Here is a 105,918-nt window from a genome sequence, read left to right as displayed (position 1 = left end):
TGCTAGAGCAAGGGGAGCCAATGACTCGCTTTCGCCCTGCAGAGAGTCAGATGTGCCAGGACCAAGTTGAAAAACTATGACGTGCGTGTTAGCATATAGATCTGCTTTACCCGCTCAAGTGCTTGTTGGATTCGCACCCTAGATGATCATAGACCATCTTGAGCGCTTCCCTAACGTGTCTTAAGTGCTATAATTTATTACATTTAAGTCCCATATCTGATTTTTATTTAATTTGATATTTTAATTTGTATACTTATATTGCACATTTAGTAAAACAATAGGACACCAATGGCCAGTCGTTCGTTTGATATTAGTCATTGGTTTAATACAACAGGATGAGCCCTAAAGACCATTTGCATAACTAATTATTGTATATTAATACTTTGGTAGGAACTAAGCAAGGAATGCCATGTAGTGGTACAAGTAAGTTTTCAAACCCCTCAATATGAAATTCATAGATAGGATATTATTAATTTCTAGTTTTATTAACGATTTAAACGATTTGGAAAGATTTCCGATGGATTAACCGCCTATTTGTGCATTTGCACCTCTGCTATCATTCAGCAAGATGGTGGCAGTACATGCGCATGGTGACAAAATTTAGGGAGTTCTTTCTTTGCCCTTCGGCCTTGGCACAGGTCTTAGCCAGAGAGGGCATTCAGTAAACACCCAATTTTGTCACCCACCCAGGCAATGATGACATACAGGGAAAGACCAAGGTTCATGCTTCACATCGGAAGGGAATCTAGGCCTTTGGTAATGATCTAGATGATGGCAGTTAAGGGTGTCAATCCTGAGCCCGTACCAGTAGGCCCGATCAAGCCTGACTCGCTTAAGGCTTGAACTGAATCGACCCTTTTAATAAACGGGCTTTCACAGTGTAGGCCACTAGCCCGTCGGGTGCTCGACCGACCCGACTCACTTAAGAAGCCCGCTAGAACTGACTCATTCAGCCCGACTGGCCGACCCCCTTAAAAAATGCATAAATACCTATTTTACCACTAATACTATAAAATATGAGTAAAGAATATATATGACTAAAATATCCACATTCTAAATGGGACATTCAATTGTTAAAAAGAGTGTAATTCTTACAACTTATATTACATTTTAAAGACATGGATTCCTTTGGATATATATATAGTTCCCTTGGATCTTGCTAAATGGGACATTCAATTGTTATCAATTGTTAAATTGTTAAAGACATGATTCCCTTGGTTTCGGAATTGTGAATGTTATCCTCTAGTAGTTTTAAAGTCAATAGTTAATCATTTTAAAAATGGATTTTAGGGTAGGCACGTTTAGAGCCTGTTTAGAATTAAATAGGTCCATAGCCCGTTCAAGACCCATATAAAGCCCGTTTAAAATAGCCTGATTTAAGCCTGACACCAACCGGCCCAATTACAAACCGTACCATGCCCCCCAAATCTAGGCCCATTTAAGTAAATGGGCGTTCACGGTACAAGGATTTCACACCGCCAGGCCCGACCAATTGACACCCCTAATGGCAGTAACTCCAAAATCAACCCGAAACCCTAATCAAATCTCAAACCCAAAATTGGCCCAAAACCTTATCCGGCCCTAGGTCACTTTCAAGCCCGATCTTGTGGCACTCGATTCTAGCATGTTATATAATGATGAATTGGTTCTAAATACTCCCCGATGATGCGAAAACGGCATGAACAAGGATAACCATAAATTCCCATATGGTACATGGGCAAAGTCCCCTCTTTGCTATTCTTGATCTTTTTCGAGTGAATAACGAATTTAAAATTGACACCAATGGATAGTACTTGAAAAGACAATTCTGACGATATATTGCACGTAAAAATCAGACCAACAGATCTCCCAAAATCAGTCCTGAAAGTCAGAACGAGGATCGGTAACCTCGATTTTGACCCGATTTGACCCAAATCCACACATAAGCGATACAGATCCGTACAGGATCCATACAGCCCCATATTTGTCCCATACGGCCCCATGAAGGGTTTACCAGAAAAGGAAAGGGAAAAAGATAAAAATAAATGAGAAAAATAAATAAAAATATAAAAATTGTTTTTTCATAAAAAATAATTTAACTTTTTTGGAAAGTTCAAGGGACGGGCCCATCCCATGCTTTGATAGACCGGTCAATTTTAAATAAAATGTTAGGTTTAATGCATTTAAAACGTAAGAAATTTCTATTTTGGAAGTTTAACATAAGAAATTTCGATTTTGGAAGTTTAACATAAGAAATTTCGATTTTGGAAGTTTAACACCTACAAGCCCGTGAGGTCTTGATTACCAACCCGTGGATTCATTTTGGAGAACCGTAAGGGGTGAGGGTTGACACCGATAAATAGGGTCTTCTTCTCCCATATTAAACAAACCAAGACTTATGAAACAAATATGGAGAAAAATCCAAGAGGGAGAGAATAGAAGAGAAGAGAGAAGGGAAAAGGGAGAAGAGAGAGATAAAAGAGAGAAGGACTGGGGTGAAGAAATTCCTCCACCTCCCATCCTTGAGGAGTGTGCCAAAGCTTGGAGAGCTATTGAAGGCCTAGATTTCCCGAAGGAGAGGAGCAAGCAGTCAAGGTCAGTCCCATATGAGCCAGGGATCTCGCCAGAGCCATCAGAGCATCAGCCAGGGTTTGTCCCCTCTTGACCCGGAACAGGGATCAAGGTCAGGTATATCTTCTAATAGAGTAGGAAAATATAGATTCTTTATTAAAATAACGTGTATAGTATTGTACATTAATATTTAGTCATATATGTGGGTTAGGACATATGAAAGCGGAATATTTGAAAACCAACATCTAATAAGAAGACCGGTTCAACCGGATGAAGTGGGTGCCTAACACCTTCCCAAAGTCACAATTTGTCACTTACCCTAATCTTTGGACCAGACCGAGTCAATCTCCGATCCCTCCTGACAGATCGAGCCCACATCCCGAGTCCTAGGCCCTAACCCTATGTGGCAACTCTATATGTTTATTTTTGCTCTTAGAATATACCTGAGGTGGATAACCCTACGAAATAGGCACCCCACATGTCTCTGAGCGAGGATGCAGTGGAGCAGTAGCCCGCGAGAGAGTTGGCTTCAACCACCCCCGTCACATCATCCTGTATGGTGCTCTAGATATAGGTGTTGTCTGAGGTATTAAATCTATACAAAATTCACTCTCCCTATCTAGGGGAACACTACATAAATCTATAGGAAACAGGTCAGGAAATTCTTTTACTACCTCCAACTCTTCTAATGTTACAGTCTTCTTAGTAGTATCCCTGAAACATTCTAAGTAAGCTTCACATCCTTCCTTAAGTAATTTCTGAACTTGGATGGCATAAATTAATAATGTCTTGGCCTTGCTTCTCATATGCCCCAGAAATGTGAAATCATCTCTATCCTAAGGTCTAAACAATAGCTTCCTCTTTGCACAGAGCACTAAAGCTTGGTATACTCACAACCAGTCCATACCTAATATCACATTGAAATCTTTCATGTCTATGCAAATTAAATGAGCTATCATATCTCAACTACGCATCTAAATTGTACATGGTTCATACACATCTTCTAAATCGACTATAATTCCAGTAGGTGTACTAACAATCAACTTATGGGCTAACGTTTTTTGTTCCATTCCTAATATTATAACAAAAAGTGAAGACACAAAAGAATGAGATGCACCAGGGTCAAACAGTACAAATGTTGGTACCATGGAAACTAATATTGTACCTGTCACGACTCCAGGAGTAGTGTTAGATTCTTCGGCTTACAATGCAACCACCTTTCCGGATACTTGTGGCTTCTCAGTGGATGTTGATGAATAACTCACATATGATTCCCATGGCTAAGTTTAAGGACAAAGTCCCGGCAATTGACACATATAGCATCTCATAGCTATAGGTTGGGTAGTGGTAGCGGGTAGTCGAGGCTGAGTAAATACTTTACTTGAATCAATCTTCCTAGGCACAATTGCAGTAGAAGTAGCCCCTCTCAAAGGCTTCCCAAATTGCCTTCCTGTACCCGTTGCCTTGGCTTTTCTTGCTGCTTGAACTTGGTAGTTCTCCCTCTACTTGCCTTCAATTGATTTGGCCATCTGAACCACCTCAGTAGTGGAAGTAGCCCCTCTCAGCTGCTTTTGCTATCATCTTTCATATGCTTATGTGCAAAATAGTACAGTGCCTCAAATTGTTGTTGGTACTGTAGTACTAATTTAGGCCCTTGCACCAAAGCCATGAACTCATATTCTTTCATGTCTCGAACACTTATATGAAAATAGTTCCTACAAAAGACTTCCACAAACTATTCCCAAGTAGGTTGCAAATGCATTGCCAATAGTTTAGGCCTAGTAGCCTTCGACCACACATGAGTTTCATTATGTAATTGATAACTTGCACATAGGATCTTCTACTCTTTATTACAACTTATAACTGAGAATGCCTTCTCCACTCCCTTTATCCATTTGATAAGAGCTAATGGATCATGTGTCACTCAACTAAAGTATGGAGGATGATACTTTTGGAATTTCTCCACCAGTTTACTGGTGTCAGTCCACACTTGTATTGTTGGAGGAGTTTCCAGAGTCTGTTACCCTATAAGTGTTCTGGAGCAATGGCTAATTCTTCAACCATTGCCCTTTGTTGTTGCTGGCGTTGCTGTTGTATGGTGTGTTGCAATCCTTCCTACATCCATTGCATCATATTTGTCATAATGACTGCCATATCCTAAGCTGTCATAACTGGTGGAGAAAGTGGTGGCACAGGTGTTGCTGCAGGGGCGAATGAATGTTCAAGTAAAGTCACTCCAACTGCAGTCTCACTTTCTGCCTCATCCTCCACTTGTATATAAGTGGTAGCTTTGGTAACCCGACTTCGCTTCCTTTTTTGTGGTTCATGCTGAGGTTAAGCACATCCTGGTGGCATTTAGGAATTCCTGTAAGATGAATAATTTTGGCAAGGATGAGTCACACAGTATGTTTCACTTAGGAATATTATCTTGGTATCTAACCAAGAAGATGCATACATTCACAGATTCAAATATGATGTTCACTTTTCTTTATCTTGGTTGCTTTTGAGATTTCCAACTAATCCCCTTTTTTATGCTCTTTATTATTATTGTCAGTGAGGAGCTTCAACACCTAGGCTAGTCTCCTAGTGTGTTTCACTAAATTTTTATACTACACTACTGAGATCATGAGTCATATGTAAAACCGTCAATTAGTAAGATATATTACATATTTTCCAGTGTTAGCTAAGTGATATAACATATTTACAGTTATCCAGATGAGATTAGCATGCCACCCAAAACAAATATTTACACAGTTCTTAGTACCTTAGTAGTATGCTTTATACATCATAGTACATGATCCAGCAGAAATATAAACACAAAAAGAAATATGATATATCCCTCCTAATCCTAAGATAAACTGGCCTCCATAGGCACAATCATGGCATCCACATTCGGGTCCATGGTTGGTTTCATCCTCTGAAATATTGGTAAAAAAATCCATGGCCACTGTCGCATGATCAAAGCTGATAAACGGAAGAATACAGGTCTTGTCATCTAGAAGAAGTAAGTAAAGAGGGGTGCACACATCATGCTCAGTGAGGGGGTGGGTGCAAAACAAGAAAACATAGTAAAAATCATGCAATGCATGCTTCACACCTTTTATGATGCTCATGGATTCATATATCATTACACTACTTCCTAGTCCATTACTAAGTTTTTGAAATAGAGGTATAATGCTACGTAACGTAGGTGGTATCCCCTTCCTAGTACATTTGGCCTCAGGGATACAAGCTAGTTGTAGGTAAGAGTCAGTCTGTCTTGGAAAGAACCTCGGTTCCCCAGCTAACCCCTAGGTTAGTAACCCTGAGCAATCAAGTGTACAATATGTCGCACCCCGCAGTTATCCATCTCTCAGTACAGTATGTCGTACCATTGAAGTGTACTACTAATCAGGCAGCCACGAGTCAGGATTAGTCAGTACCTCACCCCTACTGACAAGGGGTTGTAGCACCTGGGTCATGATATTTTAACCCATAATTTCTACATGATGTAATACAATCATACACCAATCTCAACATGCATACAGTAAACATAAGGCACCTGCTAGTGTCCCATCTTACCTGTCTTACCTTTTTCCATCTTACAGTTCCACCAGGTCAATATCAATAACAATGAAATGCACAAAACAGAATGCATGGAATACAAGCAAATTTAAAATTAAACAATTAAACACTCTGTAAAATAAGTTAGGGCACCCACTCACTTTGGTGTCCAAACTCCTGAAATCTGGATTCTTGATTCAAATATACATCCTCACCGCAAGTTATATTTCATATTTCATAGGATATTTAAATAATTATTTTTAGAATAAAAATCCTAGCATCCTACCCCAGCCCATCTAATTTAATATCACTTTAGATCTTCAAATTCTACAAGGGTATCTGGCTTCCCTTTGCTACATAGTTGGGTTTCCCGATTTTTTCCACCAATAGGGTCACCTGAGAGGTAACCACCAGTGGGTCCCACACTTGGGTAGGGTGTCATGGGATCACACTGTAACTCCTTCTAGACTCACCAAATCCCTAACACTTGTCTTTCATTCTTTCACTCCTAGCAGGGTCCTGTTTCTGTTGAAACATGTATACACAGACTCTATTATAGGATACAAAGCTCACTATCCACCCTAGTGGTTCATCGGGCTTCTGGAACCCCAAGCGACAGGTTGGCTAGGCAGCAACCGGCTGGCTAGTCGATACTTGTCAGTTTCCCCTGATTCTGCCAAGTCTGTTGTACCCTATTTTTTCCAGTTTGGGTTTCCATCTTCCCTCTGAAATTTGAATTGGCCATCTAGGGTTTTAATGCACAAGTTAGGACTCCTACTAACCCACTTCTAGGGACCAATTAATTGCACCCAGGTTTGGTGTACCCAATTCTGTAGAAATTATGAAACTAATTGAGAATTTAGGGAAATTTGTAGAATTAAGGGAATATCCCTTGCTCTGATTCCCAAATTCAAATGAAATATCCACAAATATAGAGTCACTACAAATATTCCAGCCTTTATTAATCTTATAACAGGATTTATAAAGACAAAGTAAATGAATTTATGAGAATAGAAATTAAACCCATGCCTTATTTAAGGTCTTTAACAAAATCACACCTTCCATACTATAATTCAGTCCCAAACTACAAAAGCCTTTGCTGAATTGGTAGGAACCCTAGGTCCCAGAGTTTATAGGGACAAATTCCCAGTAATTTGGATCCCAGAAACTTCTTAAGGGTTGGGGCTTTCCCTACTGGGCAGCTATACAGTTCATAGGGATTCCCTGGCTACCTCCAATTGGACTAAATCCCTAAAGCCTACTTCTCCATTCTATGGAACCATCAATTCTCTATTGTACTAGGTCAGTAGCACATACCTGAGGACAACACTGGTCCAGTAGAAATCTCTGGTGAATTAACTCTCTCCTTACTTCTTTTACCTTTTCTTCCTTATCTTTCCTTCTTCTTCTTATCTTTTCTTCCTTCTCTCTTATTTTGTTTTCAGAAAATGAAATAGGATTGAATTCTCAGCCTTAAGGTCCTTATATAGGGTAGCCAAAATAGACCTAAGGGTCTGTCTAGCTCGACCTTCTCCTAACCCTTAACATAACTAATTAAGTTATAAAATTTAGTACCCTTTCCACGTATTGATTTTCATTTATATGACATATGCATTGTAGTCCCCAAACGTACCTCTATACAAGGTAAAAACATGGACAGCTGAGCCGGGGAGTTGTAGGCCCCACAAGAAAACCCTAAACAAAATGCATTTTGTCACTGTAACACGCTGGCCAGTTGGTACCCACCAGTTGTAGCAATTTTGGCCCAATTGGGTCTACCTATCTTCTCCCTCAGTGTTTGATCCCCCTGTAAATTAAAATTTACATGTTTGCCCACATTTTTTGATAAGTCTTCCAGTGGTGCTGGCAGGTTGAGCATTGACAAGTAGGGTCATTCCTACCTTCTTGGCACTCCACAGCTATCAACCATGCCAGTACTGCTTCCCTTTGCTCTACATCCTTACTTGTACAAAAGGTAGGGAGTATGATATTATCAGCGTACTCTGATTTTAGTTGTGACCTTGGTGGTATTTGTGAAATTAAGGTATTGCATCTGTGATCCTGGAGGGTTAGGCTGATTGGATATGAGTATCCAATGCCATGTACCTTGCCCTAATGGAGGCAGGGTGTAACTCTCTCTCTCTCTCTCTCTCTCACTTTATAGGGCTAATAAATGGGCTTCCTAAACAAACTCATTTTATTTTTATAGGTCAAGCTCACTAGTGCTTGTTTTCCTACATGGTGAAGTTTTGCCAGAAGGACTTAATGTATTTGTCAAGCAACAAGGTCCACCACCCTTATCTCACAAGGTGTATGAATGGATTAGGTGGAAGGTCACTTCCCAAGAATTGGGCCCCATAATCAAAATAATGCAATTGGAGTAGACAAATCCACCAGTTGATGCTACTGAAAGATCACTGATCAATTGATAGGATTTATAAGTGACCATTTTTCTGTTGCTAAATTGAATTTCTCCCATCCCCTTTGCATACTCCTAGGTTGGTTCCTAGGGGTTTGTGCATAGCTATATGATGAAGTTCTACTATGCATACAAGGTTTGACCAAGGGGGTTAGGTTACTACCAAATCTTCGGAGGGTTGTTTGGATATCCACTCCAGTTCTCTTTGCAACACTTGCACAAGCATAAAGGGTCATCCCGTCCTTGTAGACAAAAGACTGATGTAGTCCATAGGTCATCGGTACTAACACTCTCTGGTGCATCACCTATTATAAAAAGTTCAAATTAGACCGGATTTGGGCATGTGTGTAACATTTTTAATAGGTTGTCATATCGTTCGTTAATCCAAAGGGTATAACCTTGTAGCAATATATGCCCCATTCTATGTTAAATGACATCTTCTCATTCTCCTTAGGGTCCATTTTGATTTGGTTATAGCTTGAGAATCCGTCCATAAAGGACAAGAGGAATATCATGTGGTGTTTTCCACTGGAATGTCTATATGGGTAATGGTAATTCATCTTTTCGACTTGCCTTATTTGGATCCCCAAAGTTCACACACACTCTTACTTTGCTATCTTTCTTAGGGACTGACACTATATTTGCCAACAATTTCAAGTACTCAATGACTTTTAAGAAACCAGCGTTTAATTACTTAGTAACCCGATTTCTCTTTTATTTTTAATGTCCATTAATATCTAATTCATCTTAATTTTTGTTGTACAAGCGTAGCACCGGGTATAATGGCAATCAACATTACACTATGTGAGTGCTATTTTCTGAGCATGTTATTGTATGACCCAGTAAAAGCTTGCTTAAATTCTTTTAGCAGTTATATAAAGGGTTCAGCTTCATTTTGTGTGAGGGCAGCTCATAGTTTTTCCCGTGGGTTGTCTCCTTAGTCCCATTGGTTATTATCCTGAACTCTTTTATTATGGGTTATGCTTTATTCTCTTCGAATACCTCAACATGCTTAAAGAAATCAAAAGGTGGATCATCAAGATCATCATCACCGATAGAAAGAATGAGAGAATCAGTATGAACTAAACCAATACTTGCATTAATTAAATTGTTTACAAGTGCTCACATTGACATTTAAGAGAAAAGGAAAACCTATATCTATATCAAACTCTAACCAAAACGATGACATGTAAGATGACTTGGATGATAATGCAAACTTAGATGAAGACTCAAACTTTGGCTCGACTGCACTCTCGTCTGCTCCATCTATGAAGATAAACTTTGTCTTTATACTTCAGTTCATAATCATTTATTCTGCTAGATGGATCAAGTCTTGAGGGCTTAGAACTGTCGTTATTTCTTCTATTATTGTGGCTACGCTTTCTTCAAAATGACCTCTAACTTTGAGATCTTCTTCATCTTTTGACCAAGTGCTATTGGAACTTGCTTCTCCCAATTACATGAGCTCCAACCAATTAAAATTATAAGCAAAGAATATTCAAAACTTGGCATTAGTTTCTTGGAGGTTTCATCAAACCAAGGCTCATTAAATACACAATAAAGGACATTTTCCCCTTCCTTGACAAAATATCCATTTAGAGCGTGGAAGCGAAGGAATTTTACATCCTTTTGATGTTCCTCCAATTTAGGGTCATATCCCAAACCATGGTGCTCTTCATTGGTGGTTAACCCAAACATTATTTGATAACTCAAACATTATTGCTGACCTTATTGTTATTTGCCTAATTCCATGCAAGAGAAAATCACATCTTCTTGATTATATTGGCAATAGCGACGCTGCCATTGGCTTATATCAAGAAAGAGAATTTCTCCTTTGTGGTTCTTCTAGATAAGTGGCCAAGACCAAGGTGAAGTCAAACCCACTGAGTTAGTAATTCGGTAAGTTGGAAGATGCATTTGGTTCTCCTTTCTCAATGTTTGCAAGGGTATTGACGAAGTTAGATCTACCATAATGGTCACTATCTTCCCATCAAATATAAACTTGTACTTTTGGTGAACAAAAGATGGTACTATGCCGATCACATCTTTAGAATCGGATCTATAAAAATCATATTAATTTGTTGGTCGATTTTCTTTATCATTAATCTTGGCAGTCGAATTGATGTTATGACATCAAGCATGGTTGTCTATAGATTTTATATAATCCTTTGTAATCTGTCCACACTCTATTCCAATAGATTAAAGCTGATTTTAGTCTTTCTTAAATTTGAGGGTTTGTTAATTTGCAACAATAATTAAGTAAAGGATTTGTAGAATCCTTGTGCTTGAGAGATTGCCATATGAGCATTTAGAAGGCATGGGTCTTTATTGCTTGGACTCGTCATATGATTGATCTAATTGCTTGGATCTTTCCGTATAATTGATCTATACGTTGAGATAGATATTTGTGCCTACAAGTGTTTGTTACCTTAATTTTTCGTGGTTGCCCTGAAGCTTTAAGGTTGCATCAATGTGAAAGCATTGAATTGTGGTTCATTAGGTTCATAAAGCAATGCTTGGAGGCCAAAATCCTCTACATCTCCTCATTAATCCTTGTAGATTATTTTGACGAGCTCAGTATCTTCATAAAATTCCTCCACTAGTAGGTTACACTATTTTTCAAAGAGATCATTTTTCCACTCAACTTTTCGTGGGCTTTCTTCCACGGTTTTGTTTAATTGTGATCTTTTTCGATACTGCTGACCATTGAACCTGAAGCATCATGGGCCAGTAGGGGGTTATTCACTACATTAGGCTACTGTTGGTGTGAAAGACAAACTTGCTTTGATCTAAGAGGTATTGGATGACATGATTGAGTATGAGGCAAGTGTCAGTGGAGTATCTCTTTCGATTATAATAAGCACAACATAGATCCTCCCTATACCATTTAGGAGTGAGATATGGGATAGGTCAAGCAACGATCATCGAAATTAAATCCTCATTTTGGAGTGTCTTTCAGACTAGTCCCAATGGCATTTCTGAATTTGTAAAATTCCTCTTAGGTTGATTGGAAGTTGATTTTTCTAATACAAAGAATATCAATCCTCTTTGGTTAGGGTAACTATTGCAATTATGAGTCTATCAAAATTGAATTATTATTAATTGATTTAATCTTTTCATTTTATGCATGATATATAATTTACGAGCTTATAAGTTTGCCCTTAGGTTATCACCTAAAACGTTCTTCATTAGACATCATGTTCAAATGGTCGTTACATTATGTGCTTCTAGGAATGTTGGTTCTAGGGCACAAATGCAAGCACACATACAGTGTGTATTGAATTGAATCACGTGTTAATCTCACTTATGTTATTACCAAATGTAGAAGAATGAGATTTTCCCTAATTACATTTTGTTAACCCTTTGAAATAATAGATCTTTGTCATCGCGGTAATCCATCATGAGTTCTAGCACACCAGTGGTTGATGTCCCTTGGACTATCAATCAATCACTGCAGTCGTGGTATTGTATTGTTAATGAAAAAGATGCTCAACACATAATCCACTGCCCTTAAAAGGGGAATATAAAGAAGAGAGAATGTGCATGATCGGACAAAAATCTGGATCTAGTTCTTTATTTTATAAATCGTTTGTAGAATTATTTTGATCTTATTATTATTATTATTTGAAAAAATATTGCAAATTTTTTTTTTCCTAATCATCATTAGAAAATCTTAATATAGACATGTATAATAAATTGGGTTTTGATGGTATTTAAAGTACATGCCATATAATTCATTATGTGATATTGTTTAGTGTAGGGGCAATTGTGTAATTAAAGTTGTTCATTGACATTATTTAATTTATGAGAATTTAATGGTTAATTATTTACCCAAATAATTATCAATCCATATATTTTATTTGAGTAAATAATTGGAGAGATAATTATAAGTTAAGTAATATCTCTCTTCTTTATTCTAATTTTTCCCTATTTAATAGCAAGCTTGGAATTGGAGACTCTTGTAACTTGTGCACACACAAAAGGGAAGTTGGAGTAAGAAATCGTCATCTTAGTCGAACAAGGCAATTAATCATTGTTTTTGGGATTTATATAAACCCATATAAAGGAGGGGGAGGAACATATGATTACAACTTCCCCTCTCACTTGGTCAATTCTTTCTCCCTCCTGCTTAGGTGAGCTTTGAGAAAATTAGGGTTTATGAAACCCTAAAGAAAAAAATTGAGAAAGAAAGTGTGCATTCAACCATTGGAGATTCCATTTCATTTAAGCAGTTGAAGTGAGTGATTCCACGTTTTGCTTGGTTGTGGAAATGTTATTACCGTGAGGAGGAACTTCACTTGCAGTTTTTTGGCAAACTGTTTTGTTTCTAAGTAATTTGTTTGTATGATGATTTCGAATGCAAGAGATACCCAGTTTTATCCTTTTCGTTGCATGATTGGTTCCCTCCATTTATAACCACATTGACTTCCCCAGTTGTGTTGTTCTTTGATTAAAAATGCCTCTTTCCGTTATAAATTGTATTATGGTTGTACCTTGTTACAATTAATTGGTTTCCTTCAAATATAACATCATCTACTTGAGTTCCTACCTCATCTAAAGCTTCAAATGTACGTAATGATGGGCAGGATTAGGCGAACATGTAATTCCTATAATCTATTAATCTCCATAAATGTTCTTCACCATTATTTGGACATGTTTTTTTTCTTTGGGCCTATCCCACAATTGGGCTGCCTTGCCCCTAAACCTGGCTTAAATAGGCTTTGAATCCTTTGTTGGAAGCTGCCTAATAGTTTCTAGGTATCTTATGGTTATTTCCATTTTGTCTATCAAGTGACATAAGCCAATAGAGCATTGGCTCGAACAAGGAGAACTGAAAGACTCGTGTCACCCCAAAGTGGCTACGCGATGATGAGTTGGGATTTCACTGGAACGTGATGAAATCCCTTAGTTATAGTTGAGTGGCTTTTCTTTGCCATTGGTAGTACGCATCCTTGTTGGTATAGGATGGGTTAATTTGTTCAAAAAGTTGTTCTCAAGATCTGGTTAACAGTTTTGACATGTTTAGAATAAGCCTAAACCACGCCACAAAACACATATTGGTCTAAAAGTCCTAACCGGATCCAACCCGTTGAGTCATCCCTAGTTAGAACTATACTGACTCAGGCCGAAGCTGTTTGCAACCAAATCGACGCCGTTTTCTATATGGTTGTTGTGGCTGAAGTCCACTCCATGTTAGATCAAGGCCATTGCATATCGGTTTTGCTTGATGTATCATTATTTTGCTAGTTTTTCCCCCCCCCTTTTTTTATCACCCTTTATATTTTCTTTTTATTCCTTCCTCTATTGTTGATATATCATCATTTGTTTATTGTTTCCTCTTCTTGGCTTTCAATGTACCACCTTATAGTTTGTTGTTTTGTTTCTTTTGTTTGGGTTCCCATTGGTTAGCTAGTTTGGCTTTTATATTGTAGTTTTCTACTTTCCTTAATATATTTTCACTCACCCCCCCCCCCCAAAAAAAAGAAGGCCACGAATGCCAATTGTCGACAAATGTCACATCTTTGGCTTCTTTACTCATGAGTAATTACAACCAATTCATACTCTAGATTGCCAAAGGATACAAAGACACAAGTGGCTTCACATATAAAATATGCAACTTACTTTGATTAGTAATATATTCTCCATTATATACCATGGCTATAACTGAGAAGTGAAAAGGGGTGTTCAGAGTGTTGTGTGACCAACATATTCCTATAAAGCTTAAAGGAAAATTCTTTAGGACAATCACTGATTATGATGTATAAGGTGAAAATGCTGGGCTATTAAGAAGTGTCGTATAGATAAGCTATGAAAATATGAGAATATTGAACTCGATTTGCAACAAAACTAGAGAAGATAAACTAAAGATTAAAGAATGACAATATTAGAGCCGATTTGGGAGTTGCCCCAATTCATGAAAAGCTCCGAGAAAATCATTTATGCTAGTATGACAATATTCAACGAAGGCTTGGGGATGAACCAATAATGAGGAGTGATCTTATTTGAATTAAAGGAACTAAAAGAGTAAGGGACAGACTTAAAATGACCATAGCAATTTTTAGTGAGAAAAGTCCTGCATAGTTTAGGTCTTGTTCCAAGTATGACTTCAAATAGATAATGAAGGACAAGAATCCATGTAGATGACCTCATTTAGGTGACCTTCCCCCCCCCCCCCTCATTTGTTGTTTTCCTTCCCTTTTGATATATTTGATTGGATCCATTTGATCAACCCTATTTAGGTAGGGTAAGGCCGAGTTGTTGTTATTGTATATGCTATGCCTATCATTTAAATCTTCATGACAGGAACCAATCCCATGGTCTTTTTTTTTGGTCATTCATGTCAAGGCCCCATATGCCACTAGGATAGCAGCCTCAAAGAGCAACTAGGGTTGGCATGCCGGCTACAATGGGTTGAAGGGAATACATGATATCACACATCCAATGGGATGGAGAGTTGAACATATGACTTCTCCCTAGGAGTTGGGTTAACGCCCCCTCCCCCCAATCTAGATGGGCTGAGAACAAACGTTCCAAAATACCAACTAGCAAAACGAGTTAAATTCGTTAACGATATGGTCATAGCTAGTTTGCCTCTTGAGCCAGATCATCATAACTGAGCCAATTAATCCGGATCATTCGGTTCTTCTAGATTTTTTTTTCTCTTTAATCTACTATTTTATTTGAGCGTCGTTGGCTAATGGCCAGCATACTGGGCACTAGTAGGGTCAATATCCTCATACTTTTACACACACCCACCCATTCACACAAATATACCATAGGGTTCGATTCCACAACCTTCTTCCCCCGGTGCAACTCTTCAATTCCAAGCTGCCACCACTAGGCTAAGCTAGTCTTCGGCCAGTTCTTCCAGACTCACATGGTAATTTCGGTAATTCCTTACAAAACCGATTGTATTTTCCGCCCCTGCCCCTCCACATTTCCCCAATTTGCGAGACCTTTTTTATATAATTCGAGGACCCCGAGAATTTCAACTTGGGACTCTTTTCTCTCTCCGTCTGGTATCTTTTAGTGAGCTTAGTGAGACGACGCCGCAGGGAACTATAAACTGTAAACATAATAAAAGACGAGGGAAGGGGTGGGAAAAGAGCCACTTCAAAGTCTCTCTCTCTCAACCTCTCTATCTGCGTCTGTTCAAAGCTCTCCGTTCAACCTCTAATGGAGAACTAGGGTTTACGAGCGGTCCTTGTGTGTGCTGTACTAGGGTTTTGGAGCTCTATTTGGAGGAGATTTTTGAGAGTGTCGAAGGCTTGAAGCTCTAAGAGAGCAACAGTTGTTGTTGGTGTTCATCCATGGCGGCTGAAAAGCTCAGGGATTTGAGTCAGCCGATCGATGTGGCTTTACTTGATGCCACTGTCGCGGCGTTCTATGGCACGGGATCTAAGGAGGAGGTGAGCTTATATAGTTATTTGTCTCAATTGTTTTGTTAATGGAATGAGGCTTTCGATCTCTTGCTTTGTCTCTGTATATAAGTACTGTTTCGGGAGACTTAGCGAGGTGTAAAGTTGTTTTGTACTTTTATTTTCTGTTGTTTCTGGAGTTGGATTTTATTATACTTGGTATTGTCTTTTTCATGTTTCTCCTAAAAATTGTTATTTTCCGGGAAAAATTTGAATGGTTTGCTGTCTTGGAATCTTTGGTTACATTCGGTCGTGCTTTCCCTACTGGAATTTTTCGTGTGTTTGGTTCTAGGAGGAGGAATGGAATTTTAGATCTTCCGTGGAGATGGAAGTTAGTGAAAGGTCAAGTCTTTGTGACTGCGGATGCCTTTATATGTCTTTTTTTCACTGGAAATCCTGTTTCTCATAACGACGTGAGGTTGAAGTACTGTATATACTTCTGAATATTGTTACTAAAAAGCTTGTTCCTTTGTACTAGTTTTGTCTCCTGGGGTTTTAATTTGTTTCAATATTTGGGTTTGATGATGAAAATATGCTTCTTCGTAAACATGGTCGTAGTAATTGTTGCGGACTCATTTTTCCTGAAACTCTATGGGAAATTAATTTCTCTTTTGTGATGCAAGTATTGGGAATTAATGATTTTAATTCTTTCTGGGTTATTGGGAATTGTATCATCTACCAAATGTGTTGGCAAATTATGTCCTTTTCTGTTTTGGTGGCAGAGGACAGCCGCGGACCAGATTTTGCGGGAGTTGCAAAACAACCCAGATATGTGGTTGCAAGTGGTTCACATTCTTCAAAACTCGCAAAACCTGAACACTAAGTTCTTTGCACTTCAGGTTGGTTTTATTCCACACTTTATTCTTTTATAGGATGAATCGATGGAAACTACACAATTATTATCTCAATGTGGTGGTTTTTCTTTTGTTAGGATTTTTTGCTATTTACATTGACTTGAGGTTTTAGGTTCAAAATCGATGTGAGACTGGGTCTTGCAGTTTGGAATAAGTCGAGAGCGATTTTTTCTCTCAATTACTATACAGTGTGCTAGGAAGAGTGAATGTGAGAATTGAAGAGGTGGTCTGTTGATGGAGAATAAAATTGATAGTTATTGATTGAATCCTTAGTGTGATCCTGGAATTCTTGATGAATTATTGGTTTCACTTCAGGAAATCAGAGTAATGAGATTTTGGATTCAATTCAAGAAATCTGAGTATTCTACATAGGGTACAGATGAGCCATACTAGTCAATCTGAAATGAAAATCAATTAACTGAAAATCCATTTAAACAACAAAAGAACATTGCAGATTGAATACAGTGGATAACAGATCAATAGCTGAAGGAAACAACCATAAACAGCTAGGTTCCTCAATCATTACTCTCAGATGGCATCATCCCTGAAGTCAATCTACTGACCTAAATCTTGTGTATGAGAGTAAACAACCAGAATATGATAGCTGCACCCAAGGTTTTAAGTATCTTAATGTATCCACCGATATTAATCGATACATATCTTATTTTTGAGGTACTGATATGATACGACACCAATATGGTACCTAAAAACTGTATTGGATTGATACGTGACTTAATATGGTTGATACTTAATTGATACACTCGATATATCTTTTATAAACTATATTACACGGTCAATGACTACAAAACACTTACCGAGAGTTCCGTTAGGCATTCTAATCAATTTTATTTTGGAAAAACAAACTTTATTCCTTACTTCTACTTGTAAAAGAGACTCTAGTAGTGTTGATTTCATCACCATTGGTGATGAATCAATCTGCAATCAAGGGTTGAAACCAGATTTGTGTGAGAACAGTTTCCTATCAAAATTCAGAATTTTTGGCTAAAAAATATTATTATTATTATTATTATTATTTTAAAAAAAAAAAAATTTTTTTTTTTTAAATTTTATTTTTTTTCAATGGATCACTAGCTTAGTGTGAAAATAAAAAAACCTTGTGGTTGAATCAAATCATGTTTGATTTGCAATGATGTGTGCGTCAAATTACATAAAAAACTCCAAGTAACCAATAAGTGCTAAATATCCTTACCTAACTCTTCTTGTAACTGCATCATCTTTCCCACTCTTAGTTTCTTTAATGAAATCGACTCAGTCAAGCTATATTGTGAACTCAAGATGCCTTTATAATCAACTTGATGTTGAGGTGGCACATATCTTGGGAAGGATGGTTGTACTGCGACCGTACGAATAAGAATAGTGGCTGGCTCATAGCTGGAGGAGAAAATTGTCACTTTCGAGGCATATTTGTTAGCACATGAGGAACATTAGATACATTCACCCTCCTTGTTTCACCTTGATAGTGTTTCGTGCATCATCGTAAAGAATACCAGCCTTGTGTTGCCATGGTCACCCATGGAGAACTCCCAATGTGCTAGGGGTTGACTAGGCAAGACATTCGGTAGTGAAGTGGCTCCACCTATAGTTTAATTATACAATTGCAACAATCTCTTTTCTAGCATTAGGCCCCAAACCTCGCACACAAACTTTCTTGAAAAGCTTCTTCCCTGATAGGTTAAGTGTTTGCACCAAGTTTGTGGAGACGAGTTTGGCTTCCACTCATGCGTTGACAATTGTATGGACCGCTGTTGAATCCTCATCATGTAGTAGAATACCTTTTCTCCGGAAGAGGAGAGCCTTTTACTAGTTCATTGGAGAAGTAAGGCTAGCTGAGTTAGATTCGACCTAATCCCCAAGACCATAGTTAGTGTCATCATTTGGATTAGGAGGACATGGCATATAAGTGTCCATGTCATACTCCTTGTCCATATTTGGTAACAACTTCCCAACCATGGTCAAGTAATGGCTTTTGTTGGAACACTTGTTTCTGAAGTGACCTTTCTCACTATAATTGCGACACAATGTTATTTAGCTACTCACTTCCCTTGGAGACCTTTGACTTCTTTTCTTCAATCTTATGGACTCAACTTTCCTTTCTTCAATCTTGGTTGTAGGCTTCTAAGCTGAAGATGTCTTGAGCATGTCCTTCAAGTAGCTATGCTTTTCTTCGGCTGTCTTAACATATGTAGCTGCTACATCATTTGATCTGAAATCTCCGTTAACAAGCTCTATGATGTTCTAATGGAGATCAAAGAAGGATTTGCTTGTGGTGGGCTTAAGAGAGAGAATAAGAGAAAAAGAAGGAGAATACAAGGGGCTGTTTCGGGACTGAACAGTAATGTGAATAGTGCTTTGGAAAAAAAATGAGAGGAGAGGAGAGGTATCAAGCTCCACTCAAAACCATAATTATCAAGGTGTCTCCTAGGCAAGGATTAAAGTATCAGTATCGGTCGTCGTATTGGTCAGTCAAAATTTAGATACATATCGGAGGGTATCGTATCATATCAGAGATACGTTAAGATACGCTAAAGATATGGACATAAATGGATAGGGAACACATTTTTATACACTTTTACATAAAAAACAGTTAAAGGAAGCTATATATAACATGTAGAATGCATAAATACTTAAGTAGAGGGTATCGTATTGATAGACAAATATATTGAGTTGAAAATATTCAAAATGATGAGGTTTCTTACAGTTTTTTCTTTCCTCATTGCCATTGCCATTGCCATTGCCATTGCCATTGCCATTGCCTCTGTGATGAGTGCTATGAAGAGTGTCGTGGTGGTTCAAATCCTTGGCTAGGGCCTTCTTCTTCAATAGGAGCAACTAAGATGATGTTCTTCATTTGTCGAATATAGACACAATATTTACCCTAGTCGAAATATTTATGGTAGTGGGTCTCTCATTCATTGTAGAATCTTCTATACTACTCAGGAGTGGCCAATGTTGGTCCTACATAAGTCCCATATCCATAGCCTGAAGAAGCACCTGAAGATACATTGTGTCAATGTCCGGATGAGGAACCAACGTGATCTGAACTTCTGTACTGCTCTAGATTGGCAAATGATTGTCCTGCATAAGTCCCATATCCATAGCCTGAAGAAGCATATGAAGATACATGGTGTCCATGTTCGGATGAGGAACCAATGGAATCTGAACTAATGCTCATTGACTCCATGCTACTCATCAATGCATGAGTAGAACCCGGATTGTGGGATCGCCTACCCCTTCGACTATAAGACTTTGGTTGTGTGTGAGCACCATGATGACTATCTTGGGTTGCATGTGTAAATGCAGCCTCCTCTGTGAAATGTATTGGTACATAAGTTTGGCCACCACCACCACCACCACCACCACCAACACCACCATCGTCATTGTCATCATCATCATTACCATCATCATTATCAACACCATCCTTGCCTTGATCATCATCATCACTACCTGGTTGAGTTACACTATATGTAGCACCTGATCTCGTCCTCCTAATATCACCATCATTGGAGCTATCATCATCCTCTTTCATAGCTGATGGTGCTTGGGTTTCATCATCAGCAATATTTTTAAAATCTTCATTTATATCTCTAATAAGGTCCTTTATAATAGGATCATGTGTGGTTTCTCGTCGATCTTCAGATAATTTGTCCAACACTAAAACATTTTTAGTCTCCTTAATCCATCCCCTAACTGGATCTTCCTCGTTGAGTATGTGGGTGATGTCAATTGGGTTGACATCAATATCATCCCTTGATTGATTTCTCCAATTCTAAATATTTCATCTTCAATTTCATGTTGTAGTGCACATACACTAGCTTCTCCAGCTTCTCATAACTCTGACGATTCCGAGGTTTGGTGTGTATCAATCCGAACGTACTCCAGTTACGTTCGCAGCCACTTGAGGATGCCGTGCATAATAATATTTTCATTGCGATTGGCCTGAAGTTTGGAGCGCTCCATCCATAGTTCATCCACCAATCAGCTGTACAAAGATACTTGCAACATTAGGAGTTTGAAATAATTTTGAAATACAAGGATAGCTGATTAAGCCTAAATTACCAGGGCGTTGTGTTCCTCTAGCATGGATAGCTAAATGATCAGCCATCCTATAAGTGGCCTCCCGAAAGTACTTCACCTATACATGTATTAATATATTAATATGCAACTCAATGTATTAAATATTAATCAATGATTCAATATGTAAGTTTAGTAGACTACTAACCTCTTCAACTGCATCTTTGGCCGAATCAATATTAGGAGTTAACTTGTTGATATATCCTTCAAAGATTCCATCAAATATTTCCTAAACCTTAAATTGTTTTTGTAGTGCAGATCCGGATTTAAATAATAGGCTGCGCATTGACATTGTTATATATTACTTATTTTTAACGATTAAGTATATTAAATTACTAATAAAGTCACTTATAAATTTAATTGAGAAAATACCTGCTAGATGAAGGTCTTGAACCAAATTATTATCCCACTGACGATTTATAATCTTCAAAAATGAGTTAAATGACTTTGGGTTCTCCTTTTCTATCTTTTGTTTGACAACTTCCATACAATGCACTATATTTCCCATCGTCTGTGCGTTATCACCATCAACTATTTTAAGTATCACAGATAGTGGGTGCATAGTCTTAGTAAATCGGTATATTCTTTTCCAAAACTTTGTTGAGGTGATTAGGTCTTGAATAACTTTTCCAATTTCAGTGTTTGCATATCTACTACTGAACCACTCATTAGAGGTGAATGACTTAACTAGCCCTTCCTTCCGTTTTTGAATACTATCAAGTGCAATATAATTTGCTGCAAACCTTGTTGCTGCGGGCCTCACCAAGTCACCTTTTGTATACTTTCTCATCAATACCAACACCCAGCTATGATTGTAGATGAAGCTCGTGATCATCTTGGCATCAGAGACCAATGTGTGCACTTTGTTCATTTCACCAATGTCGTTGAACATCAAATGAATACAATGTGCTGCACAAGGTGTCCAGTATAAGGTGGGATACTTCACCATAAGTAAAGTGCCAGCCTTTTTGAAATTGGAGGCATTATCAGTCACAACCTGGACAACATTATCTGGCCCAACTTCCTGAACAATACCATCCATTAATTTAAACAAATACATTGAGTCCTTGATATTTGAGGATGTGTTGAAAGACTTATGGAATATTGTTTTCCCATCACAATATATGAGAAAATTGATGATGGACATCCTTGTCGGTCCACTCCACCCATCACACATTATGGTCATTCCATATTCATGCCACTTGTATTTAAACTCTTTAATATATTCATCCACCTCTTTCACAATAGTATCTAAGTATGGCTCTACAATTTCATGTGGTGGGTGGCTTCACATTTTTCCCACATGTCTAAATCTCCTTGACCATAGCCTTGAAATACGGATCTTTAGCTTTGTGAGGTGGAATCATAGAACTGCAGAACCACCTAGAGATTGCTTTCCCAATTTTCTTACTCAGTGTTTTTGGTTGGAAAGCCTCTTCAATCCTTTGTTGCCCTTCGTCATGATGTTTGTATGTTGCATCTCTCATATCTCTAATTTCTGGGCTCCTTTTGCCTTTACCTCTACCACTGGAGGCAAATTCGTCAAACATACCCTTCATAGTGCCTCCAATATCTACACTTGGACGACTTCTAGAGCCAGAACCTTGTTTATAAATTATCGGGCTACCACGCCTAGGTCCTACTGATTGATTTCTTCTCAGATGTTCTGCTATCCATTATTTTTCTTTTGCTTCCTCCTTTGAAATACGCATCGCTCGTGCAAGCTGTTGATCTTCATCCTCTGCCTGCATATCGGATCCTTCATAATCCTCATGATCCCTTAGATTCTTAACCAATCTATCATCTTCTTCAACAATTTTTTTGCTTTATCTCTACTTCCCCTTAAGGGCTTGCTCATTGCTTTGCTTATTTCATCTGGGCATTTGGTAAATTTTGCAACATTAGAAAATCCTCTAGCCAAATGTTGTTTATGTCTGGTAATTCCACCTCTTAGGTGGATAGTATCACAATAATTGCATTTTGTACACAACCTATTGCCTTGTACTTTCTCGGTTGTAGCCCATCCAATATCCCTAGACCGTTCTTTAGGCGCTATCTTCCTACAAAGATACATAATAAAACTTAATATGCATATTTATTAATTTAGTATTTAGTAAATAATAGCATTTTTTTAGAAACTAAAATGAGATGCATCCAAAGAAAAAAAAAAAGAATTTTTTGTATTTTTCCAAATTTACATAAACTTGAAATGCACACTTTTTTTGGAAAAAATTGTGTATCTAATTTCACATCATGGTCATTGGCCAAGTAAATTATATATTTTTTTTAAACTAAAATGAATTGAATTTTCTAAAAAATTGTATTTTTTTAGTATTTTTCTTAATTTTCGAAATAAAAAAATTAAAAATAAAAACTATTTAGAAAAATTAAATTTTTTATAGAAGTTGTAGATTAATTGTCTTTAAAGAACATATAAAAAATTAACATAGTGTGGACTAATATATTTGAGTAGATCTAAGAAATAAAAAAAAAAATTGAATTCCTCACTTTTTTGGGGAAAAATGTGGGTTTTATTTGAATTCATGTATTTAGTAATTATAAGTTGTGACATTATTTTTAAGAGTTGAATGAACTAAATTTTCTAAAATTTTTTTAATTAATTTCGGAATAAAAAATAAAAAAAAATACATTTTTTTGGAGAAAAATCAAAATTTTCCATGAAGTTATAGAACACTTGTTTTTACATAACATATAAAAATCTTAACATTTTTAACCATTGAGCATGAGTAGATCTAAGAAATTTGCAAAAAAATTGAAACCCTCATTTTCTTTTGAAAAAAGTGTGTGAATCCTTATAAATCCATTGATTTCATGTAATAATGATGCACAAAATGTGATGCTAAGTATGATGAGCCTTGGATTTGTAAAAAAACTTGAAAATCTGAGGTTAAAGTTGAAAAAAGTGAGTAAAGATTCAAGAACTTACTATTCAAGACTTTCAAGTTCAAGGTTCTTCTTGGACTATGCTTCTCCTTGTTTGAACCATTCACTTCTACAATGTTTCCTTCAATCTACCATTTGGAGTCTCCAAAAAGGTGTGTGAATCAAAGGGGAAGAAAGAAGAGAAATGTGGAAAATTGTTGGTAAATGGTAAGAGAGTTTGAAGTGTTTGTTTCAAACAAAAAAGGCACATTCCACACTTAAGTGGCTGTATCGTACCGTATCGGTACGGTACGGTACGATACAGTGCGATACTTACCGATACGTATCGATACTCATTGGAATTTTTAAGTTTTTCAAAAGTTCGTATCGTAGAGTATCGTACGTATCGGTCCGATACGGTATGGCACGATACAATACTACTGATACACCGATACACAAAGAGAGTCCAAAAATTCTCTGTAGCATATCGGTATGTATCGTGCCGATGCCTACCGATACTGATATGTATCGACTGATACGGTACGATACGCACCGATACTTAAAACCCTGCTTCTAGGTGACGACTAGGCGACTAGGCGTCCAGGCGGCCTAGTTGGGGTTTGGGCGACTATTGCCTTACTGTAAGACGCAATACTTATTTATGTCAAATGTCATATTCTTTGAATTAAGATATTATCCATTAATAAAAATATCTCCCTATTTGAATCCAATAAAAATAGTTTAAAAATCAAATTCCAAAAAGATAAAAAGTCAACCCTCCAATCCAAGAACATTTTTTTTTTTTTTTTTTTGTAAGGTGATTTTCAACTTTCAAGTGTTTGGTTTTTCTCAATCCTGCAAATTTCATAAATTTTATAATGGTAAAACATTGCTAAAAACTAAAAGTGCGGTAAAATAATCTTTTGTTTTGATGTCCATAAGATTATTTTCGTTCAGGCGATTTTAACAGCATTCGTGTATTGTAAAATAAGTTTGACTGAAACATAACTTTGTCATTACGACTTAGATTTAAGTAATCATAGACTTGATGGAAAGCTGGTTTTGTGCTCTACCTAATACAATAAGTCTCATGTAAAAATAAAATCATTTGACTAGCCAAACTTATTAGAGAACAAGAGCATTTAATTAAATGTTGATTTTTGATGACTTGATGTGGCGTACTATTGATTTTTGATGAAATGATGTGGCTTAATGTTGATTTTTGATGATTGATGTGGCTTAATGTTGATTTTTGGTGATACTAGATATATGTAGCATATTAAAGAATGTTAGAAGAAAAGGTAAAATAAAAAAATAACACTTGGGCGACTTAGGCGGTTTGGCAACGCCTAGGGTGACTTGTTGCCTAAGCGTTTGGACAACCCTCTGCTGCCTTGGTTTGCCATGGCACTGTGATAACTATGCTTAAAACTAAACCTTAACTTATTCCATTATATCAATCGTTGAGTTAGGCGATAAGCCTATATAACTTTATAAAGACTCAAAGCATGAAATAAAAATAGAAACAAAAACTGCCCCAATCTCCCATTTGCAACCTATATGGGAGGTTTCCTAAACTACCTAAAAAACTGAAATTAAAAACTACTCAAGAACAAAACAAATTAGAAAGGGAACTAGCTAAAAGGAAACTGACCTAAACAAGACTAGATTTATAGGAACCTACGCCGGCCCCACTATTACAATATAATGATATAATAACAAAATAATAAAAATAAGGAAATAAAGAAAGTGAGAGGATGATGTTGCCCAAAAAATCAAAATAGGATGGATGAAGTGGAGATGTGCATCCTAGTGCTGTGTGACTTGTGTATTCCTTTAAAGCTTAAAGGAAAATTTATTAGTACTGTCATATGACTGCCTATGATGTATAGTGAGGAATGTTGGGCAGTTAAGAACTGCCATATAGATAAACTAAGTGTAGCGGAGATGAGGATGTTGAGATGGATGTGTGGTAAAACTATGAAGGATTAAGTAAGGAATGACCATATTAGAGTTGAGTTGGGAGTAACTTCGATACATAATATACATGAGAGTTGTTTGAGGTGGCATGACCATGTTCCGTGGAGGCCATGAACAACCATAACCAGATCGCGTGTCTTGTTCAAGATGTTGATTCTTTGCTTTGAAGCTCAATTCGAAGCATGGCCCTGGGTTGGGAGCAAGAAGTATTGGATATGTTTATTACTTCTCTCCTCAAACCTCTAGTAATACCATTGTTTTTTTCTCTTAGAATCATCGAATGCTTCTTCCCTTTCAAGATGATCAACATAGCCCTCTCTAGGAAAAGAAAAAGTGAAGCTCTTTGCCCGCCCTTCCTCCCTCACAAAAAGTATTTTTACGCGGTATACTCGCGAGCTGCCTTTTATCCATCTTTTTCTAGTGCGATCCTTTGTAGGAACTACCTGTAATGAAGAACTTGCAAAATGGATCTGTTTATCATAAAGAGATTCCTTGTTCCTGATCCTGCTTCACCTTAATTATTATTTGAACAAAAAGATCGCAATAAACTTTTGGTAAAAGTTATGTCTTGGTCCGAGTGAGGATAGTATTTCTCTTCTACATGTTCATAGAGTTTTTGAAAAAATCCAAACATCATAGAGATAGATATAGAGGTAGGAATTTATCGAATGAACTACACTCCTTTGTACATGTCAGGAGTCCATTGATGAGAAGTGTTGGGAAAGCTTGAACTCAATTTCCTACAGTGATGAATATAAGTGCAATTGAAATTCCTAGGGAGTTATACATTTGTGTATTGGTAAGACCATTCACTTTCTTGAAGCTCGATCTCTCCCCTAATTGCCATTGCTCTTTGATAGTAGCTAGTCATCCCACCATGAACCATCATAACCAGTGAACTTTGTGAGAATGAGCTCGCACATCTTATCATCTGGAAAGGATTTGTAGGCAGAGTTCCTCTCGAATTTGGTCAGCCAATCGAGAAAATCCTTGTGTTCCTTCTCACTGTTGAACTTTGGAACTTCGACCTTGATGCTGTAATCCTTGTCTAAGAACTGTCATGTGACATCTTGGGGTATAACGAGCTCGGTTGCTGTCTCGGGTGTGTATCTGTAAGCCGTAGAGTTCCAAACTGTGGAACTGGTGTTGTCAGTCCTGCATCAATCACTCCTGTCAAATCTTCTCACAAAGGCAAGAATCTCAGCGAAGGTCTTACGAGTTTGTTCCCGCTCAGGCAAGGTCTTGCCATTAATTCGTCAATTTTTCAATTTAATCCCTTCCTGTTTTTCTTGTAATTTCTTGTCCAACTTGTGGAGCTCAGGGTTGGTGGTGTGAGAGGGTCTTGACATGGTTAATAGACTGCAAGAATTTCAGTTCTGATACCAATTAATGCAACATAGGTGTCCAAAACCTGGATGTAGGTTGCTTTGGGCTCACCAAAGTGAAATAATTCCAAATATCAAATAGCAATGGCAATTATGTAATTTCTTATAACAGTTTAGGGCCCTCTTGGATGGAACAAAGGACCGTGGTTAATGTTGTCCTTGTAATTTATAAAACTAGCCTTCTATTACCTTTTAACGGCCACAAATCCAGGGGTAAATTTGCTTGGTTGTAGGTGAGAGAACTCAAATGAAACATATAGATTCTGAATGGTCTTGAGATTTTAGGTGGTTTCGCAAATCCATTAAACTACCAAATCTAATTGATAGGTACCCAAAACTGATAATAGAGAAATCAAATGAAACACTACAAGTGATATTGGGCGGTGATTTAGAATCTGTCCTGGTTGCAGGTTGTGATTCTCATAACTGCATAAGATATTAACTCCAAGTTTTGTAAGCTGAATCACCCTATGGAGTATTTCCAATATACTAAATCTCAAGGTGAAAGGACCATGGCCAAGGGATATCAAAACCAATATGGTGGGCTTTAAACACCTCCAGATCAGAAACAACAGTAGCAAACCAAGATAACAAGGAAAACAGTGGAGAGAATAATGAGCAACTAAAAAGGATAGAAGAGAGGACTGAGTGAGAGATTAACCAGGGACAGAGGTGGAATATTCAGAAACAGAAAAATGGGATGAACCATGGCTGGTCTGTCACCTGTCCACGCTATTCACCACAGCACACTCAAATTTAATTTTTTTTCAATCGTTCAATTCCATGTCATAACTCGATGATTGGTTACAGGTGGGTGGTGGTGCAGGGGAGAGGAGGCCCAGTTAAGCTAAGATTCAGTAAATTGCAAATCATTCTCCAGGTTTAATATAGAATCGAGGTCCAAATTTTGTAGATGTTCTTGCAGGACCATGGTCTGCTTTTATCAAGTCCACCCAGGTCAATTCTAAATTTTATGCAGACTCAGCCCATCCAGCCACCAATAGCATCAAAGTTTATGTGTTACTACTTAGTGTGCATATGTTAAGGTTTTGGCACGTGTAGGGACACCATATCTCAAACCTAGACAACAACTAACTCTATCACAATAACTTAACATGCAAGAGAGTGTGATGCAGAATCGATGTTGTTGAACCGGGTTGACCCTTCAGGCAATCTCAATCAAGGCGAACCGGATCCAATTTGATTTTTGGGTAGTTCTTAGTCAATTAGGGAGTTACCGGTTTAAGTTTATTTTGTTTCTAATTTCATTAGTTAGAATTTAGGAAGCAAATTAAGAGTTGCTAATTTAATTTTAGATTTTTATTAGGCAAGTTTAATTTCAGTTTACTATATAATGGCATGTAACCGATGGGTATAGTAGTGTTGAATTGAATTGAATTTTGGATTGAAACCTTGGTGGTTCCAATTGGTCGTATGACCTTCTTCCCCCTTATGCGAATTCTTCTCTTCTCCCTCCAACTCTAATTTCTCTTCTTTCTTCTCTAAGGCCCTCCTCGCATCAGAGTGCTAAACCTACATGGAAAGGGATTTTATGGTTTTTGTCTTTGAGTTTATCATGTTTATCATAAATGTTCAAGATACAGAAGATTAAATCTAGAAAATTGTAGGAATCACAATAATATATGCATATCATATGGAAGTTTCCTCCTAATCTCAACTACAATGCAAATTCCAAAGCTAGCCTCAAGTTATCAGCAGAGATCAAAGTATTGATGTAGACTAAGTTTATTCATTTTGTTATGCTCCCTAAATACTGTCTGTGAGAAGTTATAGAACCCACTTCTTAGTCACTGCATCAACCATATTTTGTGGTATTTAGAGGGAAGAAATCAAACAATCTCTACAGATGCAATGTCCTATTGATGAGGTGTCTTGGCTCCCTCAGATCTATTAATGCCAACTTCATAGTAGGTTCGTAGACATTCAGGTCCACCAAATCATCAACAACATTCAGGTTACCAGATTGTCTGAAATCTATTAATGTTTGCTCTAACAATCAGATTATAATTGGAACAACCTAACTCCTACATCCTACAACTCCGTTGTCATCCAATCATTATTGAAAATATCCCAATTACATATATTTCCCCAAAATAAATAGATAAATAATTGCTAAATATCCCTTTCTAACCACGCTTCACAACTTGGGGAGTAAATCTGAATAATTTTAGTGCGTAATCTTTTTCAATAACCTGGAAGATGGTGACTCCTCATAGAGATATTAGGACTTTGGGCTTCCAAGTGCTAATTGAAATTGGGGATTGATTTCCAGTTCATCTATATGGCGCCTGAATTCAAAGAATATTGAATATATATATATATATATATTTTTTGTACAGGTTCTGGAAGGTGTCATCAAATACAGATGGAATGCCTTGCCAGTTGAACAACGAGATGGAATGAAAAATTACATATCAGAGGTCATTGTGCAGGTACATGCTTTACTGTAATATTTTCCAATTTCGGAGAAAGTCTAAAATCAATTGTTCTGTATTTATGTTTCACATGATGTACGTGTATTTACGTCTGTGGTTGATGTTGCTTCTCATAAAGCTTTCGAGTAATGAGGCCTCTTTTCGGCGGGAAAGGCTTTATGTCAATAAACTCAATATCATTTTGGTCCAGGTAATGTCCATTCTGGTTTCTTCTCTATCTGTGTATGTGTATGTGTTTGTGTGTGTGTGTGTGTGTGTATATTTCTACATAAAAAAAAAAGGCTCTCTCTTCCAGACATTATTATGCATTCAGATCAGCTGGCTCAGTTGGACCCTTTAATACATTTTGCTCCTTGCATTTGGAATTGCTCATCAATGTGGTTTACATCATGTATGCCATCTGAAAATGCAGATTTTGAAACATGAGTGGCCAGCCAGATGGCGAAGCTTTATCCCCGATCTTGTTTCTGCAGCAAAGACTAGTGAAACCATATGTGAGAACTGTATGGCTATATTAAAGGTAATTGTTCCTTATTCTTGCAAAGACTAGGAAAACCATATGTGAGAACTTTATGGCTATACTAAAGGTTATTACCCCATGTTTTATTTGGATGGTATATAAGCATATTAGGATGAAATGGTCTTCTGCTTTGCAGCTTTTAAGTGAAGAAGTTTTTGATTTCTCTAGAGGGGAGATGACTCAACAAAAGATCAAAGAACTCAAACAGTCTTTAAACAGGTAAATGTGCTGATGCCCTTGAAATGCTCTGTAATTAGTCATGTAATGTGTTCGTCATGGAGGATGCTGATGCTTGCCTGATATGTCAAAAATCAATCAATTGCTAGCTTGGGTTGCCATTTTTCTTTCACAACAAACAATATTGCTGTCTTTAGGAGTTGTTTTATGTGATGTACTTGTTGCTTGCTTTCAGCTATCTGTGATTAAATACAGCTTAAAGTATAATTACCCCTGGTTTTGAAGCCGAAATTTTGCTGAAATTACTGAAATGTATTGGTTTTGCAAGAAATTGAAACGAAATGACTATCGAAATTTATTGAAGTTTCACCAAAATATTTTGATTTTGGCAGAGGATGAAATGGTGGGAAATCTGAAATTATGAACCTTGTAATTACCTGCTTCAAACATCGTTGTGTCATATCCTTTGTAGAACTTAGTTTGGAAGAATTATAAGTGTAGCTCCTTTGTGCTGAAAATGGTTCTCTGATCCCTACTCTGCCTTATTACCCTGGAAGTGCTGATGACTGATGTTGCTTGAAATTGAGGCTGTCCCAATTTGAAATCTAGATATTCTTTCTAAAGCTGAACTATGTGAATTTTCTGCTTCATGCATACTTATTTGCTGCATCCAGTAATAAACCAATTTCTTCCCTAGATCTTCTTATTTGTTGGTGGAAACTAGCCAATGAGGGGCTCCAAGCGAGTATTTGTACGTTGATCCATTCAATTATGTGAATTTCTTTTTTGCTATTGGTTTTTCATTTTTGTACCCCGTTCTGTTGTCTTTCTATTTTGTTTTGGTTCTCTTTTTGGTACTCTGTTCTGTGGTTTTTACAATGTATATGCTACTTAGTCTTTCCTCCCATGCTGGGATTTCTTGCTTTTCTTAATAATGTTGTTTACTTCACAAGCAGTTCTCAGGATCTAGGGATCTTCTGATCCTATTTGAATAGCAATGCTACCACTTTCCTTCTTGTTAGTTTAGTCTCTGAACATACCATCTGAACTAGAGATATTAAAGGGTGAAGATCATGCAAGGTGTTAAGGCCTAATTGTGCCCCACAAGGCAAGCATGAGGTACCTATTGTTTGATACATTATCTTTGGGATAAATTTTCTCATATTTCCAATTTTGCCATCCCCTCCCCCCATTCGACGATCTCTCTCACCCCCAAAGTCATTGAGTTCGCATGGTGGAGTGCTGCTTGTGAATGTAGGTTGGGGTTCTAGCCTTCCACTCGACTAGTTGCAATTGAGTCCACCTGCCTGAGTGGGAAGCTAGTGTTGGATCGTCCCTGATCTTGATTGGAAATGGAGGAAGTCCCTCGGGATTGAAATCGAAGTGGAGGTGGTCGTTGAAGGGGCTGTTGAGGAGGGTACTGGACCCTTGGAGCAAGCGTGTGCAGAAGTGGAATATGGCGTTTGTGCTGGCATGTGGGATGGCACTGGCCGTAGACTCTCTTTGCTATGTGATATCCATAGGGAGAGATGGTGTCCCTACCTCTACATGGATGGTGGGTGGGCCCGGGTTGCCATCTTGACATTGCTACAAACGCTCGTGGATCTGGTGCACCTTTGTGACTTCCGGCTTGAATTTCTTGTCAGGTGTCACTTGTGTCTAGAGAATCCCTGGTGGGCTGTGGCAAGCTTACCTGGGAACCTTGTGCCATTGCTTCTCACCACCTTTGCTCCCATAAGGGCTTTTGGTTTGACATCATTCTCCCTGTCCCTTAGGTGGGGTAACAATGTCAGTCACACTGGGTCTCACCCAATTCAATCTTGACCTCGTAATTAATCAAATTCTTGAAAAATGTTTGTGTGTTGGGTTCAATTGCGATGGAAGGAAGAGAGAGAACTGCATTAATCATTCTCTTTCAATTCTATTCTTCTGCTGCCCCTCCCCTCGTTATTCTTGAAGCTAATCTCCACCTTTTGCTACTCCGTTGCACTCCGCACTGTACCAGAAATTGCTATAATCATCTTCATCTCAATTGAATAAAGAAGGGTATGGATGTAATCAACCCCAGTAAGGACTATTGATGGGCTCCAAATGTTATGATCAGAGTTTACAACTGAGAAATATACACAGATTAGGTCAAAACTTAGATAATTTGTAATTCACAAATTAGGACCCAGTTGAGCCTGAATTTTGGGTCGAATGGAGATCATATAGAGGCAACCAAAGTACCTAACCCTCAAAATATGAACAACTTCTGATGGCTGGATTGAGAGTTATGTTGTTGGCAAGGAAAAAGAAACTTTTGGATGATTTCGAGTAGCAGAAGCTGCAGGTCTGAGATGAATTCAATCTTCTGGTCGAAGGTGACTTCCAAGTGGTCCAAAGGATCCCAAAAGATGTGCTTCAATAAATATAAACAGGAGGGAGATCTAGGTTGCAACTTGCAGCCAAAAAATTCGGTTTTCAGGCTGTGCCGTAGGTCGACTCTGGTTCTGATTCTCAACACTCAAATGATTGTTGATGATGATTCTTCAAAATGGCTTCAGTAGATCTTATTCGATAATCTTAATACTCATGTGATAAAGTAACAAATAAAAGATAAACAGAAGTGATGGAAAATGGGAAGGGGAAGAAGAAGAATGAAGTGGATCAGGCCTCTCACTCTCCTTGGGCCTCTCACACCTCAAATAAGTTTGGGCATCCCACCCCTCAGTCAACCCTCTTGGCCATGGAAGAAAAATCTTCAAATTTCATTACTTAAATCTTCCTCTAAGGCTTACAATCGGTTACATTATATAGGCTTGATAGCCTTGTACTAATTTTATTCTTGGATGAATAAAAATATCATTACCAAAAGGGAGAAAAAGAATATACAAGGGGGGAGAGGGGGAAGGGGGAGGAGAGAAGGGTAGAGCCCAGCCAAGGAGAAAGAACGAGAACTAGGCTATCACATCAGAACCCAAAATATGGAGGGGGAACTACAAAAGGGGGGGACTAAGCAAGGGGGAGATGATGGAGGAGGGGAGACCCCTTGAAGCAACAATGAGCTTGTTCTTTGGGGTGTCTCTATCAGAACGGTGGCGAAGGCAACCATGCTTGGAGCTAACATTGAAGTAGAGATGGCTTTCCAAATCTTATCATAAGAGCGGGAATTGGAAGTCCATCAACGAAGATTTTGCTTCATCCAAAGATGGTTGATTGTAGCGTAGAAGGCAAGCTTTCCGGTAGTGTCGCGAATGGAGGATCCACCAAACGTCATATCGACCCAGATCCATTATTGGCTCAAGGGGAGAGGGCATTTGCTGGAGGGCCAGTAAGATTTAAGGACCTTTTTCCAGATGGAAGAGCAAAAGGGGCAAGAGAAAAAAGGTGGTCAGAGTCTTTAGTGCCATTCCAGCAAAAGCAACAGGAGGGGGAGACTGGAATGTGCCTAGAGATAAGGGAGATCTGAGTCGAGAGATAGAGATTGCATGCCAGACAGTAAAGCTATGGTGAGCCATGTGGCCTTTGGACCCAATGATATTGCACAGGGAACAGTTGGGCTAATGGTACTGGAATCGTTCTAAGCAGATGGCAGTAGTGAAAATCACCGAGGTAGAGGGGAGCTAATAGATCTTGTCATCTCTCTCATGATGACCCGAAGGGATGGAGGACCAGGGGTTTGAGAGGGGGGAGTTGAGAGAGGAGGGGTCCAGGAGCTAGTGGAGAGAATGGAATCAATAGTGGCGGATCTAGGGATACCAGAAGAATAGATAATTCTAGGAGTGATCAAGTGACAGAGGATGCCAAGGGTCAAGCCAGAGAGAGGTCGAGGATCGATTGCCAATGGAGTAGGAGGTAACAAAGAGGGCTATAGATTTGGATTTAAGAATGCCATGCAAAATCCAAAAGGAATTGAGGGAGGGGGAGGCCGTCCGAAGGGAGTCTTGCTTGAGTATGTAGGAATAAACCCAGGAAACCTAGATGCTCTTATGCTTAGTGATGATCTTCCAAATGAGCTTAAGGATGGAAGCATAAATGACATCTGAGATTTTGCGAAGGCCCAAGCCTCCCTCGGATTTGGGAAGACAGACTTTGTCCTAACAGATGGGCAAGAGGAAACAGGAGGAGTCCAAACCTATCCAGAGGAAAGAAGAGAGGAAGGTGTTGATAGATTTGGAGGTGGCAGAGGGACGAGAAAAAACTCCAGACCAATGGAGATATAATGATTGGAGGACCGATTTAATAAGAATCAGACGGCCGGCATAGGAGAGGAGCTTCCTTTTCCAAAGTTGGAGCCTTTTCCTGATTTGGTCGAGTAAGGGGGAGCAATGATGGTCAGAGAGCCTGCAGGAAATGAGAGGCAGACCAAGGTATTTGACTGGGAGGAAGCAAGAAGAGAGGAGGGTGTTGATGGATTTGGAGGTGGCAGAGGGAAGAGAGAAAACTCCAGACCAATGGAGATATAATGAGTGGAGGACTGATCTAATAAAAATCAGACGGCCGGCATAGGAGAGGAGCTTCCTTTTCCAAACCTGGAGCCTTCCTGATTTGGTCGAGCAAGGAGGAGCAATGATGGTTAGAGAGCCTGGAGGAAATGAGTGGCAGACCAAGGTACTTGACTGGGAGGGAGCCCAGGGAGAAGCCAGTAAGCGGGAGGAGCCTAGCTTGGCTAGAAGGGGGGACACCGGAAAGGAAGAGGTTTGATTTGAGGAGGTTAATCCGCAAACCTGAAAGGGATGCAAAAAGGCGAAGAGAGGACATGATAGCGGAGATAGAAAAGTGGTCTACCTTGGAGAAGATCATGAGATCATTAGCATAGGCAAGGTGGGTAAATATGTGAGATTTGCATTTGGGAATAGGATAGATGAGACCGCGGTTTGTGGAGGATTGGATGGATCTGGAAAGAACCTCGAGAGCCAGGGAGAAGAGAAAAGGCGAAAGAGGACAGCCTTTCCTGTAGGGGTGTTAATCCCAAGCTTGCATCGGTTGGACTGACCAGGCCCGACTGTTCATAGACTGGCTCGACATGCACTGATTAGTAAACGTGTCGGGCTTAAGGCTGGCCTGTTTATAAATAGGTAGTACATGGTGCAAGGGGTAAGCCCATCGAGCGTCCAACCGGCTCGGCCCGTTTACAAGCCCGACTTGGCCCGACAAGTTTAGCACGTCTGTTTATATGTATATTTTGATTTTTTTAATAGAATATGGTATATATTGATATTGTTATCAATTATTGAATGTAATTAAGTGTAATGTATTTTATAAATTATTGATGATTTAAGAAAATATATTAAAGTATCTTAAATCTAGACAATTGAAGACCGTTTAAAGCCCTTTTAAGGCTTTATTGGTACATTACCCGGTTTATCGCCCGATTATAGCCCGATTAGGAGAAGCCCAGTTAAAGCCTGGAACCCGACCGAGCCCAACATGAGACTGACCGAGACCGACTCAATCCTTAAATAGGTAGGTCGCAGTCCAAGGGTATAGGCCTGCCAGGCCCAGCCCGACCAATTGACACCCCTACTTGCTTGATACCCATAGAGGAGGAGAAGTAACTAGCTAGACTCCGATTCACGAGCACAGAGGAGGGGGATGAAATGCAGGAAAAGATCCAGTTTACACATCTTTTTTTTTGGGGGGGGGAGGACATCTAGGTAAGGACTGAGGAGACAAAATCCCATTGAATGGAGTCAAAGGCTTTGTGGATGACAACTTTGCCTTGTACAAATTGGTAAGTAATGAATTAGGAAACAATTGAAATAGGAAACTGACAACTAAAACATTCCTAAACTAATTACTTGTCTAAGACCTAAAAAGGAAACAAGTAACCAAATAAACTCTTAACAGCTGTAGGAATTGATGAGGGCTTTTTTCTTGCTGCTTGAGTCTCACAAAGAGACAAAATTACAGCTCGTCTCTTCAATTGATTGGACGGGCTTTAGGGCTTCTAGTGGCTGATCAAAACATGGTTCTAAATCACAGGTTTCGACCTTGGTCGAAATTTCCGAAACATAGTCGAAACCCAGTATTTTGTTTGGGCTATTTCTAGAAATTTGGGTTGAATTTTCTGATACTTGCAAATCTCAGGGTGGGTTGAAAACATCGAACCGAAATTTCCAAAGTTTAAAACTATGGATCAAAATAGGAAGCAAATTTTCGCTTGACAACCTTTCTGCCCATAACAAGGACCACCCCATGCTAGCTGGAATAGCAGCCAATAAGGAGCTGCTCAATAGGCTGGACAGGTTGAGATATGGCCCAACTTTGGGGCCAGCCTTGACAAAACTTTGAGCCATCTTTATGGACTAGATCTATATCAAGGCGTGCAGAGGGGCTGCGGGCTGTGGCCCTCAAGGGGCTTCAGTGCTGTGGTTAAACTGAAGACGCTGCCATGGGTTCTGAACGGAAGACTTGAGGATTCTGTTTATTCGAGGACGACAAAGCCAACAGAGGTTGGATCGATAGCTGTGATCGTAGCCCCACCACAATTCAACACCCCTGTGCATCAAGCTTTGCTACTCCCATTCGTTGTCCTTTATAATCCCAATCGTTATCTCCATTGCTCCTACAACTACAGCCTTCCACAATCCCTACAACTCATCATAGCCTTTCACAACCCTTGCAACGCTATGTTACCCTGCAACCTACCTTCTCCAACCCCATCCTCAGCACACCCTCTGCAACCCCCTGCAACTCATAACCCACCTTCCATAAACTCCGCGCCCCATCTGCGCTTCCCAGCCTCTGAAAACCCCTACCTTGGAAATTCCCTGAAAGCTCCATCTGCGTTCCCCACCCTGTAAACCTTCCACTCATAACCCTCTGATGTAAGGCTGATTACAGGTGCAACCGACCCCGGTAGATGATAATAGGAGAATCCATCAATCACTGACAACAGTTTCAGATTCGGCAATAATTCTGGAATTTAAAGAAACTACAGGTCAAATATGAAAGATTGAATCACAAACCAACCCAAGGTTGGGGCCCAAAAGCTGGTCAAACCTCCCTCTAAGTGTGATGAACAAGACCCCAAAATATGGGCAGAAACTGATCCCAGAACAGGAAGTTTCGATGATCAACAGTCTGTCCAGAAAACTCCTCCAAAGGCTGGTGCAGGGTAGTTTTGTTTTCTTCTAATCAACTGAAGTTGTTGGCCTTGTTACAAACTCAACAATGCACTAACAAGTAACAACCTCACAACTACTCAACAAACATAACACAAAAATAATGAAAGAAACAGAAATCGATGAAGGGAAGAGAAAGGGGGGGGGGGAAGAAAGGTAGTTTGGTTCACACCTCTCACCTTCCCCTGGGTGTCTCACCCTCTCAATTTCTTGGGCATCTCACCCTCTCAACTTGACTGTCTCAGCCATATAGAAAACTCTCAAACTTTCATTAACCATACCTGTGTAAAAATTGCAATCGATTGGCTTGTTTATAAAGACTTCAATGCTGATTACGATTTAGAAAGTGCTAAATTAGGAAAAAAAAAAAATTGAAATAGAACTACTAACAAAACTTCCTAACCTCCATACTAGCTGACGAAGAAAGACGCATAAATAGAAACTAAACTAAGTCTCAATTTTTGTCTAACAAGGAAACCTAAAAGAGGATACAAATAACCAATCAAAACCTAGCTACTGTAGAGATTGATGGACATCTCTTTCTCGCTGCATAAGTCATTCAAAGGGGCATGAAATACAGCTCAGCGATGTGAGCTGCTGGATTCTTCTAGAAGGCTGGTTCAAGCTCATTGACAGCTGGCTGATTTGGGCAAAATCTGGGCTAGATGTACTTGTTCGATGGAGAAACAAAACCTTCATAAAGGGTTGGCTCAATGGGCTGAAAGATGTCCCAGGTTTTGGACCAGTTTTGAATAAAGTGTGCCCCCATCTTGCAAACTTGATCTACATCACCTTCCACCACTAACCTCCACTGCAAACCGCTGCAAGCCTTTGACTGCTGCAAACCTTCTGCCTCCACTGAGTTTCGCTGTTGAAACTTGAAATGTAGTCTCTCGCATAGCAGCAGGGTGTTGTTAAAGGTAAAATAACGACTATAAACATATTTTTAATTGTTGTTCACCATGTGCTCATTAGAGCAGCGTGAAATTGGTTGAAAACAATTTCAATTTTGAAATTGAAATATCTTCTTAGCTATTTCATGATTTCAGTTTCTCATAAATAAGGTGAAAATAGGATTCCAAACACCTCAATTTCTATTTATGCCTCATGAAATTAAATATTAATCACACCAAAATAGCCCTTGAAGGAAAGAAATGAAGGAAGTGAGGCTTTATGTGTATTAGATGCCTGGTGTTGGTTACCCTGGAGGTTTCTTTTTTGCCTCTCTTTGGGTTTCTGTTTTGGTTGGGGGTCGGGAGTTGAACTTATTCCTGACAATTGATTTTATTTTGATCAACATTTTATTTTAGGAATTTACTATTTGGGAGTGATTATCAACTTGGAATTGCATCATCTTGCAATTAATTGTGAATAGTTAAGCTTTGCCAATATGCTAGTTTTCTTTGTTTGCGGCTCTCAAGTTATAATTGCATGACTACTCTTCTGTATCTCTGTTTATTTCCCTCTGTTTTGAATGCTTCCTAGTTGAAATGAAGCTTATGGCCAAGTTTGTTTGGTTTGTTCACAGCGAGTTTCAGCTGATTCACGAGTTATGCTTATATGTACTGTCAGCGGCATCTCAAAGGACAGAACTAATTCGTGCAACACTGGCCACATTACATGCTTTCCTTTCTTGGATTCCTCTGGGCTATATTTTTGAATCACCACTGGTTTGTGCACTAATCAAAGTGGATTTGTATTGTACAATTTATTTTTTTGGACAGCTATGAATTGGAATTTGTAACGAGTTCCTTTTAAAATGTAATGGATGTTTATTTGTAGAAAGGGACAACTTCATTGTTCCTCTCTATGTATTTCTTTCAAATCCATTGCTAAAGTTATCTTTTTTTCTTTTGGCCTTATTGCATATGATAGCTGGAAACACTTCTAAATTTCTTCCTGGTGTCTTCATGTCGGAATCTTACGCTCCAGTGTTTAACAGAGGTAACTATTTTTTCTTCTGATGCTGGTTTTTTACCGTCTTTCGTTGGACATCAAAATAATTGGTAGTGCAAATATGATGTTTTCATGTTTACAGGTTGCGGCTCTTCAGTTCGGTGACTATTATAACGCACAATATGTTAAAATGTATAATATTTTCATGGTGCAGTTGCAGGTATTATTATGCAATACAGCATTCCTAAAATCATTTAGTTTCTCATCTGAAAGTGGATATAAGTATACTGTCTTTCATTTCATTGTTTTTATGTTTTAACTCAATCTCCTTTTCTCCCACCACTTACTAAGGCTTCATAGTGATTTCTCCCCATGACTCTCCATGTCTTCCTTGAATTTATGGCTTAATTTTGTGTCCCTTAGACCATTCTTCCACCTGGAACAAATATCCCTGATGCTTATGCCCATGGGTCTAGTGAGGAGCAGGTGAGCTGCTTACTTTCTGTAATTTCTGTCAGCATCTAAGTTGTATAATGTTTGTCTGTATCTTTCTAACAGACTCCTTTTTGTGGTTTTGCTATTCTCAGGCATTTATTCAGAACCTGGCATTATTTTTCACTTCATTTTTCAAGGCAAGTTTCTTTTCTTCGTCCAGAGATTAGCTTTAATTGTACAGAAAGAAACCCTTGACAAAGAGCTTACATATCTGGTAGTAATTTGGAATTGTATTTCTGGTGTTATTTGTAATAAATGAACTGTTTTATGTACTGCTCTGTCATTTATACTCTCTGGCTGCTGAACAAAATGTAACTTGGAAACACGTAGCAACTGCACTTTTTTCTTGTGCAGTCCCATATTCGAATACTTGAAACAGCTCCAGAAAATAGATCTGCACTTTTATTGGGTCTTGAGTATCTGATTGGTATCTCATATGTTGATGACACCGAAGTTTTTAAGGTAATGCTATTTGCACATAGGTGCATTTGTTAAATGCCTGTCAGTATTCACGGTTCATAACTCTACATTTACTCCCTTTTGAGATATGATTGTGCAGGTCTGCTTGGACTATTGGAACTCCTTAGTCTTAGAGTTTTTTGAGGCCCACCATAATTTGGACAATCCTGCAGCCACGATGGGGCTTCAGGTATGTATAGTTTCAAATAAATGAATCTGGTTTGAGGATGTGAGTAATATCTTTGTTATGGTTGCCTAGAACTTTATGATTTTCTGTTGTAATGAATTTTGCATAGTCAAAATGTTCAGGAAGGTTTGTCAGTGCTTTGTTACTTTCTTGTAATTTGAACATTGACCAAGAATGTCTCAGAGATTTGGGAAAAGTTGGGAGTTTTTATATCATTACTAATCTATCTATCTATCTATCTAATATATGGAAAATGATTACTGCCAGGCTGTATGGTGCCTACGCCCAGACAGTGTGGGGGGGGGGAATGATGGTCCCTCCCCCCCCACAATGAAATGCTAAAATCCTACCGATGTTGATTCTCCTGTGTGACCTGGCTTGGCCCCTGTGCTGGTGCAAGGGCCACACAGCTTGTCAGCAATTCCTAAACCACACACACACACACACACACACACACACACATATATATATATGGTCAAGAGTTTTTTGGGTGGGAGTGTGGGACACAAGGGCTATGTTCAGACATAGGGGGGCGCACCCTTGGACGGGCACATGGGTTTTTTCTTGCTCACTGAGTTTGGGCGTATTCCCTATGTCCCACCCAGAAAACTTTGTTCTTACATATATATATATATATATATATGGGGAAGTGTTTTCTAGGTGGGACACAGGGTCTACACCTAGACACTAGGGGGGCCTGTGTCCCACCCAGAAAATTTTGTTCATATATATATATATGAGAAAAATCCCATGTGCTGATGATGCTTCTGTGCGGTCTCTCATTGGTCTGCCTGCTAGCATAGTGGCCGCGCAAGAGGATAGTGTTCTCTTGCCCTCTATATATAGGAAGAAATAACTCTACCTGCTAGTGTGTGTCTACGCCTAGACAGTGGGGGAAAAGACCAAGCTGCCCTGCACATCATCCCATTGGCCCATGCGCTGGCGTGTACCTGTGCCAGTGAGATTGCATTCTATTGCCTATTATATATATATATATATATATTGGAAAATCTTTGCAACAACGGTTAAGTTGCACTATTGCCACATGTTGGTCATAGGTTCAAAACCTGGAAACAACCTCCTCTGCGAAGCAGGGGGTAAGGCTGCATACAACTTGCCCCTCCTTGACCCCGCAGTAGCGGGAGCCTCGTGCACTGGGTTGCTCGGTTTTTTTTTATTGGAAAATCTTTGTTGCAACCAAAATTGGTGAAAAATTAGTTGTACCTTTTTTTTCCCTTTTACTATAATGGGTAATATCCTATGATTCACATATGTACTCGAAAGACATGCAAGACAGTGATAGCTCTTTAGAATGGCATTATGGTAAGTCATTCTCAAATTGTTTTTGAAAATCCTTTTCTACCCCCAACTAAAGATAAGGGGCAATCAAAAGGTTACTTCTTTGCTCATCACTTGGGTTACCACACACACACTTACACACTTTATATATATATATGGGAGAATGTTTTCTGTTTGGGAGTGTAGGGGCTGCGCCCGACATAGAGGCGGGTGCAATGACCACCCTGCTTCCCATGAATGATGGAAATGTCCACCCTATTGCTGCTTGCAAGTGCGTTCTCATTGCCTCTATACTCCGGGACAGAAAACATTCACCCTATATATATATATATATATAGGAAAGGCTATCTAAGCTGGCTAGGGCAGGGTACACTAGCACCTCTGTGTCTCTCCTCACATGAAATGACTTCGCTACCCTCCATGCAATGCCTTTTTGCTGCACTTCATTGGTGCACTCTTCTATGCCACTTGCTAACCCTCTCCCATATGTGTGTGTGTGTGGGGGGGGGGGCAGAGGTTTCCCACGACACCAGAGTAGGAAACCACACCAATTAGAAGGGCATGGAAACAAATTCGTTCAGTAGGGGTCCCACATATTGATTAAGGAGAGAGAGTGTCAGTGTAGGCCCATTATTAGTGTGTATATATATATATAACATCTCTTTCTGTATATAAATTATTATTATACATATATTTTATATTTTATGCTTTCTCCGCATCATTTCTGTTGCGTAGATAGTTCTGAGTTTGTGTTTGATACTTTGTGTTTGTTGTGAAGCCTGTAGTTTCTATTCCTCAGGCATTGGGAGATCATTCCTTGTATACCAATTCTAATCTTTTGGCATATATTATCAGTTACATTCATGCTTCTTTGGATTGTTTCTGTATTTTGAAGTTTTTGTTCATCATTTTTGTAACGTTCAGTCTTTCTGTGGGGAGCTTTGCTTTTGATTCTGGAGTTGAAATTTTGGTTCTCAATGCATGTATTTATTATGTACCGATTCTGCAGATTCCATTGCTTTCTGGTATGGTTGATGGCCTTGGTTCACAACTCCTCCAACGGCGACAGCTTTATGCCGTTCCAATGTCAAAGTTGAGAATGTTGATGATCTGTCGTATGGCAAAGCCTGAAGAAGTTTTGATTGTTGAGGATGAAAATGGGAATATTGTTCGTGAAACTATGAAAGACAATGATGTGCTTGTACAATATAAGGTGGGTGCTTGATTTATCTCTAGCTACTGGATTTAATCTTGCCACAAGATATACATCTTTAAGTATTGGAAATTAGTGTATAAGTTGTGTGTTTGATTCACATATTGGTATATAAGTTATAAATGAAGTATCATTGTGATATAATTAATATATAATATGTAGATATTCTAATAATTTTTATATGAACTTATGTGAAAATAAAAATACAGAAAAAAATATGGATATGAAATAGAAAATGTGTCCAAATAATACTGCTGAGATATAATTTATGTATTTTTTCTTTCAATTTTTTTTGTTGTTGTAATGCATGCCTTGTATCGAAAGAAGAAAAGAAATATATGACATATTGTACATATTTTTTATTTTTTTTAATAAAAATGGCATGTATATAAATGGATGGCTTGTGAATAATATTCAGATTTATTACTTCTTCACCTTTTGTTTGGTTGGTCACTTGTGCAATATCAGATGAGGTTGGATAAAATCTGGAAATTTTCTTTCGAGTATGTGCGCGCATTTTTTTGGGGGAGGGGAATCTGATGGAATATACCTAGTCTAACTAGTGACAGATTCATTTAATGATCTTTAAAAATAAAAATTATATTTCTGATACTGCACACTAGTATCTTCGTCATTTAATATGTACTTTTTTGGATTTTCTGCTGTATGTTTCTGCTTTGGGTCTGCTTGACCATTTAAATGTTGCAGATCATGAGGGAAACACTGATCTATTTGGCACACCTTGATCATGAAGATACTGAACAGCAGGTATTTGAGTCACAATACTTCTTTTTTGTAAACTCGTCATTTATTTTTGGCCCCATCAACAGTAATGATTTTGTTTCTCTTGCTGGGTGTTTCTTTTGTCTTGTTCATTGAATTAAATTCTATTACTGTATTTGGAATTCACTAGCAATGTTTGCTCATAATGCACTAAGAACAAACTATCCTACATCAATTAGTTGTTTCTGATGAATCATGAATGCCAATGTATAACCTTTGAAAGAAGCCAAATTTTGATCTGCCTGAGTTTGGGAAATTTGTGGTGCTGAGACAAATGCTATATAATTTGTAGAATTTGGGTATCTGAAGTTGATGAACTTTTGAGAGGATGAACAGGAAAGGATTTTGTGTTGGCATCACATGTTGGTTTATTTGGTTGGTAGGAGTTGCAATTTCCCGCGCAAAGTTTTGGTAACAAGTCACCAACCTGATGAGCAGATGTAACAATTGAAGTGGAGATCAATTTCCTTCTAATTTCTCTGACAAAGTGGCAGTCCACTTCAATATGCTTAGTTCGTTCATGGGAAAGCTGGTGGATAGAAAATGGGGAAGTTATTCATTTGATTGATATCAATCCAGAGAAATCTTATTGAAAGGCCCTAAAATGGTGATAATTTGTTCCAAAGAAAATTCTAAGTTGTCTGAAGTAAGGGAAACTTTAGTATAATCTGCCCTATTGTCTGTTTAATTAGATTCCGTGTTTCTGTCTTGTAGTTATTTTGTTCTCTTAGTCTTGCTTTACCTACCCCCAAAACACATCATGCAGGCTCGGCCCTGACTTCAGTTGGATTAGTTGGCTTTCGCCTGGCTGTGCTAAGATGCAGTCCTCTGGCCCAGGCTCCCTAGACTTGGTGGTGTTGGCCTCACACAGGCTGGGGAACCCGTTGCCTCCCCTTAGTTTGGAGATGATGGTTTGTCCTTGCTGTGGCCTTTTCCATTTTGTTGTGAGGGAAAAGTAAATTGGGGGAATGCTCTGTAATGCTGCATGCAAAAAAATAAATGAATAAGTTGTGTCATTGGGGTGGAATCAAGCTTGTGACACATTAATTAAAGCTTTGAGAGAATGAGCAAAGAACAAGACATATAAAAAGCATTATATTTTCAATTTGTCTTAATGTGAAATTGATAAGTAGAACGGAGACGGAGTATATGGTGTGTAACTAAATGTAACTTTAGTTACACGAGGATGGATAATGAGGTGGTGAAAATTGATGAGAGGGAGGTTATGTGAAATGATTATTTTAAGTATCTGTGCTCAATAATAAATAAAGAATGTGATATAAAGGATGATGTTTCACAAAGAACTAAAATAGGATGATAAAGTGGAGAGGTGTATTTGGAGTGTTGTGTGATTGATGTATTCTTTTAAAACTTAAAGGAAAATTTTATAGGACAGTCATATGACCGACTATGATGTATTGCATAGAATGTTGGGCAGTTAAAAGTATCATGTAAATAAGCGAAGATGAGGATGTTAAGATGGATGAGTGGTAACCTTGGAAGGATAAAGTAATGAATGATCATATTAGAGCTAGTTTAGGAGTTGCTCTGATACATGATAAGCCATGAGAAAGTGGTTTGCAGTGGAATGACCATGTTTAATGGAGGCCTTTGGATGCTCCAATATGGATGAGTGATTTGATTCATATTAAAGGATCTAAAAGAGCTGGGGGCCTGGGGCAAGACCTAAAATGACCTTAGGAGTTATGAGGAAAGACATGCATAGTTTAGGCCTTGTATCATGTATGATGTCAAATAGGGCTGATTGGAGGGCAATGCTACATGTAGCTGACCCCATTTAGTTGGGAGAAGGCTAAGTTGTTTTTGCTTAACGTGAGGTTGATCTATCATCATCAAAATCTATTTTCTTACTTCTATGTGATCAATGTGAAAGTTTGGTGGATAGAAAATGTTATACCCTGCCTCAAATTAGGCTAAGGTATGCGGCACTGGATACCTTACCATACCAGTCAACCTGAACCACTAGGATCTAATGTAGAGATGAACTTACGCAAGTACAGAATCTCCTACCAAATTAGAGTACGCATATAAGGGAAAATTTATATCTTACATAACCCATGGTGATCAAATCTTAATTATAAATAATAACTACAGAGACAATTGAATTATAACTCACAATTACTATGATATAATCACATCTTACAAGCATAATAATAAAACCTCAAAGCAAAGGAAATCTCAGTCCTCCACCACATGTCTCACTGACATAGCTTCACAACCATCACTGAATCTCGATCCACTCCAGCTCAGGTTCCACCATCTAAAAACATAAATCCATGAGGGGTGAGCTTCACAAGCCCAGTGAGGGGTGAGTATGCAAGCACACACATCATGATGCCAACACATATAATATTATCCACAGATGCATAACCACATGATCCATTTTATTAATAATATCCATTCTAATTACTGGGTCTCAATATGTGGGTAGTATGTGCTATAATCAACATAGGTGGTATCCCATTCCCAGTACGTCGGGCCTCAGAGATATAAGCTAATTGCAAGCATGAGTTAGCCAATCCCGGAAAGAACCTCGGTCCCCCAGCTAATCTCTAAATAGTAACCCCTAGCAGCCATGGTCCCGAAATCCCACACTGTCATCGGTCTCTCATGATGTCTGACAGCCATGTGTACAGTACGTCGTATCTGGGCATAGTAGTCCTCCACGACCTACCACTGAGTGGGATTAGCCAATACCTTATCCCTATTGGCAAGGGGTTATAACACTGGATGTGATCCTGATACGGCCAAATTAATTACCCAGTAAGGTAAGAACATGTGGTATATAAGGGAAGGACATGTGCCGCCCACCTGGTAGAGGCTGCAAGGATTCTAACCACGTAAATCCCGTGAAGAGAAGATATCCAAAGGGGGAATATTCCCCACGAAGGGGATATGACGTATCTGAGTAGGACTCAGAAAGGGAAAGAGACGGACCCGAGGGGGACTTCCAAAAAGAAACCCTAAACCCTAAGCACTATAAGAGAGCCCGAAAGGAGGGGAGAGGTAAGTGAATAGACCCACACCATTACTCCTGTGAAAAACTGTTCTGCCGGTCTCTAACTTGGGCGTCGGAGGACTAATCCCGGAGATACCTTCGGGCCTCTACCTTCTGTGCTTGTGAAGGATCAGGTCATGCGGATTTTCGGCAGCAACATTGGCGCCGTCTGTGGGAACGACAGTAATGGTGGAAAAAACCTACAATTGTAAGAAAACAAGAGTAGCTCCGAGTATAAACATGGATGAGGAGGAACTTTCAGGAGGGCTCCCTCCCTCGACGAAAAATCGACGAAGAACGGGGAAACGATGATCGGGAAGGTTTTGCGAGGGACCAGCGTTCGGCCGGATATTTGGTGCGCGGAGATAGTAATCCTCCACCCCCTCCTAGGGTGCAGGAATATGTGACACGGGAGCAGTTCGAAGCCCTTCAGGAGAAATATGACCAAATGGCCGAGGCAATGAAGGAGGTCTCTAAAGCCGTCTTTCAGAAGACGGGCGGAGCATCGCAAGTTCCCTATATCCGGCCAGAGCGAACTCAAAACGAGGACCAGAGTAGTACAGGATCGATAAGGTCCAATTGGAATCCTCGAAACCGAGCAAGGAGGGAAAGCCCCGCACCCAAAGAAAGGATGCGACGTGCCGTCGGGGCCAAGCATGGGGAACCACGCCAAGGAGACGGACAGAGACATGAGGACTCAGGGTTGAAGCAGATGATCCTAGACCTTAAAGACGAGATCCGGAAGGTAGCAGAAAACCAGACAGAACTCGCGAGCCAGACCTCACTAATGACACGGCTTTAGCTGATGAAGTTATGAGGGATCCGCTCCCGGTCGGTTTTCGTCTGCCCAAATACGACACCTACGATGGGTCTGGGGACCTCGTCGATCATCTGGAAGGCTTCAAGGTTGCTATGCAGTTCCATCGAGTTTCGGAAAACATCATGTGTCGTGCCTTGCCTTTGACATTCAGAGGAGCAGTAAGGTTATGGTACAACCGCTTGTCGACGAAATCGATCCACAGCTTCAGCGATTTGAGTTACTTCTTCGTGAAGGGATTCTCCAGTAGCCAACCCCTTCAGAAGACCATGTTGAACATGACCAACGTCAAACAACATGGAGTCACTGCGAAACTACATGAAGTGCTTCTAGTAGGAGAAGATCACGAGCAGAGGTCTGGACCCGAAAGAAGAGTTCACAGCCCTGCTGGGAGGCGTCAAGGATAAAGAGCTAAAAAGGTCTTTGGCGAAGCATACACCAAGGGACCTAGCCGAGTTGAGGGCTCTGTGTGATAAGTACATCCAGGTGGAAGAAACCCTTCAAGCCGATGAAGAAGCCGAAGTGAAGACGGGGATGAAAAGGTTCTCAAGAGGTGACGACAAACCTTCCGAAGAGGGTAAAAGATGAAAGTCCGAATATGGTCGGGCACTTAGTCCACTGAAGAAGTTTGAGAAATACGCGCCCCTGAACCGGAAACGAACGGATGTGCTAATGCAGATAAAGGACTCCCCAGATGCCAGAGCCATGAAGTGGCCAAGGAAGATGGGATGACACCTTGAGAGACACAATATGGACAAATATTGCCACTTCCACAGGGACCACGGCCACGACACCGAAGATTGTTGGCACTTGAAGGGGAAATAGAAGGAATGATCCTAAGAGGATATCTAGGCCGATTCGTAGACCGCGAAAAGGAGATTGCCTAAGATGGTAATGACCGCAGGGACAACTGCCGTGGAGACGGTAGAGGCCGCCATGAAAGAAGGGGGCCAGCCTGCAGGGGCCATCAGGAACGGCAAAGGGACCAGACACCCGAGGAAGTGACCATCACCTCCGGGACGATCATAAAAGCCCGACTAGGGTTATAGCGACAATCTGTGGAGGCCTAGCCGCTGGAAAAAGTTCAATCTCGGCCAAGAAAGCAAAAGCTTATACGAGAAGCGCGCATGTAGCTGAATGGTCGAACAAGAAGGCGAAGACGGTGATGGTTATTTCCTTCTCGGATGACGACCTGGAAGGAGTGCACATGCCACACGACGACGCCCTGGTAATCACTATGACCATAACCGATTGTAGAGTAAAAAGGATCTTGGTGGATAACGGCAGTTCAACTGATATCCTGTTCCTTGAGGCTTTCCAAAAGATGGGCCTGGACGAGGGAAGGCTGAAGAAGGTCGAACACCCGTTGTAAGGATTCTCTGGCACCCCGGTCAAAGTGGAGGGATCGATTGAGTTGCCAATAAGAGCCGGCACTGGAGACCGCCAAGTAACAGTCATGATCAACTTCCTAGTGGTAGGCTTTACTTCGGCGTACAAAGCCATACTAGGGAGAGTTGGTTTAAACCTATTAAAGGATGTCGTCTCCACACCACACCTCAAGATGAAGTTCCCAACCAAGAGCGGTGTCGGTGAGTGTCGAGGCGATCAGGAGGCATCCCGGAGGTGCTACGCCACCACCTTATGGGGAAAAGAAAAGGCGGGCGAGACGCTCCCGATAGAAGATCTGCGCGACGACACTAGTTATCAAAGGGGAGAACCGGCTGAGAAGCTGATACAAGTTGAAGCAGAAGAGGGAGATAACACTCGCCAATTCCAAGTGGGGGCTACAATGCCAAGGCAACAACGAGAAAAACTCATCTCATTCCTCCAAGACAATTCTGACGTCTTCGCCTGGTTAGCCTTAGACATGCCTGGAATAGATTGAGAAGTAATAGAGCATCATCTGAGTGTCAACCCGACTAAGAAGCCGGTACAACAGAAGAAGAGGATCTTCGCCCCCGAAAGGTAGCAGAAGATAGATGAAGAGATAGAGAAGTTGCTGAAGGCCCAGTTCATCCGTGAAATCCAATACTCGGAGTGGATTTCCAACGTGGTGATGGTCCCGAAGGCACATGGAAAGTGGAGGATCTGCATCGACTTCATAGATCTGAACAAGGCCTGCCCAAAGGATGGCTACCCCTGCCGAAGATAGACCTCCTCATCGATGCCACAGCAGGACACGAGGCGCTGAGCTTCATGGATGCGTACTCAGGGTACAATCAGATCAAGATGTCTGAGGCTGATGTCCCGAAGACATCCTTTGTGACCGAGTACTACTATGAAGTCATGCCCTTCGGTCTAAAAATGCAAGGGCCACCTATCAAAGGTTGGTGAATAAGATCTTCAAGGAGATGATCGGTAAAACCATGGAGGTATACGTGGATGACATGCTTGTGAAAAGCCTGAAGGCAGAACACCATATTCGAGACTTAGAAAAGGCGTTCCAGGTGCTAAGGCAATACGGCATGAAGTTGAACCCGACAAAGTGTGCATTCGGAGTAGCATCGGGAAAGTTCCTCGACTTTTTGTCTCGGAGAGGGGAATTGAAGCCAATCCGGTGAAAATATAAGCCATTAAAGATATGAGGTCACCACAGAATGTGAAGCAAGTCCAGGAGTTAACAGGTAGAGTCGCCGCCCTAGGACGGTTCATGTCTCGGTCAACTGACAAGTGCCTCTCCTTCTTCAAAGCCTTGAAGGGATCCAAAAAGTTCGAATGGACAGAGGAATGCGAAAAGTCCTTTGAACAACTGAAGGAGTACTTGGCTGCACCCCTGCTACTGATGAAGCCAGACGTCGGGGATACCTTTTAGTTATACCTTGCTGTATCAGCAGTGGTGGTAAGCGCGGTACTGACGAAGGAAGAAGGAAGATAACAACGGCCAATATATTACGTTAGCCGAACCCTGTTGGATGCCGAAACAAGATACAGAAAGATGGAGAAAGTGGCGTATGCCCTGGTAACAACGGCAAGAAAGCTGAGGCCCTATTTTCAATCACACACGGTATGCGTGCTCACGGACCAACTCCTGAAGAAGATACTGTAGAGATCAGATATGTCCGACCGCCTGGTAAACTGGGCCATAGAGTTGGGAGAATTCGACATCCAGTACAAACCGAAAACTGCAATAAAAGCACAGGCCCTAGCAGACTTCATAGCCGAGACAACGCTCCCCGATAATCCCCAGGAGTTTTTCGAGGCCCGGGTAGAAAAGACTTGGACATTGTATGTGGATGGTGCTTCCAACAGCGCGGGAAGCGGCGCAGGGATCATACTGGTCAGCCCCAAAGGTTTCAAGATTGAGTATGCCCTACGGTTCGACTTCGATGCCTCCAATAATGAAGCAGAGTACGAAGTGCTAATAGCCGGAATTAATCTGGCACGGGCTTTGATGGTACAGGAGTTAGTGGTGCACAGTGATTCAGCTCGTGGTACGACAGGTGAATGGAGACTACAAAGCCAAAGAACAAAGGATGGCTGAGTACTTAAAGACAGTGTGAGAGAATATCAGCCTTCGAGGAGTTAGAGAGAGGCCTTTGGTGCCTAGAGAAGAGGACGACGAAGCTGAGCATCTTCCGCCATCCGTTTGGCGTCAGCTGGGTCGGACAAATCCCGTAATGCCGAAACACTCGGACGAAGAAAGGGTGGAAGGGAAGCCGAAGGCCGGCCTTGAATGCCTCCTTGTATAAGCACAGCTCTTCGGAGTTCTGATAGCTAGCTCGGTCGGTCGGTTTCGCTAGTCGGAGCTCGAAAGCATCCGAAATACTGAAGGAGGCCCTTAGTTCCCCCAATTCCAGCTCGTCCATGGTGGAAACGATGTGGAGAGCTTCCACCTCAAGGGGGTCCTGGGTCTGGGCTCTGGATTCAAGCACTCTCTCTGAACCTCTCACCGTTTGAGCCACCTTCGGACCCAGACGGCGAGGCCGCGGACGATGAGTCGTGAGATGAGGGCGAATCGGAGGAAGAGCCCGAGGACATCCCTGGGATCCCCTCGGGGCTTCGACCCCTTCGGTTGGACATGTCCTCTCGGAGGACGAGGGGCTGTACCCAGATGAACTGGACATTGTACTTTTGATCTGGACGAGATGCTAATGGAAAAGGAAACTGAGATCGAGGGGAAGCTCTCCGAGAGAAACACCTAAACCGAAGGAAGGCTCTCTAAGGAAAAAATAAGTGGCCCACAAATGGACCTCCACACTTTATAAATGGAAGAAAAACGATACGACTGCCCGAGCATTAATGGCGTCGTCACGTCATCAATCACCGACCTTGAGGTTTGAGCCTGAGCGAACTTGATCGAAGGTCCTTACCTCGGTTGGGGGCTCAGGCAAAGGCCGAGTAGACCTGACCGAAGGTCCTTACCTCGGTTGGGGCTCAGGCAATGTCGAGCGGACCTGACCGAAGGTCCTTACTTCGGTTGAGGACTCAGGCCCAAGCCGAGCGGACCTGACCGAAGGTCCTCACCTCGGTTGGGGGCTCAGGCAAAGGTCGAGCGAACCTGATCGAAGGTCCTTACCTCGGTTGGGACTCAGGTAAAGGTCAAGTGGACCTGACCGAAGGTCCTTACCTCGGTTGGGTGCCCAGGCAAAGGCCGAGCGGACCTAACCGAAGGTCTTCACCTCGGTTGGGTGCTCAGGCAAAGGCCGATCGGACCTACTTGGAGCTCCTCACCTCGGTTGGGTGCTTAGGCAAATGCCGAGCGGACCTGACCGAAGGTCTTTACTTCGGTTGGGGACTCAGGCCCAAGCCGAGCGGACCTGACCGAAGGTCCTCACTTTAGTTGGGTGCTCAGGCAAAGGCCGAGTAGACCTGATCGAAGGTCCTCACCTCGGTTGGGTGCTCAGGCAAAAGCCGAGCGGACCTGACCGAAGGTCCTCACCTCGGTTCGGTGCTCAGGCAAAAGTCGAGAGGACCTGATTGAAGGACCTTACCTCGGTTGGGAGCTCAGGCCCAGGCCGAGCGGACCTGACCGAAGGTCCTTACCTCGGTTGAAGGTTCAGGCAAGGGCCGAGCGGGCCTGATTGAAGGCCTTGGTTGTGGGCTGCACGAAAGCCGAGGCCGAAGGGATAAGGCCTAAGGGACACATGAATGGGAAAGAAAATGACGAAAGACATGATTACTCCCACATGTAGAGCCTCTTAGTGGAAGTAAGGGGGCTGCTGATACAGCCAAATTAATTACCCAGTAAGGTAAGAACACGTGGTATCCAAGGGAAGGACACATGCCGCCCACCTGGTAGAGGCTGCAAGGATTCTAACCACGTAAACCCCGTGAAGAGAAGATACCCGAAGGGGGAATATTCCCCATGAAAGGGATAGGACGTATCCTAGTAGGACTCAGAAAGGGAAAGAGGCGGACCCGAGGGGGACTCCCAAAAAGAAACCCTAAACCCTAAGCACTATAAGAGAGCCCGAAAGGAGGGGAGAGGTAAGTGAATAGACCTACACCATTACTCCTGTGAAAAACTGTTCTGTTGGTCTCTAACTTGGGCGTCGGAGGACTAATCTCGGAGATACCTCCGGGCCTCTGCCTTCTGTGCTTGTGCAGGATCAGCTCATATGGATTTTCAGCAGCAACAGATCCTAATCATATGCATCCAAGGTTCGAAATCTCGTTTACTTTTGGTGTTTCAACATCAGAACCACCAGCTTGGCGAGTTGATTTTTTTTTTTTTTTACTCGGTTGACGATTTCGGTGGTCAAACGGCCATATTTTGACCTGAAACTTGGTGGGTAGCTTGTTTTAAGGTTAATAAACATGCTTAGGACATAAATTTGCAAAAATATTAGACCATGACATTGTTTTAATTTTTTTTTACATAATTTTTTTTAATGACAGAATACAATAAAATCAAATATGGTATAACATAACAAGCATCATGTATGTTTCAAAACACTTTAATATTAATCTCTTATTTTTATTTTATTTTAAAAATCAAAGAAGAATATTTTTTCCTTATTTTAAAATTATTTTTTAAATATTAATCTTTCTAATTTTTCAAAAATTAAAATAAATAATTATTGGCTGAAAAAAATTTCACGGCGATAGAGTTGTAGAATAGCCAATGGTAACATATATATAATTGACTTCCAACAAAGGTATATTTACCATAAAAAGTAACAATTTATATTAATGGAAAATGCATTTTTAAACCAAAAAAATAAAAAAATATTTATGTAAAATTTTTTTTTTTGACTCTGTGAGGTTACAGATCTTCCTCTATTGTCTAACATATAAAAAATCTAGCCTCATCCAACATATATTTCTGTACTATTTAAAAAAAAAAGGTTTTGGGGAAAGAATTTTACATTTCATAAGCTTAGAATGTGTAGATCTTGTTGCATGAGTGATTTGGAAGGCAATATGTGTGATGATGTGGCTAACTAGAGGCCAAGAAGGTGACTTTGTTTTCAAAGTGCAAGATGAAATCTCGATTTCATCGAGGCAGAAAAGTCAAAATTTCGACTGTCTCGCCGAAATGAGGTGCTTATAAGCCTTTACAATGTCACATTTCGGTATCTCGTTGAGACGATACGGATATCTCGGCTGATACTGAGATTTTGACATAGACCATGTACAAAGTGTATTTCGTAACCTATCTTGTCTTAGCAAAAAAAAAATCACGAAATAACCGAGATCTGGCCAAGATCTCGAACCATGCATGCATTCATAGCATCCAATTATACATATGTGGCCATAACTGTAAAACTGACCTTTGAGCCCATGATACCAAAAAGAACCTCGGCCACCCCGTGCCTCAGACCACCAATATTACAACTATCACAACTATCACCACAACTATCCTACTACACATCCAAAAAACCTCGATCACACCAAAGTCGGTAAAATCATGCTACCTGTGTAGTATATATTTTATATAAAATAAATTCAAAACACAGTAATCATCACATTCCACATGTGCAGGTAGAAACATAAAGGTATAAAACACTCCATAAAATAAATCAATCACCCACTCACCTTGATACCTGAATCTGATGCCTTTTCGTTGAGTTCTTGTCCACGCGTATCCTTACCGAGTGTCTTAGGTGCCTAATTAAACAATTAATATTTTAGGTTCATTTTAGTGTTCACTGTCCAAGGACAGCCCAACTTCTTAAACTCCTATTGAATTCCCTTACCGGAATCCAAACCAACAGTCTAACAGAGGCACTGATTCCTGACCAACATTTCTCCCAACAACTTACCTACTTAACAAACTTGGCCCCCTAACCCCTATGTAAGTCACTAACCTGATCTGCACAATCTCAAGTTTTCTATTTGTCTAAATAGACCAAGCCACATAGTACAGAGGTCATCAGAACACCCATCGGAGGGAACCTGTGGGTTATCAGATGCCTCTGATTCCCAATATAGTCTTCTTCCTCATTGTACTATTTTCTGCAAAGGGGTATAGTCTTACACTCCCTATGTACATTCCCTGACTATGGCAGAGTCCTCTCAGCCAATTCGGTGACAGGGTTTGGCTCTGGAACCCGCACGACAGTCATCTGTTCAAGGCTGAGTTTCACTAAACATGTATCAACTAGCCCCATCCTTGTACAGGGTGCACCTAAACCCAACCAGCAGCCATTTGGGGCTTTAAAATCCCAACCAGCAGGTTGGCTGGGCGGTAACCGGCTGGCCGGTCGGACATGCCGGTTCCCTTTTTTCTGCAGAATCCGATTCTTCCAAGGGCTGTACTGTACATCAAAACCCAGATTTGGGTTTAATTTCTCAGTCCATCGTTCTGTTCATGCATATTTGGTCTGAAGATAGGGTTTAGGCTTCAAATTGCCCATCCTTAAGATTAAATTGGCTAAACCCAAATCTATACATCCCATTCTGCATAAATTTTAGACATTAAATAGGAATTGGGTCATTTCTGCAGAATTGGATCAATTCACCTATTTAGTCACTTAACTGGGGTTGGATACAAGTGTTTACAATTGCAAAATTTGTATTCCAACCCTAATTAGACTTATATCAGAATTTCAGGGAGGGAATTAGCTGAATTCTCATAGGGATAAATACGGACTGAATTCTTGTTCTAGGGTTTTGGCAGAATTTTGCCTATTCAGCCATATTAAAGCTTCAATTACATAATTCCTTACTGGGAGAATAAAAACCCTAAGCTCTAGGGTTCACAGGGACAGTCTTCTGACAAATTTCAGTCCCTAACCCTTCCAGAATTTGGGGCTTCTTCTACAGTGAAGTAAATTAGTTCATAGGGACTTAATTGTAGTCCCCAATTTATTAAAACCCCTAACCCTAGCTTGCTACTGCCATTAAAGAACAATTTCTTACCTTAATTCTGCAGGTACAGCAGTAGGTACAACATCCACATGCACAACCTTCCTTCTTTTCTTCTTCCTTTTGCTGCTGCTGTTCACCGAATTATACAGCAGCTAAATGAGGTGAACAGTGGCTAAGGATCTGATTTATAACTCAGCCCAAGGGTCCTTAAGGCCCGTTTGGCTGAACACCCTAAACTGAAAAGTAAAAACTACTTCTAAAAACATAAAACTATTTAAAATTTAATTCCCCTTGATGGACAGCAACAAATACTGACCTATTAGGTTGGATTTGGTCAGCATTAGGACCTCTACATAGTGGGTAAGTGCGAGGCTCAGGGGTGTAGGAATGTGGGCCCCACAAAGAAAACCCAAATTTTCAGTATTCTGCCAGCCAAACCGACTGGCCGGTTGCCAGCAAGGTAACCTGCCAGTTGCCTTATTTTTGGCCTTCCAACAGACTAATCCTCTGTCTTACATTACCTAACATGTGTGGGGCCATTCCCACAACTTTTGACTATTTTACCCCTCCTACTTGGCTATTAAATCTGCCAATTTCTCCCTTCTACTGCTGTACATGTGTGATCTGTAAGATAACAGCCTATTGCCATTGTGCCAGTTAGATCCTGACACTGGGGAACAACTACTTCAAAATTCAGGGTGTTATAGAAAATGAGAAAGTTATTTATTTGATTGTTATCAATCCAGAGAAAGCTTATTGAAAGACCCTTTAATGGTGATAATTTGTAGCCCTCCCAAAGAAAACTCTTAAATTGTTTGAAGTAAAGGCATATATGGTCGAGCTGGAATTAACTTTGGAACTATCGGATAGAAGGTGGGGTCCTTTCCAATTAGGATAAGTCTACGTCAGTAGTTGGCCTTTTCATTTGTTCTTCTTCTCTTATCAATAAGGAGAAAATCGTTAGCGATGGACATTTTCGATGGAAATTAGATTCTATATTAGTGCATTCAAATATTGTTACTACCGAAGGTCAAAGTAACGAGTTTCCAATTATAATTGGGTTACACCATGGATCAGCTTTGAGCCCGTATCTGTTTGCTCTCATCATGGATGATCTAACCAGGCACATCCAAGACCAAGTTCCGTGGGGTATGCTATTCGCTGATGATATTGTTTTGATAGATGAGACTGTGGAAGGGATTAATACTAAACTGGAGCTATGAAGACCAAGCTTAGAATCAAGAGTTTTTAGGATAAGCAGAACAAAGACAGTATATGATGTGTCCATTTAGCCAGACTATGAGACGTGAGGAAGTGGCAAAACTTGAGGGGCGAGAACTACCACAAAATGACTTTTAAATATCTGGGGTCAATCATTAGCAAAGAGGGTGATAGAGAAAATGATGTCTCCAACAGAATTAAAGTGGGATGGATGAAGTGGAGAAGTGCCTCGGGAGTGCTATGTGATAAACGTATGCCTGTTAAACTCAAGGAAAAATTCTATAGGACAGTAATACGACCAATGGTGATGTATGGGGCGGAGTGTTGGGCAATCAAGAAGAGTAATTTGAATAAATTGGGTGTAGTAGTGATGAGGATGTTGAGAGGGATGTGCGGAAAGACCCAGAGAGACAGAGTAAGGAATAATTGTATTAGAAAAGAGTTAGGGGTGGTTCCAATCCAGGACAAGCTTCGTGAGAGCTGATTGAGGTGGTATGGCGATGTTCAACGGAGACCCATGGATGCCCCAGTAAGGAAGTGTGACCAGTTTCAATTACATAGAGCTAGAAGGAGAGGCAGACCTAAAATGACCATTGACGAAGTGGTAAGAAAAGATATGTAGCTGGTAGGGATCGATCCTAGTATGATCGTGGATAGAGGTAAGTGGAGGACAAGAATCCATGTAGCCGACCCCCTATAGGGGATGTTCCAAGGATGTTGCTTTGACTACTGCTTTAACTTCTTTTTATCTCCTTTTACTTTTTTTTTTTTTACCTCTTTTTAAAACGTCTATTTTTATGTTTACATGCATCTTAGACCTTATTGGATCCATGTAGCCGACCCCATCAAGTTGGGATAAGGTTATGGTGGTTGTTGTTGTTGTATTTGTGCATTCAAATAACTAATCTTTTCGGAGGTCAAGATAAATCTATGTGGTGTTTAGGGCTTTTGGACTGTTGGAGGGATTCTGTGTTTTTAAGTGCTTTTAAGGTGCAATATTTTCAAAATTGGACAAGAAGATCTATTGATCCAATTAGATTCACACAGGTCCTGACTAACCTTATGCCTCCTTCCCCTTTGGCGGCCTTCGTTATCGGTCCTCCTCTGAAAATCACCTCTCCGCCTCTACCCCATCTGCCTCCTCCCTCCCAGCCATACTCCCCCGCACACCACCCCTGGAACTCTGTTGTCCATCTCCACCCCCTCCTCCCTTCCTCCCTGCTAGACATACCCTGTTATTCCACCCTCATGCTTCTCACAACTCCACCCCTGTTGGCCTCTGTCAGCCTGGCCTTCTTGAACCTGAGATCCGAAAATGGAGCAACTGCATTATTGGCTACTCACTTGGCAGCCACCCCCCTTCTCTGTTGTCAAGTCCTCTCTTCTGAACCAATGGAAACCCCCTCGAGCTCTCTTTCCACCTTTACGTTTGAAAAATGGAACTTCCATCTTCATCTTTGCTACAACCATTGAAAAATCTACCGCCATTGATGGTGGTCCCTGATATGTGGGAAAAAAGCCCATTTTGCGTCAATGGGACGAATTCACCTCCTTCAACTGAACTGAGCCTACTTCCATTCCCTTGTGGGTTATCTTTCCCAACCTTCCCCTCCACTTCTGGTGTGCTAAAGGCCTCAGCTTAATCGGCTCTATCATTGGCAAACCCTTATACTCTGACAAGAGAACGAAGACCATGAATCGTTTGTCCTTCGCCAGAATCTGCATAGAAGTTCAAGCTGACCAGGTGCTCCCCTTTATTACAATCATAAATGGCGAGGGCCACTCCTTCATCCAAGAAGTGAAATACGACTGGCTTCCTCCGGCTTGTACTTCCTGTAAGTGTTTTGGCCATACTACTACCCTCTGTGCTAAAAATCAATTTGCTGACCACTCTTGATCTTTGCCGGCTCCAGACATTGAGCAACCGCAGGATTCTCTCTTCACTGAGAATGCCTTTCGGAGAAAAAAAAGGGGACTAGAATCTTAGGCCACTGCCATCAGAATCCCTCACCGCTCCTCACCTACTGTTGCTCATAGCTCTTGGACCATTGGTCTGATGGAGTCTCCATTATCTGCTGGTCACAATTGATTCTCGAGGCTTGTGCTCTCTGACACTGTTGATGGAACCGATAATCTGATTCCTTGCACCTATGATGCTGCTTCTTCCTTGCACACTGCTCCTTCCAAAGGATCTTTTGCCACTTTAGCTGGCCAGGCTGAACAGACGCCCTCTTTCGAGCCGACCCTGCCTTCTGAACCCCCTGCCACCTACCTCCTTCGTCTGCTCCCTTCCCTGTGGCTTCCCTCTCCTTAGCCGAATCCCTAAACCCCTCCTCCTCTCCACGCTTACCTTTTATCCAGAACATTACCAATTTAACCCTTCAGGCTCAACCTGAACCTGAACCTGAACCTGAACCTGAACCATTGTACATTCCTCTGAACCAATACATTCAGGTTCAACTTCTAAACACATTCTCCGTATTCCCCATGGACCACCCGCTTTACCCCGGTAACCTTTACAACCCAAACACCCTTTCAAACCCATCTTCTACCCTCTCCCCCCTCCCCCCTCCCCCCTCCAACCATAACCTGAGCCACTCTTCTTCCTTACCTGACACCAATCCAACATTATCACCTTTGGACCTCAACGGTGACTCATCCCTTTTGCTGCCTTTGGTTCTTGACACCTCTATCTCTTGCTCGCCAATGCTTGCCGCAACTGTGGCCCCCTTTGTTAGCCCTCGAGAGACTCCTTCCCCACCTGCCGACACCTCTTCTGTTGACCAAGTCCTCTCGAACAACCCTATTGTCATTCACTACTCTGTCTTGACCTCCGATGGTTTGGCTTCCAATACCTTTACTGCGCAAGCCCATCCTGTGACTGTTGACACTGTGCTTCTGGGCTCTCACCCCTTACTGCCTATCCCTGCACATCATGTTACGAACCATGAAGCTATGGTCTTTAAAGGCCCCGTTGCCCATCAACTGTCTCAGCAGGCACCTTCAATTCCCTCCACTTCGGCCCTTGCCTTTGCTCGTTAGTCTGGCCCCTCGGGCCCCTTTCGTTACAACATCCTTCAGCCCTTCTGGTTGCCTTTGAAGACTCTTCATCTACTTCTCTTGAAGTCTTTGTTGGGTCATTGTAGGCCTCTCCTGAAACCACTATGGATACTACCTCTATCCTCAGAATTACTAGACCATTACCCCTCCCACTCTTGACTTCATTAACCCATCTGACCCCTTGTCACTGAAAACCTCCTTACCAGATATTCGCCCTCACCCCTGATCTATCCTACACCTCTTCCCCCTCCATTCCCCTAAAGCCCCCCTCGACTGCTGTCCCCAACCCCTCCAAAGAGAAGAAGAAAGCCTCCTCTATTGTTGCTAGGTCTTCCTCCAGAACCGAAGCCATCCCTCCCTCACCCTGTTCCCTTGGCATTGGGTATAATCGTAGATCTACCTCTAAAACTGTACCTTCCAATTCTAGGAACCCTCCCTGCTCCTTGGAGCACTTGCTGCTCCCCCCACTACCTCCCAGTTTTCCCTTGGATCATCTGGATTGTTCGAGGTCTTGACTCCTTGTCCAAGCAAGCTGACATCCGATCCTGTATCCGTTCCTCCCTCTCCGACCTCTGTTGTCTTTTGGACCACTAGAGTTCTTGATGCTAATGCCCCTCGAATTGTCTCCTCCATTGCTCCTTCTTTGTCCTTCATTTCTAACTACCTCTATAGCTCCAATGGCAGAATTTGGGTCCTCTGGGATCCCTCATCTTTCCACATCTTTGCCCTCTCCTCTTTTGCCCAAGCCATCCATCTTTCCATCTCCCACCCTTCTGGCTCCCACATATGCTTCCTTTTTGTTATCTATGCCCACAACCTAGCCTCTCTCGGGCTTCCCCTTTGGTATGAGCTTTGCTCCGTTGCTCACTCAACGGGCTCCAACCCCTGGGGGATTGTGGGTGACATCAATGTTATTCGGTTTAGTCACGAGAAGTATGGGGGTAAGCCCATCAACACTCAGGCTGTAGGCTCCTTCAATGACTGCATTGATGACCTTAGCCTCAATGATCTCAGATGGTTGGGTGTTAAGCTCTCCTGGCGCAATAAAAGATCTGGCAACCTTCGTGTGGCTTGCAAGCTTGACAGGGCCCTTGTCAATGAAGCTTGGCTTGATTCTTTTCCATCCTCCCATGCCTGTTTTGATCTCCCTGGGATCTTTGACGATAGCCATATCTCCATTCATGTCCTCCCCTTCCGCTCTTTTGCCACAAGCCCTTCATGTTCTTCGACATGTGGTCCTCGCACCCAGATTTTCTCCCAATTGTTTGCGAAGCATGGTGCATTCCTATTCATACCTCCCCCTCTCCTCTTATTGCCTTCTCCAGAAAGCTCAAAATTGTCAAAGCTGCTCTCAAACTTTGGAACTCCTCCACCTTTGACAACATCTGCCCTCGTGTCTCCTCTTGCCGCGACAAGCTCGACTGCAACTAATTGAAAATCCAATTTGATCTCCTCAACCCTGAGCTTGCTGCAGAGGAAAAAACCACTGCGTGAGACCTCTCTTTGCTTCTGGCTCAAGAAGAAAGGTTTCTTCACCAGTAAGCCCATATCTAATGGCTTGACCTTGGAGACTTTAACTCTACCTATTTCTACCGGTCTGTTAAGGCCAGAAATAATGCAAATACCATCCCCAAACTCATCACCTCCACTGGCAATGAGATTTTCTAATCCTGAGGACCTCAAATATGAAGCAACCCCCCATTTACATGTGATCTTTTTCCCTCCCTCTGCTCCCCCTCCCCCTCCTATCCCTCACAACCTCTTTAACAAATTTGTCTCGGATGATCTCCTCCCTAGCATTCATTCCATTCCCTCTGAAGATGAATTTCCTCCTGGCCATCCTTTCTCACAAAGCGAATGAAGCCCCTGGCTCGGATGGCTTCAGTATGGGATTCTTCTCTTCTTGCTAGAATATCATTCGCAATGACCTCATTCTTGCTATCCGAAGTTTTTTCTTCAACCCTAGTCAGATCAATGGTATGAATCATACCTTTCTCTGCCTCATTCCCAAAAGAGAGGGGTGGGTTTCCATGAATGATTTCAGACCCATTTCTCTCTGCAATTTTGTCTACAAGTTCATTGCCAAAATCCTCGCCAATAGGATTCAGAAAGTCATCGTCTCTCTTGTGAGCCTAAATCAATCTACTTTCATTACTTGGAGGAGCACTGTGGATAATATCATCCTTTGCCATGAGATTGTCTGAGGTTTCGATCAAAATTCCCATTCCTCTGCTGCCCTTCTCAAAATTAACATACATAAGGCTTACGACACGATAAGCTAGGGCTTTATCTCCAAAGTCCTGCTTCGTATGTCCTTCCCTTCCGCCTTTGTCCACTGGGTCCACTACTGCATTTCCTCCCCCGGTTCTCTATTTTGGTTAACGGAAGCCCAACGGGCTACTTCCCCTCTGGTCGTGGCATCAGGCAAGGTTGCTCCCTTTCCCCTTTTCTCTTCTCCCTATCCTTGGAAGTTCTGTCCCGTACCATCCAATTCGCTACCGACCTCCATATCATCTCTCTTATCCCCAAATGCAAATCCCTCCATCTCTCTCACCTCGCTTTTGCTGATGACATCATGATCTTCTCCAAGGTCAACCCTCGCTCCGTCTCCACTATCATGTCCTCTCTTCATTGCTTTGAAAATCTTTCGATTCTTAGCATTAACCTCTTCAAAGTCGAGCCTCTTCCTCTCTAGGGTCTCTTCCGAGACTCAGGCCCATCTCCTTGGAATCACAGGGTTCTCCTTGGGCTCCTTGCCTGTCAGATACCTGGGTCTCCCTCTTATCTCCTCTAAGCTCTCTGCTCATCATTGTTCCCCCATGCTTGACCTTCTGAGAAAGAGGCTTTAGCTTTGGAAAGACAAGCTCCTCTCCTATGTTGGTTGCCTAACGCTCATTCGATTTGTTCTCTAGTCCATGTACCTTTACTGGTCTGAAATTTTTATCCTCCCTGCTTCCATTGTCAAGTCCATTGAAGGGATTTTTTGCTTCTTCCTCTAGAAGGCTTCTAATTCTTCTAAGTTTCTCCATCCTCTTTTTTGGGACAAGGTTTGCCTTCCTAAGGCTGAAGGAGTCTTGAGAATTAGGAAAATCAAAGAGGTCAACTCTGTGGGTATCCTTAAGCTCATTTAGAAAATTGTGTCTAAACAGAGGGGCATCTGGGTTAATTGGATCCACTCCTCCCTGCTTAATCACAACTCTCTATGGACTGCCCCATTCCTTCCGATGCTTCTTGTATCTGGAGAAAAATTCTCATTCTTAGAGCTTTGGCCCTCGATGCCATCTCTTTCTCTATTGGCAATGACCACACAACCTCTCTCTGGTTGGATCCTTGGCACCCTTCTGGCAACCTTTCCTCCTTGGTCACCCCTAGGACCATCTACTCCTCTAGCCTTCTTGAATTTGCTTCTATTTCCTCTATTATCTCTCCCTTGGGCTGGTCTCCCCTATCTCTCCCCCTCCTCTTTTCGACCTCTGGTCTTCCCTCCCTCCACTCCCTCCTGGGCACCGAGCAAGGGATGATAAATGCACTTAGCTTCCCTATTCTAATGAGAATTTCTCCTCTGCCCTTTGCTTGGTCCTTTGTCAGATCCTTTGGCCTTGTGGTTCTTAGGCGCAATCTCGTATGGTTTTATGGCCATATTCCTCGCCATAGCTTTTTGTATGGAGATGCCTCGCTAACTACCTCCCAACCCAATCCTTCCTCGTCTATTGTCACATCCTTGTTAACCCTTCCTGCTGCCTTTGTCCCCATAGAACGAAGGACATTTCTCACCTTTTTTTCTCCTGCCCCCTTTCTACCTCGTCTGGAAAGTTGTCCTCTTTAGGTGTTGGGCCTCCAATTGACCAATTCTCCCTTTTGATAGGGAATGAATTTGGATTGGCATGACCTCTGCGGGCTCCACTAAGGATGTGAATTTGAAACTGAAACCATTTACCGAAACCAAACCGAGCCGTTTACACTGAAATCGCAAAACCGTTTAGTAAATGGTTCGGTTCTGGTTTCAAGTTTACGACCGATTAGCTAAATGGGCCGGTTCGGTTTTAATCGTTTAACCCGTCGGTTTCAAACCGAATTGACACCGTGAAAATTGAGCCGTTTACATCGTTGAGACCCATCCGTTTAACCCGTATAGTGATTTAATAGAATAAGGGGTTAACTGATGTGTTTTCAGTGCATCATGCTCTTTTACTTTAGAACACTTATGATAAATTGTGTTCATTAGCAGCTTTGTTTTTTTTTTGTTTTCATCATCTCTATGTGATATTTTCTTTTGCTTAGTTGTTTGGTTGTTTTAACAAAACATGATGGATTTAATTTTGGGAAGAATTAAGGACCATAGAGGCTGTCCAACATTCTATTCAGTAATTTACTCATATTATGTAGTTATGTCGTTAAATCCTTGCTTGTTCAATGCCTTATTTAATTTGATACAAGATCTAAGCGTTTATCAACAAATGCAAATTTCAGTAAGCGTGCGAATAAACTAGCAAATCGATTGCTAGTATGGATTAAACCGCGATCAAAACCGTGAAACCGACACCGTTTAAAAATCGTGAAACCGAAACGGTTCCGGTTTCCAAAAGTGCATCCGTTTAATAATTGGTTCACCTTTTGTTTCAGCCAAATGAATGTGAACTGAACTGAACCATACCGTATACACTGAAACTGAACCGATTAACACCCTTAGGCTCTACCATCCGCAACACCATCAGGAAGCTTGCTTTTTCTACAACCATAAACCACCTTTGGATGGAACGTAACATCCGTAGATTGTCTTCTATCTCCCGTTCTATGGATAAGATTTGGAAGGTCATCTACTTTGGTGTTACCATCAAAATCCAATCCTTTTATCCTCGCCCTGTCCCAAACTCCCCTAGGAACAGGCATATCATTGCCTCTTGGCACTTACAGATTGACACCATCCCCCACTCTTGATGCCCCCACCTTTTCTGTATCCCCTTAGTCTGCTGGTTTGGTCTGCATATTTGGCTTTGCTTGTTGCTTTGATGTAATTGCTCCCCCCTGGGTTGGCTTTTCCTTGTTGGCTTAAGCCCCCCTCCCCTCTCCCCTCTCCCCTCTCCCCTCTCCCCTCTTTTGTATATTCTTCTCTCCTTGGTAATGAATTTATTTATTCATAAAAAAATAAATGCAATTTTGTATGTGAGGTTAATGTTACGAGATTAAGCTTTCACCTATAGTAGTCAATTATTTATGCTGCAAAAAATAGAGGTTGTGTTTTTAATTTCTGAAGTTGCTTTGTTCTTCTAACTTTTACCATTCCTTAATACATTTATAGACTTGAAGCTTATCCTTACCTTCCCCCTTTTATGGATTGTCTAAACTCGCTTTTGTCTGCCTTAGTATTGGAATTTAGATGATTGTGTGCTTATTTAGTTAGGTGGCTTCAAGGACTCTTGATATATTTTTGTTGACTTGATGCATACTTGATGGTAGTTGTTTGAAAGAACTACTTAGTATCACTACTGTTGGCTGAATTTTACTTGTTGAAAATCTCAGATGTTGAAGAAGTTAAGCAAGCAACTAAATGGTGAGGATTGGTCATGGAACAACTTAAACACATTATGCTGGGCAATAGGATCTATATCTGGGTCCATGGTGGAGGAGCAGGTATTCGTGTTAATGGGTTCAGAATGAAGTCTCTTTTTGGCAGGCTGGTGGTGGGGGGGTTTGTATTTAGTTTCTGCATTACCTATGCTTACTCTTGACGATGTGTTCCGGCAGGAGAATAGATTTTTGGTAATGGTCATTCGAGATCTACTCAACTTATGTGAAATTACGAAGGGAAAAGATAACAAGGCTGTCATAGCTAGTAACATTATGTAAGTTGTTTTGAAATGCTTGTCCTTTTTATGAATTGGCTAGTGGTTGCTTTACTCGGTTTCTTACCTCCTTTTCTCCCCGGCCTTCAATTGGCAGGTATGTTGTTGGACAGTACCCGAAATTTTTAAGGGCTCATTGGAAGTTCCTCAAAACTGTTGTGAATAAGCTGTTTGAGTTCATGCATGAAACACATCCAGGAGTTCAGGTGTCTTTTGCTGCCCCATCTTTATTATTCTCGTTAATTTTTAATAAACTCTTCTGTGTTTACTTTTCCTGTCGAAAACCTGGATCAGTAAGTGGCCTGATAAAACTGTACATAATGGGCCAAAGATTGTTTGTTGTTGCTTGAATCCATTCTTAACTGTGCTTTTCCTACTCCATTACTGTCAATCAGAAGGTGATAATGGTGTAAGGTGGCTGTCTTGAAAGGGTAAGGATGGTTATTTTCTGATCAGGGTTACTTTCATTTGTATCAAGTGTATTGGGTTGGTCCTCTTTTAGAGGCCTGGTTGTGTTGGTGTACTATTGTACTTTTATTATCTTCTCCATTGATAAAATCATGTTATCTATTGAAAAAGAAAAGAGATGAGGATGGTATGAAATGATATACCAAAGAGAAAAAAAGGATTGGCACTCATAATTTTTCCTTTATAATACTGTTAAGGGACATGAATATATGAGTTATTAGAAGATATGACACTACAGAATGGAGGGGTGGAACATGATTGATGTAGGCTACGTAGCCAGTTCAAGTAGTTTAGGCATATTTAAATGAGTGGAGAAAGCATTGTAAATGAGGCTATAAACATTAGGCTTATAGGAAGACTCTTGAGAAATTTTTTGTCAAATATTCACACATTATGATTATCCTCCCCACTTTACAACCCCCCTCCCCCACAAAAAAAAAAAAAAAAAAAAAAAAAAAAAAATCATTTGGGTTGTTCTTCAATATTCAGCCGGTCCATGACACTCACACACAGACAACCTTTTTTGAATCATGACAATCTGCCGATCACATTCATGGTGCATAAGCAATCATTGTTCTATTTCATTCATGCCTTTTTATCTTCTTTTGTTGGAAGTTTTTTTTTTTTTTTTTCTCACTGGCATGTATGTATGCATGCATGCATTATCTTCTTCCTATGGAGATGTCTATGTGAATGTGTATGATTCATAATCACACTTTGTTTACTGATGCCTTATTTGCCTTTCAGGATATGGCCTGTGACACATTTTTAAAGATTGTTCAGAAGTGCAAACGCAAATTTGTTATTGTACAGGTAATTTTTTTCCCATTTATGATCCAGGTTGCTACTGTAAATTGAGAAATAATGGGGAGGATGGACCTTCACTATTTATGGGGTCTGTCAAGCATCAATGATGTCAGCGAAATTAAACTTTATTTAAGAGTTTGGTTAGGATCAACTTTATCTGTTGCACATTTTGAGTTTGGTTAGGATCAACTTTATCTATTGCACATTTTCTCTGTGTCCAGTTAGTAACCTATATCACGGTTGAAATTTCGAGTGGAATCTGTCGAAGTGAGATATTTTTCTTCCCCTGGTGATCAAAATTGGCAATGATTGGCGAAATTGCTAAAATTTTGAATGGAACTTAAACTTGGCAAAATTTTATGTTCGCTAGGGCTCAAAATTATCCATTGCTTAGGACTATGTCTAATGGATAATTATCCATTGCTCTTTATGTTCCAAGGATGGTCTGTTTGTCCTGGACTTGGAGTTATTAAATGACTGATTTTTCTGTGATTCTTCAATTTGCAGGTTGGGGAAAATGAACCATTTGTTTCTGAACTTCTGACAGGCCTTCCAACCACTGTTGCAGATCTAGAGCCCCACCAGATCCATACATTTTATGAATCTGTATGTCGATAACATTTTTTTGGTCCAAGTAGCTAGGATTAGCCGTATATGTGGCATGAAGTGTGGTTGCTTCATACTAATGGTCACTTGCTGCCTGTCTTTCAGGTTGGTCAAATGATTCAAGCTGAATCTGATCCCCAAAAAAGGGATGAGTATTTGCAAAGGTTGATGGAACTTCCCAATCAGGTTGGTGGCTGTCACTGTCCTCTTTTTTTTATTTATTTTTATTTTTTAATAATGACTTTATTGATGAAGAAAATCAGAGGGTCAAAGCTTTAGTATAGGATAAACCAGATATGTAGGAGTCAAAGGAGTGGATGCTGAGGGGAAATGAGAACTGAAGAATATTACTAACTCCTTTTTTGCCAGACCTTTGGATCACCTTGTGGAACAGAAAATTATACCCACTAAAAAATGACTCATCAGACACTTTCTTGGGTGCAAGGCTACAACATGCTTTGTTGACACTTCATGAGTTTATGTTGATTTATGTTTATTGTTTTGTTTTTGTCAAATATGTTTATATTATATCCTATGCTCTGTTTATTATATGTTGGTTTTTTCATATAAGGCCATTACCAGCATAATTATATCATATTGCGTTGATAGGGACTTATATCTTGCGTATAAGCATAGTTATATAAAATTGTCATTGCTATATTACATTTAGTCATGTACTGCACACCTAGGGCGTCTAGGTAGGCGCTTAGGAGATGCTGCACCCCTACAACGCTTTGGGTTGCCTAGTCGCTGTGACAACTATTCACTACACGCCCCTAGCAAGCTTGACCGTCAGAAAATTGGCTGGTTTCTTCACCAACCAAAATGAAAACAGCTTCCAAGTTTCAGCTTTCTCCTGTTGCCAATCACAATCATATTGTAGCTCTCCCCATTGAGGTGCTATTAGTATGGTTGCAGTCCACTTTTGACCTTGTCCAGACTGGCACTGCCCATTGTTCAATGAACCATGAGTTTTTGTCACTGACCACCTGAAACCAAATCTTACATCCATGTACAGTGATGAGCTGATTTTGTGTAGCCCATTCAACAGAGACCAGACCTTTTCCAAAGATTTGTACCCTTTTACTGTTTGGATTAATCTTGAAAGTTCAAACTTGTTACCTGTTTTGTCTTACTACCTTCTTGTGCATTACAATTCATTTTGTTTCTTTCTGCATTAGCTAGTGCTTCTTCTTAACTGATTCAAGATAATGCTTTCCTGCAGAAATGGGTAGAAATTATTGGGCAGGCACGTCAGAGTGTAGATTTCCTGAAGGATCAAGATGTGATCAGAACTGTACTTAACATATTGCAGGTATTCCAATATAGCAAGCCACTTCCTCTTTTCTTTGTGCTGAACCACTAAATCTGTTTTGCAGTAGTGCAGATTAATAAGTAATCCAGTGAGACAACGTGACAATCGAAATTCTTATTATATTATGTAGGTTTTTAATCCTAGGAGGTTATTGTTTTACTAAGTTAAATGCAAAGCGTAGGTTTGCCGTCACTGCAGGTTCAGTATGGTGATTATACATTATGGATGCCCGCTTATGCCTGATCTACTCTTTTGAACTCATGAAATTGAATATCTTAAAAAATAATTCATAAAAAAGGTAAAAAAGAAAAGAAAAATGGTTAAAAATATTAGTATAATACAAATCAGTGGACATGGGCTGGCCCATGAAGTGTTTCTGTCCTTGAATTTATTTACATTGTGGTCATGTGTTCACCTTTCAAAAATCGAAAATTTTCCCCAACCCCATTTCCGGTGCTGGAATTTTCTTTTTTGTTGTTACATGGCAATTGAATGTGTAATATACAGGCAACATTAGAGTTAGGTTAGAGAATTTTTTATTAAATCTCTGAGTGTGTTTGGGGTCATCTTTGTCAAAAGGGAAGCAAGGCTGAAGCATAATTTTGGAGTTCTTATGGCTCTCCAAGCATAAGCACGGCCACCTCTACCCCCTTGACAGTCACTCTTGATTTCTCAAAGTCTCAGCATGGATTTTTTCTGTTACATGTCAGTTGAATCTGTAAAATAAGGCAACATTAGGGTGAGGTTAGATATTTTTTTGTTAAATCTCTGAGAATGTTTGGGGTCATCTTTGTCGAAAGGGCAGCAATGCTGAAGCATAATTCTGGAGTTCTTATGGCTCTTCAAGCAGAAGCACGCCAACCTCTACCCCCTTGACACTCACTCTCGATCTCTCATAGTCTCAGCCATCTCTTCCATCCCATTTCTCTCTCTTCTGTCTTAGCGTCAGGATTTGTCAAGGCATGGCTGTATCTTTAAAGTTGCATATGTTTTTTTTAATATACCTAAGAGGTTTGAATTTCACATCTTCTTTGTGAACCAATGTGATACTTTTGCAATGTTTTGCGTAAAAGCAATCTTTCATTCTTCCTGCTGTGTGAGGTCAGTAGCATTCTTGAAGTTGGCTAATGTCTTTCAACATGCAATTGACATTTCCCTTTTAGTGTATTGTATGCTTTGATACATTGGCTGGTGGATAAGTTTACTGTGTTTCTATTGGTGTAATAATTTGGTGGACCATCTTTTTGTTGCACCGCTTCATGTTTGTTGTGATTAACTTAAACTTTTGCTTTTTGGTAGACAAATACGAGTGTTTCCAGTTCGCTTGGAACATATTTTCTATCACAGATATCCTTGATCTTTCTGGACATGCTCAATGTGTACAGGTGCTTCTCTCTTCAAATGCTGTAATATTCATGATGTGCTTCTGACTTTTGCGACATGCTTTGGTACTCTGTTTTCTTTGTTAAATAGTTTCTTATTCCATTTTACTCTGATGCTTGCTACAGAATGTATAGTGAGCTCATATCAAACAGCATTGCGGAAGGAGGGCCCTTTGCCTCTAAAACTTCTTACGTAAAGCTTCTGAGGTGAAGAATACTTTTAAATTTAGTTAGTGTCCTAGCTAAGTCATTCTGTCTTCATTAGTTTTTGAGTTATTTGCTCGTTGAAACAGGTCGGTTAAGAGGGAAACTCTAAAGCTCATTGAGACATTCTTGGACAAGGCTGAAGATCAACCTCAAATTGGAAAGCAGTTTGTTCCACCTATGATGGATCATGTTCTAGGTGACTATGCTAGGAATTTGCCAGATGCCAGGGAATCTGAGGTCTTGTCACTGTTTGCCACAATCATTAATAAGTGAGTCCTGTACTGACTTCTAATCATGTAGGTTGCTCTGAGTTATTCTTACCATTTATGTCAACTATAGGAAAGTACTTAAAATTGTGGCAGACAACTATTGTTGTTGGTCCAATGGTTGATGTCCAGTCCAGTGGTTTCAATGGTCCAGTTGGTTTACATAGCATTTATGGTACAAGTAACTTCACTGCTTCTAAGCAAGAAACATTGTTGATCTGTTGGTTAAGGTGTTCATCTATGGTACTGAAGATCTCGACTTCAAGTCTCCATGCAGTTAACCCCCACTCTCAAATAAAAGCGAAAAATATAAAAAAATTAAATAAATAAATATCTAGGTGCATGACCGTTCTTGTTGGTGGAGCAATTTGTCTAGTTAATTTCTTTAATGAACGAGACCTCACCCTGCTAGCTAGCTATGCGGAGGTGACCCTCCACGGCCAGCTTCTTAGAGGGACTATGGCTGTTTAGTCCACGGAAGTTTGAGGTAGTAACAGGTATGTGATGCCCTTTGATGTTGTGGGTTGTGCCGGTGGTGGACGTAATGCATGTGAGTGGCTATTGGTTTGCTTGTGGTTGTGGGTTATTTGCTTGTGCATTGAACCACTATGCACAGATACCTCTATGGGTTGCGATGGGGCCAAAATCATTACGAGCATGAAAAAGGTTCTTGTGTTGCTTACCTAGTTGGAATTGTTTTGCGTGGTGGTGGGCTTTATGCTGGTGCATTGAACTGTTATTCACATATACCTTTGGCTCGAGTTGTGAGTTGCTTATCTAGTTTTCAATGCGGAGTTTTGTGTTCAAGATGTTACTTTTGTGTTTAGCAGGACCATAGTTGCCAAGGCGCCGCCTTGGCGTCTAGGCGGTTTGTCTGGGGCCTAGGCGACTGTCGCCTTATTGCATTGTATGCGGCCTTTTATCTTAAGTAAATGTTTTTATATTTTCTTATTTTATTTTTATATTTTTTTATTTCATTTACTTAAGATATTATTCAGAACTAAGCAAATACCCCCTATTTGTATCCAATAAAAATAGTTTAAAAATTGAAATTCTAAAAGGATAAAATGTCAACCCCCTAGTCCAAGAACAAAAACAGGATTTATGGTTGTAGTGCGATTTTCAACTTTAGAATACTAAGATTTTTCTCAATTCTGAAAATTTTCTAAATCCTAGTATGGTAGAACATTGCTAAAAACCAAAAGTCCGGTAAAATAATCTTTTGTTTTGATGTCCATAAAATTATTTTCATTCAAGCAATTTAACAACATTCGCACACTTTAAAATAAGTTTGACTGGAACATAACTTTGTTATAGCAACTCAGATTTAGTAATCTTAGACTTGTTGGAAAGCTAGTTTTGTGTTATATCTAATACAAAAAGTCTCATGTAAAATTAAAATCATTTGACCAATAAAACTTATTATAGAACAAGAGCATTTCTTTAAATGTCAATAAGCCATGTTGATTTTTTATGACTTGATGTGAGTGTGACAGTGTTGATTTTTATGACTTGATGTTGCTTAGTCTTGATTGATTTTTTTATGTCATAGGGTATATATTATAACATACAAAATAACTTTACAAAATAGGGGAAATAAAAAATAACACATGGGCGATTTGATGGCCATGGCAATGCCATAGCGGGCGATTCATTGCCAAATCGATTAGCCACCCCTCAACCGCCCTGGGTTGCCATGACGCCGTGACAACTATGAGCGGGACTTTTAAGAATTCATTCTCTTTCCTCCTTTCATAAATGTAGGTTGGGTGATGGATTGTCTTGGTGGTGGACGTAAGGCATGTAGGTCGTTTTGGCTTGACTAATCTATATGGTACGTCAGGTAGACGGCCGGTACCTTATTATAGTCTATTGTTATAATATTATGGTTGGTTTGTAGTGGTGTGTCATGTTGATAGCTTGCACTTAATATAATTAGTCATAGCTCGTAAATCATTTTGCATGGATCCTTGTGCTCGTCCTTGCTTGGAATCTCCATGTAACCGACCCCATTAAGTTGGGTTAAGGTTTTGGATGTTGTTGTTGAAATAAATATCTAAGTAAATAATAGAAATGCTGGGATAAGGTTGAGTTGTCAGTAAATAATGGATTTTATTTTTTGATTTGCTACTATAGGACCGATAGTTCAACTGTCTGGTCTGGGCAAAATTCCATTTGAATTGCTCAGATTGGGCGGCCTGTTAATGAGTGTTTTTTAAAAGGAGTTCTGGTCCTTGGTGTGATGTGGACTATTCAATTGGTAGTCTAACCGTTGTTCAGTGGTTCATAAAATTGCTGGTCGAAAGGAAATGTGTCTACTTGTTCGGTTACAATGTGAATGGAGTCGCTTTTATCTTTACGAATGTTATATACAAGTAATCACTAATGTGCTTTTCACTTTAAAAGATTTGAATAGTTAAAAATCTAATTAAGGGTAATCTTTCACATCGCTATGCTCAGTGAAGTTGTTCACTTCACCACCCATAAAAAACGTGTCATGAGTTAGACTGGAAAACTAAGGGTCCGTTTGATTTTGTTTATGCTGTTCTTGTGTCTAGAAACAACCGTTTCTATGCTAAGAAATGATTTTTTGAATTGCAAAAAGGTGTTTGATTTTTCGGTTTCCCGAAACGTTTTCAACAGTATAGTTGGGTTCAAGACACGAGTAAAGGCACAATGTTGTAGGTATGCAGCTCTAGAGTGAATCGAGTTGCAGGTATGCTTTGTGGAGATGAACTTCAAAAGGATGAAGGCATTTTGGAACTGTGAGCTTCGCACAACCAAGTTGGAGTCACCGCTTCTGGATAGCGAGAAGTTTCAACAATGGGTTGGGGTTGGGATAGGTTGAGTGAAGTGTCCGGTTTTTTATAAGTTTTGTCACTCCACTTGTCTTTAGAAACAGAAAAATAACTGTGACTTGTTTCTCCATTCCTGCTTCTACTTTCTAGACATAGAAATAGGCATAAATTTCTATTTCTATTTCGAAAAACAAGTGAAACGAAACAGAAAAATCAAACGGTTTCTGGGGTGTTTTTTGTTTCTGAGCACAGAAACGGAAAACCATGTTTCTGGAAACAAATCAGACGGGCCCTAAATTGTAAAATCACTTCTACAAGATAACATGATGTAAGGCTGGTTCACCTTAAGGCAAACAACCCCAATAATACAACTCCAAACCAAAGTCAGATATGGTTCTCAGATCTCAGTGTCAAAGAGCTTCACTAAGAATGAAATAGTACTGAACTATTAACTCGGAAAATAGGGATCATAGGAATTCCACACATGATCAGAGTAGGGTTCAAATAGACCTGAACATCTACCAAACAAATCCTCCAACAAGGCTGCAAGGGTGCAGCAACAATTCAGACAGACCCTGGCTGAAACAAGGTAGTGTAGTACTAAATTTGAAAGAATCAAAATAGTAGCCAGTTGACAAGGATCTATACTCAAATGATGGTCTAAATGCAAATAATGAAGACTAGGAGTGAAATAAGATGACAACTATGGGAAAAAAAAAAAAATAACCGTTCGGGGTAAAACAGTAACTTTCAGCCCAAAATTAGGGTAATAAAGCGCAAACGATCTTTGATTTCAAGAGTTAACTTGAATCAACAAACGGAAGCAAAACATTAACTATTTGAATACGAAACATTAACTTTTTCTAGATCTTGAGAAAGGAAGATCAGAATTGGTATTTTGCAAATATCTAAAGATCAAGTCCTCAGAAAGGGCCTAAATTTGAACTGATCTCCAAATTAGGGTTGTTGAATGACTGGTCAAAGTTTGAGTTCGATCGGATGGCGGATGGATGAATTGCTTAATCCAAAAAAAGCATGACATCCAACCTCCTAGAAGACTTGAAATTCAAGGAGAACTTGCAGAACAATACTTACATGTTGTTGGATGAAGAGGATGCTGAAAGAATAAATCAAAAAAGAAGAGGAATTGAGATGGGATAGATGTGTGCGGGATGGTGGGATGGCTAGCTCAGCCTGGGCCTCTCATCAATGCTGTAGCCCCTTACAAACTTATATAGAAACTCAAAACAAACTCAAACACTAAAAAAGAAAGGCCTAACTCAATCCTTAACTAATTGAGAAATCTAAAGTAACTAAGAAACTGAAATAAAAAATAAAATAGACTTAAAATAAGACTCCAACTAAACTAATGAATTAAATCTCGTTTTTCTACATTCTACCCATATTTTAGGCCCATTAAAGTGGCCTATTATAAATAAAACCCATGGGATCAAAGGCCCAACACCTACATAACCCAAGGCTTATTTCCAATAAAAGAAGCCCTTAAGGTGACTTATCTACATCACAGGATTTCAGATAGAATAGGGAGAGAACCCAAGGTGGACTCCAATGGGGCGGCAACTGTGATCGAAGGGGTCTGTTGGGGCCCTAAAAGTGCTTCAGAAGAAGTTTGCTAGTTTGGGGGATCCAGCCAAAATCTATTTGGCTCAAAACCCTGACACTTAAGTTGAAATTGATTCTTCTCTTGGCTGCCTTAAGCTGGTTTTTTGATTGAGTTTCTGAACTTCAATAAGCTTGTTTTGATCACTCAAACACTATCACAACAATCAAATAAAAAGGAAAATAAAGAGAAGAAAGAAAATCTATGGAGGGGTTGAGAAGGGGGGAGAAGAATTAAGGAATGTGTATCTCACCCTTTAGGTTTTGGGTATCAGCCCCTCAAGGGATTAGGCATCTCACCTCTCAATAGCAGCCTTTCTGCCAAGAGTATTCACTTAAATAATTCATTAATCGATTCAGTTCCGAGTACACACAATGGTTGCCTCTTTATAAGCTTACATAGATGATTTCTGAAATAGGAAACTAAAGCTGGAAATAAAACCTTCTAAGTTATCTCCTAACTTGCTAAGTAAGACTGATTTAGTAACTAACAACTGAACATAAAAAGGAAACTAGCCTAAGTCATAAGAAAGGAAACAAACTTGACAGTTAAAAAAAAAAAAAAAAAAATCTAGGCTAACTTGGCCAATTCGATGGCTGCTTTTATCTCCTAACTTGCTAAGTAAGAGTGATTTAGTAACTAACAACTGAACATAAAATGGAAACTACCCTAAGTCATAAGAAAGGATACTAACTTGAGTAACTTGATAATAAAAAAAAGAAAAAAGGAGAAAAAAAAGAAACTAAATCCTAGGCTAACTTGGCCAATTTGTTGGCTGCTGGAGCTCCTCTAGAAGCTGCTTTTCAACAATAATGGACATCTGTATGAGGCTTCTAGAATATTTTTGAAGACAAAACTTGGAGTCCAAGCACTGCTGATCGATGGAAAGATGGACTGCTGCTGAGCTGGCCCGACTTACGGAAACGAAAACTAACTACCTACCCAAATCTGGCTGAGAAGCTACTGTCTGATGGGCCTAGGATGGGCTGGCTGGTCCAAGATTGGACTCGGTTCGATAGGGCCAGTTGCCCCTTGTGCAAGCCTGATCTACATCATAAACCAAAAATCTTTCCAGCTTCCCCTACCCCATCCTCTTCTTCCTTCTGCGGCACCTACAGTTGGCTTGCCCTGCCCCACCTGTGCCTAGATCCTCTGGTGCCATCAACATATTTTGGATGTTGCCACGCCTCTTGTTTGGCAAATACAAAGAAGAGTAATTTAATTAGAGAGGATGGAATTGCCATTGTGATGCGAGTGATTAGTGGGAGTCTTGGAAGGACTTATTAAAATTCTATCCTCTCCGTTTTCTATCTTTATAGACGTCACTCCCACTTGCCACTATAAAATGCAAGCTAATGATCTTAGGAACTTGAGTGCGTCTTTCTGGATCTTCAAATTGATTTCAATTCCATTAAAACCTCAATTACTCTAAATCCCAATTCTTGCATGGAAGAATCAAAAGTTGGTATCAATGCTAAATTCCAAGATCCGGTGTAACTTGAATGAGCATACACATGAAAAGATGCACGACAAACACATGTAGAAGGAAGGGATGACCGTGCATGTGGAAAGATACATGAGGCTCCGATACCAATCAGGACAACGGTGTAGGGTTTGTACTTTTCGGATTAAGGTTTTTTGGCTATATATTTGTAGCGAGGGTTTTTTTCTCTGTAATGCAAACAATATTGAGAGGTGTGAGGGACGAGCGTTGTAACCTTATTCTCCATTGATAGTGAAGCAGGATTTCATCTCACTGAGGACATAGACAATCTTGCCGAACCTCGTAAATCTGTGCATTGTTTGTTCTTGTTTTTTCATTATCTTCTGCATCGCTTTAGGGTTGCGTTTCTACAAATTGGTATTAGAGCTCTAGGTTTCCGTTTTCTAAGGTTTGTTATTACGATGGTAGGGAAGGGATCAAATATCAAGTATGATATCAAGCCGTTCAATGGGAAGAAAAATTTTACCCTCTGGGGTAAAAGGATGAAGGATCTTTTGATACAACCGAGTTTGGCGAAAATATTGCTGGGGAAGTCGAAAAAACCTACAAAAATTACTGATGAAGATTAGGAAGTGATGGAGGAAAAGGCGGTAAGTGCTATTCGATTGAATCTTTTTGGTGATGCCCTACAATATGTTGTGCGTATCGAATCTGCACTGCAGTCATAGGCGAAACTGGAAAACATCTACATGACGAGGTCCTTAATGAACAAGTTGTTCGTGAAGAAGCAATTGTATTCTCTATAGATGGAGGAAGGTACAGATCTATTAGAGCAACTTAACGTGTTCAATCAGATCGTAAGTAAACTTGCAAACCTGGAGGTTAAGATTGAGGATGAAGACAAATCGTTATTATTGCTATCGTCATTCCTAGAATCGTATGATCACCTGGTAACAACTCTCTTGTACGGGAAGGAGACCCTTGAGATGGATGAAGTCGCAGCTGCCCTCATTTCTAATGATACAAGGAAGAAGGCCAACAATACGAAATCTCAAAGAGGTCTTTTCGGAGGCGACAAGGGCAGGATAGAGGGAGATCAAATCAGAAGGGATCTAGGAAGAGTCGATCGAAATCAAAAGGGGTAAAGACAAAGGTCTCTTGTTACTATTGCAAAAAGGAAGGTCATTTGAAGAGGGTGTTTAAAGAGGAAGGCAGACTTGAAAAAGAAAGGTGTGGATAAGCATCTGAGGAAGCTAGCGTGGTTGATAGTTCAGATGGAGATGTACTCTACATCAGGTAAGAATCAACCTTCTGATTCTTGGATTTTAGATTTTAGATTTTCATATCACATGTGTCCACATAAGGATTGGTTTGATACATATCAACCATATAATGGTGGATCTGTTCTAATGGAGAATGATGCTGTGTGCAAGACCATTGGGATAGGCACTATCAAAATCAAGATGTTTGATGGGATAGTAAGAACTTCAGTAAATGTGAGACATGTACCAAAATTAAGGAAAAACTTAGTATCTTTGGGGGCACTTGACTGAAATGGCTACAAGTACATAGCAGAAGATGGAGTTCTCAAAGTTGTTAAGGGTATTATAGTTTTCATGAAGGGACAACTAACAGGAAACCTATACAGACTCATAAGGTGCATTATTACAGGTGGAGCATCTGTGATTATAGATGCAGGATCTGATACAAATGATACTTATTTATAGCATATGCGGCTAGGGCATATGGGAGAAAAGGGATTGATGGAACTTCATAAAAGGAAACTATTGAAGGGAGTGAAAACTTGTAAACTGAACTTTTGCAAGTATTGTGTGTTTAGGAAACAGTGCAAGGTTAGTTTCAAAACTGCAAAACATAAGAGTAAAGGGGTGCTTGATTATGTACACAGTGATGTATGGGGTCCTTCAACAACAAAATCTAAAGGTGGGGCAGAATACTTCGTGACCTTTATTGATGATTACTCAAGGATAGTCTTTATGAAGCATAAAAATGAGGTGCTCACTAAATTTAAGAAATGGAAGGTTGAGGTAGAAAGGAAGACAGGAAAGAAAATTAAGTACTTGAGAACAGATAATGGAGGGGAGTACACGTACAAGCTATTTCTAGAATTGTGCAAAGCTGAAGGATTACTCGTAACTTCACGGTTCCAAAGACACTACAGCAAAATGGTGTAATTGGAAGGATGAACAAGACACTTCTAGAAAGAGCTCGGAGTATAAGGCTGAATGCAAGGTTGAGCAAGAGATTTTGGGTAGAAATAGTGAATATGGTGTGTTTCCTCATCAATAGATCTCCATCAAAGGTGATTGATTGTAAAATTCCCGATGAGGTATGGACAGGAAAAACAATAGATTATTCTATTCTAAAAATATTTGGTTGTTCAGCCCATGCTCATGTAGAGAGTCAGCAGTGTTCCTCTAAGCAGTGTATCTTTTTCTGTTTTGGGAAAGACGTAAAGGGATTCAGGTTATGGGATCCAAGTTCACAGAGGGTTGTGATTAGCAGGGACGTTGTGTTGATGAGTCTCACATGGTGAAGTCAAATTGTAGTTTACAAGTAGTTGATGAAAATAAAGAAGGTTCTACTGTGCAGGTGGAGTTAGGTGAGTCAGAAACAACAAGAGAGAATGAGTCATCTAGTGACTTACAGGACAACAAGAAGCAGTAGAAGTTCCCTATATTGTGGCAAAGGATAAAGGGAAGCGCACTCACAAAGCACTTGTGAGGTACGAGTTTGAGGACATGGTTGCCTATGCCCTCACTGTAGATATAGGTGATCCATCTTCCTACCATGATGCTTTGAGTGATGCACAACATGATAAATGGATGATAGCTATGATGGAGGAAATGGAGTCTCTAATGAAGAACAAAACTAGGGTGATTGTGGAAAAACCCAAGGGACGAAATATCATTGGGTGTAAATGAGTCTTACGTAAGAAAGAGGTAGCATATGAGAAGGAGTGTGGAAGGTGTAAGGCCAGATTTGTAGCCAAGGGCTATGCACAGAAGGAGGGGTTAAACTATAATGAAATATTCTCTTCAGTGGTGAAGCACACTTCGATTCGGGTACTACTTGCTTTCGTGGTCATGTATGATTTGGAGCTTGAATAGCTTGATGTGAAGATTGCATTTATTCATGGTGACTTGGAGGAACAAATTCACATGGAGCAGCCTGAAGGTTTCAAGGTGCAGGGAAAGGAAGAGCATGTTTGTTTGCCTAAGCGGCCACTTTATGGTCTTAAGCAATCTCCTAGGCAGTGGTACAAGCACTTTGATTCCCACATGATTTGATAGTTGTGTTTATTATAAAGTGTCAAGTGATAATTCCATTATTTTGTTGATGCTTTATGTTGATGATATGCTTATGCAAAGAATAAGCATGATATAGTCTCTTTGATGTCTTTGTTGAGTGCTGAATTTGAGATGAAGGATCTTGGTGTTGCTAAGAAGATCCTTGACATTGAGAACCTTAGAGGTAGAAATGCAGGTAAACTTTAGGTAATTTAGAAGATGTATATTGAAAAGGTGCTAGATCATTTCAACATGGAAAAGGCTAATCCGGTTAGCACTCCATTAGCTAGCCACTTCAAGTTATGTGAAAGGGAATGCCCTACAACACATGAGGAGGTGAAGTAGATGTCTCAGGTCCCCTATGCTAGTGCAATTGGGAGTCTCATGTATGCTATGGTTTGTAGCAAGCTGGATTTGTCTCATGCAATTAGTGTTAGCAGATACATGAGTAATCTAGGGAAAGAGCATTGGAATGCAATTAAGTGGATCTTCAGATATTTGAGCAAGATTAAATATATAAATGTTATGTTCAGTGGTAAGGGAAGTTCCACAGAATTGGCGGGTTATGTTGATTCTGACTATGCTGGTGATTTAGACAGGAGGAGGTTTACTATAGGGTATGTATTTACATTGGCTGGTGGACCTATATCATGGAGAGTGATGCTTCAGTCTACAGTTGCATTATCGACTACAAAGGCAGAGTACATGTCGGCAGTTGAGGCTGCTAAGGAAGGAGTGTGGTTGGTTGGATTGGTTGGGTTGGGTCAAGTACAGTGTTTCATTGTGATAGTCAGAGTGCCATACATCTTGCAAAGAATCAGGTGTTTCATATAAGGACAAAGCATATTGATGTGAGATTTCACAAGATTAGGGAGCTGGTGTTAGAAGACAGTATTCACTTGAGAAAAATTCATACAGATGTTAAGCCTGCAGATATGCTTACCAAGCCAGTTACCACAGAGAAGTTCGAGTCCTGTTTGGACTTGATTAATATTACTCATTGTTGAAGATGAGGGGTGCACCAAATAGGTGCGTTTGTACCTTTGATGAGGTACCGGGATGAAGACGTCTACAGGTTATCTTTATAGGAGGCTCGATAGAATTCAAGCTAAGGTAGAGATTGTTGGTGTACGATGTCTTGTATTCCGTCACAGTTTAATTCAGGGAGTACTGGTACAAGCGCCTCAATAGGCAGGATGGTGGTGTAGGGTTTGTACTTTTCGGATTAAGGTTTTTTCGCTGTATATTTGTAGAGATTATTTCTCTGTAATGTAAGCAATATTGAGAGGTGTGAAGGAGGAGTGCTGTAACCATATTCTCCATTGATAGTGAAATAGGATCTCATCTCACCGAGGACGTAGGCAATCTTGCCGAACCTCGTAAACCTGTGTGGCTTGTTTGTTCTTGTTGGCTTCTCAAATATCAACATGGGCTTGCTGTTGCATTTCATCTTGCATGAGCTTCAGTTGTGAACTTAAGCTATTTTGGATCAACCTTGTGGATCTGACATCCTGTTACTTCCCTCCTTTGTCTATATGGTAGAATCACCTCATGAATCATATGGTATTGGCATTGCTGGCAATTTTGCTTCATTATCAGATCAGGGACTGGACATTGTAAATCTTCATTATACTATCTCTTAGCTTCATAATTTAAATGGAAGTTGTGTTGGTATATGGTTTACTGTGTAAATTGCAAATGTAAATAGAGCCTTACTTCAGTATGTATTTATTGGCAGCCTTATTATTTTTGGGAAGAAGTTTTCGGTCCGAAAGTGTAGCTCCCGCACCTGCGTGAGACCCAATCAACTTCCTCTGTTTGGTTCAATCCATAGGGGGACAGGGAGGTCAATTTACAGGGAGAAGGAGAGAGACTGACACAAGGGGGCTGGCGCAGGAGCTACACTCCCGGACAAACCATTTGCCCATTATTTTTTTAACTAAAATTAGCTAGTCACTGTCATTATCCTGATCTACAACTAATTTCTGCTTATTATTCTTTGTTATTGAGCTCTTCTCACTTCTCTTGTATTCCCAACCTAGGTACAAGGGTGTAATGACAGAGGATGTGCCACGCATATTTGAAGCCATCTTTGAGTGTACACTTGAGGTATATATGCCACGTTATTAAACAAGGCACTCAATTTTGTAGTCTCCCAGTTTTCTTAATTGTGAGATCACCTTTTATTGCAGATGATTACAAAGAACTTTGAAGATTATCCAGAGCATCGCCTTAAATTCTTCTCTTTACTGCGTGCAATTGCTACACATTGTTTCCCTGCTTTGATCAGCTTGTCAAGTCAGGTTGGTTTTTCGAGTTTATCAGTCACAATTATTGTTCCTAGATTGATGGCATCATAATGTCTTATTTGGTTGCATCTTTTCCATAATTTATTACATTTGTACATATCTGTGTACCTGGCTTCTTTTTTTGGATTTTTTCTTTATTTGATGATTACTCAGTTTGATGAGCTGTGCTGTTTCTATTTATTAGCAATTGAAGCTTGTAATGGATTCTATCATCTGGGCTTTTCGGCACACTGAAAGAAATATTGCCGAAACTGGACTCAATCTTTTGTTGGAGATGCTGAAGAATTTTCAGGTGTGATTTTTGTTAGTTTGCTGCCGTATAATTTTGATTACTGATGTGGATGCTGACTCTCTTAAGGATCATACAGGCTTCTGAGTTCTGCAATCAGTTCCACCGAACTTACTTTTTGACGATTGAACAAGAGATTTTTGCCGTTCTGACTGACACATTCCATAAACCTGGGTTCAAGTTGCACGTATTAGTGTTGCAGCACTTGTTTTGCCTGGTAACAGATTCAAATTTCCTGATTTTGACTGAGTCTCATTTAGCAGCAGGATCATTACAGTTCTGATGCATGTTCAGGTGGACTCTGGATCATTAACGGAACCTTTGTGGGATGCGTCTACGGTTCCTTATCCATATCCCAGCAACTCTATGTTTGTGCGTGAATTCACCATAAAACTGTTGGGTACATCATTTCCCAATATGACAACAGCAGAGGTAGGGAATTGGATTTAGTGTCTTCTTTTTATCAGTAGATCATTGGTTTGAACAAGTCGACTTTGCAGGTCACTCAATTTGTAAGTGGACTGTTTGAGTCGAGGAATGACCTCCCAACATTTAAGAATCACATCCGAGATTTTCTTGTGCAGTCAAAAGAATTCTCAGCTCAGGTAATTTGATAAATTATTTGAATCAGTCTTCCACTTCCCATCTTCCCCTGTTTGCTTGATGTTGCATCTGTTTCTTATTTGTACACATGAATGCTGCATTATTATACATCAGCTGACTTGAACTTACTGTGCATATGTGAAACCTACAATTTTGATAATGCAGCACGGATTTTGGTGCTCTATTTGCTCAAACAGACTAGAGTTCTCTTTTACTTGATTTTCAATTTTTCTCCTCTTGGGAGAAAATAAGCTTCTTTTTCTTGTGTGTTTTAACCCTTGAACAAATGGGTGAAAGTTCCATTTCTCCCTCACCTAGTCCGCTGCATTACCCAGGACACACCTTTACTCTGACATTTCATGCTGGAAAATGTATGGGCATCTTTTATCTAAAAAATAATAAAAAATAAAAATAAAAATAAAAATAAGAGCATCAAATGCTCTATCAGTTTACTATGCATATCATAGTTGTCTAGGTGGTGCTTGGCGTCCAGGCAGTTTGCCTGGGTCCTAGGTGACTGTCGCCTTATTGCACTACATATCGCCTTATATTTGGGTAGTTATTTATGCCAAATATCATTTATGTATTTCATTTACTTAAGATATTATTCATTAATAAGCAGAAACCCCTATTTGAATCCAATAAAAATAGTTTAAAAATCAAATTCCAAAAGAATAAAAAGTCAACTCCCTAACCCAAGAACAAAAACTGGATTTGTGATTGTAGGAGTGATTTTCAACTTTCAAATCCTGACGTTTTTCACAATTCTGAAAATTTTATAGATCTTAATATGGTAAAACATTGTTAAAACCAAAAGTCCGGTAAAATAATATTTTGTTTTGATGTCCGTAAAATTATTTTCATTCAGAAGATTTTGACAACATTCATGCATTTTAAAATAAGTTTGACCAGAACATAACTTTGTTATTACAACTCAGATTTAAGTAATCTTAAACTTGTTGGAAAGCTGGTTTTGTGCTATTACCTAATGCAAAAGTCGCATGTAAAAATAAAATCATTTGACCAGTCAAACTTATTATAGAACACGAGCATTTCTCAAAATTTTGTTTTTTTGGTATTACTTAATGTTAATTTTTCATGATTTGATATGGTTTAATGTTGATTTTTTATGACTTGATGTGACTTCATATTGATTTTTGATGATACAAGGTATATGTAGCATACTAAATAATGTTAGAAAAGATGTGAATTAAAAAATAACACTTGGTAACCTTGTTCACCTTAAGGCAGGCGCCTTGTCACCTAAGCGCTTAGGCAGCCCACCAACACTTTGGTTCGCCTTGACGCCGTGCCAACTATGATGTATATGTGTTTGGTATAAAGGGGGAGAAAATGTACCTATCATTGTCATGATTGTCTTTGCTTTTGCTTAAAAGTGGTGTAGGTGGTTCTTGTTATTTATGAAGCGATTAGGTACTAAAATCAACTGCATTTGATTGGATGCACAAATACTTTTCCTCTATGCTGTTCTCTATGGGAATGCCTCTTGAAGGTTTTCTACCATTTGTTGTATTTATATATACCTGTTTCCAGTATTTGTGGGCGAGCCTGTGGCGCAATGGTTAAGTTGCACTATTGCAACATGATGATCACAGGTTTGAAATTTGGCAACAGCCTCCTGCAAAGCAGGGTGTTGGCTGCGTACATTTGCCCCTCCCAGACACTGCAGTATTGGACTATTGGGAGCCTCAGGCACCGAGTTGCTCCTATTTTTTTTTCCCCCCAATATCTGTCATATTATGTAGGCTGGGCTCAAGCTCGGGTCTACTAAAAAACTAAAGAGTGGAGCTGAGCCAGCCTATTTTAATCTCTAGCATTACCCTTGACCCTTGTGTATTTGACAAAACAACACTCGAAGGAAATGATTTGTCAGTTGTAGATGAATCTCTATGTTGGAATGTAACCATAATTGTATTCTAGGTAGTGTTCTCCAAATCAGTTCAGGGGCTGTTCAAACATAACTAGTATCCACTGTCCAGGGTGTTCTATATGGTTTTCTTTCTAATGCTCATCCTTTTGCAGGATAACAAAGATCTCTATGCTGAAGAGGCTGCAGCTCAGAGAGAAAGGGAGCGCCAGCGGATGCTTACAATTCCGGGGCTCATTGCCCCTAATGAATTACAGGATGAGATGGTCGACTCATAGCACTGACAGACTGATCTTTGATGGTGCTAATTTCATGTGTTCTTCGCTAAGTGAGTGCCTTGGATCGTTGCCAAATTTTCTATGGAGGTGAACAGGAAGGTGCTTGTCTTATATTTTTCTCATTTTTTTCTCCCCCTTCTAATTTTTATATGTTAGATGATTGGGTTTTGAAGGTGCCTCTCCTGGCGCAAGGGCTGTTTGGACTACTGGTGATACTTGCAGGGGGATGCTGGTGTCTGTTGGAGTGGGGGATGGCTCATTGCACCCCCGGGGGGGGGGGGGGGGGGGGGGGGGGGGATGTTTGGTATGGTGAAGCTAATGTAGAGAGCATTTTTCTGGCCAAATAGAATGTGGCCTGATCGTGTTTTTGCAAACTGGAGTGTCAAAAAGTTCTGAATCATTTTCCGGCCTAGTAGAATCTGGCCAGGTCGTATTTTTACAAACTGAAGTGCGGAAAAGTTCTGAGAATACACCTTGTAACACCCCATTTAGGTTTATTAATTATTCAACATAGGGTTACTGTATACTAGAATTGGAAGTTCTTGTTGAGTGATAATGTATTTTGGTTGTTGAAAAAGCTTCAATTTTGTCTGTCTTGCCATTTCGTCTCCTTCCACCTTGACGCTTTAATGAATTTAAATCTCTCTGCATTGGTTTGGCCTTCTAAATCTTCGAGCTCTTTTCTTTTTTTTTTTTGGGGGGGGGGGGGGGGGGAGTTGGCTGGGAAAAAAAACTCATAATGGATGCGTGTTTATCATATAAGGTAGGACCTGTACATGTTCTACGTTTCCCCATGTTCATGCAAACCGTTAATACTTGGAAAGGGTGCTGGAAGCTATGAATGGGGTAGGATGATCAATTCTGTAAACGCTGTAAAGCTTTCTGAAGCAATAATCATCCTTAACTGGGCAATTTATGAGATCGAATGAAATAGAGAAGAAACTGGACTAGGTTTAGTGAAGGACTTGTTCTAGTTCAACCTTTGATAGGTTGGGCTTGTGTCCATCGACAGGCTAAGGTCTGTGCAATTGCTGTTGATAGCTAATCCAAAAATAGTCATTCAATTAAGGTGAGGATTTCCACTTGGGAAATAAAAGCTAAGATTCCTGGTTTTTGGGTCAGCCTAAGCCATGTTTCTCTTTCGGTCAACATTTTTTTGGGCCAATTGGAAGGATGATGTGGTAAATTTGATCATTGGAATTTGAACCATTTGCCTGGGACTATCATCTTGATTCAATAATAAATGAGAAACTAACAACTGATAGGTAGTTTTTGTTAAAATTGTTGTTTACGAAGCAATGACTAGCAAATGCCTGTTTGATAAAGTTAAGGGTATGCTGTATAAATAATGCTACACTGTGTAGTCCTTGTTTTTTCTTATTTATTAGAATAAAAAATAAAAATAAACAGTAGATCAGAAATTCTCAAAGGAAATTTAATATATCATGATCATATTATCTAATTGTCTGCTCTACTGTAGCCCATCACATGCTTGCAGTTTTGATAACTTATTTAAGCAAAAAAGCTTGGGTGCGGGTACACAGTTAACAGCTTGTTTGGCCATTTTTTGCTTCCATCGCAGGGTGTTTAAATTATTAAATATTTCAAAACGTACGAGGGTGACTCTGCCTAAGAGATTTGGCTCGTCTACTGGTTAGGGGTGCACAGCCAATCTGGTGGTGCGGGCTGAATGGGTAATATGTGGTGGTCTCCAGATCTAAGTTAGGGGAGTGACGAAGATGGAGGGATTCCGCTGAAGGTGAGAAACACCGGGGATTGGACTAAACCTGAAAGGAAAAAAGCCCTCTCACTCTTTCATATTTCTCTCCCCTGTCCATATGTGGATTCAACCATCTCTCCCACCCGTGTATTCAATCATCTATCCTCTCCCTCTTCATCTTTGTCTTTGACTGCTCTTACGTTCAAGGTGGAGTCGGCATAGAAGAATAGAGTTGAACTTTGCATCCCCCCGCCCCCCTCCCTTTTTTTTCTTTAGTTACCTTTACTAACTGACTCAGGTGTCCTTGTAGGTGAATATGAAACCTGAGAATTTAATAATAGTTACCCCCTTTTTTTTTTATTCTTTTCTTTATTTACCTTTATTAATTTTCCTTACAGTGGTGCATCAGGTAGGTAGTCGGCACTCTATCATTCCTAGCCATTCACCTTTTGCATGGATCCATTTTGTTTTTGTTTTATGACTCCTCTTTTCTTCTGATTTCAAGTCTCATCGACTTGTTGCAAATGTAGTTCACAAGCGTAGGGTCCGACTTGCTACTTGGAACATTGGATCCTTAAGATGCAAGAGCATGGAGCTTATAGATGTCATGAGGAGGAGAAGAATTAATATTGCATGTATTCAAGAGACAAGATGGAAGGGTAAGAAAGTTAAGGCCTTAGATAACTTCAAACTTTGGTACTCGGGAGATCATAGCCATAGAGGTGGAGTGGGCATTGTAGTGGATAAAGACCTAAAGAATGATGTGGTGGATGTGAGGAGAGTGGGGGATAGGATAATTGCAATAAAGATGAGGTTGAAGAAAGAGGTTGTCAACATAATTAATACTTATGCTCCCTAAGTAGGGCTGGATGAAGCTAGTAAAGTACAATTTTGGGAAGGTATGGATGGATTGGTGCAAAGCTTTTGGCATGATGAAAAGATTATCTTAGGAGGGGATCTCAACGGACATGTTGGGAAGGATCGACGAGGATATGAAGATGTACATAGAGGATTTGGTGTTGGAGAGAGGAACGGGGAGGGGATTTTAGTTTTAGACTTTGCGGTAGCCTATGATCTACCTATTTTGAACACATTTTTTGAAAAGCAAGAGGAACATCTTGTTACTTATAGAAGTGGACATCATTATAGCCAAATTGACCTCTTTCTTACCAGAAGGTCTAATAAAATGTTGTGTAAAGATTGCAAGGTTACCTAGGGGAGAGCTTAACATCGCAGTATAAATTGGTGGTCTTGGATATGCAATTTTACTCATAGATTTGTAAGACAAGGAAGCCGGTTTGCCCTAAGATTAGATGGTGGAGACTAAAAGAAGACGCCCATGATAATTTTATTGATAAAATAGTCAAACATAGTAAGTGAGACAGTGAAAGAGACTCCAATGAGATATGGATCAAAATGACAGCCCGTATAAAGAATGTTGCTAAAGAGGTTCTAAGGGAATCGAGAGGCACTGACCATAACCTGTAAAGAGACTTGGTGGTGGGATGAGGAGGTCTAGAATGTCATCAAGCATAACAAGGTTTGTTTTAAGACTTGACAAATGACTAAGGACGATGAGGATAAAAAAAATACTTTTCTTTCAGAAATGAAGCTAGAAAATTGGTGGGGAAAGAAAAGGTTAAGAAATATGATGAATTTTATAGTAACCTGAACACTAAAGCTGGGGAAAAAGCTATATATAAGATAGCTAATTTGAGAGACATAAAGAACAGAGATCTGGAGCATGTCAGGTGTATCAAGGATGAAGGTGGTAGTGTGCTTGTTAGGGATCAAGACATCATGACGAGATGAGGTGATTATTTTCCAAGCTTTTAAATGGAGAAAATCCGAGTGGATCTTACCCTTACAAGCGCCCTTCTCACCGGGACAACACTAAACATAAATATGTAAGAACAATTGGAGTTTCTGAGGTTAAAGATGCTTTAAGAAAGATGAAGTCTAGAAAGACTTTAGGCCCAGATGACATCCCTATAGAAGTTTGGAAGAGCTTAGGATTTGGTGGTATATCTTGGCTAACTAACCTTTTTAACAAGATTATGAGTACAAGGAAGATGCCTGATGAGTGGAGAAGAAGCTTTATAACCCCCATTTACAAAAATAAAGGTAATATCCAGGATTGCAATAACTACAGAGGTATAAAACTTATGAGCCACATGATGAAGCTTTGGGAGAAAGTAATTGAAGTACACTTGAGAAGAGAATCGGGAGTCTTGGATAACCAATTCAGTTTTATGCTAGGAAGATCATCAACTGAAGCTATATACCTTCTTAGAAGACTCATGGAAACTTTTAGAACTAGTAAGAAGGACCTCCATATAGTCTTCATCGACTTGGGAAAGGCCTACGATAGAGTTCCTAGAGATTTAATATGGTATGTCCTAGTTAAGAGAAAGGTGTCGAGCAAATATGTAGAAATAATTAAAGATATATATGATGACGTGGTAACAAGTGTGAGAACCAGGGGTGGCCAAGGCTACGAGTTCCCTACTTCTATTGGGCTACACCAAGGGTCAGCTTTAAGCCCTTATCTGTTTGCTTTTGTTCTGGATGAGTTAACAAAAGATATACAAGGCGATGTCCGTGTATGCTTTTTCTGGACAATGTTGTTTTATTGGATGACACAAAATCATGACTCAATGCTAAACTATAGCGATGGAGATCTACCTTGGAAACAAGAGGCCTTAAGATAAGCATATTAAAAACAAAATATGTGATGAATAACTTTAGCCACTGCTAGAGAGATAATGATGAGGTGACTATTGAAGGAAGAGAGGTTAAGTAAAGTAACTATTTCAGATATTTGGGATCCATCATTAATAAAGAAGGAGATAGAGAGGATAATGTTTCTCATAGGATTAAAGTGGGATGGACGAAGTCAAGGAGTGTGTCTGGAGTCTTGTGTGACAAACGTGTCCCAGTAAAGCTTAAGGGAAAATTCTATTGGACAGTCGTGCACCTGACTTTGATGTACGTGTTGAAATGTTAGGCCGTTAAGAAGTAGCATATTGATAAGCTAGGTGTAGCAAAAAGGAGAATGTTAAGATGGATGTGTGGGAAAACTAGATGGGATAAGGTTAGGAATGAACAAATTAGAGCGGATCTGGGGGTTGCCCCAATTCCTGACAAGTTTCAAGAATGTCGTTCGAGGTGGTTCGGACATGTTCAGCGAAGGCTATCAAATGCACCGGTAAGGAGGAGTGACTTGATTTAGATAGAAGGATCTAAAAGAGCAAGAGACAGACAAAAAATGATCATAGGAGAGGTTGTGAGGAAAGACATGCATAAATTAGGCCTTGTCCCAAGTATGGTTTTGAATAGAGAAGATTGGAGGGCTTGGATCCAGGTAGTGGACCCTCTTTAGCTGTGTTATACTTTGTTAGCGATTACTAATCTATCTCCTTTAACGCCTTTTATTTTCCTTTTCTTTGGCTTTGCTTGGATCCATGTAGCCGACCCCATTAAGTTGGGACAAGGCTTTGTTGTTGTTTTGTTAGTTTGTTTTGGGAAGTCATCATTTTGACATCTAATTGCATTAATTTGCACCATAAATATGAGGACGATAAAGTTCAGAACCTCTTTTAAGTTAGGATAGGTATCTTATAAAAAGAGTCAACCAAGAAGTTTCATTTCAATTGATAACCCAACTCTTGAATTAAATGCAAGTTAGTATACAAAAAGCAATAGAACGTGGATCTATTTGTGAGACTCTCTGTGTAGTGGGTTTCTGCCTTAAACCTCTGCAATAATACCAAACCTTCATGGCCTCTCTTTCCACAACCATAGATTGGATTCATCCCTTCTTGAGAGAGAGAGAGAGAGAAGAGTTTTTTCACAGCCAACTAAATGGTGTCATCCAATCAAAGAAAGGAGGAAAGGGATTTTTGGTGTGATTATGACCATACAAGGTTCTTTCCTAAAATAGTTCTAATTCCACCTTGAACACAGGGGCTGTGAGAGATAGAGACAAGAGGGAGAGGAGGAGATGGTTGAATACACACAAGGGCGGGAGATATATATATATATATATATAGAGAGAGAGAGAGAGAGATGGTTGATCCACAAAAGGGCGGGAGAGAGAGATACGAAGAGGTAGAGGGTTTTTTTCCCTTTTAGGGTTAGCCTAATCCTATGTGTTTCTCACCTTCACCTGAATCCCTGCATCTTCATCGCTCCCCTTCCTTAGATTTGGAGAACGCCACGTGTCTCCCTTCTAGCTTGGACCACTAAATTGGCAGCATACCCCAAGCTATAGATGAGCCAAATCCCTGCTATAGAGCCGACATTGTTTTATGATATTTTCCTTTTCCCTTTTTGGAGAAAATAAAGCTCCCTAGTTGCACGACTCTTATGTCCAAATGTAGAAGGTGGCAAAATAACTCCTCACCCTTGTTGGTCAAGACTACTCTAATTCAGATATAGAGGGTGATTATGGTACTTTTGATGTTGAATATGCTCCCAATATGTCTCTTGTGAGCTAGAAATTTGGATGTAAGATGGTAGTGAATTATGACGATATCCTTGCTGTAGATAAGGTAGTGTCACTTAAAGAGGATCCATCTTTTACCCTTGTGCAGAGGAAAAGAAATGAATCATCCAAATTGGTGCACGGTGAATCAAATAGGAAAGATATAAAAAGGGGCAAGCTGTTAAGAAGCCCAAAACTAAAAGGAAGACTCCACCTAGGAGATCTCTGAGATTGTCATTTGTTGCGGCAAGTAATCATCCTAGGATTTTCGTGCAATTTGCAAAGAGGAACAAATAGGAGAGTGAGCACTGGATTGATCCGGTAGGAGATGGTCCGATGCCTAAGTCAGATCTCTCTACAAACAATAATTTTAGTAAGAACGGAAAAGGTTTTGATCCCCTTGAAAGGGAGTTTACCTGGGTATTTATAGTTGTTGAAAGGCGGTTATAGAGAGTCCCAACTTGGCAAACATCCCAAAGCTGGTAGGAAGTCCAGTCGTGGTAGGACTCCAAGTGTAATAAGAATATATTTAGAGCATGCAAAGATAGCGGGTATCCTGATCAGTGAGGGATTCTCCTTCCTTTTAGGGACGATTTGGAATCCCTTTAGCAGATCTTTCTCATGCAGGAAAGATCCACTCCTTGCTTGGAGGTTACATATTATTTTGGGAGTAGATTCCTTATTGTGAGTAAGTTGTCACACTTATGTAGGATTCTTCGAGTGCCTACGAGTAGCTTAGTGGCTCAGTCAGGGTTTCTTGAGCATCCACGAACAACTCAATAGCTCAATCAAGGAACCTTGACCATCCACAAATAGCTCAATAGTTCGGTCATACACATGAGTAGCTCGATCATTCAATTGCTTCTAAGCGGGCAGTTGGTGGCCCTGGTTCATCTTCCTATCTTCTGGGACTAGTCCAGACCTGGTTTGCCTCATCTAGCCCTAGTTCCATGTGTTGTGATGGTATTGGCAAGTATCTTTTACCATATCATAATGCCCCCCCACTCTGTTGGGAACATGTCCATACTCCTAAATTGGTTTTGATGATAACAAACAAACAATCATTACCATAGTTTTTTAATGGTGCTTAGTGTATGGACATGCCATTAAAGAAGATTGTGTACATGTCAAACTCCAAGAAATCAAGCTTCAAGATGTAAAGACATGAAGCTCATCTCAAGACAACGAATTATCAAAAGAAAAAATGAAGATGAAGTGCCAAGAAATGGAAGATCCAAGTGAAAAAGCTCAATGAAGACCTTCTAGGATAGAATACATGTTCATGTTGTAACTATACCTTCTATATATATATACGTGCACTCACACTTCATACATTGCATTGCATTCATATTATAATAACCTTAGAACACACCTTGACTAAGTGTGAAGAGCCATTAAGTGGCTAGGAACATGTTAGGAATAATATGTTCTAGTGAAATTCTATGAAAATCACATTGACCTGACTCAAGAGAATTTTGGGTAACCAGTTGGTATTAGGAGATGTCCCTAATGAAAGTTGTAGAGATTTGAGTTACGTATCCAACGCAACTAGAATCAGATCAATACGATGTCAGACCAGAAATTTAAAGCCAAAATACAGACGATAGGTCAGAAATACAAAACCTTGTCAAAAATTGATTCTGGCCGAGCCTACGGGTGGTTGATCAGCTGAAAGCCCCGATCAATCGGCACCAATCTAGACGATGTGTCTAGTTGACCATGCCAGATCAACTGGCAGACAATTGGCTCCAATGGCTAGTTTTTGCCCAACGACTCTTTGGCAGTCGACCGGCTACTGAAGGCGGTCGATTGGTAGAACCAAAAGGTGACCGTTTGAGTGAGATTTCTTACCTAAAGTTTTCCCTAATCTCACCTATAAATACCACTAATACTCTTAAGTTAATTAATAACTAATACCAAGCATTAGAGTAGCTTTTCGAGAGCATTTGAAAGTCAAATCACTTTAAACATTCTTGAGTTATTGGTCAACCTCTTCATTGCAAGTGAAGCTCAAGATTCTTCTCAAAGTCTTCCACTTTCTCATTGGTCTAATCAAGCCTTGTGAAGATTGTTACAAGGTGCATCATTTTCATTCTTGCATTCATCATTGCACCACACAAGAGGTAACTCTATTTTGTTCCACTTCTCCATTTTCTATTTTACATTAAGTCTAGACTGTACTTAGGCTTGTGTAAGGATCCTCTTATCTTTAAAAGAGTTGTAGGTGTTGTAACCCGGCAGTCACTGAGAGGGGGGTGAATCAGTGAGTTCAATTCTGATACCTAAAAACCTGTCCGATGTCTGGCCAAGAAGAACCTGATATACCTGTCCCTGTTTGCACACAGTCGTATGCACACTCAGCCTCTCATAGGCACTTCCAAGTATGCACACCCATTCCACATTCCACGCACTTCAATATCAAATGTAAACAACAAGCACCCACAACACAGGGTTTTTACGAGGTTCGGCAATTTGCCTACATCCCCGGAGTAGTGCCTGTAAAGGCTTCGTACCTACTCAATACACTACTTTTGACTGCACCCACAGTCGGGAGCACCCACACCCAATTTTCTCAAGCCGAAGCTGAGATGGCACTCGTAGTGCCGATACAATGTGTAGCACCCACTACACGGGAGCACCCACTCCCGGTGCTTAGCACCCACTAAGCACACAATAAATAATACAATTAAATTGGGCTTATATCAATGCCCTACAGTCAAGCTCTGCCTAGCGTATGCATCCACAACTAGCTAGCATGCTTACAGTTCATCCACAACTAACCTAGCATGTATACATTCATCCACAACTAACCCTAACATACATACATACATGTAATGTAAAATCCAGGGTTAGAGAATCTCACAACCGATTGCCTGGGATGACTGGAAACTTGTACTGACAAGTTTGGTGCTCACACCTTCTCTCTCCTTGGCTTCTTGCTCTTCAAAGCAAACACATCCTTGCTTTCTTCTCTTCTTCCTTGGCTTTGAGTTAATATACCATTAACACACTTCAACCACCTCTTTTACCTCCTTTAATGGCCTAAGAACATTTATCATCAAGAATGTATGTTCATTCAAGGACCAACAAAGAGGGGGAAGCTTCTCCTACCAAAACCGTAGGCTTCTTTCACCCAAAATCCATTTTTCTTGCTTCCATGGTGTAGGGCTTGAAAAAACGAAGAAGCTGCAACTTGGTTCACCCAAATCCGACTTAAAATGAGGGAGTTATGACCTTTTGAAGTTGGAGCAATGAGATAGCTCGAAATGGAATCTTCGTACGGGTGGCGTAGGCTACACCGGCGGCGCGCGCAACAGGGGCGAAATCTGACCGTAGATCTCATATAAGAGATCTTATAATCCAAGCCGTCCGATTAAACCAACGGACAACAGATCCAAACCGTTAGATTTGAATCTCGATGACGTCATCATGACGTAGGCGCTGACATCGTCAGAAGTGTTGTCGATCTATGATTGGTTGCTTTTCCGGATTTTAAGGGAGCTTGTCTCCCACTCACAAAAGTGAAAATGCATATTGACCATTGGATCCGAATCTTCCATGATGGCTTTAATCAGATTTCATGAGATCATTAAGATCGGAATCCTTTTTATACTTTCTATACACGCGCGAAACACAATAACATACCTTGATATAGTGTAGCGCCAGTGCATCAAGAATTATGCATCTAACTAATCAAATCCCACGCGCAAGCATCTATCTCGTCCATATCACACCAAAATCTCAGCAGCCTTTGGATGGGCATCAAGGCTACGTGGTCGAATCTTTGCCGTCCATTTCACTTCCCTTTACTCCTCTTTATTACAATCAAGCCCCTGTCTCCATATGTTTCAGTGCTTAAAGACCCCTTGCAACTCAGACCTTCAAAATCTTTAAATTACACAAAAGCCCTTCGAATTTCAAAAATAAAATCCGAAAAATCCACCCAACACCGAGAGCAACTGATGGATTTTCGGTTTGGATTTTCGAACCGACTTTACGGAAACGCTTATAACTTTTTCATACGATATCCGATCGAGATGAAACGAAGTGCGTTGGAATCGTAACTGGATGCTCTACGACTTTTCAGAAGACTCAATCATCTGAATCATCCATATAAAAAGACCAAAATGCCCCTACACCTTTCCAATGACGTATCTTTCTCATACGGAATCGGAATGCAATGAAATTCAGAACCGTTGGAAAGATTGTATTTTTGTCGTATTGTTACATGTAGAACACTTCCTTTAAAAAATTCATCTTCAATGCCGAAACTGCCCTCGACTGCCATAAATGACGTAACTTCTTCATACGGTGTCGGAATGTGACGAAATCAAATGCACTGGACTAGGAAAATTACAATCTATATTTTTCATGAAGAACCGATCTTCCAAAAATGTCATTTTCATTGCCGAAAATGCCCTCGATCGTAAATAGGCCAATTTTGCCAGTTTTGACCCAGAAACCCGCACCACCTATTAATGATGTATTAAACCACTCCATGCATACCAAGCTGCTCTGTTATCTCATCGGTGACATTGGATACTGCCATGTCATCATTTTCATCCACGTCACCCAAACTGGCCACGTCATCACCGCCACGTGGCCGAGTTGCCAACAAGGACAACCATAAAACAACAATCTCCCCCTTTGGAGTTGTTGGCAACCACCTCATCACTAATACACTCTAAAGCTCCGATGAGTAACTCTCTCCCCCTTTGACAACAAGTACAAAGGGTGGAACCAATGGACTCCCCCTGAGTCCAATATGGGGGTAGCAACATCAAGCAACTTGCTCCCCCTCTCCCAATGCTACTAGTGCTTTGGAAGAACCACCACTCCCAGCTTCTGTCTGAGGAACTCAAACTGATCTTTGGGAAGCGGTTTAGTGAAGATATCAGCCACCTGCTCTGCTGTGGGAACAAACTCCATCCTTACTTCACCTTCCATCACCTTGTCTCTTAAAAAATGATACCGGATAGCAATGTGCTTCGTTCTAGAATGCATCACCGGGTTCTTGAGATATTGATAGCACTAGTATTGTCACAATATAGTGGCACTGCCTGCTCAACCTCCACACTCAAATCCTTCAACATCTGCTTCATCCACAACACTTGTGTACAACAAGATGTAGCTGCAATGTATTCTGCCTCTGCAGTTGAAAAAGAGACTGACTCTTGCTTCTTACTATGCCATGCCACCAAGCTGCTCCCCAAATAGAATGCACCACCACTGGTGCTCTTCCTGTCATCTACACATCCGGCCCAATCTGCATCTGAAAAAGCTGACAAACTAAAGCTCTTGACTTTCGGATACCATAACCCAAACTCACTAGTCCCTTTCAGATATCTGAAAATTCTCTTCACTGCTGCCACATGTGTCTCTTTTGGTCCTACTTGAAATCTGGCTACCATGCACACAACTTGTAAGATGTCAGGCCTACTAGCTGTCAGATATAATAGGCTACCAATCATTGACCTATACGAGGTGTGGTCAACTGATGGAGAGTCATCTTCCTTGCTCAACTTACACCCAGTCATCATAGGTGTACTAACTGGCTTGCAATCCTCCATGGTGAATCTCTTTAACATCTCCCTCACATATTTGGACTGAGATATGAAGATACCTTCTTTCTTTTGATTGATCTGCAAACCCAAGAAGAATGATAGTTCACCCAACATGGACATTTCAAACTCATCTTGCATCCTCATTGCAAAATCTTTGCACAACTCATCTTTGTGACCCCCAAAGATGATATCATCTACATACACAACCACCACAAGCTGACTGCTTTCTTCAGTTCTGATGTAGAGATTACTGTCCACTAAGCCTTTCTTGAAACCCAACTTGCACAAGTAAGAGTCCAATCTGGAGTACCATGCCCTTGGAGCTTGTTTCAAACCATACAATGCCTTCTTCAATCTGCACACAAGAGTGGGGTCCTCACTCAGCTGAAACCCATCAGGCTGCTCTATGTAAACCTCCTCTTCCAAGTTTCCATTTAGAAAAGCTGATTTGACATCCATCTGATAGACCTTGAACCCCTTGTACACTGACAAAGCCAAGAACATTCTGATAGCCTCAAGTCTTGCCACTGGAGCAAAAGTTTCCTCAAAATCAATGCCTTCCACTTGAGCATACCCTTTGCATACAAGTCTTGCTTTGTTCCTCACCACTTGACCATCTTCATTGAGTTTATTTCTGAAAACCCATTTAGTACCAATCACATTCTTGTCAACTGGCCTAGGGACTAGATCCCAAGTGTGATTCCTCTCTATCTGATCAAGTTCTTCATTCATGGCCTTCATCCAACTCTCATCATTGCTTGCCTCATCAACAGTTTTTGGTTCAATCTTCGAAAGAAGAGAGTATGTGTTGGTCTTCATTCTTCTAGTCTGAACACCTACAGTGGCGTCACCAATGATTAACTTATCTGTTTCCTGTTGATCAACTCTGTTGTGTCTCCTCTGCTCATCTGAATCTACCTCAGCCTGTTCAACATCAACCTCATCTTTGCTTTTGAGTTTACTATCAACCAGGTCATTCTCATCATCAAGATCTTCAAATTCTAGAAAATCATTTCCTGAGCCTGAAGGAATATCCCTTTTTTCGTCAACTGTGACATCAGCACTCTCTACAATTTTTCCAAGTCTGTTGTTATAGCATCTATAGGCCTTACTTGAAGTAGAATAACCTAAAAATATGCCCTCATCAGCCCTATCATCAAACTTACCCAAATCCTGGGTTGTGTTCTTGATATAACACTTGCTACCAAAGACCTTGAAGTGTCTTGCTGTAGCCCTTCTTCCAAACCAGATTTCATATGGAGTCTTGCTTTCATGAGGTCTCAACATACTTCTGTTATGGATGTACATTGCAGTTAGAACTGCCTCCTTCCAGAACTTTTTACCCATGTCATTCTCTGCCAACATTGTTCTAGCCATGTCTTGCACTGTTCTATTCTTTCTCTCTGCAACACCATTCTGTTGGGGTGTTCTTGGAGCTGAAGTTTGTTTCCTGATACCATGCTCATAGCAGTATTCTTCAAAATCATCCCAACTGTACTCACCTCCTCTGTCAGATCTCAGACACTTTATCTTCTTCCCTGTCTGATTCTCAACTTGCTTCTTAAAGATCTTAAATCTTTCTAAAGCCTCTAACTTATGTTTCAAGAACATCACCCACACCATTCTTGAATGATCATCAACAAACAACATGATGTATCTCTCTCCTGAGGTGCTAGGTGTCCTCATAGGACCACATAGGTCTGTGTGAATCAACTGCAATAGAGAACTGGAATAATACTCCTTAGACTTGTAGGAGATTCGGGTTTGTTTTCCCTTTTGACAAGATGCACATATATGATTGGAGAGCTTCTTCAACTTAGGAACATCTCTCACTGCCTTCTTCGAAGAAATCTTGGCAAGATTCTTGAAACCAATATGCCCAAGTCTTCTGTGCCACAACCATATCTCCTCATCTATGCTGACCATACAAGAATCTTTCTCTAACTCTGTCAATGTGTACAAGTTCCCTGAAGTTCTCTGTCCAGTAGCTACAACCTTTCCACTGCTTGATCTTCTTATCTCACACCCTTTACTAGTGAAAGTTACTTCATGCCCTTTGTCACAAATTTTACTGATGCTGAGAAGATTGTGTTTGAGTCCTTCAACATACAAGACATCAAGGGATTTCACCTTCCCATGGTTCAAACTTATGGACCCCTTCCCTGTAATTCTGGCACCATTGTTGTTGCCAAACTTCACGGATCCACCTTCAAAGTCATGTAATTGTTCAAACCTTTCCTTATCTCCTGTCATGTGGCTTGAGCAACCACTATCAAGAATCCATGGATTAGAGTCTCCTTGAGCCTTAAAAGCTCTATGAATAACAAATGCTGCTGCATCTTCTTCATCTTCTACTCTATCTCTCTTAACCCAAACTTTCTTGACAGATTTAGATTTCTTTGCTTTCTTCTGTCTTGAGAATTGTCTCTCCATCTCATCATCTTCTGTGTTTCTGAAAACTCTCTGCTTACCTCTGTTCTCCTGTCTTTGTGGGGGAAACACAGTTCTACAATTCCTTGCAATATGTCCAAGGTTGTTGCATCTGTAACATTCAACTGTTTCCTCCATAAGGGGTGCAAAAGGATTTCTGTCCACATAACTCCTTGGACCAATGTTGAACTTGCAATCTGAGATCTTGTGTCCAAAAGTGTTGCATTTATAACAATAGCCTTGAAAGGTGTGCCTCTGCATCATAGGTTCCATCTGCCATCTGTAAGGAGCTCTGAAGTTGTCAAATGCTCTAGGTCTCTGTTGAGGACCTTGACTGTATCCATAGCTCTCTGCTTTCCTGCTTGGCCTTGCCAACTGTGGTTGTCTAGCATGGTTAGTCTTATGGAATATAGATAGATTTCCTCTTCTGATTGGACCAGTCTGCACTTTATCTTTTTGTACTGCTCTCTTGACATTGCCAGCAGTAGTAACATGTGCCTTTCCTCTTTGAGCATTCCTATCATTGACTTTGATAGGATTATGTACTGTTCCCTTACCATTTGCCTTAGTATTTTTGGAAGACTCCCCAACAAATCCAAGTCCAAATTTGATGTGAGTCGATCTTTGAGCATTGATAATGTCATTGAGCTTCTTACTGCTAGGATGCTCTTTTGGAGTAGAGTCATCTTCAACATCTTCATTTTCTATGTCTTCTCTTTCAATCTCAGTTCTCCCATATTCTTCAACCTTAGCCTTTAATAAGGCTAGCTCATCTGCATAACCATCAAATTGTGCAAGAATCTCATATTGCTCCTCTAGTTGTGCTTTCAAAGCCACTTTCTCTAACTCAAGAGTGTTGCAGTCAATGGTCTTCTGTGAGAGTTGATACTCAAGATCATCTAAGGTCTTCCTTGACTCATTGGCTTGATCTCTCAACTCAAGAACTAATTGTTCTTGCCCCTTAAGGTCTTGAGTGACCTTTTTCACTTTCTTCCTTTCTCTTTTAAGCTCTCTAAGGGCAACTGTGAGTTCAGCCTCTAGATGTGATTTTTCATCTTCCTCTTCTTCTTCTGTAAAATCTTCCTTATTAGAAGAATCTTCTTTGTTTTCTTCCATATCTATTGAGACCATGAACATAGCCTCATCATCTTCATCATTAGATGATTCTTCAGACTCTTCATCAGATGTGTCACTGCATTTCTTAGAAACCAAACTTTTCTTCTTGTCCTTGCCTTTCTTGTATCTGTTTGAGAAGAATTTCTTCTTTCCCTTGAAATGAATTTTCTTTTCACTTTCATCTTCATCACTTTCTATTTTTCCTTGGTTAGGACACTTGGCTGCAAAATGTCCAACCCTTCCACAGTTGAAGCATTTGAAAGGCAACTTGTCTTTATATTTTCCTGTTCCCCTTTTCAACTTTCTGGTGAAATGAGTTGTAACCTCATCTTCACTCTCATCAGTATCCTCCATAGACTGCTTCTTCTTCTTCTCCTTGATTTTTAAATTTCTCATTGCCTTGAAAGCAGCTTGTTTGTCAGTGGACTTGCCCTTTTTCCATCTCATTTCAAGAGCTGTGAAAGTGCCATGCACTTGATCAAGAGTGATAGTGTCTAGGTCCTTTGCCTCTTCAATAGCTGACACCTTGGAGTCATACTTGGGCAACAAAGATCTCAGATTTTTTGACAAACAACTGAATCTTCTAGATTGGCTCCCAGACCCCTAATGGAGTTGACCACTTCATTTACCCTGGTCATATAGGTGTCAATATTTTCTCCTTCTTGCATTAGTAGACTTTCAAACTGGCCTCTGAAGGTCTGAAGCTTTGCTTTCCTTATCTTTTCATCTCCTTCATAAATGTTCTTCAGTCTTCCCCAGATATCCTTGGCTGAGTCACAATCCATTACCTTAGCCATCACACTCTTATCCAATGCTGAGAATATTGCATTCACAGCCTTTTGATTGTAACAATAAGCCTTCTTAGCTTCATTGTCAACTGGACCTCCTTCAGGTTCCTTGTACCCAATCAAAACTGATACCCAAACATCATAACCTAGTGAACCTAGGTACGACTGCATTCTCCTCTTCCACAAGATAAAATCAGATCCATCAAACTTTGGTGCATGTCCTGAATAACCTTCACCTGCCATACTGTCACTGCCGCTGCCTCTGGATCACTCAGTTGTTGATCAAACTGTCACTGAGTATCGGCTCTGATACCAATTGTTGTAACCCGGCAGTCACTGAGAGGGGGGGTGAATCAGTGAGTTCAATTCTGATACCTAAAAACCTGTCCGATGTCTGGCCAAGAAGAACCTGATATACCTGTCCCTGTTTGCACACAGTCGTATGCACACTCAGCCTCTCATAGGCACTTCCAAGTATGCACACCCATTCCACATTCCACGCACTTCAATATCAAATGCAAACAACAAGCACCCACAACACAGGGTTTTTACGAGGTTCGGCAATTTGCCTACATCCCCGGAGTAGTGCCTGTAAAGGCTTCGTACCTACTCAATACACTACTTTTGACTGCACCCACAGTCGGGAGCACCCACACCCAATTTTCTCAAGCCGAAGCTGAGATGGCACTCGTAGTGCCGATACAATGTGTAGCACCCACTACACGGGAGCACCCACGGTGCTTAGCACCCACTAAGCACACAATAAATAATACAATTAAATTGGGCTTATATCAATGCCCTACAGTCAAGCTCTGCCTAGCATATGCATCCACAACTAGCTAGCATGCTTACAGTTCATCCACAACTAACCTAGCATGTATACATTCATCCACAACTAACCCTAACATACATACATACATGTAAAATCAAAGGTTAGAGAATCTCACAACCGATTGCCTGGGATGACTGGAAACTTGTACTGACAAGTTTGGTGCTCACACCTTCTCTCTCCTTGGCTTCTTGCTCTTCAAAGCAAACACATCCTTGCTTTCTTCTCTTCTTCCTTGGCTTTGAGTTAATGTACCATTAACACACTTCAACCACCTCTTTTACCTCTTTAATGGCCTAAGAACATTTATCATCAAGAATGTATGTTCATTCAAGGACCAACAAAGAGGGGGAAGCTTCTCCTACCAAAACCGTAGCTTCTTTCACTCAAAATCCTTTTTTTCACTTAAAACTCATTTTTCTTGCTTCCATGGTGTAGGGCTTGAAAAAACGAAGAATCTGCAACTTGGTTCACCCAAATCCGAGTTAAAATGAGGGAGATATGACCATATGAAGTTGGAGCAATGAGATAGCCTGAAATGGAATTTTCGTAGGGGTGGCGTAGGCTACACAGGCAGCGCACGCAACATGGGCGAAATCTGACCGTAGATCTCATATAAAAGATTTTATAATCTAAGCCGTCGGATTAAACCAACGGACAATAGATCCAAACCATTAGATTTGAATCTCGATGACGTCATCATGACGTAGGCGCTGACATCGTCAGAAGTGTTGTCGATCTATGATTGGTTGCTTTTCCGGATTTTAAGGGAGCTTGTCTCCCACTCACAAAAGTGAAAATGCATATTGACCGTTGGATCCGAATCTTCCATGATGGCTTTAATCAGATTTCATGAGATCATTAAGATCGGAATCTTTTTTTATACCTTCTATACACGCACGAAATACCACAACATACCTTGATAAGGTGTAGCGCCAGTGCATCAAGAATTATGCACCTAACCAATCAAATTCTACGCGCAAGCATCTATCTCGTCAATGTCAGTGCAAAATCTCAGCAGCCTTGGATGGGCATCAAGCCTATGTGGTCGAATCTTGGCCATCCATTTCACTTCACTTTACTCCTCTTTATTACAATCAAGCCCCTACCTCTATATGTTTCAGTGCTTAAAGACCCTTTGCAATTCAGACCTTCAAAGTCTTTAAATTACACAAATGCCCTTCAAATTTTAAAAATAATTTTCGAAAAATCCACCCAACACCGAGAGCAACTGATGGATTTTCGGTTTGGATTTTCGAACTGACTTTACGGAAACACTTATAACTTTTTCATACGATATCCGATCGAGATGAAACGAAGTGCGTTGGAATCGTAACTGGATGCTCTACGACTTTTCAGAAGAATCAATCATCTGAATCATCCATGTAAAAAGACCAAAATGCCCCTACTGTTTCCAATCATGTATCTTTCTCATACTGAATCGGAACGCGATGAAATCAGAACCGTTGGAAAGATTGTATTTTTTTCGTATTGTTACATGTAGAACACTTCCTTTAAAAAGTTCATCTTCAATGCCGAAACTGCCCTTGACTGCCACAAATGTCGTAACTTCTTCATACGGTATCGGAATGTGACGAAATCAAATGCACTGGACTAGGTAAATTACAATCTATCTTTTTCATGAAGAACCAATCTTTCAAAAATGACATTTCCATTACCAAAAATGCCCCCGAGCATAAATAGGCCAATTTTGCCAGTTTTGACCTAGAAACCCGCACCACCTATTAATGATGTATTAAACCATTCTATGCATACCAAGCTGCTCTGTTATCTCATCGGTGACACTGGGCACTGCCATGTCATCATTTTCATCCACGTCACCCAAACTGGCCACGTCATCACCCCCACGTGACCGAGTTGCCAACAACGACAACCATAAAACAACAGTACCTTTCTTTTCTCTTTTAATTTATATCTTTCTATATATATATATATATATATATATTTTTTTTTATATGAGCTTTTTCTACCTAAAAAATAAATCTAGATTTTAAGATTTTTATTTTTATTTTTATTGTTTTACCAAAAAAAGAATTCTTTCCAAAAAAGTTCCCTCCTCTCTCTCACGTCCCTATCTTTCTAAAAAAAAAATGAAATCTATACTTTAGGAGGTATTTTAGTGGTAGCAGAGCGTACGTTCCTCAACTTATTTTCACTTTCTCTAATAATAATTGTACACGTGTAATTGAATTAATCCCAACCGTCCAACAAATATGAACCTAATCACTGATTACTTGTTTTCACGGTGACACGATTTATGTGAATTGGGTTTTGCTGCCGCCCCATCAAGAACTGCAAATTAATGGAAGCCCTAAAATCTTAGAAAATCTTTTGCTCCCCCGTCTTTGATAACGTTAATCAGTTCCGATTTCTAACCTCTTTGTCCTCTTATTCATCTTTTCTTTTATCTCATGTGTGAGAAAAGGGGAGATATTAAGTTTTAATGGCGTATACACTTTTTGCTTGCATTTCAATTCAAATCATGGTAGTCATAGGCTCATAGAATTACCAGGTCATCATCCCCAATGCTTCTTCTTCTTCATCATCAACTGCAAATATTCCTAGAAATTTTGAATTCAAGTTGAACTCTCAAAGAATAACGGGTGACGAGTTACGAAAGAAATCGTTCAACAAGAGTGGGGAAATGCAAATCAAATTGAATCCGGATCAGATTCATGTACGAGAACTATCCTATATGTCCCTGCTCCATGGATTTGTTCTCATACATGAACCCGATCTGGTCTCAAATCATGATGAGTCAGTCGAGAGGCAATCGATCCTTTGAGAAGCCACAAATTGACGATTTTCAGGTCCAGGCTGGCGGTTGGCGCCATGGTGTCATTTATGCATAGCCAGTGCTCTCTCTCTCTCTCTCTCTCTCTCTCTCTCTGCGTTTTACTCCCACTTTTCTATCTCAAACTCAATATATAATAATATAAATCTCACAATTTGTCTCTCATTTTTTAAGTTGTGCTTCTATTCGTGTGACTGTGAAGAAGAAAACACAGAGGGGAAGACTTTAGCAATTGATAAGACATTCGAGTTACCAAAACAGGGTATTTTGTGGGCTAAGTTCGGGAGAGAATGAAGAAGAGTTGGATGTGGTTTACAAAGGATGTGACCTGCTGTGACAGTCTCGTGTACAATGATTGGGCAACTTTTCAACGGTTCAGATTTTATGGGATTTTATGATTATGTACGAAAATATATTCTATCAATTTATTTTTACGCACGCGACAATTTAACCCAAAAAATTGTAGCAGATTAGTTTCTCCCTATTTAGGTACGTTATGAACCACTAAATTGATTTTTCCGTTTATCATTCATATATGCTAAATGCAATAGAGTAGAAAGGAGATTGACCTGGGAGGAAATGCATGCTATTGCTCAGCCACTTTTTTTTTTTGTGGTTTTAAAAATTGTTGTTATTTGATTGTGTTT

The 105,918-nt window shown here is 40.2% G+C and overlaps 1 protein-coding gene across 6 annotated transcripts; it reads left to right on the top strand.

Annotated features, from left to right (window-relative positions):
- Window positions 1–15,513: 15,513 nt before the first annotated feature.
- On the top strand, window positions 15,514–86,107 carry LOC122088086 (protein EXPORTIN 1A). Of its 6 annotated transcripts, none has more exons than XR_006142973.1 (33): window positions 15,514–15,921; window positions 16,653–16,769; window positions 29,485–29,577; window positions 29,699–29,770; window positions 29,993–30,100; window positions 30,237–30,319; window positions 38,915–39,056; window positions 39,262–39,330; window positions 39,425–39,502; window positions 39,706–39,768; window positions 39,870–39,914; window positions 40,132–40,239; window positions 40,337–40,426; window positions 42,732–42,935; window positions 43,644–43,703; window positions 65,609–65,719; window positions 65,834–65,931; window positions 66,029–66,137; window positions 67,147–67,212; window positions 67,714–67,812; window positions 67,918–67,998; window positions 69,038–69,127; window positions 70,427–70,512; window positions 70,636–70,716; window positions 70,803–70,985; window positions 82,199–82,265; window positions 82,349–82,459; window positions 82,650–82,757; window positions 82,834–82,971; window positions 83,049–83,186; window positions 83,255–83,359; window positions 85,401–85,573; window positions 85,697–86,107. XR_006142973.1 is itself a non-coding variant. In XM_042657231.1 (32 exons), exons 1-32 carry the CDS (start codon window positions 15,823–15,825, stop codon window positions 85,521–85,523), a joined length of 3,225 nt encoding a protein of 1,074 aa, XP_042513165.1. In that variant the 5' UTR covers window positions 15,514–15,822; the 3' UTR covers window positions 85,524–86,107. The 6 variants fall into 6 exon arrangements, 1 of the variants encoding a protein (XP_042513165.1); XR_006142969.1 differs by having other exon boundaries at window positions 85,680–86,107; XR_006142970.1 differs by having other exon boundaries at window positions 85,401–85,610.
- The last annotated feature ends 19,811 nt before the right edge of the window (window positions 86,108–105,918 follow it).

The sequence above is a fragment of the Macadamia integrifolia genome, chromosome 9 (genome assembly GCF_013358625.1).
Source record: "Macadamia integrifolia cultivar HAES 741 chromosome 9, SCU_Mint_v3, whole genome shotgun sequence".
NCBI lineage: Eukaryota > Viridiplantae > Streptophyta > Magnoliopsida > Proteales > Proteaceae > Macadamia > Macadamia integrifolia.
Note: the sequence above shows the minus strand (reverse complement) of the source record. Positions and strands in the feature narration are given on the sequence as shown.

What these genes read in the sequence shown, in the direction of transcription:
- LOC122088086 (XM_042657231.1), top strand. Translation starts at nt 15,823, where the DNA reads ATGGCGGCTGAAAAGCTCAGGGATTTGAGTCAGCCGATCGATGTGGCT. An exon ending in ACTGTATGGCTATATTAAAG is followed by an intron (nt 30,101 to 30,236) that starts GTAATTGTTCCT and finishes TCTGCTTTGCAG; the next exon opens with CTTTTAAGTGAAGAAGTTTT. An exon ending in CCAATATGACAACAGCAGAG is followed by an intron (nt 83,187 to 83,254) that starts GTAGGGAATTGG and finishes TCGACTTTGCAG; the next exon opens with GTCACTCAATTTGTAAGTGG.